This window comes from Tauraco erythrolophus, chromosome 6 (assembly GCF_009769465.1).
Source record: "Tauraco erythrolophus isolate bTauEry1 chromosome 6, bTauEry1.pri, whole genome shotgun sequence".
In the NCBI taxonomy this organism is placed as follows: domain Eukaryota; kingdom Metazoa; phylum Chordata; class Aves; order Musophagiformes; family Musophagidae; genus Tauraco; species Tauraco erythrolophus.
Genome location: NC_141470.1, coordinates 62,089,053 through 62,233,231, shown reverse-complemented (window position 1 = coordinate 62,233,231; position 144,179 = coordinate 62,089,053). Strand labels below are relative to the sequence as shown.

The 144,179-nt window shown below is 43.1% G+C and overlaps 3 protein-coding genes across 21 annotated transcripts; 1 reads left to right on the top strand and 2 right to left on the bottom strand.

Annotated features, from left to right (window-relative positions):
- Positions 1 to 12,086: 12,086 nt before the first annotated feature.
- Positions 12,087 to 33,513, bottom strand: TRMT61A (tRNA methyltransferase 61A). Its single transcript, XM_009978415.2, has 3 exons — positions 33,183 to 33,513; positions 23,023 to 23,289; positions 12,087 to 13,391 (listed from the first exon to the last, which is right to left on the bottom strand). Exons 1-3 carry the CDS (start codon positions 33,511 to 33,513, stop codon positions 13,063 to 13,065), a joined length of 927 nt encoding a protein of 308 aa, XP_009976717.1. The 3' UTR covers positions 12,087 to 13,062.
- Positions 33,514 to 41,932: 8,419 nt separating this feature from the next.
- On the top strand, positions 41,933 to 48,811 carry CKB (creatine kinase B). 2 transcript variants are annotated; one of them, XM_009982974.2, is made up of 7 exons: positions 41,933 to 42,125; positions 43,256 to 43,410; positions 44,302 to 44,434; positions 45,350 to 45,521; positions 47,055 to 47,178; positions 47,868 to 48,057; positions 48,633 to 48,811. In XM_009982974.2, exons 1-7 carry the CDS (start codon positions 41,933 to 41,935, stop codon positions 48,809 to 48,811), a joined length of 1,146 nt encoding a protein of 381 aa, XP_009981276.1. The 2 variants fall into 2 exon arrangements, with proteins under 2 accessions (XP_009981276.1, XP_009981277.1); XM_009982975.2 differs by lacking the exon at positions 41,933 to 42,125 and adding an exon at positions 42,593 to 42,770.
- A 23,315-nt stretch (positions 48,812 to 72,126) lies between these two features.
- Positions 72,127 to 137,099, bottom strand: MARK3 (microtubule affinity regulating kinase 3). 18 transcript variants are annotated; one of them, XM_086612730.1, is made up of 18 exons: positions 136,995 to 137,099; positions 123,946 to 124,137; positions 117,899 to 117,952; positions 109,757 to 109,805; positions 108,982 to 109,047; positions 106,379 to 106,449; positions 100,910 to 100,966; positions 99,751 to 99,987; positions 99,539 to 99,658; positions 98,702 to 98,801; positions 98,324 to 98,436; positions 97,397 to 97,550; positions 95,416 to 95,633; positions 90,051 to 90,154; positions 85,224 to 85,388; positions 84,234 to 84,491; positions 81,697 to 81,723; positions 72,127 to 74,500 (listed from the first exon to the last, which is right to left on the bottom strand). In XM_086612730.1, the coding sequence occupies exons 1-18, from the start codon at positions 137,043 to 137,045 to the stop codon at positions 74,155 to 74,157; spliced, it is 2,382 nt and encodes a 793-aa protein (XP_086468856.1). In that variant the 5' UTR covers positions 137,046 to 137,099; the 3' UTR covers positions 72,127 to 74,154. The 18 variants fall into 18 exon arrangements, with proteins under 18 accessions (XP_086468856.1, XP_086468861.1, XP_086468857.1 ...); XM_086612735.1 differs by lacking the exon at positions 85,224 to 85,388 and adding an exon at positions 76,689 to 76,733; XM_086612731.1 differs by lacking the exon at positions 136,995 to 137,099 and adding an exon at positions 134,499 to 134,614.
- Positions 137,100 to 144,179: the final 7,080 nt, after the last annotated feature.

Genomic DNA, 144,179 nt, shown 5'->3' with positions numbered 1-144,179 from the left:
AGAGACCTCCAAGCACTTCGCTTCCATATCGGATGAGGAGTACTGAGCGCTTATTTTGTGCAGAGATAGGGCTGAACTATATTGGATCGTTCCCCATCTTTTGGATACAAATCGTAGGCCTGAACTAGGAAATTTATGATGGATCTTTGTTTTGATGTACATAAGCATTCTAAAAGACATCGATTCACTGAACAAACTGCTAATACGCTGACTTTATAAAGCATCCTTCTCTTTGCTTTCCGCGTACAATCGATCATCATGTCCACACGGCCTTTGTGGAGTAGGAACTAATAATACAGACAACAAGCATGTTAGAAGGCTTAATATGGATAATAAACAGGCAGCAGAAGATGCCGACTGACTGCAGAGTCCGTGATAGCGCCGTGCTGGACCTGAGGGACTCATCCAAGGTCAAACATAGAGACCAGTTTGGCAGCAGCAAGCGGAGACGCTGGCCCTGCTCCATCAAACGAAGTTTTCCCGTACAGGTAATTACATTTTCCTCGATTTCTTTGTTTTGAATTTGCAAAAAGCTGTGCACAGCAGCTGGAGGGATAGATTCCCCAGAGGGGAAGCAGCCTCCCTGCCCATGCCCTCCCCACATTGGCGCTGGCATTCCCGGGGTTCAGCAATTCCTCAGTGACCGATCTGACGGGGAGCAGGAGGACTGGAAGAGAAGTGGGAAGACACATTTCAGTAAGGAACATGGCAAAAGCCTTCCCACTTCTTGGGTTTCTGAGGTTGTCTCCTCCCTCCTCGCTTGCACCTTGCAAGACAGACAGGGAGAGAACATGGTTGCTCCAGTGGGATAACATCAGTCCCCTGCAGTGTCCCAAGAGGTGACAGGGACGTACAGGCACAGCGTGTGTGTGCTCCTCCTGCCTTTGTGGCTCACGGCAGCGTTGCCTCTGGGGGACATCCACCTCAGGGGGGAATTTTCTGTTGCTGCCCAGCCTTTGCTTTGCAAGTGCGTATTGATGACAAAGTGCGCTTATTTGTGGTGAAGGTACAACTGCTTCGTTTTCCTCGAATAAAACCTTGAATGCAAAAAAAACCCAACAAATCCATCTGTAACTAATGCCTGAAGTCACAGCACATGACCCAGGAAGGTAAAGCTATAAAGGTGATTAAGGAGATAAAGCAAAGGCTGCTGACTGCATTGCCTTCACATATGCCAAAGTACCAACATGCCTTTCCGGGCATCAACCGACCTATCCTGTGCCTACCAAGGTGTGCAAAGCCACGAGATGGGAAGGTCATCCCTGAGGTGCTGCTGCTGCCATGAAAGCACCTTGCACTGATCCTGTTCGCGGGCATCAGCCCTGACGCTGCTGCTCTGCCTGGGAAAGGGGAAGAGATTTAGACTGGCACACTAAAAAGAGACCAAAATGAAATGTTCTGGGTGTGATTTGAAGAAATACTTCAGAACTTGCTCTTGAAAATAGCACAGGGGAGGGGGCTTTAAGCCCTGTGCTGTATTTCCAATTGGCTCTTTGGATAAATTGACACAAATTCCAGAGGGATTTTTAAGTACAAGGACTAGGATCCAGAGCCTCGGCTCAGCCTGTGCACAGGCTTTAACCATGTCATGGAAAAAGCCTGATTTCTGTTCCATGGGGCAGGGACAGGAATTTGGGAAGGGAGCGTGCTTATAATGTGCATGTTTGCACAAGGTTTATTAGGATTATTTTTAGGAGTATTTATTGTACCTGGCCAAAAGGGTATGATGCAACACAAGCTCCCTTCAAATAAAAGACTATGTAGTTTTGTGAGAAATGACAAAATAAACATGCACCTAGTGAAAGGCTCAGGAATAGAGTTACTTTTTATTTTATCTTCAGCTTGATTTTCCTGTTAAAAAAATAAATCTGCTGTTAAAACTCCCTTCGCAAAGAAGTGTGGTCTTTTATTGAAATCGACATTAAGCTGCATCATGAGGAAAGAGCCTCTGGAACTTCCCAAACACTTTTTTTGGGGGGAGCAGTGGTGGGGGAAGAACTATGAAAGCAAAGTAGATGTTATTAGGATTTAGTTTGTTCCTGCTTACTTTCCCCAGCTACTGTACCGCAGTGCAAAGCTGCTCTGCTCTGAACCAGGCACGAAGCTTCACTGTGCAGATTTGCTCCAGGTCCTGAAGAGGCGAAAGAGGAATTTGTCCTTCCGCTGGCAAAACCCACTGCTTACGCTGTTCACCCCTCTGGCAGCACAGTTCCCTATGGGTAGCTAAACTGAACCTAAATTCCATGCAAGGCTGCGCCAACACCCACAGCCTGTGCCGCTGCAGAGCTCAGCCGGGTGCTCCGCGGGCACCGGTGGCCGGCTGCGGCTGTGGCTATGCGGCAGCAAATCCCTGGCAGCCGGGGCAGTGCCAGCACCGCACCGTGAAACTTGGGCTCCAGCACTGGGACATTGTTCAGATGTTTTTGAAGCTGTCTTGCCTCTTTCATCCGTATTTCAAAGATAATGAGTCAAATGCATTTCTGAGGCCATTGGTTTAAATTTCCTCATTAACTCTAATTGCACTAGATATGAGGATGGGGGCTCTGGGCAGAGACATGGCAGCCTCCTGCTCTTGCATGGCAAGGAAGGCCTTAGGTGGTGATGATAAGGGGAAGTCGTCAGCGCGGTCTCTTGTACGGGTATCCCCCGAGTAACCGCTGAAGGTGAAACGGTCTGGGACGTCAATTAGATCAGCTCAAAGAGCAGAGCCCGTCTGGTCCAATCAGCCCCGACTGGCGGCTTGATAAGCTCAGTGCCAGCGAATGCAACTGAGAGACCTCCCATAAAACTGGTACAAGTGGGATCAGGAGGGCACCCTGATTGCGTGTGACTAACCAAACAGGAATGTAAAAACACCTCTTTAATGCACCTGTGATTTAACAATGTCACCTTACACATGACAGGTCTAATTCTAGAGAGACCTTTCCAAGTTTGCCCAAGTTATCCCATCAAATGCCAAGCCTGGGAAGGCAGCATCCTTCTTCAGGATCAGTGCTGAACCCACTTTTCCAGTGCATTTTTTTAGGCACTTGCCTGTCAGTGGCAGTTGTTGGGCTTAAATTACGAGGCCATTCCAGTTCCCTCCTTGCGTGAACACCGCTCTCGCAGGCAGTCAGCTGCTTTTACCTCTTCTCTGAAATTCTGTGAATTTTGGACCCCGTTCAAGACTGAGCAAATCAACTGGGGACTTTCCTTTGTTTGCCCTGAGCTTTGGAGCAGCTGTTATTGTTCTTCATCATCTGCTGGAAAGTTTCTGATCGAGTTATTGTTGTCTCCCGAGGAAACTTTTAGAAGACTTTTAGAATGAAGAAGCCTTCACGTATTGGCAGAGGAATTTTTTGGTTTCATTCCCAGGGTGACAGTCAGAGTTTTTCCTTTTTACTGACGTCATGGCTTTTGGATGTGCTTGGACTAACTCGTGGGTGAATTCAATATTTGCCTCTGCAGCTTCTGCTACGTTTTCCTTTTTACCCCGCAGTGGTTTATGGCCACTAGTTCCTACAGAACCACGTTTAATTTCCACAAGAGAGTGAACTAAAGTCAGAAAAAGGTCTTTATTCTTGAAATGTTTAGAAGAAAAAAAATAATTATTTTCTATTGCTTAATATTCCAATGTCTTTGTGTTTGTTTTTTTTTTTTCTTTTGCAAAGACTTCTCACACATATCTCCATCTGTAGCTATTTTTCTAGTGTGTCTGGGTTTTCTCTCTCTGTTCTTGTGGGAACACTGACAGGCATTGTCAGCTTTTTCCAAAGCCGTGGACTTAGAGATCCAGAAATCCACTAATTAGTTCATGTTTAATCTGCATGAGCTACAAAAGCAGTTCTGGAGTTTTGTTCCAGCACAGTCAAATTATGTTGATTAGATTGGTAAAAAGCCAAAAAAAAAAAAAAAAGGCATAAATAGCAACTATTTTAAATGAATTCCAAGCACATAAAGACTGATTTTAGCCAGGGCTGTTGAAAATTTCATGCAAATTGTAGTGCGTGTTTATTGCAATCTTTTTCCCAAACAAAGCGGAAGAGTTGGACGTAGTAGTAGCCAGAAAAAAGTTGAAATGCCCTCAGCAGCCGTGATCAAGAACAGTGAAACAGATCCTCCCTAGTGCCTTGCAGGGCAGAGCACTGTCACCAGCGTTCGCCAGGCCGCCTGTTCCCGAGGCAGAGAGCTGTCTCTTAAAACTCCTGGTAAAATCCTAACACCTGTAAGCCAAACTGTTCCTGTTGAACCATGACACCTCCCAAGGTCACCCCACTGCCTGGCAGAGGAACAGGGCTGCTCCCTGCTGCAGACACCTGCTTGCAGACCAAGCCCTGGTGCAGGTAGATGGGCTGAGAGGTGCAGTCGCAGCACCAGGAGGGTTGCCCAGCTCTCCATCAGTTAGTGCAACCAACGGTGCGGCTCAGCAGTGCCCTTCCTGGTGCTGCAGTGGTTGCCGTCCTCATTTTGGGGATGAAAAGGAGTTTAAAACCAGGAATTTAAAAGCCTGGCCTTTTGGTTCATCACAAATTCACACAGGAGCCAAGAGGTTTAGCTCCCCAGGCTATGCTGCAGATAGGAGGCTGCTTCCTTCATTGCTCTCACAGGACTGCTGCACTTGCTAAACAGCAACGTGCATACTCAGAGGATAAATGCAGATTAGAAAACAAGTCAAGTATAATTGGAATGTTTATGGACACAGCTGAACAAGCCTTCTGCTTTTTAAAGGCTATCAAATGTTTAGGAAACAAAGAAACAATGAAAACCTCCCCTTTTACAAGTGGGCAAATGCACTGTTAAGAACCACTACATATAAATCTTACTACTGTGGTTGAAAACGCAACTGGAACTTGACTCTGACTTGCAGAAAGCAGCCATTACACGTTTTGGGAAGAGTCACGGAGCTTCAGACTGTCACTGCCAGGAAGGTACAGAGGGACCTTGGAGTAAATGGGCATGAGCTCCCAGATTAGCTCCATTTAGTCACGCTCTGCTAGGAGGTTTAAAGCAGCTCCTGTGAGAAGGAACAAGCTTGTCCTTCCCTCGGGGAGGATGATGGTGCTCCTTGGCAGTGCCACTGAGACTGGAGCAGCTGCCTCTTCGAGCTGCTGCTGAGCTGCTCTCTCCACGCTGCAGCCCCAAAACCTGGTACCTGACACCCATCAGCTCACGCTTCCCAGCACAGATGCCTCCCTTCCCCTCACCCTGGTAGCCCTTTGCATTTATCTACACTGAACTCACCTGCACGTTTTGGCCAATCAGTCATTCCTAAGAAGGACTCACCTGTAAAGCCTTCCCACAGTTCTTTACAACCCGTCCCCATCCTCACTGCCATAAATAACTCTGTGCCATCAGCAGGCTGCCTCAGCTAAGTGCTCAGCCCTTTTTCCAGGTCATTTATAACGATGTTGAGATGCACAAGTACCAGCAGACACTGGGACGCCACTCGTGACCTCCATGCTCCTGCAAGACCCAACTAGGACCTCTTGCCTCCATCCCTTATCCCTGAACTCATTACTTAGCCCTATTTATCCTACAACTAATGGCTTCAGAAAGTGCCTTAATTCTATTAGATTCCCTACCTTTTTGTGTGGATGCCTCCGCAGCCTTACTCATGGTCTTTTAATATTACTTTGGGGTATATAATTGGATTCAACCACCCTTAGGTGCTCTATAACGAAGTGGGGCAGAGAGAGAGAGGAAACCGCTGGCAACATGGTGTTCTGAGCAATTAGCAGCCTATGTGGTGTTTCTGCTTTGTTGATTTTTACTTGAGGAAGTCAAATGCTGCTGGTATTCTGTAAAAGTGCTACAAGATGTGAGTGTTTGCTGCTAGTGCGACTGCATTGGATCCAGACTATTCAAAACCAGTGCCATGTTTCATCTTGTGGGGGAAAAGTACAGGATCTATCTATAGTCACTGATCCTTCTAATTCACAGGGAATTTAAGGGGTTTTTTCAGCTCTGATAAAAACAATGCGGCTCATAAGCCTCTTTGAGTCATCCTCCCTGCTATAAGACCAACCATAACCAGCTGATTTCTATGAGGCAGATGTATTTATAGGCTTGGGATAGAATATAGATTTTAAAATGCCACTTTTCCGCTTCAAAGAGATTGACTTACAGTTTTAATCTGTATAAAATTAATCCAGCTAATTAATGAAAATGGCTACAGCATAAAATGTATTAAAGTTTCAGAAAATCATTAAGCATTGATATGGCTGTGTGCTCCAGTTTGGTAATGAGTGGTGACATGGTGAACGTTATCTAAGTATATTTGCATCCAGGTACTGTAAGAACCTGCGGGCAAGGAGATGCTGCCATGTGAATGCGGGAACAGCTTTGCTTTGGAAAAGACTCTTGCTTAGCGTTAGGAGAGCACCGTTGTTTGGGAAGGAGCTCTAGCAGGGGAAAGATCTGAGACATCAGATCCTGTTTTCCATCCTGCCACTGACTTGCACAATCCCCTTATGCATCAGCCTTTAAAATGAGCGTGGTGCTGTATGATTCCCAAAGAAGCCTGCGCAACCAGGGCCCAGGTCATCAAGGCAGTCGTGCTGAAATCCCATTGACATAAATGAGTAAGGAAAGTCAATTGGCACTGGGGCACGAAATCTCTTTGCCTTCTTTGAGAAATCTGTTCTTTCCTTAGGCAGCCAGCAGCTCCCTAACATGGAGGTACCACCACGCTCTCACAACAGCAGCAGGTCCTTCCATCTCCTGTTGCAGCCATTTTACAAATCCCTTCCCCTCTCTGAGCAAATGTTTGCAGAATCAATATCAAACTGCATGAGAAAAGAGGAACCGTTTCCTTACGAAGCAGAAACCACATCTCACACAGAGATTTATCATGCGGAAGAATCGCATTTTCTTCTCCTCGAGAGGCATGTTGCACCTTGACTGCTATCATATACCTCCGTGAGAACTGGTACAGAAGGAGCTGGCAGGTGCAAAGGCATTCACTCAGTCTGAAGGAAACACCGAGCCCTGTGTATTCCCCTGGAGGCTGAAAACGCTCGGAAGGATACTGCACAAGACCCAACACTGTTCTGCGGTCGGCAGAAAGCCCTGGGCTAGCTGACACGCTGCATGGTCATGGGCCGGTCATGCCACGTGTTTTGCCCGTGGCTTGCTCAGCTGGTGAGCTCCTGGGGCCAGGCTGTGTGCAGTGTTTAGCCCACCTGGGCCTCTTGGTGTTGCTGTAATGCTGGAAATGCACAGGGGCTGGGTGTAACGCTAGCAACCCGTGGAGGGGGGATACGGTCCCATTTACAGTCTGTGTGAGAAACCTTAAGGAGTCCAGTGCTGCCATCCTTGCTCCGACGTATGTCCGCAGGCCGGTGACCAGCTGTAACCATGGGAGTTATCTGCTCTCTCCACTGAAAAAGGGCAATTTTCTCTCTCTCTACAGCGCTGCTAAGATTGATGAAGAAACGTTGACAATGAAGGATCCTCCTGGGAGCACTGGATGGTAAAAACTGGAAGTTTCCTATCTGCTAGGTTTTGTGTGGGTGTGGGCTATACATTCCACTCAAGTATTATCCATTTTCTTAAATGTTTCCGCCTTATCTGACAGGACACAAAAACACCGTTAAGAGAACATGCAGAAACTGCAACTGGTGTCTTAGTTAAACCTCATTTCTCAACACAGGCAATCAAGTCTCTTTCTTGTCCCGTGCTCTCACCTAGAAATGTACTGAAATGGGTGATTCTTTTCTGTTTTACATATATCGTATATTTTGGTAAAATAATTTAGACTATACTGCGACTCTTGTAACAACAGCGCGACACGATGTACATGTAACTCAACAGGTTGAGCTGACTGCAGACACTTTAAAATTTAGACCTCCTTTCCTCTCCCTCCCTCCTTTCCTCTCCCTCCCTCTTTTCCACTGCACCAGTTGTAGATCCCAGCCTACACGCCTTGCTAAAACAGCCCGATGGAACCGACACTCTCGCTAAAGTCTGATCCATGACTTTTAAGGGGAGCAGCTGGAACCCGCTGGGAAATTGTCTCTTCATTGCAAAAGGCCAGGAAAGGAGGCGCCTTCTCCCAGAAATCATTCTCTACCTACCTGCTTCTTCCACTTCTTCCTCCAAGCAAATTTGGTTCTCATATTCAGCTGATTCCTAAGAATAGGTGGCACTTCATTTTTTTTCTTTGTATTATTATTCTGAAATAGTGCTTTATGGACAATTTCTAAGGGCATGGGGGACCAATGTAAAAAGTACCACGTAGCCTACAACCTCGTCATCGTCTTCACCCCTCAGAAGAGGAATAAAGTAACTTCTGGCTCAGAATATTTTAGCATCACGAACTTTAATTCCACATGACCAGGGACCAGCCATGCCGAGTCCCAGACATCTGTGTTAGGAGTAACTACTGCTAACTTACTTTTGACTCAAGGAAGGAATGGGGGACTACAGCCCCCCCAAAGCAACAGAAGAGAGAGAGAGAGAGGAAAATCCCACTGCAGACATCCCCTTCCCCTATGGTGCCTAATACAAAGGGAGGTTGCTAAAGCAAGATTTTCTCCTAGCTGACTAGAACTAGTCATGCGTATGGGCTTCGTGCTGAAACAGTATCGGTGCTATCAGAAAAAGATGGAAAAAACTCCTTCCTCTACTTGCGTAGCTTTGACTGCTCAGCCAGCACCCCTGGGAGCAGTAGCTCTGAATTCACGTGGTCCTGGTCTCTGACATTTCCTGCAGCTACCTGGACCCCTGGGGAAAGTTTCTCCACAGCTCCACTGGAACCATTCATGCAAATCGCCCTCTTAAGAACTATAAAGGAATACGATATTTAGCATCAACCCACTCAGCCCCCACCAAAATAACTTCAGGCTGAGGTCTTCAGGGGTTTGAATGATGCTGTGCTGTTGCCATGGCAGCACATCGCTCCCACAGGGTGCCCAGGGCCCGGAGCTCTCAGGCGGCTTCTCACCACAGCCCCTGGCAGCATCTGTACCCACAGAGCCTCTGCGGCTGCACGTCCTGATGGGGTGGCAAAAACCAGCCCTTCTCCCCACCTTGGAGGCCAGTAAATAGAAGAGGAAATGCCTTCCTCTGCCAAAAACCTGGCTGTGCAATCTGAGTGACTTTGGAGCGCCAGGAAGAGCTGGTGCATGCTAGCAGTGTGTCTGATGGCTTTGGGTTCGAGGGCGGAAGGGGGGAGATGACGAGAAGGGACCGCTCCATGGCAAGGGAAGCCCAGTTGTGGGCGATCTACCTTAGCAGCCAGCCAGAACCAGGCAGGTACAGTGAGATGCCCCCCCGGCCGGTGTTCCCAGCCGGCTTCTGCATTTATTTCTATCAGCGTATCAGCCAGCCAACCTCAGAGTTCAAAGCTGTTACCCTCCAGCAGAGGAGAACAGCACGTCCTTAACAGTCTACAAAGGGACACAGAGCTCCTGGGCCAGATATGCAGGTAAAGGGCTGGATACCAGGGAGGAGGATTATTTTTATTTGACTATTTAATTCAAGGTTTATTTGTTCCCTGTGTTGATACTGATGCAGATTCATTCCAGTTCAGAAGCTGTCACGTAGAGAGAAAGGAAATAACACAATCTGGCTCCCCTCTTTTGGCATCTGAACAACACAAGTCCTCAGGAGCACTCGAGAGGCCAGCAGCACGTAAATGCTTTTCCTCATGGTGACACAGACAGAACTTTCTGGTACTAGAGTAACCCCCTTCTAGTCACAGCTGCGCGTACCTTCGGTGTAACATCATGGTTATGCAATGCTGACTCTCCCTCTCAGCTCTTACCGTGCGCCTCTCTCGTATTTGCGCAAGCAGAAGCTGAGATGGAGCCCAGCCAGTTCTCAACCCTACTTTTCTGAGCCTGCACCGCTCCCGCTGGCACCAGAGGTGAGCTGGGAGCGCCGAACACCACTGGATTGCAGCCCAGGAGGGCACAGTTTTCTCCAGTCTCTGTCCAGAAGGACCTGGTAAGGCACGAACACAAGGGCTGCCCAGTGCACTTGCCCACCTAAATGATGCGGACTCTGCTGGGATGCGTGCTGGTATTCACATGTAGATCTAGGCTCGCTGCATCTCTGGGCCCCCTCATTTCTAGGTCACCATGACTTCCGCAGTCATCCAGTTGACCAGGACTAATGGAGCACAGATGTACTCTCAAGGGAGTGAGTGTGAACCAGAACCCTCATCTCTGGAACACTTCCCAGGAAGAACCATCTCCTCACCATCACGTATCCCAAAGTACCTAAGGAGAAGACAGAGCAGGAAAGGAAGCAGACGAGTGAGTTCCTAGCGTTTTGGCCACTTTATCCCTGTAAGGTTCTGAAGCAGGATTTACAATCACATCTCCTTCAGAGGAAAAGTGTTGTGCTAACAGGTAAGCAGGCAACAACCACAATGAGATACAGATCTGTAACGCTTTAATTAAAGCACAGGTAAACGGTGAACAGCAGCAGACCTCCCAAGTGTTTCACAAGTCTCACCTTCCTCATTGCCATTTGCCGTGTAGGTTGCAAGGTGTCTGAGACCGCTCTCCACGCTAGCTCATAGACATGGAGCACAATGGGACAAGCTGAACCCGGTTGTGAAGCAGAGCTGTGTACTGGCCCTTGTCCACAGCAACTGAGGGATCCAAGTGCACGGCAGCAGCAAAAACGTGCAGCCTGCCAACGTGTCACCAAACTGTGTCAGGGCAGGAAGAAGTGATGTTTCATTCCAGACTGAAGACTAGAACGTATTAAAAAGAGAAAGGAGTCCTTGAAAGCACAGCCTGGGCATGTTCCCCTAGTGCGACAGCAAAGACCCATGTTTCTGATTTACCACTTTTGGCAGGGAATGTGGCCAGAACATAAAACACAGGTGATCATAAGCAAAACTAAATAGTTGGGGGTTCTGGCAGCACAGTACTGTCCACGCTGGACAGTGTGGGATCCTCCTTGTGACCCTGACAACAAAGCAACAGCAGGAAGCAGTGTGGTGCTGCTGGCCACGGCTGTGATTGGCAACAAAAACACAGAAGCCTTTTTAATATTGCAAGGACAGAACTGAAATCCTTCCCCTCTTACGCAATGCCTGTCCTTCCTCAGCAGGGATCAAATCAATATGGGAACATGCAAAGTCAATGGCTTATTTCAAAGGGTTCTGAATTGGGCTTTGTGGGCAAAAAGGCATCAGCCTTGTTTCAAGCTCCATGAAGACACATTGGTATTTCCATTGCACATCTATTTGTAGGACAGAAACGTGACTTCGTTCCTCTTTAATCCTGTTTAAACGTTACACTATTTTAAAATAAAGTCTGTCGAGAAAAAAGAATCAAGTCTAGGGCTGAATTATCCCTGGTGAAGACTGGGCATCCCGCTTGTTAGTGAATGAGAATCACCTTGAAGGAAGTTAATAACAACCTTGTAGCATTAGCTTTGTATTTCCCCATCCTTTCTTCTGGTTTACGTTAGTACCGTAGCCCTACTTCTATGGTGGTGGTTTAAGCACACACACATGTGCGTATGCACACACGTGCAAGCACACCACTATAATACAGCCTCCAAACCACAGAAACAGTGTTAACAGCTTACTGCACACCTTTCTGGAGGACATGAACAGCAGGAGAAACAGAACTTTCACATAATTTCTGGAGAACTGCTACAGTTGTAGGCCAACTTATGTAACTGATTTAGTTCAACAGAATTGCTTTCTGCCTTTAATCTGCTCAACAGTTTATCTCTGCTGCCGTGATCGGTTGAGCTGTCTTTAAACTGTTATGGATTAGCGTTCTGCTATAACACGTTAAAAGCTTAGCTTTGTTTATTTTTGTCAAGAATGGGGGAGGGGTATCAGGTTCAAATGTTCAGGCAGCAGTTTATGAATGGTTATTTTTCTCACATGGCAATCAATATATTCAGGTACCAAATGCAAGGGACAGATAAATGCTTCCAGAAACACTACTAGTGGCTGGAATAAAAATATTTGTGAATACATTAAAAAAGAAAAGAAAGAAGGAACTTTGTAAATTTGCATAATTATTTTAATCTGTAAATACAAAATAAAATCCAGCATTCAAAGAGTTCATCACACCCACCAGCTTTGTATGGAAGACCAAAGAGTAAATGGTCTGAAAATTTAATTAATAAAGCTGGTTGAGGATTTTACTAAGTTTGCATTGTTGTTGCAAATTGGAGACAGAAACCCTGCCAAAAGCAGTCTGTCATTCAGCTGCAGGAAGACAGTACACCACAATGCACATAAAACACCCAACGAATGGAACCTCGGCCACACCGCTTACCAAGAGGTGTTCAGATAATATTAACCAGCTGTACAGTGAATTTTCTCAGTGGATTCATCAACTGTGGAAGCGGATGATCTATCAGAAGAATAAAGTACGAATCCAGGTCCAAATTTCTAATATAAATTATATGAGCATGATATATTATTTTAAACCAAATCCAACAATTAGCACACTTCTTTGACCTCTGTGTAATCTAAATGATTTGCAGATGCCAGCCTGGAATGGAGTGAGAGGTTGTGTTCCTGAGCACTGCCAATAATCCTCTGTGCAGCCAAACACTATTCCAAGGAAACGCTAATTCTGCTATCAGTCACGCTGGCAACCCTATGACCTCGCAACTTTCGTATCTAAAATGAAGCAAGTAGGCACTTTCGTATTCCTACGAGCAACACGGACACTAGAGAAGTTTTTTTAAAAAAAGTGTCTAGTGGTGCTAGAAAAAAATAAAAACATAAACCTGGGAAAGTGATTCAGAAAAGAGGAGGAAAAAAATCCAACTTATTTGCAATTAGTGTGCTGTTTGTTTTGCTTTCTTATCAGGAGAGATCTTTATTCTGCACATTCCAGTGAATGGCCATTCACTATTAATTTATCTTCTTCCTGACGGCAAGTAGAGCACCATTCCAGAGCTTCAACATTCCCTTAATGCCGCTCTGGTTAATGCTTGTGTGCTATTTAAACAAAAGCATATTCCAACCAAATCTGACTATATATGGAATTCCCTGACAAGTAAAAATTTGGATGCTCTACAAAAAAGAACCATGAAAACAGAATACACACACAAACACACAAGCCACTCCGAACTGCACAAACTCAACGTGTACTAAAACAGGCTCTTGGTGGCAAAGGTCAGGTATCCGGTGTGACCGACCATCTCCCTGAGCGGCATCCCGCTTTTGAACTGCACAGTTCCTTGCTGCAGATTAGTGCTCGGGCTACCTCGGTTTGATGGGTTGCTGCTGTCAAAGCCAGTGCTAGAATTATCCTCAGCTGCTTTTCCAAGGTCAGGGATTTGCAAGCTAATTGTCCTTACGTTGTACACTCGGAGCAGAATTTCCAAGGTGTTAATCTCTGTAAAACCATGTTCTTCCATCGCTAGGCAGGTTCTTTGGACTTGTTCGATGCAGGGGGAGAAAGAGCAGATGCGGCCACCTGCGAAATGAGACAGGTAGTGTATACGAGAGCAAAAATCGAAACAAAGCACTTTTTATCTTTTTTCAAATTATCCCAGATGCACATAGAATTACTATTATATAGACAAAGGGAAAACATTCTTCAAGAACATCTCCATGAGGCAACTATGCATGTTTAAGGTGCACAAAAATCAAACATGGATGACTCTACATGATGCTTCAGAGCCTTTAAAAATTGCAACAGCAAATTCATTCATCTTCCAGATCCTGTGTTGCCCACCACGTTTGTTCACGATAAAACCACTAAAGTTGATCCCTTTAAAGCAGCGACTCTTTTGCAATCACTATCCACTATTCTGGACTGAGGCACTGAACTGAAGCTGGCACCTACACAAAGCCAGAAGTCATTCTCCACACACTGTACAGAGTTGCCTTCATCAGAATACAAGCGTGCGTGCACACACACTCTCACAAAAGCGGCTGTGTTTATTTGAGAACGATGGTATGCGTGTGCAGCATAAAGTAATCTCTCCGGGCCATAGATGGAGCGCTGTTAAGGCTTTACCCTTTTAGTCAAGCTCACTAGCATGTCTCCTGAGCATTAAAGTTTACTGGATATCACAGCGGGCGGTTCTACAAGAAACACTTCAAAACTCTAGGATAGGACTTTTAAGTCATAAACTAACACTTGTTTCCTTGTCTGTGCACGGTTTGGACTTTTGATTCTAAACACAGAGTATTAATAAGCCCCCTACAACTTTCTGCGTGCCACAATGTCACCTTAACAGCTGAGAACAGAATGATTCAGATTTACTCTGAAAAGCCACAGCCAAATCAGATCAAAGAATTACAAGGACACTGTCTGCCATAAAGCCAGGGCATGTGCTTTCACCCAGGACACAGCGTCCCACAAGGCAACTGCCCTTCCTGAAGAGCTTTTGTGCTGGGGGAAGGAACACGGGGCAATGCAGCTTCAGCTATTGTTTTACTTATTACAACTAGATGAAAACGCTTGCTGACCTGATGTGCATTCCTTCCCAGCCCTCTCCCAGGCTCATCCAGTCAAGCCTTCCAACAGCAGTTGTCTCAGTAGTTAGAGAACCCATGTAAGTGTGAGCAAAGCATCCTGCTAAAAATAGAGGCTATGCTGGGACTACATGAAGCCTGCTTTATCTCAAACTCATCTTTTTTTTTTCCTTTCTCGTTTCTAAAGTCACATCTCTAAAAAAAGAAAGCATCAGGCCTGAAAGCGTCACTGTAGCACTCTAGTTACTGTGCAGCAATGATGTGCTGGGTACTGACTGGGGAAGAACACTTTCTATGACCGTTAATCCACCATACACTAAGTAGGATTTAATTTTAGTCCTGAAATAAAGTCTCCACAGTCAGGAGTTCTTATCATGCATCTTCAGAACAAAGTACCCTGGACAAGTAATTCCCTGGAGAGACAATTAAAAAACAAATCTAATAATCACTTGCAAAATTAATGCTGGTATGCGTTACTATTAACCAACTCTGTTGATGCCAATTTAATTGCACACTCAGACCGCTAGCTTCCATGAAATTAGATTTATATGTTCATCAGCATGGCCAGGGCTACTGGAATGATTCTCAATCAGACAGCTAATCTTTTCCGGCCAAAGCTGTACACGCTTCTACCATGTTTGTAGATGTAAAAGAGAAAAGCTCAGGAAGAAAATTCTGTTACATAATTAGAAAGCTACTATGATGCACATATGTCATAAAGAAACATGTTATATTCTTATTGTGTAGGGAACGGAACAAATATCTAACTTAGCTAAATGTCAGTCCACAATAACTCTTTGTCTGCAAAGCAAGAATTTGCAGAGAGACCAGAAACTTACTACTATTTCATTCAGGCTTTTTGGTTTCGGTGTTTTATATTGCAATAAAAAAGGGAAATATATTTACATTTACAGTAAGTGTTCTAATTTGTTTCAAGATACATTTAGGCTTTTGAATTCACATGCTCTAGATTTACAGCCAAAAACTAAGAAGTCTGCACACAGCTGTTGCCATACAAGCTGCAGAGCCGCCCACAGTTCTTGTCAAGCCTTCAATTAAAGGCAGAGCACCCTTCATTTTGCCTTGGGATGGTCAGCTGAGCACAGCATGTCAACACCAAACTTGGTGATGATTTATCAGACTGCCTCCTCGCAAAGCAGACTGCTTGGGGAAGTGGGGCTACAGAAAATGGGCTTTCAAGCCGCTTGGTAGGGCTTACAATAGCTAACATCCAGAGGGGAAGTGCAGAAAATAACGTTGCTTTACTTACCGCACTGCTGGGAGCTGCTTAGGTATGAAGAGTGAGAAAACGGTGTAACAGCTGGTATTCATGTAAGAGAGAGCATCCAGTGGGTTTTAATAGTTCTGCCAATTTCACTTTTCCCCTTTCATACCTATTGTTCTGGTTATTATTATACATCCCTTCCACATAAATACACCTACAAATAGCTAACCACCAAGCATCTGTCTTTATGGATCCTAACAAGAGGGAGAGGGGTCTCCTCTGCTCTTCCCTGTACACACCACGGGGCAGGCCAGATTTGACTTATAGGCTGAGCTTGTTTGATTAGGTAGATAGAAGACTGGAAAGCTACAATTAGCAGAAGGCTGGAAAGCAAAAATGAAATTGCAGTTCCAGAATGCGAGCAGCTTTGAGAAGCTTCAATTGCCAGGGTGTGTTTAGACCAGCAAAAAAAGTGGACTCTGAGCAGCAGAAAACCAGCACTCAGGGGGACATGCTCTTCTTCTAGGAGCAGAGACACCGTCGTTTTCAACACAGCAGATGCTTCTGAATTCCCCACACTGTAGGCTGCCCTCTGTACCCTCGCGGATTACCAGCCAGGCAACACTCGTTCTGTCACAACCACCAGATAAAAATCTAGATTTCAGCATTCACAGTTCTCAGATTCTCTAAGAGCCCTCTTGTCCTTTAGACATCAAGAGGCATTTAGGGCTCAAAGGCCTTGAATATGCATTGCTTTGTCTTGCTGTGCCAAGGATTCCTTAGTGAATGAAGAAAAGACATGTACTCCCTCCCTCTCGGCTGCTGAAGCATGCCGCTCTGTCTGTGGATCACAAAGGGGTGGCCGAGACTAGAGCGCAGTGAAAACAACTGAAAGGAAACTTTTTAGTACAAACTGAGTTTGTGTTCTTTCAGAGCTCTCCTTTTAGGAAAGCTACCGTTCCTAAATTTGTTTAATGAGATCTGTGTGTCATCATAAATTGATATAGCAATTATCTGAGATTAATCCTGTTCACATTGGGAAGCTGTGTGAGCTTTTTGATCTGAAGAGCTGTCTAAAAATGTGTTTATTCACGTCTAATGCATTTGACAAGTGCTACAGTTCAGGAGGAAAGAATAATGAGACTGTATGAAAGACTTAAATTTTTTTCTACCTTCAATTTTACAGGGAGTGAGTTAGTTTGAAACATTTAATGGAGAGGTTAAATCTCCCAAATCTGTAGGCTGGAACAAGCCCACATAGTCCTGGCCGTCATTGTAACCAGCAACAGGGTCGAGAGCATATGAAAGCTGAAGTAAAATTCAGACTGGACTGATTCGAGAAGTGAGCTTAAGGGAAGGGGGAAGTAAAAGAAGATTTGCATCCACATAGCGCTGTGCGGTTTAAAACAGACAGTATCTAATTAATAATCAAGGCGCACACCCTTGCATCTTTACAAGAGGTCAGTGCTTTGAAAGTTGCTCCTCCAACAGCAGCTCCCGGTATGTTCCTGTGCAACTCCAACAAACAACTTGGTTTCTGGTTTGTCTGAGCACGGACTAACACCTCTACCAGCTCTGTTTAGCTAATACCTGCATTAGGTTTCAAGTATGGAAAATCTGGCAGTGCTACCCAATTGACAAGAACTCCAGTGCATACTTACAACAAAGAAAACATGTCCAAGTTATGTGCTCTCATTTCTGTAGGTTACAGTATGTGTCACAAGTGCTCTGACAGGTTTTTTCATCATCCCAGTATTATTCAGAAGATGCGAAAAGAACATATGTAGTGCAGCACCATTAAGGTGCAGGGAAAAGGGCCTGTAATTTTAGAAATGGTTCTGTGATGTAAAGAATACAGCACAGCATTTTTATCTCTGGTAAAAAACACAGCTCTGGGTTTTGGGACTTCAGTGCATTGTCATCATTGGAAGATTACGTTACAGAGATCTCACAGAAGAAAAAAATCACACAGGCATTATCATTATGCAGGGGCGAGGCAGGAGAGTCACTGAGCAGCATCACCGTGGCATTTACTCTGTGCTAGTAGGACACTAAAAATATTGCCTCTGTAAAAGGGGACAGAACGTCCTTTAAGTGAGTGTGCTCGTGGGCGATTTGATGTAGCTTCCCTGACAAGTGAAATTAGAGGATTCGGCTGTTGGAAGAAATTAAAGGATGTTTCTTGATTCAGAAAAGAAAATTTTCTCCAAATCACTTGCCAGCTCATTAATAGGAGCTTCATGTGATTTTCTGCAAATGTGATCTTAACCTCTACATTTGTAGGTGCATTCTTCAAAAGGAATTTATTCCTGCTCACTGTTGTGGGCTGGCAAAAGCATGCAACTAGAAAATTTCAAAAAATCAGTTGGCTCCAAACTGGGGAAGAAAAACCTAACAACTTCCCTTAAGAATCTTTTCATCTCAGACTACTTCCTACGAACTGTGTAAAGGCCAACAGCTTTGGCCATCATTCCACAGCATGGATTACGATGCAGGAACCCTTCTGCTTGACTCTTGACGTTTGAGAGAATAACTTCTACTTCAGGCCAGGCCCATTTTGTACACCTGACCTACCAATCACTGCCAGACCAGAGCTAGATTAGTGCCCTCCAATGAAATACAACTACTGGGGCTGGCTCAGCAAACAGCCATTGCCTGGGAACCAGATGAAACTTCTTTGTGGGTTAGCACTGGTCCTAGATCCTAGATGTAACTTTGCATTAGACCAGATGGCCCCTCGTGGTGAGAAGATATGCTTCAATTTCATGTTAGTTTGTGGCTCTTTAACCTCGAGTTAATTCTCCTTCAAATCAAAGCAGGCACTAACAAAGGCCGGTGCCGACATTTCAGCAAGCACTTATTGCTTCATCCATTTACTCCAAAACAATCTCCTGGGGATATAAGAAGCATCGATACTGACCTGAGTGCCACCTGCATGGGTGGAGGACAACTGTCTAGACAGAATGCTAGACTATCGGGCTCCACTTCCTGCCCTAACACATTCCCTGTATGTTCCTGAGGTATCCCGAGCCCAAACAACATCAGTCTTGATGTCACTGCCCTCTTCTCAGTAGGATTCAGCCCAGGCTACTCCCCTCCCAGATACCACAGGTGTGAGACTTGTGGCCAGAGATTTCAGCTGCTCCTCAAAGCCACACCTGTTTGGTTTAAAAACCAGGATCATGACTAGCCTCTGGGGTTCAAAAAAAATAGCCAGTGAGACTTTCTACATGGACATGGCATTCCCTGAAAGCTGAGAGGAGGAGGGAGACAAGCCCAAACGCAAACTGAAGCTAGCAAAACCAGGCAATGCCTTACCTGCACCGCAGGCTAATGGGAGGATGAGATACTTTCCCACTACAAGAAAGGCATTGAGGTGCTGGAGTGTGCCCAAAGAAGGGCCACGAAGTTGGTGAAGGGTCTAGAGCACAAGTCTTACGAGTAGCGGCTGAGAGAACTGGGGTGGTTTAGCCTGGACAAAAGGAGGCTGAGGGGAGACCTTACCACTCTGCAGCTACCTGAAAGGAGGCTGTAGCGAGGTGCATGTCAGTCTCTTTTTCCAGGTAACAAGTGATAGGACAAGAGGAAATGGCCTCAAGTTGCACCAGGGGAAGTTTAGATTGGATATTAGGAAAAATTTCTTCATGGAAAAGGACTGTCAAGCATTGAAACAGGCTGCCCAGGGAAGTGGTTGAGTCACCAACCCTGGAGATATTTAAAAGATGGGTAGATGTGGTGCTTAGGGACATGGTTTAGTGGTGGACTTGGCAGTGCTAGGTTAATGGTTAGACTGATGATCTTAAAGGTCTTTTCCGACTTAAATGATGTTATATTATTCTCTTAGACGGTATCTGTAATAACCAAACCTGGCAGGTTAGGACAATAATCAATGGCTACGCTAAGGGGAAAAAAATGCAAACAAGACCTGTTTTAAGGCCGTTGTGAAAAAATGAAGCGACCAAAATAGTTTCAAAGTGAAAACCAACTACTACTACAAAGAGCAGAGTAGTGCTGAAGGGCTTCTGTGATGGCAAGAAATGCAGAGGTCCAAACAGGGAAATGTTCAGAGGAAGCTTTCCCTGCAGAGTTTTGGGGGGAGACCTGACAGCACTATGCTACCTGATTCATGTAATATCTCAAGGATCCTAATTTTTAAAAACTCACAATTTAGAGGCTTTATGATGCTCAAGAGGGAGTGGCAAGTCTGGATTTAAGAGTAAAATCTTTAAGAGAAAGAAAGGAAATAAGGGGTGGGTTTAATAATTTTGTGACTCAGACTGTTAATTTAAACAGTACGAAGGACTGATTTATAATGCAAGAGGCCAATCCAACCCAATTGTCTGTATTTTTCCATCTCCATACTTGAAAATTTAAAACCTGTACGAAAATTATTGTACAAATGGGTTTCTGCCTCATATTCCATAGCCTTGGAAGGAATAGACAATATTTATGAGAGTAGAGCAGGTAGGTGCAGGATTATATTCAAAGTACTACAGTAATCAGCTGTGAGATGACTGTGAGTCAAGAGTTTCAGAGCATTTAAGAACTGTAGAATATTGCGAATATTTCTGTTACCTCAAAATTTTTTCATTTTTTAAAATTTAGCCTGAAGGGATTAACAGCAACTTTGCAAAAACCACCAAGGTCAGGTATGGGGAACAGCAGTTATGACTGTAGAAAAGCATTAATCAGCAGATGCTGAAAAACAGTGCAGGCCTGGAAATGAAAGCAAGTTCTGCAGTGCAGCAATGCCCAAGAGATATAACAAGCAGCATTTCTGCTGAAAGTGCGACTGATGAAATCAGCACAGAAGGATGCAGCTGAGATACAAGCCTGAACATCGGCAGAGCACATCATCAGAGAACAAGAACCTTCTAGTCACAAAATTACTGTGCCATTTTATTCTTTTAGCTCTTCAGAGGTTGGCAGTGCTTTAAATGGGAGGCCAACCTACTGTAAGTAGTGAATTTACAGCATACTGCAAGGCATAACATGAGTGGTAAACGCACTCCGTAAAGAGTAACTCTCAGCTGCAACTATTCAGGATCTTGAGCTTAAGTAGGAGAGAAAACACTGAATTGATAAGGTCTTGTTAAGGCTAAGAACTCTCTCTTACATTCTGTCTCAGCTGAACGCTCTGTAATGAATACTGTGGTTTTAAAGAGGAGGCTCACTGATGCTATATATTGAATTTGCTTAGCTCTGATTTCATCCAAAGTACCTTAAGACTTTAGGGAATAAATTACCACTATCTGGCAGCATAGCTGCGATATTTGCAGGGCACATCACAATAAAATTCACAGTGTGAATGGTTCAAATGTGACTCTGTCCAGATGTGAGAGGGAGGGCGGGCAGGGAAAAACTGGAACAACTCATTTTCTCCAGTGATGCTTTATCACTATCCTAACCCTTGGATCGGTGGCGAATGACAGCAGTATGTGCACAGACTGTTCTTACTGCAGAAGAGCTTTAACTATTTGAAAACAAAACAAAGAAGCACTATAAAATTATCTGCCTGTGGTAGGGAAAGGGAAGCAGTTGCAGATACCCTTCAATCACATTTTAGATTTTGCAGCAGTAAAAAAAAAAAAACCCACAACAAAACTACCCACACAATTTGGAATAAAAGAAACGTGTGTAGGTTTGTACCTATTACTGCTGCAATCAACTATATTTTATACAAAAAAGAAAACTAGCTTTTGTTTATATGCAAAATAGCAAAATAAAAAAAATGCCCCCGGCTCAGTCAGGTACTGCGAAACTCACAAGATGAGTCTTAGACCAATACCAGATCTCAGACACTGGTGGCTGTTTGCAGCGATAACTGCAGCAAGGATCAGCAACTTCATCTTTTGACTGGTACATAAAGTGCATGACGCTACTTCACAAACACAAAAATGTGGGATTTGAAAGCATTATTTATATCGCCTAAGCAGATGGAACCTTGTGGAATAGCACAGTGAAGCACAGCTGGATGGTATGGCCGGTTTGGGACTATAATACCTTTTCTAGGATTTCAAATGCTGGAGCAAGACAAGGATTCAAAACTTGGGAACTGTTCAGGCAGCTCTGCTTAGTATTCTAAACATGCACCACTTAAATAATTCAAATTGGACTGCGCAATGCAGCGCCTCTAAGCTGGGAAGTCAGCTGAGTGTTGTGCTCACTAGATTAGATAATTCGAGCATGGGAAGGGCATCGTACAGTGCAGCGAAATTTTTTTTTTTCCCAGGAAACACTGGAAAGCAGCTACGAATTGAGCTGTAACTCTTGCAGGTACAGAGTGGTAACAAGTCTCTCTTTATTTACTCACTTTTTAAAGAAAGTATGTGTTACATTGGTATCGGAAAGCCTTCTAGAACATTTTCAGTAGTAGCTGAGGCGGCCTAACAGCTGGGTTGATCCTGACTCAGCAAGGTGATGCATGTTCAGTGACTTTTAAGAGCGAGCTGAAATCCTGTGATTTCAAGAAGACCTCGAGAGTCAGGCCTGTGATTACGTATTTTAACAAAGAACTGGGCCTTGGCACATGACCACGTTTTACTAAACCCGTGTGCCAGCACGGGCACTGTTCAGCACTCCATGCTCTCTTGATTAGAAAAATCGCTTTTGTAGATGGAAGTGATCTGGCACAACCTAGTTCAGATCCACGCTAGTGTAGTTACACTAGTACAACACTAATTAGGGAAAAACTTATTCCAGGATAAAAGAATGATTTATTCACTGAAACTTATCTTTCAATAGGGAAAAGATTTACAATAAACTGATGAAATCCATCCAATACCTCAACAGCAATTCTCACTTGCTGTCACCATCCTGGAATAACTGGCATATGACAGAACAGCCTTTTTGTTCCATTCCCACTGTAACCAATGGCAAACTTCTCATTAGCTCCAACAGCAGAGATTTAAGGCAGAAATCGACAAGCGTAATTAAGTATAACCACGCTTTCTTTAACATTACTGATGGGGTGCTCTGTTAAATAGGTTCGAATCTGCAATGATTGATGTGAAGTGCATCTGAACACCTTTTATACAAACACCTTTCCACTGCATTGCCAAAGAAATTTGCTTTCAGCATTTATTGTTACTGCTGCTTCCCACACACTCTCAGATCTAGCAATATGCACTTGACAAAGTTTCAAAGGGTTTTTTATAAACTGCCCGTGCTAATTGTAGCAGCTAGCACAGGCCTGTAGAAAAACGTTCTCCTTTCAAATCTTCCACTGTAAACTGAAGATGTCTTTTGAAGATTTTTCAGCCTTAGAAACGCCTAGAGACTTTGACATTTGAGAACAATGATCACACAACGGAAGGGAGCAGATCTAGTGCTTGGCTCAGAGGCAGAGATGTGTGCATGCACAGTACTTCTAGAACACAAGGAGATTAAGTGCAGTTACCTTCAGCTTTTAACGCTGACTTTGCATGTCCTATGGCTTCCCACGGAGATGGAATATCTAGGAACACGGCATCGGCAATGTTTGAAACACCAAACCCATTTTTGCAGACATCCTGGTTGGTCACGGTGACCAGATGCTCCACTCCATGCTCCCGAAACTCCTCCCTTGCTTTCTCAGCCCTCTGTTGGTGGAACTCCACTGTGTACAGGTGCCCTGTGGGAGCCACTGTCCTGATGAGCGCATGGGAGAGAGATCCGCTGCCTGTACCTAGAAAAGAAAAACAGCTCATGAAAGGCCTTTTGGCAACGTTAGAACCACGGTCTTCTCCATTAGTCCTCCTGCTTGGAACACTCACTCAAAACTCAAATGAAGAGAAGCCATTGATTACACTACTGAAAGAGAACAGTCCTTCCTCCACAGAGGAACTAAATGACCTAGGAAACCGTCTTCAGGGTCCTCAAAGCATCAATTAAAATTCTGCCAAGCTCAGGACCTGTCCTACCTCCCGGAGCAGAAAAACAACACTAAGGCTCAGCTATAGCTCTAACAAGTGCCACAAGAGAACATGAGGAATTCAACACAATAGGAAAAATTCAGGGAAATTAATCAGAGAGTTTTTTCTGAAAGTGCCAGACTTCTAGAGTGAAAAGAGATGAAGATAAATTTAAAACTTCTTTTCAAAAACTTCACTAAAACAAAGAAGAGATGTTGGCAAGGGGCCATGCTTGAAAACCCTACTGGCATCCATGCAAACAAATGGCCTTCGGGATATGGAGTCTGTTTTGCCCAAGCCACTTAAGAGACACTGGCTGTCCTCAGCTCCCACTGGCATTATCCAAGACTAAGGCCTCTCGGCTCCTTGCAGTCACACGGACCAAAAGACCTGATTTCACAAGTGATTTACATACATATACGCCTACACAATCTTAACGAAGTCTAATGAGATCCATCACATATCTGAAATTGTACGTAAGTAGAATTACCGTGTACAACCAAGGAATAACTATTAAGACAGATTTTTGTCATTGTTTTATTTTGATAATTTAGGAAACTTATCTTAAATCGACCATTGGCGTATTAAGTAGGTGAATGACTAAACCAACATTTTCACTGAAGAAAACACCCATATACCAATTCACATTGCAAATTACTCACTCAAGTGGCATTTAACAGAATAACCCCCCAAACTCAAAATCCCACAGCACTCCCAAATTATCTGTGTTTATTGATTTATAATTCTGTACTTGGAACATATTTCTCCTGTAAAAAGAAAATCTATTTCTAGCTATCTTCAATGACTGTTCAGGCCAAATTTCAGCCTGAAGCAAGCTCTTCTAACTAAGAAAAATCTTAAAATAAAGCTTATAAAGGACAGAACCTGAAGTACAGCAGTGGTGAAGAAAGCTCAGAAACTAGTAGAAAGGAAATTAATTAGGGGACACAGGGCTGGTACAGCTGCTTAATTGGAGCAATACTTTCCATAACTGTACAGGAAGTCAGAGTTTATTAATGGATCCAAGGTTCTGCCCTTTAGCCACACAAGGGGTGAAACACTGTCATGGCACTGTATTTAATCCGACAGCTCTGAAAGGGGAGCCATTCAGACTGTAAGCAGAGCTCAGGGCCCATGTTTGCCACCACATCAACCAACTGCACTATGGAATCAGCACCGGTCCTCTGCTTCCCTCTGAGAGGGCTCTGACCCCAACCGGCAGACCAGCACCCTCCCCCCAGCTTTAATGGGGCCGATTAGACTGGAGATTTTAGCACTGGCTCCAAAGAGATCCAAGGGAAGAGAGAAACTGTGACGCACACATTTATTTCAAGTGAAAAGCCATGCAGTCATGCCAGTATTAAAATAAAGCAAACAAAAGTCAAAAGACACATACACGTGCACACATGAAAAACTATCTGCTCATGAGACCTGCAGGCTCTAAATATCAACATAAACTTTTCCCTGATCAAAAGGAGTGATGGTAGCACAGTAGTCACATGGTTGTAAAAACTCAATTACATATGCGCACAGCAAAGAAAGAGCATTTCATGGATTTATTTTTTTTTAATGACAAGAGCAGGGAACTATTCACAGGATGCTAAAATGACTGAAACTCTGCCTTTATATTTCATGCCAGAAGGCAGGATTGCACAACTGAGAACTTTCGCAACCCAATGGAATTTAATTATTTTACCTCTCAAATGGGCAATGCTGCACGCTTTCTGCATGTTTCTCTGCTAATCTAAAGGAGTGAACAGAAGGCCCGTCGGCACAGCTGGGCTGTAAGCAGAAGAGAGAGGCAGCTTGCGCGTATATCCAGTTTCCTTGTTCAGATTCTTTTACATTTTTAATCACTTTCCTTTTAAATCTGTTCTTAAAAACACCACAGAAGATACTGTTTGTCTCCTACCTAGTAAAACCCATTAGGATTTTTTGGCTTATTTTCTAGTACTCTTTTTTTTTATTCACAAATACTCCAAGCCAGACCCTGAACTAAAACCAGGATGTTGGAAGTCACCACTAACAGACTGAGCTTTTGTTCAACAAGGTTGCCAGGGATTATTTATTGTTGACTGTTTATTGTTTGGTTTACTGCAAACATGAAAATCATACCTATGTATCATGTTTTAGCACATCGAATTCTATTGCACTCACATCATTAATGAGTATTTCTAAAGATGCTGCCTGCCTTCTCTGTGACAACACTCTCAAAATGGCAGGAAACAAAGAACAAGACGGTTATGAATGACCCACCATTGCAAAGTCTCTCCTTGAAGAGATGACAGATTCTGAACCCAGTCCTGTGAAATGATGAAGACCCTCAACTCTCATGTGCCTGATAGTTCAGCAGGCTTGATGTGATCCATTAAGAAGATAAAGGTCTTGCAGTTCAGCATGAGTCCATACTCAACACAATCCCTAAAGCCCAATCAGCACTGTCTACAGAAGACGGGTTCAACCCTGTGACAGGCTGAGAGAGTCGGGGCTGTTCAGCCTGGAGAAGAGAAGGCTCCAGGGTGATCTTATAGCAGCTTTCCAGTACCTAAAGGGGGCCTACAGGAAAGCTGGAGAGGGACTTTTTACAAGGGTGTGTAGTGATAGGACAAGGGGCAATGGATTCAAACCGAAAGAGGGCAGATTTAGATTAGATATAAGGAAGTGGGACAGGTTGCCCAGAGAAGTTGTAGATGCCTCATCCCTGGAAGTGTTCAAGGCCAGGTTGGATGAGGCTTTGGGCAACCTGGTGTAGTGGAGGGTTTCCCTGCCCATGGCAGGGGGGTTGGAACTAGATGATCTTTGAGGTCCCTTCCAACTCTAACCATTCTATGATTCTATGATTCTCTGACGTTGTAGAAGGGGAAATGAATGTTTATATGCACCTTCTCCCCTGCAAATCTGCAACATTCAACATTTGAGTCCTCCTGTCACCTTCCCTATTCCTTTTCAATTTCTCTTTGTCCTTATTTAAACATCACTACTGAAAAAAAAAAAAAACCAGTATTCAGCAAAATATGACTCAAAGAGTCTTAGGCACTAGTTTGGAATAAGTTCTACTCGAGTTTGGGTTTCCTTGGGAAATTGAAGGTATCCTTAGCATGATACAGAATCAGTCAGCAAAGCGGCAAAACGCAAGGTGTACTAATGAAGACATGAACTAGAATGCTACCAAACCTGAAATATCAAAGCTGAATTACCTGTATACAAATGAACCAAAAACCTGAACGCTTGAAAATGAATATTTTATAACAGAAGAGGCAAGCTAAGAACAGGATGGACTTCAATAGATTTTCATTCTCATACGGGCGCAGCAAAATGCCTATGTTCCTGATTTGACCTAGAAAGCAGAAGGTGAGACGACTGTAGAACAAACACAGTTTGTAATTTTTACACCAGGATGCTTGCCCTTCTACCAGCTTGCACTATAAATAGCCTTAGAAACTGACTGCTCTCTGCCACAGGACAATGCCCATTTAACTCCAGCGTATTAATCATGAATGGACTCTTCAGAAGAGAGGTAAACTGATGATAATTTAAACTGTACTGAAGACATTCTTAACACAATAGCTGCTGGTTTAGAGCTCACTTAGGTCATTGCCACTGCCTTTGGAAAATATGATGCTCTTTTGCATTGACTCTTCTGTTATCTTAAACATAGTCAAAAAGCAGACATCGGCATTCCAGGCATTTAATGAGACACTGCAGGATCCCCAATATGCCACATTCAAAGCTCAAAATCTGAGGAGGCACCGTGTAAGGGATTAGCATGTAGATTCTGAAAGTCCAAAGGCATGAATTAAGATCCTGTGCTAAAATCACACGAGTTAGGTGGCTAATGGCCCTGCAGATGTAATATCCTTCTCTCCTTCTTGGGCTCAAGCACACTTCCTTCTTCTTCTCTGATACACTTATGTTCAGGGGAGTGTTTCTGCCCTTTCCCAAGACAAGAAAAACACTGCAGTTTTAGGATTTCGATCCTAACATGTGGACACCGAGATGAAACGTCCTAGCTCAGCACCTGCTGATAGTTCCTTCTGATTTGCAGACAAGAAAGTATGGATCAGATGAACTACCTGATCATTCCCCTGATCTCAAACAGATCTGTTCTTCTCACTCTCTGCTTATTCCAGTGACAGGTTTTCCACAGAGAAGCCTCCACACGCCTCTGCCACCTTGAGACAATGTCCACTTTAAGATCGTTTCTCACCTTTTCAAAGCTGCAGTGGACAACATCTGAGCTCTTAAAAAAAAAACACGCGCTATTTCAACACAGTATAGATACACATCAGAACACTGTCAAGAGAAACATGAGTGTTACCACAGCATCTAGCATAGCACTTGACTGATAACATTTTTACACTGTTTTCTGTTTAGTCTGGTTTTCTTATTGCAAAGGATATTTAATCTGCTGGAATCCCACCCATGCTATAAACACAAGTGACCTTATTCTGTGTTTCACTACATTTCCTCATTGCAGGCTGTTGCTTGGCTTGTCTTACCTAAAAATTTCTCATCATGGGTGCTTCTTTTTAAAAAAGGAACTACGAATTGTGATTCAGGACCTATAGATGTTTACAGCAGTGCGTAAGCAAGTGCATTTATGAATAAAGCTGAAGAAGCTCTTAAGTGCATACATAGGTTTATAGTGCTTGAAAAGAGGAAAAGTGAAAAATATGCAGACTATTGCTTAATACTGGGTCAATACAATATCCAGTAACTTTTTAATAGAACTGAAGTTTCTGCTGCAAATTTGGCTAAGATATTCTAAAATGAGTAAATACCACAAAACAATGACAGTGTTGCTGTATTTGTCTCCTAGCTACACCACTTAGACCTAGCAAATAACAGGACAGGTCATGAGTCAGCCATGAGAACGGAAGGAGCCTCAAAAACAAAGGAAAATTAACCTTTAGACAGAGCTTACAACTCCACAGCTAATATCTGTCAAGAAACACTGAACAGAGAAAGATCGCTCACTGTACATTACAAGTTTACGTAACAGGAGAATCATTAACAATTTTTAGCAAATATATTTAAGATATTAAGCATCTGATGGAAACTAACCCAAAGATCTTACTGTGAAGACAGTCAATGGCCTAAATCACGGTGGCAAAGGCCAGACACAGCAAGAGCAGGGGCAGAGAGAGGGAGGAGGAGAGGAAGGGAAAGAGTTTCAAGGAGATGAGCTGGTGGCTGAAAGAGGCAACAGCAAATCAAGAAGTTCCCTTTACAGAAGCCTAGCTCCTTCTCCTACCTATCTTTTGTGGACACCATACTGAAATAGGCATTTTAGGCAACAGGCTGGAGGTCAGAGAGGGCCACTGCTCACTGATCAGACTGGGGAGTTGGGGGAAGGATAGTAAGGAAGTTTTCAAGGCTGCCACTGCCTACAAAAGGAATGGGAATGTGAAAAGAATTTTTCCTTAGAGATTCAAGAGCCGGAGCTCTTCAGGGAAGGATCTTCTGCAAACGGATGTAATATTGTTAAGTTCAGAGCTGCATGAGAAATGCGCGTGCTGGTCAAGTGAAATGATAAGATGAAAGTGAGTCCAGAAAGTCTGGAAACAAACGCTTTAGGGTATGAACAGCATTCCTCATCAGCTACAGGTCAGACACAAGTCTGAGTACATTACAGTGATGCCTCACATGGCCATAGCTTTGGTCCAGTTCTTTGGCATGTCAGGAGAATACGATGCGCTCTGATGTTTGTACTGATGAGGCCTTTCCTATACTTCAAAAGGTCCTATGAAAGGTTTGCATTTTCGAATTCTGCTCTCCTTCTAACCTAAACAGCTGCTAAGAGGTAGATAAGGGAGACATTATAAAACATAGACTTAATTAGTATGAGCACATTGCAAAATGAAAGTAATACTTACAAACTTTGGTCTGTACTTTACACTAAAGGTAGAGCTGCAAACAGTTTACATGTACTTATGCCACAAAAATTGTAAAGACATGAGCAGTACTTGTCAAAAAGTCTACAAGCACTTCAGAAGAGTCATAAGCATACAGCTAACTTGCTGGGACTCCACAATAAACTGTTAATCATTTATTACGTATCAATTAATCATTAAGTCCTCATTAATTTTTTATGAGTGTACTCTTAACAAAAATCTATACCCAGGCTGGCAGTTTGAAAATTTCATAATTGTTTTTGAGAAGCTCTAGTCTAAGGCTGGCCAGCAGCTCTTGTTACTCCTCCACAGAGAAACCATGAGGACCCAGAATACTCTTTTCAGTCTTCCAAAATCCTGTCTGTGGGCTCAGAAACCCATTGCTGTGTGGCAATGAACACGGTTTAGCAATTTTTAATTTGGGATTTAGCTGAAAGGAAATAAAAATCCAATTAACATTTTTGCTCATGCGAGTCTGATTTTGCTGAATGTTGAAGGATGACTGGGATGGTGTTCAGAATACTTCTGACTAAATTACATTTTGTCTAAATACAATGCTCCATCAAAACTAAAATATTTCTGAGATTTATCAGATTAAATGAGGCTTCACGGTGCTGTACTGCATTCCCTGAGTAATTCTGAGGGTTAGGACAGACACTTGTTTAGGTCTTACCATGGGGAGAGGTCAGTAAAAAAGCCTAGATATGTGGGGACTGGAAAGAAAAAGAAAAAAAAGTTCATACACTTTTGTTAGGAAAAAATATCTGAAAGGTTTCATATTAGTTGCAATGTAGTATAAAAATAAATGTAAAAACATCAAAATCTGTTGTCAAACGGAGTTGTTATACTACAGGCACCTGTAACCACTGGCCTGAAGGTATCCTTGCCTAGGATAGTCGACATCAAGATTACTTTTGGAGAGTGTGGTGACACAAAAAAAAAAAAAAAGATTCAGCTTATTCCTCTATCTAGACAGTGGCTGCACATGCAATGAGCGCAAATGAGATCAGTCACCTGACGAGAACTAAAGTTTCACACTATCAGGCCACCTACAGTAGGTATTTTAGCAGCTATCTCAAGTATCCTTTAATTCTGGAAAGATTGGGCTGTTAAAGACTGTACAGAGTAGAGAATTATGCAGACCAGGGACCAATGTTTTCAGGATATCTTAGGTGCAGTAACAGTGCTAACAGTTTTTAAATCTCAACATACCTTTATAAATTAGGAATTAGCAGAAGACAGAAAAAGGATCATGTTCCTACACCTCCATCATGAAACATCAGGCAGATGCCGAGTTCCCTTACATCCTCAACAGAGTATGTGTGGATCATTTTAATTATGCATACACTGCTGACAAGCTTGCTCTTTATGCATTTATTAAAGATGATTAAAAATAGTTAAAACTGTATTAATATGTTTATATCATTTATGACAAATCATGACTAATCAATTTGAACTGCAAAATTCAAGTGATTTAAAATAGAATTAAGACTCCCGGTTATTCCTACTGAATTTTGCTAATTACACACAAAAGATCATTTACACTCGTATTCACAGCATTACAACATGACACAGAGGATATTTCATCTTACTTTATCGATCCTTTCTTCATACAGCTGTGGAGACTAATTCACAATTCTACTTGCTTGCACTGGGTAAATGCAGGGCACTCTTCCACCATCTCATTAGTAAGAGAAGAGGAGAACAGTTTGGCCTCTTTACAGGGCCTGCTTTGCCAGTCTGTATAGCAACTACGTATATCAGTCCGATTTCAAATAATAAAGAAGACAGATCTCCATGCTAATTAATGCTCGAAATACATCTAAAACCAGCACCAGCAGGAAGCTGAGTCAAATGGCATTACTAGACCAGATTTCCTGTCTTATTTCTATTAATCACCACTGGGCTGGTTCTGTGTAGGCCACACTAGGTTAATCTAGAACTAATGATTTTGGATCACTGAATACTGTCTAATTTAGGATGGCACCAGAGTAGGTTACATCACCCCGTAGAGGCTCCAGCTGTCACTACCTGTAAAATTTTTAATTCAAATCACCACTTCCAATCAGTCGCAAGCAAATTTCCAGTAAGATCTCTTGCTTCAATGTTAACCAGATTAATTTGATGCAATGCTCACTCTTTCTTTGTGAACAGTGAATCTTTCAAGCAATACAAGCACAACTATAGTAGTAAAACTCTTCACTTTTCCTGGAAAGCTGAAGTTAATACTTTGACAGCATAGGCATTAAAATGAACCTGGGGAGTTTCCCATTAGCAAAAAGGATTGTTTGTTGCTATGACTTTGACTCATAACATTTTTGGGAATCTGGATAGGTTACCTCATCAAGTGTTTCTATTTCTTAGCTGTTTAGATAAACCAGCTTTTAAACATTTTCGTCCTCTCTAGGTACATTTGACATTACTGAAAACATTTTATGTGCAGCTCTGTACTTCAACATTCACCTACTCCAAGCGAGGCAGACATGGAGCAACTCAAATCTCTCCCACTCTGAATAATTTGCTGTGTTTATTTTTCCCATCCTATCTAAACACAGCAGGGAGGGGAAGAGGTGAAGAGCTGCCCAATGAACAATACTGCTACTTCCCATGACAACCCTAAGAATGCCTGATCGTCCTACAAACCAAATTATAAACTCATAGGGCCCAACCATTTCAGCAGTACCAGGGGCTTCTGCAGATGGCTTTGCCTGTTTCTAATGCTGCTATACAGCAACTGGCTCCACAGCACAACTGGGTGCAGAGGTAAGTGGCATTTCAGTTGTGTTGGAAAGTGGTCATTATGCCTGAAAAGCTGGCCAAAATTATTCTTGGGTGAGAACAGGAAATGTTAAATGCAAGAAAATGTAGTACAGCACAACCCCATCATGCTGATCTTTTGCTATATCTACGCTTGAGAGGGAAGTGTATGAAACTGCTTCATAAAAAGACTGAAAGGAAACAGCCAGGAAAAAACAAGGACAAACTACCTCAGTTAATATTTTTACAAACTACAGAGATGCATGCAAATCAAGCAAGCCTCATACTGCCTACAGTATATAATGATGGCATTATTATAAACTGTGTCTAACCAGGAAAATATCTATTAACATAAAATTTCATTCCTTACTTGCAAATTGAGCAAAATCATGGAAGCTGTAATAAATTAAACCAAGTTTAGAAACAAAACAGCACTGTGATGAACACATCACCCATAGCATTATATAGCTACAGTGATTTTCCATGCAGTTGTAGTGCTACAGGTGGATCACACTTTGGAAGAGAAAGACAAAATATGTGCACTTACATGGTATCACATTATATAAATACTGCCAACTTATTTCCCTTATTAGTTCACCACCTAATCATCAGAGTCTTTCTCACTGGGTTATCTCAACTATGGTCTCTGAAACTGAAAATTCAAAGCCTGATTTTTGATTCAAATCATGTATTTAAAAATATTTTTGAAGTACTTAACAGTTTCAGAAAAGGGAAAGAAAATTTTTATATTTTTATTTTAAGATGATGAATTAATCAAACACATACTCAAAGGTGTACTTGGTCATGAGGCCAGCATACTGTGGTAACATTACTTGCTGAAGAAACAGCTAATAACACGCGCACATGGAATAGAATTACTCAATGTGTAGGCTAGGAAAATTATTGTCACAATGGAAAAAAAAGAGATATTTTGCAAAATGTAAAGATAAGCCTGTTTTTTCACAAAAGTGTTGGTGTTAGTTCTTAATAAAGGATTTCAACAAATTAATTATTACCTGATTCGCATACTATGGAGCCTGGCTTCAGCTCTAACATCATGGTGATTACGGAGATGTCAGTGGAATACAGAATCTGTGTCCTGTGCGGAAGATTCATGGTCCACAGTTCTGGAGTTGGATGAAGAATAAACACCCATCCTCCTTTACTGCAGGTCACTTTGGAGCCGTACTTCTTGCCAATGAGATCTGTGGAATGCCTGATGACCCCGTACTTAGTCTGAGTTACAGTGCCGTGCTGGACTTTCACGGGAAACATGGATTCGTGTCCCAAGAACACAATAGCCGTGTCACCATCTTTTATTGTATCTCCATATTCAACAAAACTCATTGTTGACGGTCTTGTCGTTGGCAGGTGGTTGTCACCTAGAAGAGAATAAATATGCCAAGAGAGTTTTGCAGAATCGCAATGGAGCCGAAACCACAGATATTTTGTTTTCCCCTATACAGAATAAGGGGAAATAGAATAAGAACACACTGTGCAAATAAGATGTTAGCAAGAGAACTCCATGAAGTTCAGGGACCTCCCCCTGCCACACTCTTGACCCAATTAAAATCAATGGAAAGATCCCACAGATTTGAATATAACCAGTATTTTTCCCATTTTATGGTACATTTTAAAGAAAATTTAGCAAATACATCATAATTTACTCAGCCTGATCCATGAAACTACTGAGAAACTTGCAAGGTAGTATCAATTTCAACACTCTGTTCAATTCCAGTTCACAAGCTCTCAGAGTACGTTGTTATGTAGTAACTTTTATTTTCATCTGCTGGCTTATCCCTTGGTGATTCACAACATAAGATAGCAATCTTATGATATCAAGCCTGGATGTCAATCACTAGTTATTAGGACCACTAACAAAAGTTTACTTGAAAGTCTTCCCAATGAAGGTTTAGAGATAGGATAAAGATAGTATCTGCATTAATTCATGTTTAAATTTCACTAACTACAAGGAAAAATTAATATTGTGGCCTCTAATTTGCCATTGGGGGTGCAAAGTAATTCTCTGGGAAGTGATCTGTGCTGCAACTAAATGTGAACAAGCATTTGCAAGCTAGTGCACAGTCGTATCATTTTAGCCCCGTGGTCTCAGAGCTGTTTAGAGAATTACAATTAAATTTTGCTGTCTTTGAGAAGACAACCTAGAAATGAGAAGGCAGCTTACAATGAAACTTGGCATTGCCTTTCAGACAAGACAGCTAAGCATTTAAGCTGCAGATTGATTAATTCATAGAAGGAATTGTTTAATGAAGTAATAGTGATCCCAAAGTTAGAATTAAAGCCTATGACAGAAGGCTTTGCAAATCAGACTTCTGGTACTTCTTCCACAAGAGAATTAAAAGGAGCATCACTTTTAGTTTCAGAATAATGACGTTTCCTGTACTTTTTAATTGAATGCATAACAGCTTGGTTCTACATCATTGTTTTCATTAAAAACTTTTAGTTCTCAAATTCTAATCTAGTTTTGTTGAGCAAAACTTGTTGTAGTTCAATTTGCTGTTAAGCAGATAGATTTATAATGTTTCTGCTGCAGTCACTGAGACTGATAAACAGATGTGCTTGTGGTGAAAACTTCCAAAGCTTATGACATGCTTATTGTATAAGGTATTCAGATGCCAAAGAAGAATAGGCCTGTCTGGACATATGGTGAAATAGCAAGAAGGGCATCCCATGAATTCAGAAATGTATAAATACTGAACTTTGCGAGACAGTACAAATGCTTAACCGTGTTTTATAGCTTGCACCTTCTGATTATATTAATGTGCTTGATATTTCGTAAGTGACATTTGTAGCGCTCATTCTAGATACTATCAACACAACACAGTTTTCAGCTCTGAGTTAGAACAGTATCATTTGAAAGGAGCTCAACTGCAATCCATTTCTTTCACAGTATTTAGACTGAAGTTACACCCATGTACAAAGGCAACATTCCTGCAGCATGTCTGCAGGGACATGGAGAGAACTATTCTCCCTTTGATTACACAAACTGGCTTCCAGTTTCTTTGCCTTCCTTTGAGCCACTACACTTACCGCAGCCAATTGTCACAACAGCGTACACCGACATCCCAAGTGACCAATCTCTCAGGCTCAGGTCCCACCTGACACATTATGTTCATACACTTGGGGTAAAAGTGGGGTCTGTGAGGAGTTTTGGTAGTTTCTTTGTCTCCCATGGCAAGGAGCACAGTGATCTACACTCATTTTCACTCACTTTGCATTCCCTACCAACGCAGAGCCTCATTGTCACATTTCTGTCCTTTACTCTCTGGGTAGCACACAGGTGTCTCGGTACAGCATCACTTTTGCCATGGTGCTGTGGAGCGGGAGTGGAAGGGAAGATGAGGCAGTGCCCTGTGACGAGGAGTCAGGACTTTTCCACGGGCTTGCCATGACTGCTGCTACCTAAACTCGATGATGCAGGCGACCCCTCGCAGCCTCACAAATTAAACGACTCAAATGATTCCGTGTTCTCGAGACCCAGATACACCGCTCCCTCTCCTGACTAGCTTCCACACAGGCCTGGCAAGCCGCCTCTCCGAGACGCCTGGCTGCGTGGCACGGCGGCAGGGGAACCCCCCGAGGAAGAGGAGGAGGCACGACCGCCTCACCCTCTGGTAACACGAAAGCTACCGAGTCCGCTCCCTCGCCAGCCGCTCCAGAGAGGCTGTCCCGGTCGCAGGGCCTGCCGCCCTACCCGAGGGCCGCTTCTCCCCGCGCCCCCTCGGCCGCAGCCCCGCTGCCGTGCCGTGAGGGCGGTAACGCGGCTCCCGCGCCCCGGGAGCACAGGAGCCCAACGCGGCGGACCCGGGAACCTGATGGCTGCTTGGGAGCCGTGTCCAGGGCTGACAGACTGAATTCGGTATTTGCTGAAGGGGAGTTAAAAGCACAACCAGGCAGGGCAGGGGATAGAGCCCGCCGGCGGGGCCAGAGGAGGGAGTAGCCTGCAGGTGGGCAGCATTAACCGTGACGGGCCCGGGCGGCGGCTCCGCAGGGAGCGGGAGCGCCCTCGCCCAGCCTCATCCCCGGGCTCCCGCCGCTCCTCAGAGCCTCGCGTCCCCCGAGCAGCAGCCACCGGCTGCCCCCGTCCCCAGAGCCGTTACCTTCCGGGGCTGAGCCCCGCCAGCAGGCCCGGCCCGGCTCTCCTCACACGCGCTGCCCGCCCAGCACCTCCTTCCGCCCCGGTCGCAGGCTGCTGACGCTCCCGCCGCCTCCGCCCCCGCCAGCCCTGCCGGGAGCCGGGGAGCCGCCGCCGCGGCACGGGCAGCCCCTGCTCCGGCAGCCCGGCCCCTCAGCCGCCCCCCCCGCAGTCCGATCAAGCCCCTCAGGCTTCCGCCCCGCAGCCCCCGCTGCCCAACCCAGCCTCCCGTCCTCTCGGCGCTCCTTGCTGGGTCCCTGAGGAGGGGGAACGGTCACCGACCGCCCTCAGCAGCACCCCTCGCCGAGCCGACCGGGGTGGTCCTGCCTCGGCGAGAGCCAGTGGTCCCAGCCGGTTATGGGGCCGTGGGGGCACAGAGGGGCAGCCGCTCCTTGGTGAAACTTGAGGGGTGCCTGCGGACGGCAGGTAGCTATGGAGAGCCGTGGTGGGGACCAATGGACCCAGTAGGAACTCATGTTCATCGCCCATCGAGCATGTGCGTGTGGAGTCTTGAGGGCGGCCACCGCCGTGGGTGAAGCCCCTTCCCCAGGGAATGGCTCTGCATTTGCCATGGGCAGAGCCAGGTCTCACCTCTGGCACCCAGGTGGGCAGCTTCCAGAAAGCTCTGCCTGCCCTCCCCCAAGGCAGCCCGCTCCAGGGAAAGGCAGCTCAAGGCCAACCAACCTCTTCATATGGGTTTCATAAGGCTGTAGGAGAAAACACAATGTGGGCTCAGAAGCAGTGGAATCGTTATCTAAACCCCAAATAGCACGGTACTGACTCCTACTTCTGTCTCATGTTTAGGATTGAAGTGATGTGGAGAGCCCTGTGTGCCCCAGTGGTACGGGGGATGTAGGAGGAGCAGAAGAGGAGAGTATCGTCTCATCTTCTGCTCCCAACAAGCCCAGGCCACCCGGCATGGGAGGGGTACAGGCATAGCAGAGAGCGTGTGAATCACCCTGGACGTGCGGGTAAGGTTCACGGCTAAATCAGATAACACTGGGTACGGTGCTGTGTTCACCAGTAAACTGTAATGCACAATAGTGGAGAAAAATTCATCCTTCCACAATCAAGAACACAATAATGGAGAGCTGTTCAGGTGACAACTTGTGATTTTTTAAAATGAATGTGATTCCATCAAGTATAAGGGTATTTTTACACAGTACCTTCAGTGAGAACATATTTTTTGTTATGCTATTGACCTGCCCATATCATAATTGCAGTAGTCTTTGTTATTTAGTTATGAAACTCTTCTCCATCTAATCTAAACATAATGTATGCAGTTTCAGAGGTTTCTTAAACTGCTAACTCCTACTCAGCTGTTTTTCTGACTGGCAATCATGGCTCTACTGTGCCTTTACATTTGCACCTACCTTGGCATTTTTTTTCTGTATTTTTTAGTGTCGTTGGTTATATTTATGATTGATTATGTTCTTATGTCCTTTCTTTCCCACGATGAACTGCTGTTCAGATCACTATCGGCCTGACTGTATGCAAGATCAAGACACTCACCAACTCCTAGTTTCCACAGGCACTCAGCTCACTGGAAACGATCAGTAATTTTCAACAGAGTGCCTAAGCAGTGTGAAAAAATACACCGAGGATAATAACTAGGCAAATATATTTTAAGCAATAAATGTAAATGAGAAGAGAAGTTCCATTTGGGAAGTTAAGCAGATGCAGCTATAAGCAATTCCTTTAATCTAGTGATACATGAGTGTTGTGTTTCACTTTCAAGTGCCGTTTAGTTGTCAGTTAGGAATTAGAAACAATTCAGTTTTATGTAGCAAACCACTTTGTCTTGCTATTTCCTAATTTGGAATATTCTTCTAGATTTTCAAGAACATGTTTATCCCCTAATTCTTCAGGTTCATCTTACGTTCACGCGAGTAATTTCAGAAGACACATTCACTAGCTAACACCCATCTCCTCTTGCACTTGTACACTGCACAACATTTATAATTAAGCCTCTTAGGAAGTTAGCTGCATGACCCATGATTAACTTCCCTTAATTCCTCATTGTTAAAGCTCAGTGCAGAGACCTCTGGAGTAATCACCTCACCTTTCCATCCTGAGCTGCAGAATGGCAACCTAGAGTGTAAGTCGGTATGCACTAAGGTATAGTGCCAGCATGGAAAGTACGTATTGGTGCCTTTATCACAGTCTAACAGGCCATACAGGCTTATCCAAAGAAAGTATTCTCTCAGCAGATGAGCTAGATAAAATGGTTGATCAGAGACTGTTGACACACAGCACTGCATCTGTAATTAAGTCACTAGGGAAGCTGGGATGGGATGCTGTAACAAAGGTAGGATCTAACTTACACACAGCTTTCAGCAAATTTTAAAATGCTGTCTGAATAAAGCCCAGTCAGGTAATAGCCACTTCTGAATTACTGCATGCTATAAATTTGTCAAATAGTGGTGAGGAAAAGGGGGTAGAGGGCACGCTGTTTATTAAACATGTAAATTGGATGTATTTTGTTTGTTTTCTACTGATGACACTCTTTTTCCATGTCTTCTTTTCAGGCAAAAGTTTTATGAAGAAGAGGTGTCTGTCTGTGTCTGAAGTGCTATAATGAATGGCACATTGAAAACACTACCAGCTTATAACTATAATGACTGGTATTCCCTGTTCTGCAAGACTGGAGGGAAAGAGAGTATCCAATGAATAGAAATAGATCCTTGGATTTTGGTTCTTGAGGTGACCTTGAGGCTCCACGAATCTCCAGAACAATAATAGTACAGAACAGTTGATTGCTCCTCTGTGTGGCAATAGATTATGGAATAAGACAGAGGAGCCTTCAGAACCTACCTTGATACGCTTTTTTTTTGTGAAGAAAAACACCACAAAAATATGGTGTCATGTAAGAAAATGCTCTTAGTTTTATATCTACTGTTCTACACTAAAAATAAAAACTAATTCTTTTACGTAAAAAAAATCCACAATTGGAACTATGTTTGCAACAGAGGTCATCCAGCAACACTACGTTTATTTTGAGGACTCTGGGTATGATTTTACACTTACATTCATTTAATACTTGCTTAGCAATGGCATTATTTGCAACTCACGCTACTCTTAAGCATGAGTGTTTTGTGAAACTAGGAAAACGTAGGGCAAGATTTTGTGAGGTTAAAAAGGCACAGGAGACCTAGAGAGAGGATTTGTTCTTTGATCCGGAGATAAGAGACCAGACTTGCACAGATGCCGAGCCCTTGGCTTCTGCTGGAGATCTGTATACTCAGCATCTCAGTCTATCAGACCTGGAATAACTCGGAAATCTGGATGGCGGCCAAACACAACGCGTTTTTATTTGAAGCAGTCTATGCTTTTTATTTTATAATGATTTCCTCTATATGTATACTATTTTTTTTAAATCTGAAGCAGTTCTGTAAAGTGCACATGCTTCTCATTGTCCGGCTGAGGGTACTGGTTGTGGTGCTGAAAGAACTGTGGTGGGGAAAGGGTTTCTGCTGATGTCTCCTGACGTTCACAACTCATGTCAAACAAAGCAACTCTGCAACTCAAACCTGCATTCACATGGATAAGTACGTTCTCTGTTTGGACAGGAGGATAAACGTAGGTTCCGTGGTGATAAATACACGTCAGAGAAAGATAAAGAAACCATTATGTCAAGGTGAAAGTCAGATCAAGATAGTAATTCACATTGTTAATATATTTATTTCTGCAAACAATGGGATTCTCGGCTGCATCTCAGCTTTGGGACCGCCCCTGCTCATTCCTACAAAGAGACCAATGGAAGTCACTATTTTCATGCATTTCAGGTGAGCTTTAGGCAGGTCAAATCCCAGCCTTCCTGCTTCTGTCTTCAGTGGGAAATCAGCCACTCTCCAACAAAGCTCAAGCCTTTTTTTTTTTTTTTGGCACACAAAAGAGCAGGAGACTTGCTGTGCTTTACACAACCTCTCAACTCCCTTTCAGATCAAACTGTCCAACGAGCCCACGGCTTCGCCGGTGCTGGAGGGCAGGCGCAGGGCGAGCAGCAGGTCCTTCCTCTTCAGAACGGGACCACGGCTCTCCAGTGCCGTGTGCCAGACCCACAGCCATGGCATGGCTTCTGCCGAGCCAACCGGGGGAAATGAACCACTCACACGATTCAAGGACACCAGTCCCTGTGCTACAAAGCCCTTGTTTTTAGGATGGCGTGTTATTACACCCATTATTGAACCCTCAACCAAAGCGCGAAGCCTCAATGGAAACAGGCCCCATACACCCGCATTGGTGTGCAAAGGCATCACCACCCATGGACAACCCTTGGCCGTGGAATGCAGAGATGGATTCCCACACACAGGTACGCGCTCAACGAAGTCACTAAGGCCGCCATTGCCTCAGCGCTGCGGGGAGCAGCCGGGGAGCAGCCCCGCCCGCCCCACCGCGCCCCCCACTCAACACCGCCCTCCCCCCACCGCGGCCAAGCAAAATGGCGGCAAGCCTGCACCCGGCCGGCGGGACAACACGCGCCCCACCCTCCCTTGCCTTGGCCAATGGAATGAATGGGCTATAAATAGCAGCCAATGGAGCGGCGGGCCGCGCTCTATATAAAAGAGGCGCGGCGGCGCTGCCGCGGCTCTACTCCGGTGAGGGCAGCGGCGGGACGCAGAGCGGGCGCGGAGGTTCTTGCTTTGGCTGCGGAGCCCTCGGTAAGTCCCAGGGCAGCCCAGCCGTCCTGCAGTTTTAAAATAAGTTTATTTTCGTTTTGGATTTTTTTTTTCTTCCCCTATTATGAGACGGGTGGAGCTGGTCCAGTTGTGGAAGGGGAGCGGGGCGGCGGGGGCAGCGCGGGGCAGGGGCGCCCAGCGTGCAGCCCGGGCGGGGGACGTGGCGCGGAGCTCCAGCGGGGCGCGGCGCAGGTGCTTACCGGGCTTGCCCCCAGCTGGAGCGGGCCCCGCTCTAAAACCAGATTAACCCGGTATTTAGCAGGGTAGTTACATATGCTCGCCCCAGCCAGGTCCCCCGAGGGAGCTGTCTGCTGTATAATGCCTTGTTGGGTGCTTCCCACCCCTCCGCTCCCAGGTCGGGGAGCAGCCGAGGCTCCGCGGGCGGGGAGGGCGCCGGGCGCTGTCGCTTCTTGGGCCGGGGCGCGGCGGGTCCCCCCCCGCCCGTCAGCTACAGGAGGAGGCGCGACCGCCCGCCGAGGGCATCGCGGGGCAGCTCCGCTCACCTGCCGCCCGGCCTGGGGTGCCGGGGGGGGGGCCGAGGCCTCCAGCCCCGCGGCGGCCCGGCCCCTCCCCCCGCCCCAGAGCCGCCGGCGGGGTCTGCCCGGAGCTGCCACAGCTGCTCCGTGCGACCTTGGGCGTGTCCCTTCACCCGGGCGGTTTCCCCGGGGGAGGGGGAGAGCCCCTGCCCTTGCCACTGGGATGTTTAAGGACGGGGCAAGGCTGGTGGAGGTGAAGGACTTTTTTCTTTCCTCCTTCCTGGCTCTGGTAGATGATGTTGTAGCAACAAAGATGTGAAAGGCACGGGTGGAACAACAGCCAAGGTGACCTTGCCTGGGTGCCTGGCATTCCCCCTGGGTGATTCGGAGGCCTGCCAAGCCCCCAGTGATAGGCTTCCCCTCTTTCTCCCCTAGTGACTGCGGTAGGGTCAGACATGCCCTTCTCAAACAGCCACAACCTCCTGAAGATGAAGTACTCTGCTGATGACGAGTTCCCTGACCTGAGTGTTCACAACAATCACATGGCCAAGGTGCTGACCCTGGACCTGTACAAGAAGTTGAGGGATAAACAGACTCCCAGTGGATTTTCGCTGGATGATGTCATCCAGACTGGGGTTGACAACCCAGGTAACGGCTGGGGGACCGTTAGATCTGCGTAACGATCTGTTCTCCCTCCTTAATGGAAGTGCTTCTTGACAACGGCACCCAAGGCTCTTGAGCTGCTGAGAGGCAAATCTTACAAAGCACTGAAAGATGGCTCTAAACACATAGCTGTGTTAAAAAAGGCCTTATTCCATCAAGCCATGTTCCTTGCTGTGATCTGACAGATCAATTCCCAGACACTTCAATTATGTAACTGCTCTGCTAAATACTTTCAATCCGAACAAAAAAAAACCACACCACCCAAACCAAATGCATTCTAATTATAACACAACCTGGGGGAGGGGAGACATGTGGGCTTATCTGGCTGTTCTGGTCTATTCCTATTCCAAACTGGTTATGTGATGTTCCCTAGCACTTCTATGAAAAAAGGGGGAGCGGATATGTTTGCATGTTAATATTACAGTATTTATTTTTACTCTAGCAATATCAAAATGGCCCAACTAAATAATCAGAGACTGCCTCCTGATGAGGAGTACCCGGACCTGAGCACCCACAACAACCACATGGCCAAAGTTCTAACCCTGGATTTGTACAAGAAACTGAGAGACAGAGTCACACCCAGTGGCTTCACCCTGGATGATGTCATTCAGACTGGGGTTGATAATCCTGGTAAAATGCGTTGAGAATATTCTGTGTGAGCCAGCTGAAGTAACTGCTGCTTTTGAGTTTGGTGACTTAAAACTAATCTTGTGGAGGTGGTATTTATAAGCAGACTACAGAAATGCAGCTCTCCCTGTAGCAGAAGGAACAAAAAGCAAAGTATGCTTGCTTACAGCAAAGTATGATTGTTGAGATGTAAAGTTCTTTCCAGTGGTCCAGATTAGCTAGTGAAATTGGATGTGCTGTGCAAATTTGTCCTAAACCAAACTTGACAAATGAGCGTGGTTTAATGGCAGCAGTAACAGGTTTCCACAGCACTGCATTTGACTAACTGGATGAAGTGTAAAACATAGGGTCTCTCCGAATGTTTTTGTGTAAGAATGCATTTCTAAGTGACTAGACCTACCACGAAAGAACTTGCCTGGTTAGTGCTGTGCTGGAGTACAGCCAAACATCACCCAAACTTAGCTCTTCTGACTTTATTACCACTCCAGGCCATCCCTTCATAATGACAGTAGGATGCGTAGCTGGTGATGAAGAATCCTATGATGTGTTTAAGGAACTCTTTGATCCAGTTATCGAAGACAGGCATGGTGGCTACAAACCAACTGATGAGCACAAGACTGACCTGAATGCTGATAACCTGCAGGTATAAACTTTTGATCAGTTACTGGTGCTGACTGGGTAAAGTTTTTGGCAGCTGCCTAAACTGATTGCTCAGGCTCTGCCCCCTCGCTTTCACCCGGCACAGATCCCCAGGCTGTGTCCGTTGCAATTAGACTTGCGAGCTTGCTGCTGTAGGATGTCAGTGGCTGGGTAGAACTAGGCTGCCGACATGCAGCAGAAGCTTGTTTCATGTGCTGCTGCGACGTAGGTCATACTAAGCAAGTTCAATATGTATTTCCATGGACTGTGGGCTGCAGCAGTCAAGCTAGACAACATTGCCCTAGGAGTCAAGGACTGCTGTAAAACTTAACACTTTCTACTGCCTGATCTTGGATCTTAAATATCACCTGGTGGTCTCATACTCTAGAATAGACATAGTTATGGCTAGGAGTAAGGATTTCAAATGTTGCTGTAGACTCTAGGAGTTCCTAATGCCCTGTCAATTGGCTACCCATAAGTTATCGTGAAAATAAAAGACTTTGAATGACAGTAGTGAATAATTCTCATTTACAAGAGTGAACACCTACCGAAACAACAAGGGTTTGTTTCATGTTGATACCCTTTCAGATCTGCAATCTAGAAGTAACAGAACCCTGGACCATAGTCTGAAATGGATGTAAAACTGATGGTCTGGTCGTATCCTTATTTCTAGCATTGCGTAGTAGCTCTGGCCTTTGCCTCAAAACATGGGTTGTGTTACACAGATACTTGAGCTAATGCTGAAGAAGATAGTCCAGAAGTAAGACAGTGGCTTACAAGCCAGGTGGTCAATACCTCAAGTATAAGGTACATGCTTAAATTCATGGGAGCTACATGTATTCAGGGTAGGTATCCTGCCACCAGGGTTGTACTCATTGGTTTCCTGATCTTGTAGGGAGGTGATGACCTGGATCCCAATTACGTGCTAAGTTCCCGTGTCAGAACTGGTAGAAGCATCCGTGGATTCTGTCTTCCTCCACACTGTAGTCGAGGAGAGAGGCGGGCTATTGAAAAGCTCTCTGTTGAAGGTAAAGTGAGAAGTGGGTGCATTGGGGAAACTACTCTTCTGTCCTTTGTGCAAGAGGTGTTCTTTGGAGTTTGAAAATGGAGGTAGTTGGCAAAAGCCACCTCCCTCAGGACTTAGTCTAAACATGGAGCCTTCCCTGAAAAAGGCTCATTATGTTCCAGCTGCCTCAGCACTGCAGTTTGTAGCTGAGAGCAAGAGCACATGTCAGAGGGAAGTTTGACTGCATTAAGTTGACCTTTGCTGAGCTTGAAAGCTGCTTTTTTTGCATGTGAGGAAAGAGGTTGGTTCATCATGGCTCAAACCTGAAATGTAACAGGTATGGAGCAATTTCAGGGCTTGAGTCATGGTTGCAGTATTTTGTGGTTGCTTTTAATTGACTTTCATTAATGTTCAGCTTGCTTAGAGGTGTTGTCTTGCTCCAAATGTGCAGTTGACTAGAGTAAGCTCTAGTTTTCAGTGGAACTCAGCTGCAGGTTTTTCCAATCGCCTCCCAACTCCATTAAGTGAGAGGAAAGGATACACTCAAGGTTCAACTCTGGAGACTGAAAGTGCAGTTGTTCCAAAGCCTCTCAAGGGCAGGGTAACAGTCCTTGACTGGAATAATACTGTTTGTTGTATTCATGACCTTGATCCGCCTTGGAAGAAAGCACTCCACTTCTACAGTTAAGCAGGAGTAATGATTCTATACTGCATGTAAGGAAACAAAGGCTACTTGTATAAGCCTGGAAGGTGCAGACGAATCATCTGGTGCTGCCTTAAGTTCTGTAATGCTGCAAAGGCATTGCCATTGCAGATGAAAGCGAGGGAGGAACCAAACCCAGAAGATCAGACATTGCCATACTTTGTGTGTGGTCTCTAAAGTGCTGGGAATGTCTAGCACCTTCGGTCTCTTCCTAAGAGTGACTCTCTCTTTCAGCTCTGGGTAGTCTGGAAGGTGATCTCAAGGGGAAGTACTATGCTCTGAGGAACATGACTGATGCAGAGCAGCAGCAGCTCATTGATGACCACTTCTTGTTTGACAAGCCAGTTTCTCCTCTTCTGTTGGCATCTGGGATGGCACGAGATTGGCCTGATGCCAGGGGTATCTGGTGAGTATGCCTGGAAGGGAGTCGTACAAAGTCCCTGCAAAAAAAAATTGTGCGGTTTTGGTTGTGGCTCATTCTGTTTGGCAAAATGGCAGCTTCTGAACTCATATTACTGAATCTGATGAGAAACTGTGTGGTGTCCTCTGGGGAAGTTGCATCTAAACCAGCAGAATTTGGACGAGTGTTACTATGCACCACATGGGGCGGGTAGGAACAAGCCAGCTTCACTAGCTTGTAGCCAGAGCCTACCCATCCAGCACAGATTAGTGAAGCACCAGACAATAATTGAATCAGCTTATAAAGTAGATCACTTCTAAAGGACTAGATGTGCTACTCCATACAGCTCGTGTCCTGGGAGCTTAGAGTAACTTGTGGTAACAAACCATGGCATTGGCTTAGCTCAGACTCGATACTGGATGCAGAGTTGTTCCCTTGTCTCACCGCTTCTGCTTGCGGAAACTCACTGATGCTGGACTAGTATGGCTTTACCTGTACTAGTGATAAGATTTACACCCCTTTGGCCCCAGAGACTTGGTGACATGAGTTGACTGATGCAGAGGTGTGGAATGGAAGGATTCTGCTTGTCAGATGTAGGTCACCTACATAAAACTCTGCATATCAGGAGCTTCTGCAGCATAATTAACTTGCTCCCTTGTAAGCCAAGGGCTAGGTTTTTATCAACTGGAATACTCCAGTCTTATTACTGTAGCTGCTTCAGTACAACCTAGAGGAAGCATGCTTCGTTTCTGTAGGTCACCTTTAAGATTGCATCATCTACCTGCAGATTGCCAGCACTAGATAGCGCTGTCATCTGAGCATGACTAATGTACAAGCTTGAAGTGTAAAGTCTCAGTGTTGTCTGCATAAATAACTTTCCTCAGGTACTAGTTAATTTTTGATCCTAATCAAGATCAGAAATTATCAGCATGATAAATATTGATGATAGTACTTGCTGCCAGCTGCAAGTTAGGACAAGAAGGGCCCATTGGTGTTCAGAGGTTTTTATAGCATCTCTGAAAAGCCCCAATCTAAAATTAATAGTGAAAACTCAACTTAGTTCTCCAATAAGGTACAAAGTGCAGTTTAACAGAATCTGATAAAAGGCTTTGTTATACATGGTCAGCATGGTGTCGTTATGAATATCACTGTACAGGGCTGCCTTGAAATCTGTGCTGATCATCCTTGTGCAAACTCTGCTGAGCAGATGAAATCTCTTAAATTTGTGAACTCGGGCCACAAGTGATGGAGAGGGATGACTGGATTTTAGGGTTTGATACAGTAAGACTGGCTAGTGTCATGTTACTACTCATTCTGACTTGTTTAGATACGGGCCAATCAAACTAGCTCTTGAAAAAAGCAGGGTAAAAACTCCTAGCTTAGCTCTGTTAGGTCCTGCATGGACAAAAGGAGTAAGATTAATTTCTTTGAAGAGCAACTAAGTGAGCCTCTCAAAAGCTACAAGGATAAGTAATTTGGTGCTATTAGAATTATCTTAATGTCGGGTGGGACATACAAGTTGTTTGCCTTGTCTCCTAGGCACAATGATAACAAGACCTTCCTTGTTTGGATCAATGAGGAGGATCACCTTAGAGTTATTTCCATGCAGAAAGGTGGCAACATGAAGGAAGTATTTACTCGCTTCTGTACTGGGCTAACACAGGTAAATCAATATTGCCTGAGCTGTATATTTAAATGGTACATGTTAGAGCTGAGAATGCAAACTCTTCCAAGCTCTCTCCCAAGTTGTGCATGGTGGTGCTTCATAGCTTGGGTCTCTGGGAACACCCTGATGATGTCCAGAGCTGTGAGGGCTCTGAAACACCTATGTAGGCAAAGCATTGTGGCTATGAAATCTAGAATAATTTCTCTAATGTGGCATCCTTATCCAAGTGTCTGAACTGTACTTGAGGATTTCTACATGATTCTGTAAATCAAGCATTGAGAGACTGAGTGAGAGGAGAAATTACTTGAATGTGGATGGCCAAAGCTGGAATGAAGGTTATAGGCTGAATGCTTTTCTCTGCTTCTGGTCTGGATATGAACTTGAGCCTTACCTGCTCCTTCCCTTATCTAAACAGATGTGCCAGTTTGATGTGTACTAAATCAAGCTTCCAGTTTCGTAATGTAGCTTAAACTTGTCTCACTGCTGGGAGCAAGATTAAAGCCTTAAAAGCCCCTTGCTGGTGACCCTTTTTTCCAAATGGAGGGGGCTTATGTGACTGACTTAAATAGCTGTTCAAACTGTTGTGGCCGTTGCTATGTAACTGAAGCTGTAAATGAGCACTAATGGATGACCGACATCTTCCAGGCAGAGAACAATCTCTAAACATCCATTCTCTCTATTTATAGATAGAGACTCTCTTCAAGTCCAAAAACTATGAGTTCATGTGGAATCCACACTTGGGCTACATCCTGACCTGCCCATCCAACCTTGGAACAGGGCTCCGTGCTGGTGTGCACATCAAGCTACCAAACCTTGGGAAACATGAGAAGTTTGGAGAAGTCCTCAAGAGGCTTCGGCTGCAGAAACGAGGCACAGGTGAGAGGTGTTGATACAGTGATGTCAGACTGCTCTAAGATGCCAGCAAAAGTCTGGCTACAGCTAGAGCCATGTCTTAATTCACACTGGCAGTGCCTGTCAGACCATCCGGAAGAGACCCTTGTCAGCACATGGAAAGAACCAAGCCTTAAAGTCATGGCTTGAGGGGGTGGGGATGCCAGTGCTCTGCTTATACCTTACTGTATCTGGCTATCTTGTTATGTCCTATGTGGTATTCTAAGCACCAGATAAGGTGGACCTGATGGCAGCTGTTGCTGTTTTAAGAAGGGATGGGAATCCTGATTTAACCTCTGGCTAGGAAATAGCTACAGTGGGTATTCTGACCACAAATTAGATTGCTCCTGGGTTACAAGAATAAAGAGCTGACTTAATGGCATGCTCGGCTTATGTTGGCTGTCACATGCAGCTTTATCTCCCTGCATGTAGGAGGAGGTGGCAGTGGTGACTTGCAGAGAGTTGTCTTGCTGTGTTCCCACCCCAAGCTAGTTAGGGAAGAAAGGTAGACTTGTCTTCTCTAGCAGTGGTCTGTGTACTAACTAAATCTCCTGTTCCAGGTGGTGTGGACACAGCTGCTGTTGGAGGAGTGTTTGATGTCTCCAATGCTGATCGTCTTGGCTTCTCTGAGGTGGAGCTGGTGCAGATGGTGGTGGATGGTGTGAAGCTGCTCATTGAAATGGAAAAACGCCTTGAAAAAGGCCAGTCCATTGATGACCTCATACCAGCTCAGAAATAAAGCACTTTGTTCTCATGCTTCCTAACTTATTGGATGAATAATAAAATGTCACTCCAATTCAAACCCCTGGGGTCAGAGCCCACTTAGTTACACTGTAGAGAAGTCTTCCATCCATCTGTGTTAGAGTTTATTTTTTGATGGTTGAGATGTTGTTGAAAACAAAATAAACTGTTGTTTTGGCTTGACATGTCTTAGATGTGTTAACTGAATGTCTTTGGAGATTTAAGTGACTTGGTTTTCCTAGTTATGCTAGAGGGGCTGGCTTTGTTGGCTAGCACATCTTCCTGGTGGTGCTGCTGCAGTCTGCTTGAAGTGTGGTTAAAGCAGTATCAGAAGTGAATCTTTAACTTGGTTGTAATTGCTGTAAACTTGAGAACTACTGTTAAACATGAGTCACTGCAAACATGCCCTACCTCCAAGGCTTTGACTTGTGCATCTGCTCATGGCAACTGTAAACTGTCATTATCCTGAGTACAGCAAGCCAGTCTGACTCCTGTAAGGGAGGAGGGACAGATCTGGGTACAAAGGGCTACTTTTCTCAGACAGGTCCTCCTGGGGCTGCAGGGCAATGCTCTGAGGTCAGACTTCAGCCTATAATAATACCTCTGCTAAGCTAGTTCGTGGGGAGAAGATCACATCCTTAAGAGATGTGTAGAGGGTTGGTGTAAACAACTAATTGCTCTTTTGGGGGTAAAGAGTGAGGTGAAACTTAGAAACTAAACCCATGCTTGTCTAGTGGTTTCAGCTCAGCCAGGGAGTAGATGGGGGCTGTAAGCTATGAGTTACAGGAAAAGATCAGATAATTGTAGATTTCTTCAGCTGACTCTTGATGGCCCGTGCATCAATTGTCCTGTCAACCCAAAACCAAGCTGTATAGTCAATTAAAACATGCTAAATAGTTCAGGTCTGGCTTGCACGCTCAGGCTGTTCTCTGGGTGTGAACTTACAGTGTTGGTCTGTTCTCCAGAATGGCTGTAGTCCATGTATGTGTGTGCTTACTGTGCAGAAGCATCACATTATTAACCTACAAGAGCAATGTTTTCCAGAAGTATTATTGCTAGCTAGGAGCATTGGACCCTTAGTAACAACAGCTTTTGCAGCTCGTGCAACCTGGGAAACAGATAGCACCTGCTCAACAGCTCTAGCCGCTGCTAAAACCTGGCTCTTACAGAGGGAGCGTGATGAAAGGTTGATGCATAGCTTCACAGCGTGCAGCTTTATATAGGCTTGTGGAGATAACTGATGATTTCTTTTGTAGAGATGGTGTTATTTTGAAGGCTGTGATTGCAGGCTGTCACTTAGCTGAAGTGATGACTCCAGTTGGGGTAAGCTAATTAAATCTTGGTGAGGGAAAGGCTGAGTGAACATCTCAGATGAGATTTTTTTTTTTTTTAATATAGCTTTCTACGTGATTCAAATTTAACTGAGTGGGGGAGAGGAGATCACATGTAAGAGTTCTGTTCTGGATGATGTTCCTGTATTTGAGTTAATCAGCACAGGGATTTTTCTGTACAAGGTTTGAGAAAGCAGGGAAGGGAAAATGGTGCAAGAGACAACTGGTTGGTTCTGTATATTCTTTAAACGCCTCTTGCTGTGCTCTGTGTCACCGTCACGCTTGGCAAATTGCTGGTGCTGCATCTTGTAATCAGTGTTCATTTAGTGGTGCCTGTCCTCCAGCACGGCATTGTTACTGTGCTCACAGCAATTATCTAATGGAAGGAGGTGCACTGAAAACTTGTCTATTTTTTTCTAGCTCTATCAGCTGGACTAATAAAAACATCTCTCCTTGTGCATCTTGTTTCTCCTATGTCCTTAGCCCATCAGAGCTGCTACACCTCTCTCTCTCTTTTTTAGCCCCCAAGATCCTACAGTCTGAGGCAGGACCTGTAGCTGGCTAAAAAATGATGGTCAAAGCAGTAAGCTAGTCTTTAATGCTTGCATCCAACTAGAAAACATTTCTTTTTAATTGGTTTTCTTTCCCACCCACCACCTTTGCTGTATTCCCTCCAGTTGCTGTCACGAGGAATAACATGACCGTACTTTCGTTTCAGCTTGTACAAAGCAGTTGAAAATATTCCAGAGAACGAACGTGTCACGGCAAAAAGCTGGACACAGCGACCTACCCCAGCTGGGACTTGCTAAAAACCTGTGATCAAGGGAGAAATTAAGCCTCCCACCTCCTTGCCTTAAAAGCTTTGGCTGGATTCTCGGCATTACTCACCGTTGTGCCCCGGATGCCTGCCGTGGGTCGCTGGGATGCTGCAGCGGTGTGAAGTCGGTCGTATGAGCGGCCGCTTGCGCGTGCCTCGGGCACCTGGAGTTGTGCTGGGCAATGGCAGTGGCAGTGGCAGTGGCAAGCTGCCGTGGTCAGGAGTGCCTCAAACCAAGGGGGGGAGAGGGGGGTCACCAGTCGCTGCTGTGTGCTGTACAGGGGAGCTGCAATCAGCCCTGCTGGCAGAGCCGCCCGGGTCACGTCGCGTCTGGGAAGGGCATGGGAGCTGGCACAGCCAGCAGGGCCCTCTGGAGGGGTGAACCCGTGCTCTGCATCATACCCAGCCGGGATGACGTCATTCCTCCCCAAGCCTGGAGCGACGCACGGGCTCCTCCGTTGGCCGAAAAAGCGCTGACGACATCTGGTGCGGGCTAGGGGAGGAGAGGGGCTGTGCACGCACGTGTCGCATCTCCGGGCTTTCCCGTGAAGTTTCAGCCGAGCTTCTCCCACCCATGGGTTCGGGAGCAGCCGTCCCGTTGCCACCCTGCTGCCAAGGAGAGTGGCCGAGCTCTGCCGGCCGTGACGTGGCCACATTGTGTTGTCCTCTCTTGCTGCCGGCTCGTTGCTCAAATGTGCTGTTTTTATGACATTTTTGAGGAGAATTTCTTTTTGTCATTGCCTTTTTCTCCTGAAGGTTTCTGCTTTCCTCAGGGAGCAGCTGCCCAGCCCTGGCCTGCTGGTGGTGCCATACAGTGGCATCAGTGCCTGCGCCGGCCACCGTCAGTCACCCCGCCGCCTTCCCTTGGCACGCGCAGCGCAGGCAGCGCGTTGCCTGCCGGGACCCCAGGGGCTTTATTCAAAAAATGAAGCTGCTTGGGAAACCATTTGCCTCTCACGTTACACTTACTGGCAGTAGACTGCCCGTAAATGTTCCTTATTCCCCTTCTGTGCTATCCACTGGAAAATCATTCATGGTTTTTCACCCGCTTGTGGACTAAGCCCCATGGGGGATGGTGGTAAGCTCAGCATGACGGCATCGACCCTGGGCACCCTGCCATGCTCTGGGAAGCTCCCAGGCTGAGTGCAGTGGTCAAGCTCGCCACACTCAGCTCTGTGTCCTGAGCCAAGTGAAGGGACAGGGCAGCTGCTTCACGAGGAGAGGAGGTCCTGGGATCCCTTACTGGGATGAGGTGGCCAAGCTGCGTGACTCCTCTCTCATGAAAACAAAGGGTGGAACAAGGTGGTTTCATCTGCTGGATGCCCGGCGAGACCCGTGCCTGGGGTGCAGGAGGCTGCTGCTCCAGTCCTGCCCTCCGCCAGGGATCCTCCCTCGGCTCCGCTCAGCTCGGCTCAGCTCAGCTGCAACCAGAGCTGAGGCCAAGGCAGTACTTTCCTCCAGCTTTCCGTTTTGTCCAGTGTAATTAATCCATCACTAGGCCAAGAGGAAAAAGGAAGGTGCTATTGCGTAATGCCTGGGAGGGAGGAGGTTTAGGCTCCAGCCTGTCCTCAGATGAGCATTACCATATTTTTACACAATGTGGAACAGCTTGAGCAGGAGACTTTGAGTGACTTTTTTTTTTTTTTTAATGCTTCATCCACCCACCCACAAAAAATGTGGTAGCGTAGTGGGCAGGGCACTCTTCTGGGAATGGAGATGGCATCACAGCCTTTTCATCTCCTGTTTGTTTTTCTTTCTCCCTTGGGGAAGCAGCAGCAGGCCAGCAGACTCCTTTGGCTGCTCCATGTTCCTCTGGCTAGTCTGCCTTCCCACCTCTTCTAAAAAAATCATAGTTACAAGGCTGGAAATAGCCCGGGTGACCATTTGCTCCAGCCCTCCACCAGTGGGACTGGGAGCTTCTCCACCATCCTGGGGCTTCATCGGGTTTATTTGTCCACAGTGAAGAGGGGGCTAAGCCCGGTGCTGGAGGAGGATGCCCCATAGCCTAAGGTGTTGAGATGAGAGGCTGATCAGAACCAGGTCTTTTGCATTGCTTGACCCTCTTCCCCTGTTCTCAACATGTTGAGGTTTATTTTTCTTGTGCAGAAATGACACAAGCTCCTGTTCAGCTCTGTTTCGAGGCCCAGCCCGCTTGCCCTGGGTTCCCGGCCCCACAGCACCTCTGCCTCGCTGGCTGCGGGCCACTGGCCACCGCACAGGAAAACCCAGTGGTGAGGGCATCCCTTGGGCTGCAGAGGTGTTTGTCCGTGGAGACGCTGAGTTTCCCCTGCCTTTTGAAAGACCATCTTCTTTTTTGTTCAAACGCTGCAGAGAGCCAGGTCAAGCACATCAGATGAGAAGCCGAATCTACTACACCCACAGTGTGGGTCTAGTAGTTAAATTGGCAGCATGGGCTCAGACTGGGATCGACAATTAACGGGGAAAATCTGCATTATCAGACAGAGTAAAAATAAACAGAGATGCATCCAAACCTACCAAAGATTTTTGTTTTCCTCCTCCAGCCAGTGAGTAAGATTATGAGAAACCATATATATGTCTATTTTTATATGTACATACATATATGTATATTTTAATATATATGTGTGTGTATATATATGTATATTTTAATATATATGTGTGTATATATATGAATATAAACTTTAAAAGTGCAAAATGTCTCATAATAGGTAGAAAGGGTAACACTCAGACAAATGTGAACGTTGAGGTTTTTATTGAATGTCAAAAGCTTCAGCTAAAAATACAGATTGGGCAATCCCAAGCTTGCTATGATGCAATTTCAGAATAAAACCACAACTGAAGATTAATTTGACAACTACACATGCAAGCCCCAGATCTTTGTAAAGACCTCAGCGTCTCACTGCGTTTGAGGCAGGTGGATGTGACGTTCAGCCAACAGCTGCAGTCCGATTGTTCTTTCCACATCTATTATTGATGACCAGAAAGTAAAACTGAGAATAAACTGTGCCGAGGAGACCTTGGAAGTGTCAGCTGATATTTTTGCAGTGACTTGTTGTGATGGTTTTTGGTGGCAGAGCAAAGCTTTCCTGCATTACTCAGGAATGAGTGAGACTGGAAAAGAAGTGAATTAACTCAACTGAAACCCCATATTCTTTAGCCTGCTCCAGCAGAGCCGTTAGCATGTACACCGAGGACAGTTTTGTTGGGGTGTAAATAGTGGCTGTTTGCAGCCAAAATGCTGCTGCGTGTTCAAAGCGCAGCAAAACTGGAGGGAAAACTGACGGCAGGTTCAGTGCTAGTGGCAGCCCTGCCCGTAGGAGCTGATGGAGGTTGTGCACTGGCTTTGGCACGGAGGGGATTTCTCCTGCTTCGCTGGCCCAGCTGGCCAGGGACAAGCTGGAGGTGACCACAGCAGTGAGATGCAAATGGGATGGTTTTAGGGCACTGGGTGGTGAAGTCATCACGGGCAGGAAAGCTGGTGGCTCAGTAAGCGTGGGCCAGGCTGCGTCCTTGTGATCCGCCTGCAGAAACCGGCCAGTCTCCCTCCACAACTGTGGTGAAATACCCTGAATCATTGCTAATTGCCGCTCGGGCTTAGGATGTTCCCAGGCTGCTGGGCAGAGCACGCCTGCGATTACCGGGAAGCCGGCAGAGCCGTCCTGTGCTGCTGGTGCCGATCGCGAGTGAGTGACTGAAGACGTCCAGATGGGCATGAGAGGAGAGGTCTCCGGTAGGAATGGACATCAAGAGGGCCATGGGATCATGCTGCTCTGTGAGTGGTCTGTCTTCAGCAAAGGGCATTGGGATACCATCGTATTGGATCGCTGCTGTAACAGCCTCCGAGTTGGGACTTGTCCGAGGAGAGACAGCTCCAGAGATACTTGTGGGAATGTGTATGAGAAGAGGATTGCAATGGATGGGAGCACTTATCGCCCCAGAGCATCAGCAGCTTGCCACAGGAGAGTCATGGCTGGCTTTTTTTTTTATAAGCCATTTTTTAAGACAAAATGTTCTTCAGTATCTTGAGGATGGTCTTTCCCCTGGAACTGGAATAAGAAGTGCCTTACTGCCTTCCCTCTGTCCCAGATGCCTCTGGGACATCTTTCCTGCCACCCTGCTGGGCTAAGGGGACATACTGCTGCCAGCACGCTGTCTGGTGGGTGGCACAGGGACCTCTATGCTCCCACGCAGGGGTGGCTGATGGGGCTACAGCAGTGTCCCAAACCTTGCACCTACGTAAAGGGTGAAAAGGGCCATGGAAATCAACAGCTCAGCTATTTCCAACTGCTAAAAGCCTCAGGAGAGGATGGGGCTGTCTTACAGCTCTCTTGGAGGCTGAAGGAGAGCAGAGGTGGGAATGCAAGGCCAGGCACGCATGGACACATGTGCAACCACCACAGTGCACTCAGCCACCTTCGGTGCTCAGCCTTAGTGCCCCCTGGGTACTTGGACACATTCCCATTCTGCCCGTGGTTCTCCAGAGGCTGATCCCTGTCCCACATCATCTCTTACAGCATCCCAGAAGGCCCATCCTTCCCCTCCACAAAACTCTTGTGAAGCCCCATCCCAGCAGCAGGAGGTAAGTGCTGGGGAAAGCTGCACCTCCTCACCCCAGTGATCACAGAATCATAGAATGGTTTGGGTTGGAAGGGACCTTAAAGATCATCTAGTTCCAACTCCCCTGCCATGGGCAGGGACACCTTCCAATAGATGAGGTTGCTCAAAGCCTCGTCCAACCTGGCCTTGAACACCTCCAGGGATGGGGCATCCACAACCCCTCTGGGAAACCTGTTCCAGCGCCTCACCACTCTCAGAGTGAAGAATTTCTTCCTTAGATCTAATCTGAATCTCCCCTCTTTCAATTTAAAGCCATTGCCCCTTCTCCTATCAGTGCACACCCTTGTCAAAAGTCCCTCTCCAGCTTTCCTGTAGGCCCCCTTTAGGTACTGGAATGCTGCTAGAAGGTCTCCTCAGAGCCTTCTCTTCTCCAGGCTGAACAACCCCAACTCTCTCAGCCTGTCTTCATAGGAGAGGTGCTCCAGCCCTCAGATCATCTTCACGGCCTTCCTCTGGACCCGCTCCAACAGGTCCATGTCCTTCTTATGTTGGGGGCCCCAGAGCTGAATGTAGTACTGCAGGTGGGGTCTTACAAGAGTGCCAAAGGGCTGTGTCCTGGCCACTGGTGACCATACAGACCATTTCTCACTGCAAGGCACCTCCTGATTGTGTTAACATGGAAGAGAGTCAGGCTGAGAGGCAGCAGGGGCTGCAGCAGGCAGCTCTCCGCAGGGCTGTGTGAGAAGCACGCTAATGCAGCAGCTGCTGCGTATCGCACCTCACATCTGCGCGTCAGCCGCCCTTGTGCAATAGCTGAGGTGCCCATCGGTTATCCCACCGACGCCTTCGCTTTGGCTTGCTCATGCTGTGGGGTGCCATGCAGCGGGGCAGGGCCGAGGGCTCATCCAGGCGAAAGGCTGAGCTAACCTCGCAGCCAGCGAGCAGGGGATGTGACCCACCCAGAGCCACAAGCTACGTCTTTTCTGTTACTTGGTGGTTCAACCTTTTTGAGGGCTTTTTTTTTGGTGTTTTTTTTTGTTTGCAATGAACCCTGTGGTTTGCAAAGAGACTTATCAGGAGGACTGAGACCTTGCAGCTTAGCGTGGGGGAAGCTGACTGCCTCGGATTGCAGGCACAGCCTGTGTCACCGCTGAGGTGGAACAAGGTGAGGAGGACAACCTCAGCAGGGGTTGGAGAAGGTCCATCTCCACCGGACCTGTTGTTTCCTGCTGTGGGGCAGAACCTCCAGCACGGGGGGCTGGTTTCTGAGTCTGTCAGAGAGGAAGGGTCCCTGCGGCAGCACGGGGCTCTGCCTTGGCTCATGTGCCTCGCTTCCTGGTAACAACCTAAATTTTGGACAAACTCATGCCCCAGCCTCAGCAGGGAATCAACAGTGTGGCCCCAGCTCCTATCCCTGGAGCATCTGGCCTCTTTTCTCACTGGTGGCCACAGATGCTCAGCAGCGTTTCATGTCGGTGGTCACCTGTGTCCTCACACAGGCAAGAGGACTGCGTGTTTTGGGGTGCAGCCCTGGGCTCACCTGAGTCCAGGCATCACTACCTGATGCCATAACCATTGTCAGTAAGATGTTGCATCCTTCTCCTCTCCTGGTGGACATGTCCAGGGGCTGAGCACCCCTTTGCACTGCACCCTCTTGCTCCCCTCGAAATACCTTCAAATCGATTCAGGTGGTCCTGGCGTTTGAGCATGACACTCCTGGACACCTGGCGGGGAAGACCCTGGCATGTAGTACTAAACACAGTTTTAAAAGCAGAGAAATGTTGTGGTTTGTTTTTCCTCACAAAGTAAAGGGTCAGCCCTCGAGCAGTATTATGAGAAATGACACCAAGCTGGAGCCCATGAAGAGGCATAAGACAGCAGATGGCCAGTGTATCTTTTCCAAATACTTTTATATAATCAGTGTCAAAGCCAGCAGTGACATGTCTTTGTATTTAGCCTACGTGCCCTTTCAGCCATTACTTTCCTGGGGTACCTGTACACTATCCTTTCTCGTGATCGTTTCCATTTTGCTTGTCATTGACATGGCCATGGTGAGATTTTTCATAAAACTTAGTTCAAGAGTGAAGCCTCCACCAAGACCAGCTTCTCTGGTGAGCAACCATCTTGTACAGGGTTTGTTCAAATACCCAGCTGACATGCCTTTCAGCTCAGATTATCCACTCTCAGTTAAAGCCAGCCCTGAGCGAGGGCCACCAAAAATCACGTATTAGATTACCTAAAAAGGATTTGGAATAAACACATCAAGAAGATATAGAGAAACAGTGAAATACATTTATAAACCCAAGAGCTATTTGAGGCTGAACAGGCATGGGAACAGTTATTGAAAAGACTCATAAAACCCGGAAGTAAGGTAAAATAATTTTTAAAATACAAAGAAACTTGTTTCAGTGGGTACCAGTGGGGGGGGAAAGACTTTGTTGTTTGCTGGCGCTTTCAGTCCCATGACACTTTCAAACACAAACATCCACCATTAAGCCTTTATTAATCCTCCCTTCTGATTTTTGTGTGGGTCATTTAGCATTACTTAATACTGAGCTTAGGGGAAAACCTAATAAGCCAACCACTAATCTTTGAACTTGGCACATAATTCTCCATTTGCTATTTCTCAGCATGTTCTTTCTTGTCCTTCCACCCCACTGAGAAAAACCCCAGAGTGCCGGCAGAGGTAGTTGTGGATGGCAGCGGCAAGCCGGCCGTGGCAGCGAGCCCCTGCTCGCGCCGGGACCTGGGACACAGTGGCCGTGGCCGAGTGGCTGCAGTTTCTAAATGATCCGTTGCGAGAGATATTTTGGGACCTGGAAACGAGCCTCTCAGAAAAGGTAACCTGTGCTGAGGGACTAGTATCGAGCCACACTGAGATTGTGGGATCTTTGGAAAACAAGACAAGAAAATTAAATACATATATATTTATTTTAAGCAACAGCACTTCCACTCTGCGTGAAGCATGCAGCTAAAGCATATTATAGAAGCGGCTGAAAGCATGTCAGTATTTTCTTTCCTTTCCAAGGTAGAAAAGCCCCTGCCACCCCTCCGAGGAGGGGACGTGATGCTAATCCAGGAGCAGGACACCTCCAGGGCTGGGCTTTGGGAACATCAACAACAGCGAACCCCCAAACTCTGGCTTGGAAAAGAAAACAAGATCAGTCCTTCAGCTTAAGCCAGGCTTAGTGCCAACAGTGCTTTGCATTTGTATGATGTTGTATTTAGCAAAGCATCATGCAGGCTTTTAACTGGCCCTTGGAGTGTATCGTTAGCGCCATTTCACAGTGTGGAGGAAGCAGCTTTATTGAGGCTGGGGACAGGGTGGCCAAAGCAGCTCTCAGACGTGGTTCTCTGCCTTCCTGCTCACCCTCTGCAGAGGTGAGGGTTAACCTGGTCACTCTTCTTCTCCAGATAGAATATAGAAGAAAAAATAATCCTAGTTTGAGATGTAGAATCCTCCCTTAGCTGAGTGTCTCTCACATACAAACTCACTCACAGGCCTGGGCGAGGAGTTCAACCAATTATTTTTGTCCCAACGAGCTGGGTTTTATTTATGCCCCTTTTAGTCTGTTCTTTCCTCAAGATTAAAAAAAAAGAACAAACAAAAGTAAAAATAAAGTACAAAGGTCTCAAGAGAGCTCAACCTTTCCTCTCCCTGCTGCCTCTCCTGTAGAAATAGAAAATTCCTGCTGAATTTCTCTTGGGAATTAAAAAGATTGTAAAAAGCACATTATCAGAGGTGAAGTGTGTCCACTTGGAGCTGGAGACCCTGGTCCACCCATAGGTCATCTTCCACCAGCGTGGGAAAGGCACCAAAGGGGACCTCACCCTCCAGCCCAGCTCAGAGCAGACCCTTGTGCCAACCCAAGTGCTGGCAGCAATAAAACTCTGCAATAGATGTGGCCAACTCCTGGACTGCAGCCCTCCAGCTTCTTATTTCAGGTGCTGGGCTTTGTCCTCCAAGTTTTGGCCACGCAGGGGTGTGGGACCCCTCGTGCCCCACACCCTGGAGAGCAGGATGGGGCTTTGCCATTCCAGGAAGGTTCAGAGGGCTTGGGGGGCAGCAGGAGTAGTTGCAGAGAGCAGGGACCACAGCAAGGGTCCACCCAAAGGAGCCCCAGTAAGGAAAGGGGGGTAAAAGCAGGGAAGAGCGGGGAAGAAATATCGCGGCAGGGTGAAAGCAGGGTCGGAAAGCGAGACCGGAGTAGCGCTGCTCTTGCAGGCTGCGTTCCCTCGGTGTCATGGAAACAGGAGTGATACCCTTCAGCTCGGCTGTTTTCTCAGCTTATTTTTAAACGCGGCTCCTGTTTATGCTGGCGAGCGTTTCGGCAGCCCCCTTCCCGGGGGCTCTCGCCGGCGGGATCCTGGGGCGGCCTTTGAGGAGCAAGGCGACGGCGCGAGGCCCAGGAAGGAGAGCTGCCCCCATGCTGGGCGAGTGCTATCTAATCGGGGCGACGCTGGAGTCCCATAAATGGCAGCGCCGGTGAGCCCCGGCCCCGCGCCGAGCGGGCTCTGGCAACCCAGCGGTAACTCCCGCATCTGCTGTAGGTCAAAGTCACGCTCAGCGGAGCCCAGGAGCGCGGGCTGGAGTCTTTTGACTTCCCCTCTTCGCTGAGCAGGCGAGGAATCTTCTAAATAAAAAACCTCCCTTGGCCCAAGCGCAGGAAGCAGCTGCCTTCCCAGCAGTCAGATCGTGCAAGAGACTTCCAAATCAGGGCATCCCAGTCCCCCCGCGGTCCTTGCGCTGCCTGTCCACGAGATCTGAATGGGGAGTGCTCTTTTCTCCCCGCACCAGAAACGGGTGCCTGTCCATTCCTATTAAAGGATATTGTTTAATCTCCGGCGGGGCTGATGCTCGCGCAGGCTGGAAGCAGCAGCCCAGCAGAAATCCTTGCCAAAGTGGTGTTAGGACCTCGGTTGTGCTTGGGGACGCTCGTATTTTTGTGAAGGGTGCAGCTCCAAACCACAGCAGGGTGTTGCTGTTCAAGGCAAGGGTGCTTGCAGCAGAGCTGATGGGTCCCAGGAACTGAGCCCCAACCCCACCGCTGGGGCAGGGTTCGCATGGGGCAGCCCTCTCCTGCCCTGCCCCGGGGCAGCCCCCCGCCAGTGGGGGCTTGCAAGACCCAAGTGATGCTTTCTGAGCCTGAACATTGCTCCACAGGTGACAAGAAGGCAGCTCAGGGGAGGGGGACGTGGCACTGGCCCCATGAGATGTTTCAGGACAACCTCCACCACAGAGGGTGGGCGGGGTAGGTCAGCACCCACCAGACGTGAGGAGCTGGCAGCAGGAGATGGCACTGCTTGCAGTGAGCAGAGTCGCAGCAACAAGCACATCCACCACCGGGAACCCAGGAACCCAGCTGGATTTGGGCCAAGCTCAGGGACACTTTGCTTGGCAGGTGGTGAAGGCTGCCATCATCACCAGCCGTGACTGAATGGTGCCAGCAGGCAGGGCACAGCCCTTCGCTGTCCAGGATTCGCTTACCTACAACTGCGTCACTCTCCAAACCCAGGCAGGCTCCCCAGCAGCAGGCTGTGGACAGGTCTCCACTCACCTTTGGAGCTGTATTTCCAGACCATCTATCTGCAGGCCATAAACCCAGGACCACCACAAGTTGCTGCAGTTTGGGGCTGACCTGTTTTAAACCACAGATGGTCGGTCTCTCCTGTCACCTTGGAATCCACCAAGTTGAATGGGGCGAAACCTGACATGATGTTTCCTGCAGAGCATTAGGGTTTCTGCTGACATGTTCACCCCACTGAGGTTCAGCTTGGCCCAGAGGTCCACAAAAGCCACAGCTGCCCTTGCCCCAGAGCAGCAAACAGGGAACAGAGCTCCCTTGCTTTTTCCTATGTGCACATCAAGACATTGAACTTTGCCTTTAGCTCAGGCACAGCCAGGTCTGGCCGCCAGCGTGATGAGCCTCCTCTGTCCCTCCTATCTTCTCCTCCTCCTGGCTCCCCAAAGGCAAGCAGAGGCGCAGGTTCATCACAGCAGCAGATGACTTTTTCCACAGAAACAGATGCCTGCTTCAGTTGACGCCTTGTCTTTGTGTTGAGCTCAATCCCACCTATTCTGATGGTCACTGTTGTCATTATTTCCATAACCATTTTTCCTCCAGACTTCTGGCACGTTCCTGCTCTGGGAACACGTTACTTCAGCCCTGCCCACTCCCGGGGCACGACAGATTCAAAAGGCATTTGAGAGACCTGTCCTTCCTGGTATGGAGCGCTCCTTTCCTTAGATCCTCTGGGGACATCGTCTGTAGTGCATCACACGCGGGAGGATCTGCCCAAGAGAGCAGGACTGCGGCCGTGGCCACGGCAGGAGACACATCCCACCAGCAGCCAGCCCGGGAACCGCAAGCACTGGGGCAGGAGGGAAAGCGTCGATGCTCTTGGCTAGTGCCGAACCAGAGGGCGGCTTCGCTCCTTCTCTGCCAAGGGAGAGAACAGCTCCCAGCTTCCTTCAGCGGTGGTGGTGAGATGGTCAGTTACCCATCCAGGGAGACTTCAGCGTACATCCCCCCACTCCCTCCCCGGGATGTGCACAGGACACTTCTGGTCCAGCTGCGGCGGGCAGCCACACTTCGGCCACAGCAGAGCTGCCAACGAGGTGAACAGCCCTTTTCAGCACCGCTCCGAACAGATACCAGCTCCTTAGAGTGGGGAGTTGACAGACTTTCTGGCTCCCCAGAGACACGACTGCCCAACCACCTGCCTGAGTTGACTCTGAATACTTATGACGTCCAGAAAGGACAGCAGCAACTTGCGTGCAGGACAAATAACCATGGGGTTGGTGAATTTTGCTGCCTCCTAGTTCTTTGCTGAGCTGTGTGACTGTAATACAAGCTTGAAGGTCCTCCTGACAGGGTTCTTGGATGCTGTGAACCCCTTTCGCTTCTCTTCTTCAGGAGAGAAAATTTCAGCAGAGTTCTCACAACACTGTGAAAAATTGTCACTTTACTTTGCTGAGAAGAAAATTTGGGACCTTCTCAAACTACTCTGCTTATGTCTACCAACAGAGAGCTTTTGTTGTCCTACACGTCAGCCTACCCACACTCATCGCGGCGGCCAGAAAGAGATCTAACTTGAGACTTGGAAAAGTCTGACTCCTACTTTTCCTGCCTTGTGACAGACACTTGCACAAGCTGCACCACTCCCCGTGTGCGAGGCCAGGACCTTTCCTTCCTCTTTTGCACAGGGGCTAGCCTGGCCCATGCGGATCGTCCTTCTGAGGAGCAGCCAGCAGAAGAGCATCCAGTCAGCCAAAGGAGAAGTTGGTCTAGCAACTAGACAAGAAACCAAGGCTAGGAAGTGTCCTGGCCCCAACCCAGCCTGGATTCAGGCCAGAAAAGAGAAATGAAACCAGCTGAGATAGGAAGAGGATTTTTCCTACAATCAGGCAGTCATTTGTCCTTCGCCCTCCAGCTTGCCTCCGTCCTGGGGCAGCACCCACCCCTATTGCAATGTAGGATAAGACAGCAGCAGACCAGGGTGCTCTTTTGTGGAAAACTGTAACTGGAGAACGATGTGCCAGTGGGTGATCTTATTTCTTGTGAGTACTCCCCCACACCTGCCAGGCCAGACCCTCGCTGTAGGAGGGCAGCGGTGGTGACCACTGGTGACCATGCGTTGGTTGTTTGGGTGTTTCCCCAGAAGGGTGCAGCATGAGGGGACCCCTGCTACAAGCGCTAGACAGAGAGGAAGAAGAACAAGCAACTGACCTAAAAACTGACCCAATCCTCCAGCCATGCTTGGGAGGAGGGTGCGGAGGGAGGCAACTGCTGCTACTCCATTTCAAATCCATTGATCGGAACAATAGAACAAAACAGAATAGAAGCAAAGATCAGATCACTCAAGCTTTTGCTCTTCTGGACTCAGCTCCAGTTCTGCTCAGTCTCCTGCTTCAGAAGATGGCCTAGTTAGGGACCCTGTCACCCACAAAGACAGATTTTAGTACCTTTTCCCTGAATCTCAGCCCACTGGGATTTTCCACACGGCAGCTGGTGAGTGGGACTGCTGGCAGGCCTTTTTGGCTCCGATAGCATCAAGGCTGAGCAGGGCTGTGTTCTAGCTCCTACTTGGGTTTCACACCTCGTTTCCTTTGCTGTCTGCCCCATAAACATGGGGAAAAGAGGCTACGTGCCCTTTAGGCTCAACAGCAAATTGTACACCGCCACACAAGCACAGACATCTTGCTGCACTACAAACTGAAGAATTGGTCTGGGAGCTCAGATTTGCTGGTGACCACATCCTCTTCGCACATACGCTGATTTCTAAAAGGACAAAAGCCGCTCATCGCAGCGCCAGAGAGCTGGTGAGGGCCTTCCCAAGCTGCACTAAGAAGGTCTTTGCTGCAGATCTGCCTGTGTCTCAGTCCTTCTCCCTTGCACCAGACTCTGGGCTGGAGGGTGCTCCACAGCAGGGTGGGCATCAGACTCAGAGGCTGAGGCTTAGTTCTTCCTTCAGCCTCTCCCTACGAGCATGAATGGCAGGTAGTCCAGCTCAGGTAGTCACCATTGCGACTGGGGGTGCCTCCTTCTGTCAGCCTTCCAGTCCCTAAAGAGGGCCTATAAGAAAGCCGGAGAGGAATTTTCTGCAAGGGCATGTAGTGATAGGACAACAGGCAACGGATTTAAACTGAAAGAGGGGAGATTTCAATCAGATAGTAGGAAGAGCTTCACGTTAAGGGTGGTGAGGCAGTGGAACAGGTTGCCCAGCTAAGTTGTGGCTGCCCCATCCCTGGAAAAGTTCAAGGCCAGGCTGGTTGAGGCTTTGAGCATCCTGATCTAGTGGCAGGGGAGTTGGAACTGGATGATCTTTAAGGTCTCTTCCAACCCAAACCATTCTATGATTTTATGATTCCTCCTCTGTGATGTACTTACACACACCTACAGAGCCTGGCTGCTTCATGGTGTACTGCAGTAGCATGTAAGGCACCCAGAAAAACTTCCTCTAGCACAGTCAGTTTGACATGGCCGATATTGCACAAGAGGACCTCGCCAGCATGACCCACATTTGGAGATGTCTCCAGCCATATACTCGTCCACATGGTAATTAAAGAAAGGGCAAGTTACAGCAATGAGCATTGATGTTGCATGCTCAGTTTGCTGTAATCAACAGAGTTGTTTCCAGCACTAGAGTAATTTCATTTGAAGAGACTGACAGTATTGTTTCCAAGACCTTGCTGTGGACACAGAGAAGTGGAAGCTCCTGGATTTGACCCTCCAGCAGGCTGCAAGGTGCTTGGGCTGGGCTGAGGGCATCCCAGCCCCAGCAAAGGGTTCAATAAGGATTTGGACGTCATAAAGTACACACAAATTTGAGCAGATGTTGGTAAAAAGGTTTGAGCTGGTGGAAAAGCAACACTGAACTCATAACAGAGATAGACCAACACCCCCTTACCCCCTGACTTCTCTACTTCTCGTCCTGTATTCTGCAGGAAAGCACTTTCAAGCTGAATCAGGGTCTCCCACCTCTCAGGCCAAGGGGGCTTCCGCAGGTTAAAGCTGTGTAGAAGTGGATCTCTCCAGAGCTCTGGTTGGCGCACATCAGTGTAGCTTAGACTTGCTAAGCAAGGGTAAGAAACCACCATTTTATGTCTCCAGGCGTACAATCCTTGCTCTAATAAGCTGCAAAGGTTGCGCACTGCTGGCAGGAGGAAGGAGAGCCCCGTCAGTGTCCTACACAGCCCTTGGGGGAGAGTTGGGCGCAGGGGATCAGACCCTTTCAGAGATCAGAGTTTGGCTTCCAACCTCTGCAATGCCCTACCCACAGGGTTACTCTGTCACCAGAGAATTTAGCAGCACAAACCCCCATTTCTCTGCAACCAGCCGATACCGCAGAAGAGGTGACTGCCACGACACCCCACATGTCCCCAGCCAGGACACCCGCACGTGTCGCAAGCAAAGATAAAAGGGCACAGTACAGCAGTGGGCGTAACAGGTGCAATCAGCATAACCACAGATTTCAATGCAATACCAAGCTGATCCAGAGCTTTACTTCCAGGTTTTTGGTTTTCTGTTTAGCAGCATGTCTATCTTTGGCTCAGTCCAAATTTAGGACTTGTTTTCATCCCCTGCCTTCCCCAAACTCAGCTGCTAAATGAATGAAACTCAGCTTCGCAGGGAAATGCTGAATGCTACTGCTTCTGAGACATACAGAAAACTGGAAAAAGGCATCATCCAAGTGACAAAACGAGGCACAGATGAAACATTCTCTATTCTCACATGTTGTTGTAGGACAGAAGGGGAGGGTAAGGTAGAGGTAACAGTAAGTTAATGAGAGATGTTGGATGCTGGTTACATAAACAGCCTGTCTCCCCACAAACCTTGGCTCTCATTCCTCCTTTTTATTTTTATCCTTGATGAATGCTTTTGTCACTGCCTTTCCTTTTACCGCTTTGCAAAGGTGGTTCCACGTTTCCCTGCTTCTTCAGCTGAATTAGCCAGATGTAAAATAGTTAGGAAAAAAAAAAAAATAAAAACCCTGCCTTACATCATGCAATGTTCACCCTGGCGGACCCAGCCAATAATGTCTTCAACAGAAAAAAAAAATGGAGAACAGTCTTTGGTGTTACCTAAGTTACTATGTGCACAAACTAGAGCTTGGCTCCCTTTTGTGCACAGCAGAATTCGTCCCTGTTCCATCAGGATTCACCTCGAGCGCAGCTCTGACCTGAAAAGTGACCTTTTAAGGAGAGCTGTCTCTTGATCGGCAGATCTGGTCCCTGCTGTGAACTGGCACGCTTTTAGGCTGGTTTCCCAGAGAAACAAGCCTTACGTAGCCATGCGCCGTGTGTGAGCGCCTGTGCTCGTGTCCGCTCGATCTGTCCTCCCTGTAGCTGCTGAACCTGCCAGGTAGCTTCAACCAGGGTCAGTTGATGGATCAGAGATAAATGGTGAGTTTTTCTGTCAGTCCCCTGAAAACAGAGCCTGGAGGAGGAATGGGCCTTTCCACGCAGCCCCTGCAATCTGCAGCTTTACCCCAAGAGCTGTTTGCATCAACAAATATAGCACGAGGCAGTATGGAAAAGGGTACAGCTGCGTCCCAGATACAAATCCATCCAAGCCAGGGGCCACTTGAGATGGTGCTCACCAAGCTGCTCTTCTGCCACCGGTAAGCTCCCACCATCCCTCCCTTTGCACCTTGCAAAACTCCTTTTAACAGCTCTCCTAAGCAGAACCAAGGGGCCATCAGGGAGAAAAACGGGTGCAGTTCCCTATGGCAATACAACCAGGACAAGCTCCTGCTTATGGAGGCCTTGCAGTGAGAGCAGGCTGCTTCCTGAAGAGCCAGAGCAGGACAGTCCTGCTCTTTTCATCAGTATGCAGAGCCCACGCAGCTCCTTGCTGGGTCATTTCGTTGTGCTTGTTGCCCACCACTGCGCAGGTCCTGCACGCATTACAGAGCGCATCTCATGATGTGTGCATTCTGGTGAGGTGTTTGATGCTGTAACGTGAAGTCTGGAAAGCACCTAGGAACTGAGGTCATCCAGAACAAATGACACTTCCTGCTTATCCTAGGGACTGCTCTAAATTCAACCATTCACGACAGCCTCGCATGCACTTGAGCTGAACTGTCCCCCAGGTCTGAAGAATCACTTCAGCAACTGAACACCGAGGAGATTCCTCTGCACTTGCTGCGCTCTGTACCACAGACCCATGTTGAGATGCTTCAGAGGGCCCTGGAGCACTTATGCTCTCTCACTAGCTTCAAGAGCTCTTAACAGACCTGGTCTGGAGAGATTCATGGAGCTCTGACACCACAGAAGACCTCAAAAAGGGACTGTCCCTTGAGTCGAGACTTTAGTTCAAAGAAGTGTTCAACCAAGGCTCATCTCTGGAGATAAGGAGAAAGCAACAAGTTTTAGATGCCAGGGATAGAGGGGTCAGTTAGATAAAACTACTAGAATTATATATATTTGACCCAATAAATTTGCTCTGGTTGTTTCTCCCAGATTGGTGACGAGGAACAAAACTTCCCAAGGGGAAAATTCTGCTTTTCCTGCTCCCACCGCACGGCCACGCATGAAGTGACGAGCCTGGCACACACCGCTCGCCGCAACTCCCACCACAACCAACGCTTTAGGGCGCAGCCTTCCGAGGCGCAGAAAAGAGCTTGGAAGCATGATGGGGTCTGGGACTGCAGGAAGGAGGGGACAAGTCACAGGGCTCCTTCACAGAAAGAACACAGAGGAGCCCAAGATTGACCAAAAAAAACAGCTTCTCCATTTCCATGTGCCAAATCCAAACATCCCAGTGATAAACATTAGTACCAGTCACTATTAATCCCCCAACGGCAAAACTTGGATTACAATAAAAGTGAAAGCTGCAGCAAAATATGTAATTTGAAAAAAATCCTGAGCAAATAAGGAAGTTTTACTTCTTGCCTACTCAAAACACAAGGGACAAGATTTGTTGGAAGATTAAAACAGACTGCAGGCATGGAAAATGCCAGGCATAAAGCTTTAGAGTTACTTAATAGAGTGAAACATAAATGGCGAGTGATCCCAGATTATTTTAGAAAAGGCTGGCTGCAATTTACAGCCTTGATTAGACTGATTGCTAAAGGATGAACAGTAAAATAGCTGCAGTAATTAAATTCCCAAACAGGAAACCAAATAAAAAGCTGGACGTGAATTTAAACATTCGGTATTCTTTTTACCCTTCCCAGCAGAAAAGCCTGCTGCCCGATGTGGTCGTTTTCTAGGAAAGGAGACAGAACAAGGCTCGACAGAAAAGTGGAAAAGCGTTTTGCAGCTCTGCAGGTTTTCCACAGCAAAGCTAAAGTCCATTTAACTACACCTCTGCTCCGAAAGCAAGAAAACATAACGGAAAGTTAAATGTAGCATTAGGGCATTTTTCAACCCGAAAAATACACAAGTTGCGTCAATATCTTGTGGCGCCTTTTTCCCCCTAGGGCTTTAACGAGAAGTCCAAGTTGTCCGAGCCGATGATAACGCCGATAACCGACGGGAAACCGCCGCTCTGCGTGGAGCAAGAGATGCTTGTCCAAAAAAACCCGACCGCGGCCAGAGCCAGAGTCGGCTCCTGCACTTGAGAGCCATCCTGTGGCCACGGCCCACACCGCAGCGTCCCGCCGGAGCAGCTCTGCCCTCGCCGAGCGGGCCGCCCGGCCCTCCCCGTCCCGCCGGGCCCCTCCGGCTGGGCAGCGGCCCCGGCCGCGGCCCCTCGGGGCGCCGCGCACCCAGGACAAGCACCACGCTCCAAGCTCCTGGCGGGCCGGTGGTTTTTCCCACCTATGTGGAAACCCGTGTAAAGGCACTTCGCTTCACGCCTCTGGGCGGGGAAATAACTCTGTGCTTATACAGACTTCGGTGTTTGTATCCGACTGCAGCGCTCACCCTGAGGGGAGGTCTCGGTCACAGACACCTCCAAGGAAACAGGACCTTACCTCGAGACAGGCGAGTGATTGAAAACCGTGCGATTGTTAACACCCGTAGCACTTCACTTTCCCACTTTGCGTCGCCATGTGCTTTAACAGAATTATTTTCATGGTGAGGTATTTGAGCATCTGATTTTTATTCACTCCGATACTTTCAGTGTGATCAGCAACGACAGGGAAACATGAACTGTATGACTATTTGGGTTTTGTGCCCTGAATTCCATAAGGATATTATTAAATGATAACATAAGAGTATTAATGGGATGACTGACAGCTGCAACATTTCTAGGCCTTGAAATTCAATGTGGTGGTTCCCACAGCAACCATAACCATGGCCACTCCGCATTAATCTTACATCCCAGTCTCAGAACATACAGCTCCGAGTGCTCAACACACAAACAAAAAACCAAGCAAAAGCATTTCTCTTCCTGCAATAAGTATCTTACCTGCGAAGTCACAACCACTACAAGGTGTTAACAGCCGTTGCAGGCAAGGATGAAATCCCAGCAACTGGCCATTAATGCCCTGAATGCAGCTTCTGGGCACAGACACTCAGAGGATTCATAGTCTGAGCGCTGACACAGCTCTGCTTTCAGTCATTGCTGGAATGAGAGCCCACTGTTTGTACCCAAGGTTAAAACTTTCTCAGAAAGCTAAAAGAGACCAGTTAAGGGTCTTTCAAACTCTTTTGCTTCAAGTAGCGTACTGTTTCAACTTCAGAAGTGTGGGGTGAAGAGACTGTTTCTCTATGGTTTTGCTCATTTTATCCAGCCTTAGCTTTTTTCTGCTTAGTTTGTCAGAAGTAAGGAGCACAAACACGAATGGTTACTACAGCTGTGTTGTGTTTCCTGGACTTCTCCTTCCTCAGCATTTACTGTTGCGGTAACACAGTGTCCTGAAGAAATATGACTTCAAAAAAATTCTTATTAATTGCACCAGGTTGAGCTTTTATCCAAAACTTACGCCCTTTCCTGATGGATAACAGTTTGTTCTCTGAAGCGATGGAGTAACCGTCAGTGCTGAAGTCAATAAAACAATTCACTGCTACCAGAGGGAAAAACTCCAGTCAAAGGTGGAATTTTCACAGCCATAGTTCATCAGAATGTCAGATCGGGGATTTAATTGGCAGCACCAGTGACTTGTAATAACATGAGCCTATCTTTATGGGAAAGCTCCAGGGCTTTTCTGTGAAAACTTATAGAAATGAGATTGTATTGACAGTTGGAAATACAGGTAATTGCAAATCTACATGTTTAAAATTAAACATTAATCTACAGTGGGATCAGCTTTCCAAACTGTATTTAGTATTTCCTGAACATCTGCAATGTGAATTTAAAGTTTAAATTTAAAACAAGTATTTTACATTAGTATGACCTCCCCTCAAATAGCAGAAATACCATCTACTACTGAGATTCTCACCTCTTTAGGTTGCTAAGAAAAGACGTGGTCTTGGATAGCTGATCACAGACTGCACAGGAAGAAACACCCAACCACCACCCCTCCCCCTTGAAATACAGAAAACGACACCAGCTCACAGGCAGCCTCTGCCCATACCCAGCGAGGTTTCCCCCCCAGCCCTTCAGGAACCAAAACCAGCACAACCAGGCGGGTTTTAAGTCAAAGCGGCTGTGTACGTACTGCTGCTCCAGACCAGGGATTAACAGAGAAAATGGTTCTCTGGGTTGGCTGCAGTCCTAATTAAATTGCAAGCCACGCCACAGTGTATGACACAGCAGCTGTGGGAAAGACTGATTAAAAGCCTCTACACGTTATCCCCACAGGACCACGTATAGCTGAGCTTTTAACTGAATGGGAGAGATCTCTATTAAAATTCGAGATCTGCTACAGTCTTTCTGGATGACTAGAAAGACACCTGAACCTGACTTAATTTCTTTAACATAAACATGTCGATACTAGTTTCATACCATTAAAAAAAAAAATCAATTTTATCTTGACAAAAAAATGCTTCAATTAAAAAAATTTGGGATTCAGTACCTCACTACATTTGATCTTGAAATTGCCCTGTAGTACAAGAGAAAAAGGTGAACCTTGCCCTACTCTGTACTAAAAATCTTTGAACCCACCAAGATTGGACCAGATGCTGTAGCCTGAATAAAAGTAGTATGCAAAACACTTAGACCAGCAGGACTAGGTGTTACTCTAACCTACCTCTCTCTACTTCTTCTCAACATGTTCAAGGACCTCAGACCTTCTGAAGAGGTAAAACAGACTGCAGTGTTTTAGAAAACCTAAGTACAGGAAAGGTTTGCATGAGAAAGTTTACCTGAACTTGTTTGTTCTGCTCAGTGTTCATTGTTTTATGTACGTATTCTAAAAACTTTCATTTCAAGCAGTCAACCCTCCCCAACCCAAACGCTGAAGACATTTTTCTCTGCCAGATCCAGCAACCAAGAGACATCTTCAGAACTGGATGACGTGGGTTTTAGCGATGCAAACCTTTAGTCACAAGCCATTACAGACGCTTCTCAACACACCATCCGGATCACACGTTCCAGGACACCAGTCACGCCATTACACAAAACCACTTCTCGGCTGCTAGACACGCATCTGGAAACAGCTACGCCTGCTGTTACATCCTCACCACGCACTGACCTCCAATTATTTTTAAAACTTGTTCTCTTAAGGAGAGAAAAAACAGCTGTAGTTCTGCAGAGTCGTACCAGCAACAGCAGTGCTGATACACCTACACAGACCCCCAAGGAATATGAACAAGTACAAGGTCTGTGTTCAGGAAGAAGCTTGTCTTTGGTTTGGAGATCTGAAGGAAGCAGTTTTCCTTTCCAGGCAAATCCCAGAGGCTTCAATAGTAAGCGTGCAGTATGCTGAAGAAACAAGCGTATATTCTTGCAACTTGATAATTTTACAAGGCATTTGGGAAGGAAGCTGTTAAAAATCTGTTTCTTATAAGGTTTTGTGGTTGTTTTTTTTTTTTAATACCTCAAATACAGATTTACTCTCAAAGAACCTTTTGAGAACACTAAGAAAAATACTTAAGTACAAACTTTAAATATCCAAAGTATGATACCGGTGCACTTTTCTGAAACAACTACATATTTAACAGGTGAAGTAGGAAGAGAGTATTTCAGAAAACATTTAATATGAAACCTTTTGGAACTTCCATTGAATACAGATTTACACCATTTATCAGAACACTTTTTCAGTTCAGACAACAAAGTGCACTGCTGGGTGAAAAAAAAAAATACATTTGGAGGAGTGCTTAAAATGTAAGAAGTGAAAGGATAGGTGACCATTCACCTGAGAAAATACAATGACTGCCCTGAAATGTCTTATTGCTATTACAAAATAGAGTTTTCATGGAAAAAACCATACTGAGCAGCACAGGCACGGGCAGAGCACTGAAAGCCAACTGAACTCCAGTAGCACATGGAGTTCTCAAGCCATGATACAGAATATACAGAGAATAAAATGCAACTTCAGGAGTATTTACTATATTTAACAACTATGATTACCCTTTAAACTAGCATAATCACTATCAATGCTTAGGGAAAGAGAGGGGAAGTCTGCTGCCTTCACAGACTACAGATCACAAGAACTCACTTGCAAAATATTAAGGTTTTTGCATTTTCACCTCCGGTCAAATGTGAACTGTGTACCATGAATAGCTATTAGCTCACTGCAAATTTAAAATGCAAATTTAGGCTCCAGTTTAAAGCACATGTTAAGTACATGCTTAAGTGCTTCACTGAAATAAAACCATAAAACATTAATACAAAAAGTCAAGTAGATAATGCAGGTTATTATCTACAGAAGTCCTTGATGAAATAAACTGTCAGTAGGAAACAACGCATGAAGAAATCTCTTCATTCTAGTTTGCAAAATCAAATCCAGCTCACCAGAGCGATGGTTAAAAAGTGGGGAACATCCCAGAGTAGCTTCGTGTCCTACAGAAAGCTAGCTGGCCATCAGAGAGCTCATCAAGGGCGGGTTTCCACACTGCATGTTAAAAAGAGCAACAGTGGACTCCCTCTGCAGTAGACGCTGGAGAGACAACTGGCACAACGCCATCAAAAGCAATACAACCAGAGCCAAGTGGAAGCACGCTGGAAGAGAGCTGCAAGGAAAAGTTTTAATTGCTACTGCCTATGGCTGAAGTTTAGCAAGTTGGACATTATGACAGAGGAGATCAGCAACCAATCTGATTCCGGTTTTTGGGTTTCAGCACTGTGTGCACCCAGAATGCAAAGGACGGTACTGCCACACATGCAGCAATGCCTCAGACTGGCACCTGCTCGGAGGTGGCCATTGCATCAAAATACAGTCGTTATTTGAGAGTCCTTTTGTGCTTTGTATCGCTCTGACCTAGTCTAGCGTGGAGAACTCGCTCTGAAAGGAAAAGTCACTAGTCAGCATTCAGCACATCCTTTTCGACTGCCTCGTTCTGTAGAGCAACGGTGGAACAACAGAAAAGTGTTCTTAGCTGCAATCAATACTCACAAGCCAAAAGGACAAAAGACACAATTTTAGTAGTTTAGCAGAAGCAGAAGAATGGAAGCGTTTACCCAAATTTTAATGCACAAATCAACTACATTTTTAAAGTTTGATTCAGACTTAAATAATAAATAGGTGGGCAAAATATAATGCAAGACTTACTCAGTAAAAGTGAATTTTTAATAATCTCATGAGATCTACTTAGAAAACAGGACTAATAATGTTCAAAACCGTAAATCCAAACCCTTCACACACTTTTTCGTTTTCCTTAACACAGCAGTGAACTGTAAACCTGCATCTACTGGTTATCGCTTCAGTTATATTAAATATTAACTCAAGTGTTTCCTCCTTGGCCATTTCAATTTGTAGCACCAAAATTAGCCCCAAAAGAGGTACTGGTACAGCTCGATGTCGTAAATGAATTACATATAATACTTTATATATTATACACACATACTGTACATTCACACATCCACACAAACAGGAGGCATATTTAAATGAATATATTCTGTGTTTCAATTTGTTGTCAAAGACAGGAGCAATGGAAATAAAGCAGAAGGGGTAATATTTTACATAGTAGGCAACTTTAATGCTGTAGTGCACTTTTATAAAAAAGTCCAACTCTCCCTCCCAGCTCAGCAGCTTTTTTTTTTTAATATCACTATTCAGAAGGATGCAGAAGTTATTGCCTAAATGTTATTCTATACATTTCCATCGGAATTCTCAAAAACACTTGAAATTGCTAACTAATTTACAACTTAACTATTTTTCTTGTTACAGCTTTAACTCATTGGCAATTTTGGAAGCAATGTTTTTAAAAGCTATGGATGTTCCCGATATCCGCTTAAAGCGAACTCCGTTCAGGGACAGTCTTGGCAGTTTACACACCTCCATCTCCCACTGTACAAGGTTTTCCGCGTGCCCATCTCCATGGACACAGAAAAGCAAGAAACGCTCTCTTTGTTCATAGTCACAATTATTGGCATCCAGGACCTTTCGTATTTCCCTCATCATGTCATTGGGATCCATGGAGCTGGTGGTTTTCATGCTCCAGGTAAAACGCAGCGACCGAGGCTTGGCTTCCTTGTTCTCGTCCTTCTGATCCACAGCTACATTGCGGCTGAAAGACAGGAATTCATTAGTTAGCAGAGCCAGCTATCATCTCCATGTTCCGTGTTAGTGAAGCAAACTAACACTCAATGCACACTACCGGTATCAGAGCAGCCTCTACACGCTCCGGTTGCGAGCAACGCCCCGTTTCCCTAGCCGCTGTACGAACACACAGTCCAGGTAAAGCATTAGCTGTTGGGGCTGAAACAAAGGTATGGTACAATGGGCGACAGAACTGGAAGTCACTGAAGTCAGGAGCATGAGGGAAATGGCCTTGTGGAGGCAGAAGTACACGCACCACCTACGACTTGATTTCAAGGCAGGTTCTGCTCAAACCCCTATTCTCAGGCCATGTGGACAGCTGAAACACCAGCTCTGCACTAGAAGTTTCTGGAACATTCAAACAGTGGTGACTTGTGACAAAAGGGTGCTCGGCCCAGGTCATGGGAGTGCCAGACCACAGGAGACACCTACTCATATGCAATGGGGATGAGCCTGTGCAGAAAGATCCTGGGGATTCCTCTGCACCTCTTCCAGTGCAGCAGGTTAGAGACCAAGCACTGGGAGGGCCCATGGCATGTCCAGTAGATGCAAGCAGGAGGAATGGAAGGGGAGCCAGGGGACCCCCACCTATTGCCCCAGGGCCAACATGTGCCACCCAGCTCCGAGCTGGTTTGGATTCCCTCTGGCCTTCCTGCACTGGTAAGTGTTTGAGATGGTCACTAGAGACCCATCACATTGTAGGCTATTGGGGTTACCTTTAACAGGGAGGAAATACTTTGTCTCTAAGCTGGTCAGTAGTTTGTTTAATACCAACAACTGGTACAGGTAAAGAGATTAAATCTTTCATTGCTATGAGCTACATGACTAAGTGCCTTTGAGGCTGAAATGCAGGAAAGAGCTGGCAGTCACTGTAAGACACATCATCATCGTTAGTAAAGACAGCAAATAAGAGGGTTACTGTTACTGTCACAGTTGTAAGAGATAAAGCAAAAAAGATTGAGGCTGAAACTGTTTTTTTTTAAATAAAAAATCTTTTCCGTTGGTATGGACAAATAAGGTCATACAGGACAAAGAAAAGAAGCATTCCAGAAATTTCTAGTTTGCAATGATTCTTCTCCTTCAAGCAGAATCAGTGGTCACGCAGCTAAAGAATAAGGAACTACATTTGGACCTCCGGGGAAAATAAAATATGACAGATTTGTTTTATGAATATTTGTATGCTGTCAGTTCCCTCTTCAAATTTACTTGTCCTTAGGACAAGAGTGTTAAATATATTGTCATGCTTAAATATTTTCTGTAAATACCCAATCTAACTGACCCTAAACCATGCAGTTTAAGTCTCATACTGAACTTTGGAGTTCAATTTATAATATTAAGTCAAGCTGCTCTTCAAAATAGTTGGCAAGGAATTTCTGGTTACACAATGCTTTCCTTCTACCACCATTAAGCAGGCAATTACAAAAAAACATTAAATAAAAAGCGATAGCAAGGTCAAAACTAAGCAAATCTCTCCCTCAAAGATAACCTATTTCATGCTTTTCCATTCTATTAGAAAGAATTCCAGTAACTGCGAGAGTCGTACGATTATGCTGTCAAATCCAGCTACATGATTTGCCAGATGTTATATAAAACAGCAGGCAAATTAAAGAGTACTTTGTTTTAACTTTAAGGTTTTAATTTAATAAGGCTGTACGGGGGCAGGGGGAATACCAACTTTTATTCAACGCTCATTTTATTTCTGAAAGCTTTTTCTACTTGAAAGCAGTTGGCAGAACCAGCACAAGTTTGATCATTTCTAGTATTTTTTTTGATATGCAGATTTTAGAAGAAGAGTATAACATGAAAAATATTGTTTAACTATCTGTGATTTTGGAGATGAGTTATCACCCTTCAGTGGTTATCCCACACATCTGCAGCCTCGCTAGAGACCACTTACCTACACATCTACAAGACAACAGCAAATTATAACAACTAAAATGCAAAAAAACACACATGGGAAAAGGCAACAGGAAAGATGAAAGTTTAGAACCAAGTCAGTCAGTGTAGCTGTTTTGCAGACAGAAACGCTTCTTTGTTTAGTTTCAAAGCCTTACACGAAACAAAAGCTGCTGCCTGAAGCCACTATGCCACATAATCAAGGGGAGAAAGGTTCAAACTCACCTAAGTAACATTTTAGACAAAAATTTTACCCTCACCTTGAGCCCTCAAATCTCCCGTTCCTCTCATATTCAGTCGGGAGCCTCATTGAAAAGAATGCAGAAGCAAAAGGAAGTGGGAAAGAGAAGACAAATCTTACACTACAATATACAATAGCTGAGTAGCTGCTAAAAGATACTGCAATCATACCAAAGGCATGTTAAAAACCAAAGCAACAAAGATGTAAAGAACTTTGTAGATTAGACCAAATTCAGGATATAACACTGTCAAACCAAATGGAAGTCTAAAACCTACATTTTTTTAAAGAGACCATAACTAATTTTTACAATTTATGTTTATATATATTAATACTGTAGAACTCATTGAATAAAGTTGAACTTCTAAAAGCAGAAAATGTTAAACTAAAGTTACAAACCATATTGAAGTTATTGTATTATTTATTAAGTACTTCCTGAAAGAGAAATAATTGCCAATTATTTTTAGGCTAATTGTATTTTAAAGTTTTAGCTGGTAATACAACATATATTTGAAAAAATACCTTATTTACAGACAAGCCTGGTCACCCTGTGTGTTTGCACGCACATCAAATCTGAGGTATAAGGTGTTTAAACAATACTAAATATCTTAAAGCAAAAGAAGATGCATATACATTTTAGTAAAGATTGAGAAGCAAATCCAAGATTTCTCAAGCTGAGGTAAGTCCATCCTATTAATTCCCACACTGACCCATCTTCAACATCTGAGTAAACTTAAGCTTTCTGTCTTCTTGCATCGATTAAAGCTATGTTGCTTTTATCACCACCATTTTTTAAAAGCCCAGTATCAAGCAGAATTAAAGGGGAAAAAAATCACCTTCTTCTACCTTCCTATTTTTGCAGCACCACAGTTCTACATCTTAGTGTTAATTCTGCTCACAGGGAAGCTATCTTTATAAGGCTCTTATCAAGCCTACTCTAAGCCAGTACATGGCTTCACTGAATAGTTTAAATTATTAAAGCAGTTTGATTGAGGTGTCTAGGGACACGAATGTAACGCACTAAGCTTATAAATACTGCTATACATCAAAAAATATCAGGCTGTGTGGGGTGTTACACGGCTTAATTTCCTCATTTCCTTTCTTTTGAGGGTTGCAGTGAGGGAACAGGCTTGCTAGATGACTCTGTGCAGCCCCTGTCGCAAGGGAACAGATGCTGTGCTAGCACCCCGAGGAGCACGGTGGCAGCGCTCGGTGTGTGGGCTATGGAGCCCGGTCCTTGTTCAAAACTGACGCTGCTATTGCAACAGAAATCCAGTTAATAAAGTGGTAAGTCACTCAGCTATGAGCTGTTCATCACAACAGCACCCAATCAGAACCCTGCTCTCTGAGGTACTGCACAGCACATGGCAAGACGGGGTCTCCGCTAGGAAACGTTTCCACTGACTAATGAAAAGCTGCCCTAAGAAAAAAATGACAAGGAAGATCAGAAGAAAACAAATGACAAGTGCTCAACTAATTCTAATGCTTCAAAGCATATTTTTAATGGTAGTCCTTTTCACCATAGCACAATTTTCTATACAATTGTTAAATTCAGCTTTCTTAAAAAAGAAAAGAGGGGAAAATCGTTCCCCTTGGTAACACAGGAAGGCAACTGACTTGGAGGCTACAGCCCTCCCAATCTCCCAAGCACCCGGCTGCAACCAGTATTTGATGTCAGACTTCTGAAACCCATGTTAAGAGTTTAAAATCGATAGCGCTATTATCATTTTAGCACGCAGATTAAGATCACGTGCTACTTCACTATGATGGATATAGGAGAAGATGGAAAAATATTTATAAGGTCTGTATACAGAGTCCATGAACTCATCCTTTATGACAACTCTGTAGGACTGAGATGGGAGTAGGTGGGAAGAGAGTGAACCATCTCCATGCAGCAACTGAACAAATCCACAACGTTCAGATGATCTGAGAGGTGCTCATTTTACTGGGCAAAACAAGCAACAAATATGAAGATACTGTCAACTGAAAAATTAAGAGTACTTGAACTTTAAAGAGCCTACTGTGTTCCTATGAAGTGGAAGACATCATCTTTGTTAGGATTTAAACTTGCCAAAAAGGTTGTAGAAAATAGGAGCATAACCAGTCTTCCCAACAATGAATAGTCTTACTGTTACTGGAATCTGTCCAGAAAAGTCTGGGAGGAAAAATCCCTACTGATGTTCTCAGACCCTTTTTAGGTTGAAATTAAGCCAAACTGTTCAGTTTCTAAACCACTGTAGTCTAAATCTCAGAAAGGTCATTATTCACAAAATACCTGCCACTTCGAAATAATAAACACTCTTTCCTGGAAGCCTCTCAGAAAATCTTTACTTTGTTCAGTTTTTCCATGCATCAGTGTTCCTTCCATTCGTTCAGCAGCAGGAACTGCATTTGGTGACATGCACCCTCAAAAACCAGCCATCACGCCAAGCTTTGGAGAATTGTGCCAGTCTCTCTAGATACTCCTTCCTCACGAAGGACATGGTTATGGTCCAGTTGTACAGTCCAGCACTGGTGCTTTGGGAACAGTCACTTACTGTACTGCCAGTATTGTTTCAGTGGGACTGATGCAGCCCTGAGGCCTCCTCACTGCCAATACAATCTTCGCTTCTGTGGAAACTGCAAATTCCTGGTTTATGTTCTAAATTTTCTGCTTTTGCTTGTATATTTACATAAATTAATTTTATGGACAAAGACACTCTTTGGTCTTGAGAATGGAACAAATATATAGAAAAGTTATGTTCTCATTTGTCACGCAATGCCTATACACTATCTCCTTTACAGTTTTTGCTACATGGTTTGTGAAAGGCTTTCAAAAATAAGAATGTTTCCATACATCTGTCCTGAGTTATGCTGTGTTTTCTGTTCTTTACATCTTTGTATACTTTGTGTTAAAATCCAAATAAACACAAAGAAAACTGTCTAAAAAGATACGGAAAACCAGCAAAAAGTGTAAGATGCTAAAATAAGACCTATTTATGGAAATGGAGAAAAGATGCTGCAATAAAATTCAGAACACAGAAAGTGATTTTTGCTGTCAGAAAAAAAAAGTTAAGACTTCCACGATATGCAGATTGGCAACAACAGTGCATGGCACAAGAGATACATATATTTTTTATACCTCTGTGTACCGAGTACAGTGTTAGAATTCAGTAGTTTAAAAAGGAGTGACTGATTATCTACTTTTGTTCAGTTCCCTAAAATGATGTTGCAGTACTATATATATGTGCTGTTGGGTTATGGTAGCTCTTTCAGTATCAAAGAGAGTGAGCTTAGGTAAGATTCATAGTATATAAAGCAAGAAGAAATTGCCAAAATCCCCAACATTTTCAATTTAATTTTGTACCTGCATATAGATCAGCTATGGAAGGACACCACGCACACTTAAACCAGAATTTAAAAAGCACAGTCTGGTCCTGTGTAGGTGGTGTAAGACTTTGCGAATCTCTTACTCAAAAGACATATTCACAGAAGCTGTAGCAGCTATTTCCACAATAGTCTAAGATTCCCGGCCTCAAGTCAAAGGAAAATTTTCAAAAATGATTAAAAAAATACCTTTTTAAAGTCTCAAATTTGAACAGTAACCTTCTGGTTTAAAACCATACTCATATTGGCATTCTTCATCTTTCTTCAGAGCAGCAGAGCAACAAACTTATATAAATCCAGTGGTGGAGGCTGCACAAATCACAACCCTTTGTTTTACAAGGAATATGACTACAGGGAGATGAAAGCTCCCTCGTACAAGGCGGCACGCACCCCACAACTCAGGATGCACGCTGGGTTAAAACCGTTGCTGCTGCTCAGGTTCACCTGTCTACTGTGTTGGATGGTTTCTTTCCTTAACTAACAGTCGGTGCATGTTCCTTTTCTCAAGTCAGCTGTGACAGTGCCAGCCAACCCAACCAACACCAGTTCTAAACATAGTCGTGTTAGGAAGGGCCCTGATTATTACTACTGTGGCATGGAATTTACTCATTTAATCATGGGAGTACCTTTAGACTCAGACTGTACAATATGAACCTAAATTTAAGCAGCAATTTACATACCTCAGGTCTCCTTAATCTAAGTACTTTCTGGAAATGGCCTGACAAACTTCAAATCACAGTCACCTGCATAGTCTTGCATTTTGAAAGTTAAAAGAGATGTCTGGTTTTTGGCCTTGTCTCCTTGTTTTTGATCAGTAGCTGGAAACTGAAAGTACCACCCTTTAAGAAGCTCCAAGATATGATACAACTAAGCAGAGTATTAAAAAATTCTACTGGAAAATTCACCTGCGGATCAAAACTGTACAATCAACTTTCATAAGTCATAATGGACTAACAAGATACACAGCAGCTCGATCATTCCCAAACTGGAAAACTAAATTCAATCCTTCGGGCTTGAAACGTGAATCAGACTTTTGAGCTTTTCCCTTTTGTTAATAAATTTGCATAGATGTTAAAATTTATAAGTGAAATGCTCTATTTGCACTTCATCTGCAATTCACTTCAGCAAATGCATCCCATTTTAAAATAAATACACAGCCATTGCATCTTCATTCAGTCTTCCATACAAAACTGTTATTCACAACCGCGTTGTTTGCTTTCTATTATACCAACCGCAGACAACACTTCAAACTGATTTTTTAATGAAATATCATAAAACAAAGAGAATGTAAATTTAGCATCACTTACCTTTATTTGCTTGTAACCTTATGTTTTGTTTAAACTTTCATCATTGTTATCAAACACCTCATTCTTCAAACATAAGCATGCTAAGTGTATTAGTACAGAGAACAGAATTACTTTGGTACTACCAACTCTATCAAAGAAAGAAGAATTCACAAGGCATGCTTAGCATCTTTGTTATACAGGTGCCACAGATTCTTAAGTATCATCATGAGTTAATGGATTTATTCTATGCTTTCTTCTCAAGAAAGAAGGTATTTAGTTCTCAGCAGAAAGTTTAGTTTTCAGAAAACCAAGGCTAGAAAGCCAAATCTGTTGTTAATTGCAGGAGCCACTTTTTTTTTAAATATAAATAAATCCTACCTTTTGATAAACCTGAATGACATGTTTCTAAAAGAAATTAAGCCAAAATAATAATTAACAAAAAGGTTTTGTACAAAATAAATTGAAAAAGCCATTTAGAGTGAAACATGCAAAAAGATCTCATTTAAAACGCACAATGAAATTACACTTCAATACATTCTGAGATTAGGCAGATGATTTAGGGTCTGAAGAGTTAAACTCCTAGCATTGCTACTTCCAAACTTAATATTTCTGGGAAATATGTCACCAGTAGTTATTATGAATTAAAATACGTACTGGTGTCAAAATACTTTAAAACTCAATCTGCAAGGTCACCAAAAAATATGTTTGGATTTTCTTCATGTATTTCAAACGGAAAGCAAAAATCAGTAACTACTATAATTAGATCTTGAGTATCTTCAGAGTTAGGTTTCTTCCTTCCTTCATAACATTAGGTCAGCCATGTTGTGCCAAAAACTACCTTAAATATTTAGCTAATCTAGTGGCAGAAGCTGTAACAATTGCCTACACCAGAACATAATTAAGTTAATAATCAAAAGGATTCTGATCCCCTATAGAGAATGCTAGAATGAATTAACAGGTTTTAAGGTATTTTAATTGTATTTAAAGAGAAGAGACATAACTGTGTCCTTTGATGGGATTATCTACCTCCTTAGTAGTTTGTACAGCACCTAGTGTAACAGAGCCCCAACCGTGAAGAAGTCCTCCAAGTGCAAACTCAACCCTCTACAACAGCATTACTGTGTCACAACTGCACATTATTTAATCAAGTCCAGATGGAATTTAAGCTATTGTCGAACGCAGTGGGGGAAAAACTCCAAGAAAACCACACTACACTGCAAAAGTTGAAACTCAGAGGTAATGACAGAAGTTTGAATACTGCCTTTAGAACTGAGTGACACACAATGCTAAATCGTGTATCCAGCAGCCCAAGTAAAAAGCTTGCATGTTCACAGTTTGAGCATCCACATTTGGAACATCAGATGGAAAATTAAGTAAGGATATTACAAACAAAAGTAGAGAAAGAAAGATGTGCCAAAAGGATGTCTTTGATTAAGACTTCACTCGACAAAAAGCAGATGACTTAATTCTTAAAAAAAAAATTTCAAATTAATCTTTTATCGCGCTCTCTCTCTCAACAGAAAAAGAATGGGAAGTGTCAGCTGGCAGAGCGCTGCGCAGGGTAAAACATTTACCAGAGGCTAGTCTGTCACGTTTTCATTTGTCACAGAAAAAACTACTGCAATTTTAAAAGAAATTCACTCTTTACATTGAAATAAGCCAGTTGTGAAAAACTGGAGTTTGGCTTAGCATTATTTTGTAGGAATAGGAGAATACGAAGAGGATGCTGAGGAGGCAGCATGTATAGTCACAGAACAGACAGGAAGGAAATGGCTTGGTGTTGATGTGATAAAAGCCTGAAACAAAAGCAAGCAGGCCAAAATCAGAATGATACCTTTCAAAAAATTTTCATAAGGAGAGTACAAAAGCACGGAGATTATGTTAAGCCAACAATAAACAAACTCTCGCTTCTGCAAACGCAAGCTGAGTGGTCTGAAGTATGCAGTATGTGAACCAACAGGTTTTAAACAAAGAAGGAAAATAGGTGGTTTTCAATTTTAGGGTTTGTAGGAACTAATTTAAAATCATATATGGATTGAAAACTAGAAGTCCATGTAGAGTGAAAACTAGAAGTCCATGTAGAGTGAAAACTAGAAGTCCATGTAGAGTGAAAACTAGAAGTCCATGTAGAGTGAAAACTAGAAGTCCATGTAGAGTGAAAACTAGAAGTCCATGTAGAGTGAAAACTAGAAGTCCATGTAGAGTGAAAACTGTTAGTGCAGCAACAGCACCTGCTTAAGCTAGGCTTTGGCTAGATCAACACACCTCCACACCAAAACCAGAATCTGCATATGAACTAACGGTCCAAACAGGAGTAAGTTTTTCAAGGTTTGACCAGACTCCTGCCTAGACTGAAGCCATAGTACCGCTATTATTTTAAGATGACCTATGCTAGCACTACTGCCAAAAGAAGCTTTTGTCTCCTGTCCCTGCCCTTTCACCTGTGATGTTTCTATTTGTGTGTTGCCAGTAAGATTATTCTGGAAATATGAATAGTCTAAATGATTTCAAAACACAACCTGAGCTTCTAACACTACATTAAATATCAAGACTAGGATCCTAGTTTATGCCGTCTACTGATAGATCACGCAGTCGGAGTGAGCAGCTTTTGAATTGAACTGAAACGTTTCAGCCCTGCAGCATTTGTACCTCAGACACGAGGATGAAGAGCACAGAAGAAACAGCACAGATCATGCTGTATCACTTTTTATCCAATTTGATTCAACCACTAAAAATAAATGGCTTCTGTAACCAAAAAGAACTACAAAAAAATCATAAGCCAGTGCATTTTAAGGTGCAGAAACTGTTAAGCCATTAATCAGAGAATGTGGACAAAACAACCTAAGCAATGAACTACTAGGTATGTCTACTACCCAACAAAAGGAAATGTTGAGTTACCATTTGAAGAGGCTTACCTTCTTGTTAGTTTTGAAGTTAGTTTACTAAATAGATTAGTGGAACCCCTGGTTCGAGTCTGAGAGAGTGGTGTTGCTTCATGGGACAGACTGGGAGAGGCTGGCGGTCCATTGTAGGTAGCAGTACGTCGCTCTCTGAGCTGGCCATGGAAAGTGCTCCGACTAGCCGTTCCTCTGGGGAAACGAATACGATCAGGTGTGGTTGCACTGCTAATGCTGTGAGTTGAAGCAACAGGAGTTCTTTGATCGGGAATAGTGCTAGAGCAGAAAACAAACAAACAAACAAATGCTAGAACTTCTTTACAGAAGCACAATGGTTCTGCAGGAAACACAAAACACTACATTCTACAGTAAAGCATAAGCAGACACTTTTATATAGGCCAGGGTTGGAAATATCAACATTATTACAGCACTGTATGGAATCAAAACTTGTAAGAAGTTAGGATTAAAAGGCTGCTGAAACAGAAACCTACATAGGCAGAAAAATGCAACAGGAGTATCCTGGAAAAGACCCGATAAACTAGGCATACCACGTTACACTACGAAGACTAATAGAAGAATAGATGAGTAAAGTTTCCTCCCAGGAAAGAGAAGCAATAGGTAATTTTAGTGTCTCTCCCTCCACATTCTCTACATACATCTTTGAAAATCTTGCTAATTTGAAAGTATCCTACACAAAATTATCTACAAGTGAACCACTCCAAGTAGAAGTCCTTCAGGATACACAATTAAAAGTCTCCCATAAACTTTGACAATAGGGAATGTCCAATACTCCTAACACTACGAAAAAAATACGGTTCATTATTGCAGGATTATGTCACAGACAGCCTGACACACCACAAGACAAATGTAAACAGGACTAAAAAAAAAATGAGGAAACACACATCTTGTGGGTAATATATACTAGAACAATCTAGGACTAAAATTCCACAGCACGAAGTTAAGAAGCAGTGGGTATAAGTTAGTTTCACAACGATTTCAGGTTCTTACATAGGCCTGAAGTTATCTGCGCCATTGTCTATTGGAGGCAACATCATCTTCGTGTGCACAGAGGCTGACATGGACATCGACTTCTGATGTCGCAGCCGAACACTGGAGAAGGATGTAGTACAAACTGAAGCAGGGCTAGCTGCGTAAGCGAACATTTCTGTCAGGCTGTGAGGGGGTTTGGGTTCAGGCAGAGGCAGAAAGAAGAGCATGATGGACCAACAACAAACTACTGCATAGAAAAAAGCAAACTTTTCCTTCTATTAACTGATTTATCAAAGAACACGAACTCTAACAGCCCTCTTCTACGTAAACAGCAGTAACTACCCTACACTCGCCTTAAAAAGTATCCTGATGTAACTCATATTGATCTTAACATTAAAAAATGCATTAAAAAACCCACCAAGTGCATGTTCCAAAAGCCTGATGATTGCTCCATTACTGCAGTGAAATATTTTGTTTTCAGAATGTATCCATGTTAAATCAATGTTAAGTTGGGCAAGCTGTCAAATCTTGATCTACGTCTGATAACAGGGACTTCACAGGCACAATCGAAATCAACAATATCATGATCTTTAAACAGTCCAAAAAAGCCCAAACAAAAAGGCTACTATTAATCAACCTGTACATATAGGAGGCAATGAATAACACTTGGTGTTTTCTGAAGGAAGAAGTATGACTGTTGAAGAGCATCCCTCATTGCTTGGCCACAAACCTTAAATTCTCAAAATGACCATTCAGGCTTTGAAGGAAGGTCTACAGTGCTGTCTTAGCAGAATGGCCAGTAAGCTGCCAGATGTATAATATGTTAAAATAGGAGCATGAAAGCTTTTTCTTTCTTTGGGCCAGAATACTCTTTGCAGACTTCATATTATGTAGTGATGGTAAGGATGGGAGAAAACTGAGAGGCTGCAAGATGCATACAGCCTTTCAGGCTATACCATCGCATATCATTCATCTTTAAAATTTGCTTTAAAGGTCAGACAATTGTAATGGTTTCTTTGCTTTAAAAGTCAGGCAATTGTAATTCAGATATATTATTTGAGGTTAAAAAAAAAATCAGTCATCATCAGTGACAGTTTCATGACGCTGCATGTTGACTTCAGGTTACTTCATGGTTACATACACTGAAATTCACTTCTTGTTTTTACCTCATTCTAGTATGTCAGACCTTGGAGAGGAGAATGTTAGTCCAGCTACAAGTATTAGCCGACCCACTTCTCAGGCTTAGCTCCCAAACCACTAGTAGAAAACACCTCCCAGCTGAGACATCAGAACCGCTGGCTAGAACGGTTAGCAAAATCTACTTTTTGTTTTGTTATGAACTTTTCAGAATCTAGAAAACTTCATCTGAGTCATGCACACATCTCTTTACAACGTTGAATCCAGCAGGATGCACTACAAGCACTGCTACAACGAAGCCTGCCACACAGCCCAGCTTTGACATTACCCCAGGGTATTAAGAAATTGTAAGGAAATGAACATTCATCTCAAAAGCAATACCGTGAAGTCAAGTAATCCCCAACTAATTGGTCACTAGCCTCTCAAGTACTTCTAGCTCCTTTCCTCTCAATTTGCTGCAAAAGATAAAGGAGAAAGAATCTAGCTTTACAACACATTAGACCCAAGTTTTATTTAGTCACCTGCCTCAAAACATGACAGCTAAAGGTATCAATAAGGTACCAGAGCACGTTTTAAAGCACTTCTATCTCTTCCTCTGAAGCTTTGCTAGAAATCAGCTTCCTTGGATTACTAGCCTGGGAACACAGAAACAGTGAGCTAACATTCACCAATTAGTGCCAAGGCTTATTAAAAATCTGAGGCTGTGGTAAGTCATTTGTGTTACAAATGATTTAAAGCAATTGCCTATCATTATAAAGAGTGTTTCAGGAGTCCCCAAGTGTGTTAATTAATGCTCAGACTTTGGAGGAAAGCCAAGAGAGTTATCTCCAGCAGAATGCCTGTGTCAGCCATACAATGTGTTAAGGGCTGTGAGACTTAAAAAACCCTTTGCTTCTACCAGTCTGGAATGGGGTCTTCAAGACTACTTTCTCCAACATCAAGTCCACTAGCTGACTATCAGTTCTTCAAAGTTACCATACTTTCAGAAATAGTGTCTCAGAATTCAATGTGCAAGATAAGCAATATTTTAACACTTTCTCTCCCGAAAGAACAGAGACTTTAAATGTGCGCATCTTGCCTCTTAAAGCAAGTCTCCCAAGTTTTCACTGAGTCACAAGTCAGTATCTGATTGGCTGTGGAAAATCAAAAATCCAATGTGTAACAAATAATCTATGGTAATGACTCTTGCCTTTAACATTTGCCACCAACAGACATTTCAAAAGCACAGTCAGCATTAACAAAACCTTGGATTTATACAAAGCCCAGGTTCTACTTCAGATCTTGCTTCAGAAAAGAAAAACCGATACAAGTTTCTAAAGTTACCTTCTGCCAAGTTGAGAATACAATAATATTACAGATATTATAGAAACACCTGAAGGCAGGCAGAATTCCTTCTGAAGAGCCAGTCCCATCAACAGTCATGTTTATTTAGCCTGCATAAAAGGTCCCTGCATTTCATGTGATCAGTCAAGCCTTTGCCCAGTTACAGCATGAAAATATATCCAGATGTATATTCTGAATTCTGTGCCAAATCACAGTAATTCTGAAACTGTGCCAAAGCAAATGTGCAGTTTAGTGTTGAAGTGTTTCAGACAATGAGAACTTTCAAATTATAGAACAATTAGCAACACATTCTCATTATCTTTTCTTGTTTTAACCCTCTATAAAGAGTAAGGAAAGTAGTAATCTAAAGTATGTGAGAAAAGCTATAAAGATTTTTTTTTTTCCCCTGACAATGAAAATATAAATGCTCAGACATTTCAAATGACCCAAAAAGGGTTAAAGTTTGCAGTATAAGAAAATGATGTTTGGATACCATATTGATAATAAAAGGTAAATTACATAAGGATAACCAATTACAGATATAAAACAGAATTAATAGAGTTGCCAAGTACTACTCAACGTTAACTTTGAGCTTAATGCCCATACGTGACAAATCAGAAAGACAGCAGTTTGCTGAGAAACTCAAAGCTGGGAAAAAAAAACCCATAACTTCAAAGATGGCTCCTTAGGAGTATAAAGTCACTTCTAAATTAAGGGGACATCTGAATCTCAAGCATTCCTAGTAAACAACATCTAACAACTTTAAAAAGCATAGTAAAGAAAATGTAGACAAGATATTGCAAAGATATTAGTTTAAAGATGAACAAAAGTGTTATTAAATCAAGAAATCAAGAAATCAAATCTGATCAAATCTATTTCGGACAGAAATATTCATTTTTCAAAGAGAGTTTGGAAAGAAAAACACTATTAACATATCAAATTAAAGAAAGGATGGTGAGCTTTAATCTAAACAAACTTGGTAACATCAACAAGGACTAATCAATGAGGGCTGAGACAGACACACTAAGAGACAGCACCAAATAGCTGAGCTGTACTTCATAAGACAGTTGACTGCAGGCCCAGTGGCCAGCTAGACTTTTGGCACTCGTCAAACTTACACTTGACTTTTTCCTTTATCACTTTCAGTTTGCGGAAAGCTAGGAGGAAGAGACAGGGTCAAAATCATGTTCTTTATCCCTAGGCTCCTGGAGTCAAACGAGGGACAGACAGACTTTCCATTCAACATCACAACTTCACTACTCTTCCTTATAAACTCCCAAAAGGAAGGGGAAGAATTTTGTGCAAAACATGGCAGGTCTTTCGCCAAATTCAATATGAACAAGAAAAGTATTTTCTTCCCACCCTTTACAATATACCATAAAATTAGGAAAGAGCATAGAAAATTCAGAAGAGTAGGAGAGAGATACACATTCCTCCAATCTTAAGCATTTTTATTAAGTACTAGCTTTCTGGGCACTCTCCTGGCAACGTCAACTATTTAATTGTTACCAACTTCTGAGACAAGTAAAATTCTGTGAAGAACAGTTGGTTGGAACTTAAAATACCTTAGCCAGCCAGGAAATTTGGTGGTATTCTTCACAAGTGGTACGCTATACCTAACATCTACATTCACTATGACATTCATCTTCTACAGCTCTCCTCAGTCTTTGGTACGTAGGGAAGGATGGCACTAGATGTGGCTATGGTGCTAACACATGAACTGGTTAACTCCAATTCCACTGCATGCTCCCGTCAAGTTTCCATTCAGTAAAGTAAGAGGAAACCTGTTATTTCTCTGACTATTTTCAATCAGAATATGGAGTTATCAGTGCTTCCTTTCTCAAGACAAATTCTGTAAATACTGGGAAGCAATTAGACTACACGAATATCAGTAAGGAACATTATTATTCCAAGACAATGGCCTATCACTGTTTCACCTTCGCTCAGAAAAAAATTAACTTTCTCCCTGAGACTCTGTAGGAAAAACCCCCCCAGTATTCCAAACAATCCCAACCAAGTACAGTTTAGAATGAAACTTCAAAAGAGAACAGGCCAAGCAGTAGTCTGAAACTAAACAAGACTCTTCTGCAAGCATATGTTGTTTGGCCACAGCAGTCAACTGATTTAAGATGAAGGTTGTACAAATACGACATGTATTTAACCATAAATTAGGAACTTCCTTTTACATTCTAAGTATAAAGACTGTATGAATTAAGTACAGAAAATAAAAAACCAACATACTTACAGGTGCTCCATAACCAAAGATCTGTACTCACCTTCCGTTAAGAATTACATTACAGTATTACTGATTCTTAAGTTAGGCATTACACTTTTTTTGAAACGTGAAGACAAGGGATATACACCACAGGAAGATATTTCATATACCTGTTCTCCTTGCCATTTTGTATCACTGAATGCCTATCAGCAGTGGTTCTTTCACTACAAACGTATGTGTTGCGCCGTGTCATTGCTCCAGGGGCAGTATTATTCTACAATTAAAAAAACACAGGCTTGTTACTCCCCACAAAAGCCTTTTCTGGGGTTAAGTCTACATATAGTTGAAGGCTGTTTTACTTAATGCTATTTCTACACAGATGTAAAACTTATGATAATTAAATAAGTTAATATACAAACACTTTTCAGTATTTTTAAGGAATAATGCAATCAGAAAAAATAATTCTAACAAGTTGTTCTTGTAATTCATGTTGATGGCTCAAAATTAATATCGCTTAAAGTTTTTAATTACCAATGTTCTGAATTACAAATTCTGAGCATGTATAGCATTCATCTACATCTGGATAGCCTATGTCTTTATTTTTTAAATACTTTACCACTCGTAGATTGTAGAATTTTCCTTTAAGTTAAAATTATACCCTTAAACAAAATACAAAAAGCAAAGACTTAAGAAACAAATGTGGTAAAATTCAGTGGGAAGGTAAACATGAACTTTTAAATATTAAAATACTATAAAACACTAGACAAGTTTTATAAACAGGGAAGAATAAGTCAAATTAAAGAGACAAATTGCAGAGAATTTTAGTAAGACATTCTTAAAAATATACATTTAAATACAAGCATAACACATTGAGGACAAGAGAACCAGGGGAACTTAAACTACAGACCTTACTTTAGAGGGGAGAAAAGAAATAGAATTACTTTGCCTCTGTCTTTACAGAGAAAGAGGGTGGAGATATGCCCAAGTTGGCGGTCAATTTTCCAGGAACGACTGAGAAGCTAGGTAATTCACAGATAACAGAATTATAAAATGTTAGATGCAATTACTGTAGGAACAGCATGGTGGTCCAGATAAACATGCACCCCCAGGTTGTAGAGGAAGTAAAAGCCGGCAAGCCTTACATTTTTTCCTCCCCACCCCAAGAACATAACACAGGATACTGTATATGGTTGGAAAGTGGAAAAAATCTTTTAAAATTGTCTTTAAAGAAAAGGATCACGGGGCAAAGCAGGAAGCAAAATAGGCTATGAACTTTAAACACCACTGCTGGGGAAAGTCTTGGAGGAGGCTAGCTTAAGGGAATGACCGGTCAGCACCTGGATAAGCACATGTTGAGTAAGGATGGCCACTAAGACTCAGGCAGGGGACTTCATGCTCAACTAACCTTTTGGAGTTCTTTGAAGAATTACTGCTATGATAGACAAGGGAAATTCAGTGGATTTTTAAAATAGCATTAAGAAAAGGTTTCACATAAATGGTCACAGTAGAGAATCATGGGAAGAAGGATTAAAAAAAAAAACCAAAGGAAGGAAAAACTAGTTCAAGCACAAAAGGAGAGTAGCCAAACCTTTTTTGTTTCCGAACCTGAAATAAAACTGTTAGAGTATTCTCAATAACCTGCAAAAGCTCCTCCAGGGCCTTAAGGCAAAACATTTGCTATATAGGGAGTCTCAAGCAACTCAAGCTCTGAGCTGCAGATTTAATAATGAAGACATCTTGTCTGTTTAAAAGACTGCTGATCTGTTATATATCTTTACGTGAATGTACAAGTACAAATGAAAAAGTGAACTGCGCAACCTCTTGGTGCTAAAAAGTACGAGGAGTATCAAAAGTATTTTAGATTAGCAGAACTATTAATTAAATCGTAAGATGCATGCAGTTGTCTCAAGGGTTCTCAAGTATTCTTCACTGGTTGTTCCTTAGGGAAAGGCATGTGCTAAGCTTCAGCAGAAGTCCTCCTGGCCCTTTTCTTGTACTTTATTCCTTACGCATCCCTTTTCTTCAAATCTATTTGTTTTTAAAAAACTCATTGATTCTTCCACCTTCCTCTGACATTTGTTGTTACGCGAACTCCCCTCTCTTTACTAAACTTGCTAGGAACAAAACTGTGAACCAAACATGAAGTTTTGTTTATATGTTCTTGAAAGGTCACGCTGTGCAAGACACTTTGTGGAGCCCTCGCAAACCAGTGGTACACAAGTATTGTATATTAACATCCCCATATTGTTTTTTTCTGTGTTCCTGAGCATACTAGAGAATGAAGCACCTAGAGTATCTGGCAGTTTTTCTGTTGGATCATATGCACAATAATGGGTGGCTTCCTTCTTTCCACCTGCTCCTTTAGAACATTAAAAATTTGATTCCCTTGAGAAGACACCGCATAACATTAAAGTGTGCTGTGATGTTGCACATCTAGAAAGACAAGACAGCAATCTCTGCTGGATCAAACTTTAAAGACTGCATTTTCAGGTTTGGGAGTCGACAAGTTTCGTATTCATATCTGAAATCAGAGGACTTTGAAGATGCACTTTCCCAGTTCTTTCTGGAATCCAAAGACAGAAGGATCAGTATACTTTTTTTTCCTGTTTGTCTCAGATTTCAGAGGTCACGAGAGGAGATTCAAGCATTTCAAGCTTTCAGATTTCGGTTTTAGCAAGAATACAGTTTTGGTATTGGGGTCTTTACGCTTTTTACTGTACAACCTTCCATGATCCATCAAGGAAGCTCTTCAGCTATGATTTTTTTGTTCAGCCAATCTACAGACTATTAATGTCTGGACATGACTAAGTTGCACATGTGCACAGCACATGAAGCCTGAAACTGGTGTCAATAGCACCACAGTGCTTGATGGAGTGACAACCTGTAGCATTAGGATTAGCATAAGTTCATCCTTGTGGCACCATTTTGCAGGAGGTGTTGACACTGCAGAAGCACATGTTGAGACTTCCAAGCATACGCACAAGGTCCAATCACAGCACAAAGGATCAATTTGTGGTGTGGAGGAGTCCTCTTTTCCTAGTGAGACTTGTGCCCACTACTTAGGCAGGTGATCTTCACATTAAGAGACGCCAAGGTGAGGACTGAAGAAAAACTTTGACAGAATCAGCTTCTGACTTACAATAATGAACCAATCTATTTACCTAAGAGCACTAGTATGTTTTTGGTCCTAAATTATTTTCCAAATATACCATCTATTCTCCTCTTTCAGTTTTCTTAAAGCAATACTAAGGGCTCTGGGGCAGCCTCATTACAAGTATTGAGGAAAAATTCAAAACTCTGAGTAATAAACAAGGAGTTATTAGTTGCTACTAACTATGCTACCCCTGTAGCAGGTTTTCGTCATTTATTTGGTATTTGCCCAATGAATCTGAAGCTTTTTGATGTGCACTTGTTCTGCTTACAGAACTATTTAGTTTGCAAGAGTTTAAACACTCCGTCAACTTCAGAAGTACAGCTTGGAGCCCTGTACTCCAAGCCCAGACTTAGCTATCTGCTCTACAAGCACAACTCTTATCCTTAAGTGCATGCTTGTAAGCTTTGTCATTTAATAAGAGCAGCACACAACTGGCTAAGTGTCTCCAGTGAGGACCAGTTCGACTACTTTCACTGTATCTGTCAAAGTAATAATTGTTTTTAAACAGAATTTTTTCTGTCGCTTCAGTGATTTTCTCATCATATTTCTGATTTTAGGACTTAAGTGCTCAGGAAGAATGTGAACTCTCTCCACCTCAAACTTTTTTCAACTTCAGGACAATACGGTAACTCCAATATCCTTTTTTTCCCTTCTAGATGCATGCTGATACTGTAAGAAATAAAACTCCCTCATCAGTTCCAGGAGTTGGAAAAAAACTCAGTGCTTTCCTCCATCCTCAACAGTCAGAAAACAAAAGACTAATCTCTAGTGGGCAGAGAAGAAAATAGTTTGCACAGTCTGACACAAAGAGCTATAACAGAGGCAATCTTAAACATTAACTGAGTGACATCACACGTCTGATTCCATGTTCACCATCTTGTACCACTGTTTGTAAAAGACCAGGTGCATGCTAATCAGAAAAGAGAAGTATCCTATGGTTATGAGCTCAAATTTTATTTCAGCTACAGTAGTATGAAATTTGAGATAAAACTACTGGAATAAATCCCTAGGATTTAGGAGTGGTGTAGAACAGCAGATCAAAATACTAAAGATACTAAATGTAAAGTATGTTGTAACTGTGATGCCAAGCTCTTGAATAAGGTACTACACAATACTGAGTGAAGTCCACTGTAGGACAGAACTGATACCATCATCCTACTGTTCTGAGACTCAGCCTCTAAGCACTGTCACGTAACAAGAAACAATCTGAATGGTTTCTGGACTGATCAAAAACCAGGGAAAGGGCAGGGGACCACAAAAATCAGAAAAGCGTCCCTCAAAATCATGAGCTCTTGTTCACATTCATGAATAACAGCTGCTACGGTAGAAGGCGTGTCTTTCCAAGAAATTTCTGGCAGAAAGCTGCCAGTCAAGTCACTATCAGCCACTGAGGCAACTGACAATACAGAGGCAATAAAATAAAACAAGTCTTATTTTACTACTTTTGCCTCAGATTATCAAAAAGTTGCGAGCTTAGAAAGTTCTGTTCTCTATGATGCTGAGTATTATGAACAAATATGACAGCTTTGTGAGATACTCCATTGCAAGTTGAATAAAGGATGTGAAGTCACTTCTAAAAAGTAGTAAGTTTTTCAGTACAAAATCTCAAAGTTTCAGAAATTAAATGTTACAAGACTCAAGAGTTATTATGTGAAAATAGATTTCCAACTTTGCCTCAGAGGGAGGCATCACAGAGCACACAAAGTCAAATCCAAAAAAGAATTTTCTTTCTTTGGGCACACTGCCTACTGCTCGACCCTGTAAATTCACTAGTTACGCACCTTAGTGTGCTTTCTTATTGTTGTTGAGGTTTTGGGGCAGGCAGGGGAAGCACACAAGGACAAAAGCCAGGCACACTGCTTTTAAATACAGGTTGAAATCCACCTGTGAACAGTTTTTAGAGCTACATTCCTTTGATAATCTTAATACACATAAGTAGGACTTGGGAATAGTCTGAGAACAAAGATTAGGTGGCTCCTTATACACATGAAACTATAAACCAGGATAATAAAAATAGATTTCATTCTTCTGTATAGAGGCCACAGAGTACTAGTTGGTGATATCAGGAAACTCATACGAAATTTCAGGAGGCAGTCTTTGGGTTCAGTTTCTTTTCTTTTTTTTTTTTAAATTATTTTTTAATACCCAAATTATACCTGTTCACTAACAGTTACTAGTGCTAATTATTAATACCTACGACCTACTTCAGGAATATTAAGAGGTAACTTCAGTAGCTGATTGATGCAGGGGAAAAAAGGCAACAGTACATTTAGTCTTGATGAATGAGAAGTAAAATCAGCACCACTGATAAATCGCAGGTTTAACACTTTTTCACTCCTCGAAAACATTTCATGGTTTTGATAAATAAGCGTTTTACTTACACTAGGAACAGCTGAACTTTTCTTACGTTCAGGAATATCAGCTTTATTGGGATTACTGGCATTTCCAAGCATTGGACTAGCTGGTGCAATTCCTCTTCCTGCAACAGCACTACTGCTGGATTTTCTGGACTGAATTCCTTCCTCTTTGAGGTCACTGTCTGTAGTACTAGTCTGGCTTCTTTTGGGATATGCCACTACTGAGGGGATGGATGGTCCAGCTTAAAAAACAGACAACAGAAACAGGAAAAGGAAGTTTTCTTCAGTAGCTACTTTTCACTACAATGGAAACGTATACACACAAGAGAATCAAAATAATTAACACTGGGAATCAGAGTTGCAAAAAGATAATTATTTATATTATTGAAATATGCATGTTTCAGAAGACAATAAAATACTGTGAGTAACAAAACACTTTCTAAATGTTTCTTTTCTTTTTTTTCCTCTTTAGGGGTGGAAGGGACAGGAGGGACGCAATGACACCACACGGACACCACACCCTGAAGCAAGGCCCCCCATTTTGTAATAAAATCTGATAGATTTGATATTCAAGTTAACTCTAGTAAGGCTTTCCCTTGTATCATAATCCAAAGATATGTAACTCTCTTCTGTTTACCTTGCTAAGGACAGGAGGGCTATAATAACAGACAATTATCTGAATTCATTAGGTGAAGGTATTACTTGATTTCTGTGAAAGAATTATGAATTTAATGGAGTCTTCTAGTGTTTGAGTACTGGCACTCATTTCGCTTGGCCAGAGAAAAGCCTTCAGAGTCATTTTAAAGACACTTAACAAGTAACTGACTCATTAAAATCAGAGGATCCTTCCTTAGCTCAAAGCTGGCACACGCTGTTCAAGCCAATTTCTGACAAAATCAGGCTCCTGAGACAGGTACCTGGTGACACAACCCTGGATCACCAGCGGCACTAATGGCCAGCAGACTGCACTTCTGGAAAAGCCCAGAAGCAGTGGTGGTTTGCCGCCAGCCTTCCCAGGGGGTGCCTAGAACACCTGTGAGTGAGGCAGCTCCTTTCACAGTTCCAAGCTCCCCCTTGCTTTCATTGGTTCCTGGACACTGGCAAAAGCCTGTGGGGATGTCAGGATTGTGGTTTTTTGCTGTCTCAATTACACGTCCTCAGAAGAGGATAAATCAAGATACACCAACTTCGTAGTTAGTGTATTAACAACAATTAATCAAAAAGTGTATGTATACACACAAAAATGCATATACACATAAAAACCACCTATATAAAAAAATCTATTAAAAAGCATCACAAAACACAATACATCCCAGGAGACTTCCCAAGGAAAGCAACCTCTGAGTGAACTTGAGGTATTTAAAAGTAGACCTGAACGGAGACTCCTTTTATGAGTTAGTGTCTGGGCAGGGAGATGTTGAAGATACTTAGAAAACCCTAAGCTACTATCCTGCATGCTCATTAAGCAGAAGAGTTCTAAGTTTGTCTGAGTCACTGATCTTCAGAAATTTAATTCCTCCAGGACAATCAAGTGGCACTAACCTCAGGAAACAAGAAATATTGGCAAACTGACATTTCTTCAAGTTTTAGACACAAGCTGACCTACTAGTGCCAAAAGAAAACAAAAGCTCAACAGGCATACAAGGGCATGGGGGAGGAGTGCTGTGCTTTTCACAAAAAAAGGGGGTTGCAACATTCTCTTCAATCTGTGTTAACAAGACTTTGCCAGCACAGTCAGGAATGCAAGGGACGATGACACAAGGCAGAATAAGAGAATTAAGTTGGTGAATTCAGCATTCCTCTAGAAGCTGCTTTTGAAGGCTTTATAACAAAACCAGTTAAAAAACCCCACATTAGTTATTCAATTCAGAAACCTATTTAACCACCATGCTGTGAGCTACACTGTTGTCATCTTCCTTACCTTTGGGGGATAGGGACAAATTCAGAAACTGAACTGAAATGGAAGTCACTATATTCTGCAACACTGAAAATGAGAATTGCTCACCGTGATCACTGTACCGCCGCTGTTTCTGGCTAGAAGATATGCTTCTCTGAACTTTGTGATGAGGAGATTGTCCAGTGCTATTATTAAGATCACTACTTGGCCTAACTTTGGCAAGTGAAAGATTGCTGCTGGAGCTTGAATCACTTGCATCCAACTACAATACAAATGAGAGTATTAAAACAAGGAGTTCAGACAAAACGAATTAAACATCTGTCACATTATGGGAGCAGTTACAGGGAGGCAGAAGGAAAACGGCTCTGGTACACAGGAAATTTTGTGACAGCAAAGAAGCTGCTTAGAGACCCGAACTTCTCTCAGATTCTTGTGCAACTGTCTTAGGACAAGCTCAGTGGAATCTTCAGCTCCTCAAAGGACAATCAGAAAAAGAAAATCCACCTCTGCTTTTAGTACACCCCTCTCAGAGTTCTCTAAGATTTTAACAGGAAGTTACAGGATACATTTAGTAGAAGCCACCACACCAACTCCTCCAGCAGAGGAATCAAGAGCAGCTTACTGATGCGGAGCCCTCTCAGCATCATATGGAAAGGTAATCTACAAGGCAAGAACTTTCTCAGGTCAATTGTCCTGCTCCTTGATTCTCCTAAAATATTTACAGCTGCCACATTCATGATTAAGCTCCTAGACTAGATAGGACCATAACTAGCATACAAAGTCCTTCAGAGGAATAACTGCTGAGCAAGCAATGCAGTTTTGGGGAGCCTAAAGGCAAGAGTTTTCTGACTCACATCAGGGTGACAACAAACAGGACCATTTGGACAGCTGACACTGATGATTAGAATAATGCGATTTTCAGCGTAATGAACTTCTGTGCAGGAATGCAATGCCTATAGTTAACTGACTTAATTTTTGCTTCTAACTGCTAAGGACACTTTCTGGTTTCTTTGCATTTGTAAGAACAGTACTTACCTCTGACGATTTTCTTCCTAGCAGTAAGTATGTAGCTGTGATTTCATCATACTTCATTTTACTAAGGGATTCTTGAATTTCCTCTTGAGAATATCCCATTCCTACCATAATATCTAAAAGCAAACACACACTCTGTAAGTAACACAAACATTCTGATGTTTAGGCTGGCTGAGTGTTTTAAGTTCAAGAGAAAGAACAGAACATTAAGAATTATACAAAACAATTAAGTGTGAGAACATAAGCCTGACAAAATATCGATATTAGAAGATTACTTTTTCCAAATAGCAAACAGATAAGAGTGGTAGAGGAAATAAATAAAAAAACTAAACACACCCACATCGTGCAAATAGTAGCACACTCTGAAAAACACTCAATTACCTATTCTTTTCTGGTCCGAGATGTCTAGTTCTGGTTCAACAAAAGGTTTAAGTTCATCCTCCTCATGCCCTGCATTGATCCACCTGTCCTTCATAATTTGCTATAAAAGAAAGGGTCTTGTTAGTAAGATACACCTGACAGCAAAGGAAACAAGCTGTTGCAAGAACTCGTCCCTCCCTCCATCTAACAAACACTAAGGCCTTTTCTCATTTTTCTTTTCCAGAACAGGCCTCAACAACTGCTCAGTTTTCTTTTGCTCCAGTGAGGAGAATCAACTATGCACATCGAGCCAAGCTGCTTCCCAATCAGCTGTATTCTAGCATATAGCTGAAAGCTAAAAACCCGTTACACAGATCAGGAGCAGTGTGACAACTCCGAGAAGTCTAGTAGGTCCAGGTTCAACTATGAAAGTCCATGAAAGCCAGTATTGTTTTGGCCATTCTCCTCCATGATGGTACAAAATGCAGGCAAAAGGCAACCACACCATAACCTAGCAGTCAATACTTCCAGTTCATATTTGAAAACGTGGAGAATGTCCTGGTGGATCATCTGTTAATGCAGGAATTCAGAAGGTAACCATGAGGAAAACTTGTATGACATATGCAGTGCAGTCTCATGTTGACTTTGAAAGTAACTGTGGAGTCAGGTGTTTTGTGACCTCAGCAAACAAAATATTAAAAAAAAAAGTCATACACTTTACTCAACAACCTTCTGCTCCTGAACCCACTCCAAATAAACTATTCAGGAATGGTATGACAATAGTAAGTTACAGCTCAAAAAATACAGTTTGCAAAATATAACATCTAGCTTTATGATGCACCTTATTTGTGCCATTACCTCCAGAGTGCCTCTTTTTGTTGGGTTTAGCACCAGGAAACGTTTGAGGAGGTTTTCACAGTCTGTGGACATGTAGAAAGGAATCCTGTATTTTCCCCTTAGGACTCTTTCTCTAAGTTCCTTGGTAACAGAAGAACAACAGAGAGTAAGTTGTAAGCAGCAAATCAGTTAAAACATTAGGTAAAAATGTCCAACGTTCTACAAAAACACACCTTTAAGTTCTGTCCATCGAAAGGAAGAGATCCACTCACAAGGGTATAAAGAATAACACCTAAACTCCAAACATCTACTTCAGGTCCATCATATTTTTTCCCTTGAAAGAGCTCTGGAGCAGCATATGGTGGGCTGCCACAAAAGGTGTCCAGTTTATTTCCAACTGTAAACTCGTTACTAAAACCGAAGTCAGCTATTTTAATGTTCATATCTGCATCTAGCAATAGATTTTCGGCCTGGAAGAGAAAGAATGGTTGATAAGATGAACTTGAAATACTAGATTTAAAACGCTATTGTCGGTTTTACTCATTCTTGAAAGGCAAAAAGGTGAAATATCTACTAACGTTTCCTTCCTTGGAAGGTCTTTACGTATGCTTCAGTCTATCATTCACATATCCCCTTTATTTCAAAAAAATCTCTGTACAGCAGCTTCAGACTGCGGGAGCAGTTATGCTACCTGAAAACTATATTATTTCCATCTGTTTTCTCCATAAAAATGCATCCTGAGCTACTTTAACTTACATTTTTCATCTACTAAGATGAAAACAACATACAGTCTCACTAGCTGTACTTTATGTGGCATTCTTGTAAAAGTTTGGTAATATATGTAACATTAAAACTTTTTTGAATTGTTTTTTGTTGTTGTTGTTCAGGTTTTGGTTTGTTTTTCTTTAAGTTATAAAGCTATGATATGTTGAACAAGTTATATGGCAACACTATTAACATAAAAGGCACAGTTTAAAGAAGGGATACACCATTTCATGACAAGCTACAAAGCAGCTTCAGTTTCATGATCACGATTGGTAATGCATTCTGTTCAAGACCAAAACTTGTCATACCTCCAAACTAGCTTCTTTTTTCCTTGAAAAAGACTTCTCAGCTAACACTGACCTTGCATCAGATTTGAATCTGACCACAGGGTGAGAGGCTATCTTTCATCAGCCATTAAATTTCTATATTTAAAACCCTTACAAATCATCATCTTTTTATTCGAAACAGTTCTATACTGCAAGCGTTCCTAAAAACTTGCTATAACACATGCAAAAAAAAAAAAATCAGAAAGCTTAATATACACTACGTTTTATCAACACGATAAAGATCACACCCACAAGCACAGAAGTTGACACACACTTCATACCCTTTTTTTTTTTTACTCACCTTGAGATCTCTATGAACAATATGCTTTTGATGGCAATACTGCACTGCAGATACTATCTGGATAGAAAACAAGCCCAATTATATAAGTGACATCTCAAAGAAACAGGAGTTCTTATCAAAAACTTCAACATGTATTACTAAATTTGACATGTCCTTATCCACTCAGAGCTACATAACCAACTACTACAGTGACCAGCATATTTGGGGGGAAGCTGCTAAATAACTTAGGTGTTTGTTATTTGATCTATTTGGTTTCTACTATACTTGAAAGAGGATTTTGTTTTTCCTGTGTGGCTAATTATAGACCAGTAGAAGCAATGACTTTCAGAAAGGTTAATGAAGTATTTCCATTCCAATACTGTATATAGCTATAAAAGCTTTCCCTCCAGACTGAAGTTTTCCAGTCCCTCTCCAAAGGTGATTTTTCATGCTGCAGCATGCAGAGAAAAGGGTAAGAAAGCAGCTTAGTTACTAGAGAAACTACTGGGAAACAGCTTGTTTGTCAAAACTTATGCAGTGAGAAGCAACTGGGCATCTGGCAGCAGTCTGCTGTCTAAATGCATACGGTTTATTGCATTTTGTATACTGTGCAAGAGTAGCAAGCTCAATGGAAAAAACTCTCTATGTCTCTCAAGTGTAATGGAGTAATTTCTTCCATGATAATTTCCAAATATCGTTAAGTTTTTCATGCTTTATATAGAAAACTACATGAGCTATTTACACAGTACAGTGTCCTAGCACATTGCTTTAGATTGATAAGCATCGCTGCAGAACTCTACATGTATGGAAAAGTTGGATAAAGTCTCACTGTTACATGATCGCAAATGCGATCAAAGGCATTTTGTTGTCATGCATGCATGGCCTGAACCGAGGCAAACATGACTTCGCAAAGTAAGTGGAACTGCACATAAAAATAATTTACTGTAAGAACTACGCTTAAATAAATGCATTTCCATTTGTCATTCAAGATTAAGATTTCCAACATAGAAAGATGAGGTATCATTACTGTTACAAAAAGTAACTCGTGACCAGACCACCCAGCTTAGTGTTAAGGATCCTCCTGTACTGGTAAGAAGCAAAGGTTCTCCCCCCAGTATTCAGAGCAGGTGAAAGTAAGGTACTAGGTAGGTCAACGAACTGACCTACCAGTCAATTTTACATTTGAAACTTAAGCTCCAATGTTATGATCTTTGTGACCCTGTATTATTGAATCATGCATGTGCAAAATGCCACCTGAGAAACCAAGCAGCCTATGAAGATTTGTAGTATTTCCACTCCCTACACTTCCATTCAATTTTTGCTTGTTCCTTTATGTATCAGCTCCCTCTTTCAGACTCCAAGTTCAGCGTGCTGCAGTTACTGAGACTGCCAAAGTTCTCCCACGCCACCACTTGTACCATCCTTTTAGTTTTCCTTCCTTTTTTCTCTACTACCACTACTTTAGTGCCAGTCACAAGCTCACTCTGCAGGTGCTCCCAAGGCTGGCAGCATGACAAACACCTCGAGCTTTGTTTGGGACTGCAGAGGCACAGCACTATACCATTCGCTCCTAAACTGCTTTTATTCTGACTGAGAGCGGAAGGTCTAGCAGATGATCAATCAGTAGTCTCCTTTGGAGATGCTTTTCAACTACTCTGCATTGCAACAGGATAGCACAGAGACTGCAGAAATGGGTCCAATCTAAATGGAAGAGAAATAATGCAATGTGTATGACATCAATAATCGAAGAACAGCAGTCAAAACTGAATGAAAAATAGTGCAAAGCTTGGCTGTGCTGGATTGAGTCCCTTGTCTACCACTTTCTATCACTGTTCACGCTGACAGCCCCCTCACCCCCAACCTACTCCAGTGAGAGACATCTGCTGACACTTGGCAGGTGGGGAGAAGAGGGGAAGAAACAGCAGACTTTTTTGCTAGAGGTAACAATTACAGCATTGAAATACATTTCTTGGGAGGGATTTCAGAAATCTGTGTAATCATAGGTTTTAAAGAACAAGCTAGAACAAGTTATCTCAAGGCAGACAAACCATTCTTCATAAGGATTAAATGACAAAAGGCTAGACAAATGACCTCTCAAGGTTCTTTCCATACTGCTCCAAGTATTTAGTTTCTTAACTGGAACATATGAGTAAGATGTATTTTGTCTTTTTTTTTTTTATTTTCCAAGATCTGTCCTAACATCTATGAGAATTAAAAATTCTAAACTGCTTCTGCAGGGAAACAGTGGGAAGACTGAAGGAGGCTGGATCTAATTGGCTGCAGTAAAGGAAGAAAAGGAAGTAAACCACATGGATTTTGGGAGACCCCCTGCCCTGAGGCAGATTTTTCTATGGAAAAAGGATTGTAAGATTGAACCAGAACTACTTGGAAGCCTCTAATAGGGAAAGAAAAACGAGGTGACATTAAGAATGCCAAACGTTCTGGATTTGAATTTCTCACACATGGCTGCACAAAAGGAGCTTGAAATGGAGAAATGCAGAGCATGGCTGTATTTTTACTGTTTGTACCCTCGCCTGTGTTCCTTGTCAAGCGTGACCGGAATAACATGATCGCTGTCTTTTACATTCTTTTTTCCTGCTAAAAATCTTAAGTATGTGTGACAAAATGGACAAAACCCAATTTTTTCTTAACAAGCAAAGAAGGGGAGTTACCAAATTCTGCTCTTTGCCTGCTAGAGAGGAAGTGCCTCCTCAGACAAAACACAAGTGTTCGATGCAGAAATCACATATACTGAAAGAAGAAACATGATCTGAATACAAGGCATAATACAGCCTATTGTAAGAACTAAGCTCAATACCATGGCACAACTGTTTCTTCAGTTTAAAGAGAGTCACCGTCTGTTAAACCAGTTAGTGAATTAAAAAAATAAGTCCCTATTACGTCATAAGTCCCTATCTAACATAAGAACAGCTGCACTAAATCAGATAAAAGGTCTACAGAGAGCATTCTCCCTCCAACAATGGCTAAAAGCTATATAAAGCTATTCTGGGACTACACTAAGGTAAAATGAAGAGTTTTATGACCTGTAAACCCCGCAAGATCTAGTTTCCTTTGACACTGTCCCACGGGCAGAGTCCTGGTGTCTAATAAATGCCAAGTTCCGATCAAAGTTTCTGACTTCTGTCCTGTGCGCACGTCCTTCTCTCTAGCAAAGTGCAATATGCTCGTGCTATAGTTTCTCTCCTCTGGTTTTTACTAGTGTTCTCTCTTTTTTCCCAGGTGGCCATGCTTTTGAAGGCCCCAAGAACCTCCTACTTTTGAGATCAAGGTCCTCTAAAATTGGTTGAGCATGGTAGCTGACAAGTCAGCTGTTGAGGGAGGACAGAGCACAGCTGCCTGCGTCAGGAGACAAGACTTACAAGAACAAACTGAAAACATACTTCTGTATATTTCAGTGGATTCGAGTGAGGCCATCTATATATCTTTACAAACAGCATTTAGTCTGCTGAAGTACAAAACCAGAAAAATCAAGCTGAGAATCTGAAGTACATAAAAATCAGCTCTTGATGGGTCAAATACTCAGCTAAGCAGGTAAGTACCTCTTAAATTATTTCCCTTCACACTCATTGTTGAAAAATGAAGTTACATATATCCTGTACTACTCACATTATCCCATAAAATTAAGCACTAATTGTACCTGTAAAACATGTTTGACCTGTTTCCACAAGTTTTTCACTTAAAGGGGAGTCGAATTGTCAGGAAAAAACAGGTAATTGTTAAACAAACGTGTAATTTCAATGGAATTACTGCAAGATCTTTTTCCACACAACTCCTGATAAAAGAAACCGAAGATAAAGAGCAGCGAACCACACCAGTAGTTTTCAATATTCACATCTGAGAGAGATCAGCAAACCCTCTCAAGTTACTCTGAAGCTCTTCCAGTGACATTATAAAGATCAAGGTAACAGTCTGGGAATTAGAAGAGATCCCAGGGATTTAGAAGAGAAAGATTTTCGAAGTGGGAATGACTGCTCCACAACCCATCACATCTACTCCAACACAGCACAGAAACACATACCAGAAACTCTCAATCACAAAGGAAAGTTCTCTACCTGCTGGAATATGAACGGGAGGGAAGCAGCTTTATAAAGCCATGTAAGACTTTGTTAAAGAGGAAGGAAAATTTTCCTTACTGTCAAGCTGTATAACTGCAGTAATCACAAATCACTTGTGGGGATACAAAGTTTGCAGCTGCTTTTTCGGAGTTGGTTTGCTTGTTGGTGTGATGTTGTTGGGGTTTTTTTGCAAAAGATTAAAGAGGGTAAATACAACATTTAAAGATACGAGAGAAAACAAAGGAACAAGGATTTCACAGAAATGCTTTTGTTGCCTCCTTATGTTGGGTTAAATACGTTTTTATTTTTCTTTACTTTTATTGCTACTTTTGAGCTTATTGTTTATATTGCTTTCACACAATTCTTACTATTGGAGACAAAAGGAGCAAAACAGTTGTGGCAGTTTCCTAGTTCCCAAATTGTTCCTTTCAGTTGCACTACCCACACTAGAGAAGTGTAGAAGTTTTCTTTCGAGGGCATTTTGTGAAAGTCATTAATAAATTTCCTGCAAGTCTCATCTACTGTATCAAATTTCTTCTACTTTTGTATGGCTATGTTTAAGAAGTGAAGCTATCAGAGCCTCCCCTTCCAACAGGGAAACTGTCACATCACTATCACAATTAACCAGTTTAAAAACGCTACATACCATTCAATAAAACACTCTTGTCCCTATTCATTATTTTAAAGTGTCATTAAGCAGGAATATAGTTTGGATATTTATTACTTTTTACAACGTTATCTAGGCTATCCAAGTGACCAAAGGGATGGAAATAATGTAGGTATTTACACATTTCTGCACAAGAGCAGAAAACAAAGTCTAGCAGACCAGTCAGATCTGGAAAAGAAAATGCTTTTTACAGAGCAATGTAATGCCAACATCTTTGCAGGGCTAGTTTATCCATCATAAATAAAGCTAAACGAACAAGCCTAGAAATTACTTTGCCATGACTTTTTAGAACAACTATTAAATGGCATCTTTTCATGTAAGTGGATGACGTGAACGAATGCCTGCTACATGCACTGCTTGTGGTTTAAAACTCGCCTGTTTGTAGTCTGTTACATTTGAATAACTTCCAAAAGGTTACAGACCAGCTGAGCTAAGGATATATGAAATCAACCCAGAGGAAGTGAATTTTGGAACAGACTACACTTCCGAACCGAGCAGTCACTGTGTTCTGGCACTCCTGGACACCCTGGCAGACAGCACTAAGGAAACTAGCACCATTGAATGGACTAGTAACTCCTTTGAATTACTGTAACCCAAATATTTTTCTCACGCAGGGCTACAAGCCCACAACATACTGAACACTGCTAGAAGTCAAATGCAAAGGACAGTCATTTTACTTATTTCAGCATTAAAACCAGAGGGGAGGGAGTGGGGCAGAAAGCTGATGTATAGGAATGTTATACATACCTGTCTAAATTTAGCTCTAGCCTCCTTCTCCTTCATTCTTCCATGTGCAACCAGATAGTCGAACACTTCTCCTACAATTCAATAATGAGGTACATTAATGCCAATTTCAGAATCTAGAGATTCCTCTCTAGCAGTTGCCCACAGCAGCTTCACTAGAATGATTGTACTTCAAGTTTATGATTACAGGTTAGCTCCAGAAAACAACACACAACTGCTATGCAATTTACTACACAATCATCTCAGATAATAAGACTTAATGAATGACTGGATGTAGACAAAAAAAACATTTCCATCCAATTATTTATAATAGAAACTGAGCAGCATATTTCTGTTTTGTAAATAAAGATGACATGTACCCCTTCACAGACTTTGTCACAAAGGTTTCTTTTGCCCCACAAAAAAAAGTTTCATATATGAGAACATCTGATGATATTTGTAAATATCGCCATATCAGCATTAGAATTTTTCTTTGTGCATATGTATAAATGCATTCTAACCAAAATCAGGAATCTTAGCTTTAACCTAGGCTTGGAAGAGGTACCCACAGGGAAGGTCACGATAATGAGCATAGCAGGACACATTGACATAATCCATCACACAACCATCAGATCTGTAAGATACACTGAGAAGGTTTACTCCTGAACAAGCCCTATGTTGTATGGCTGTGGACAACTAAAGGAGATTACTAAGGCAGTACTAAAGATCTCTTGTGTTTTGTCATTTTTTTTTCCCCTTTAATCAATCCAGCCATTTTACAGCATGTCAATATAGGCAACAACATTTAAGCTTTAAGTGCAGCCAACTGGTCCATGAAACATTGGCGTGTTTGTGAGAGCATGGGAGATTTTCTTTACCAAAAAACAATAGTTGCATACATAAGAACTCCTACAAACGCAGATTAGCACGCAGTTTTAAAAATCCTTCACTAATACGCAAAATTAACAAAAACTTCAGAAATGGATCAAATATCTAAATATCCTCTACTGAGCAAGAAAATACTATTTTGTGGACAGCCACCTCACAGACAAAGAGCTGAGTAACTTCATGTTTATTTTTGAAAAGAAGCAACTCCACCAAACTGAATAAAAACCCCAGAGTCATACAACAGGAAAAACGACTGAGCAATCCAAGGCAATGTCAGGATTTTCCACAAAACAGCCTTACTTCCTTCTGTAGCGTTTTATTTAATACTCAACTCAGATAACCCTCTCAGCTGTATTTCACAGGTGTTTCTTCAAAAACCTTGAAGGAACAAACCTCAACACTTCACAATTCAAGGAAAATGACACCAGAAAAAGAATTATCGTCAATTTACACAAAGTATTGCAGTTGTAGCAATAGTTTCTTTCATCCTGCAGCCATGGAGTTCATACGGATCATGCGTGACCCGTATCTTAATAGAGAGGAAATATGAGAAATTGATGCCAGTCACTGAGACTACCAGTCATTCCTGTCTTGCATAACACAGCACATGCAAAGGGTACTGCTCACGGCCTTTTAGACCAGTACAGTACGTGTCTCTACAGTACTCTAAGAAAGATCCTCACCACTTTAGAGAATTGCTGACCCTTCTGGCTCCTAGAAGCTAATCACTAGATGGCAATAAGACTTCACTTTTAAGTCTAGTACCATCAAACAGCACAGAGATGCCTCCACAAACACCTGTACTAGCCAGTATTTTAACAGTATATTACCAACTTTGTTTCCATTTAGACAAATCTTGACTGACCATTTAGGGAGCTGCTAGAAGAAAACATAGGCAGGTAGAGAATCATTACCTGATTTATAGTAATTTGCTAAACTTCACGTGATCTAACATCAAAGTCAGAATTCAATGCTGATTTTCTTTGAAAAGAAGTGTCTATTTCCTTCCCAAAACTAAAGAAAAGCCTCAACTATTTGAGATTCTCAGCTGCTAATGCTGAAGGGTCACACTGACAAACTGAGTGCTGTTAGGTTTTAGCCAGCAAGGAGTAACTTAAGCCTGAATACTTTAATACTAGCTCTGGTGAAAATATCTGACATTGCATGATGCACGCTTTTTTAGCTCCCTCTGCAATCAGGAATAAATGTTTAAGTTCCTCCTACAACAGCGTAAGGCTAAGCCTAACAATTCCTGATAGGGGAAGGTCTGTCATTAAGATACATCAAATGTCATCAACATCTAAAGAAGTTAGATGCTTTCAAAATCACAAGTCCTGCAACAGTTAAAAGAAAATGTTGCAACTGAACATGTTTTGATCAAATATCTTATACAAAATAGGACACAGAGATAGGGAGCTGAATAAAATAAATTGAAAAGGTTGACATTTGTTACAGGTCCAATAGATGGCTGAATAAGTATTCCCATTAAATTTGAGTTGTGAAAACAAAGCAAATGTTACTAAGCTGCACCAAGTTCAGAAGCTGGTTTTAAAAGTTGTAATTTAAAAGTTATAATTGCCCAAAGAAGTCTTAGAGAATACAAAAGTTTTTACTTAAGATTTTACACTACTGTGACATTAATATTTGCTGAAAAAGAAAGCAAAACTTCAAAGAAAACAAGTGCTTTCTCCCACTTGGCAATTTGTTTACATGTGTCATCACAGCAGAGAGGTACTTACCCCCACTTGCATATTCCATTATTAAATAGAGAGTTTTTTCAGTTTCAATGACTTCAAATAGCTTCACTAGAAAAGAAAGTCATTTATCAATCAGTTAACTGGTTGCAGAAGTATTATGTTAACCCCACAGAGAATCCTGTCAGAGGAAAAAGACCCACCAAAACCTATTTGCTTGCTGCATGATAATATCAGACTATTACTCTAAAGAAGCTTTTTTTCTGTCTAACATTCCTAAATGGAAAATACTCTAAAACATTTGGTCAACTCAGAGAACATCATTTTCTCAAGAAACAATACCGTGCTTCTGTTACATGGAAAAAGCAATTAAATTAACCAGAATTCCACAGATTTGAGCATCAGCAATAGACATTTTTATGCACTGAACTGACACACACAGCGACAAACGAGTCAGTTTGCCAGTAGTCCTGTAACAATACTAAACCATTTAAGTACAATCTTGAACAACTTCTTGACTACTTCTTGGTTTTGGAACATATTTATTTTTAAAGAGAGCCTGAATACAGTCAAAATCAGTATTATACTCAAAAGAAGCAAAATCATCAGCTGTTCGCGCAAAGGGACCAAAACATTGGGTTTTGGTTTTGTTTTTTCCCACCCCAACGCACAGCTCTGAAAAAGTATTTGTTACTGCTACTTTACAGTAAATTGACACCCTAGTGAAGAATCATCTTTTAAACTCATACCACAACAATTTTAACAGTGAAAAATCTAACATTTCTTCAGAGTTGGAAATGATATGAAAGAAACAAGGTACCTATATTTGGATGATTTAAGATCTTCATTATTCTTACTTCTCTAAAGAGCTGAAATAAACATAAAACATGAAATAAGTTAACAAAATCGGTAACGTTCTTCCTAAAGCCTGATAATTTTGATATACTTATTTAAACACAAAGGGCAAACATTACTCTCAGCATTTCAATAAACTTTATGAAATTAGCACTTACTGGAGGGAAGAGTTAAGTGCCTGCTGCTTTTAACACTCCTCCCCAAACAAACCAACCCTCAAAAACATCCACAAAGCACTCTAGAGAGCTCAGGAGAGAACTGATGTTAGTTCTGTGGTTCTCACACTTTTGGGGCCAGAAGGTTGTTACAAGCCCACACAGCTTCTTGCTGGCCAGTACATCTCACACAATCTTTCACCCCTTCACAGAAAATACTGTTTCCAAAGTTTCATGAACTCCCACCAGAGAACCTTCTGAAGATCACTGCATACGTTACTGGTATGAATTCATCACTCTTCAGTACTTCATTAAAGCCAGAGAATTATTGTGCTACAACAGGAACTCACAGGCGAAAAAGCAGCTGCTTGTATCACACAAAATACGTGTTATCCAACTACACTAGCAAGGAGCAAGTTTTAAGGATAGATAGGCCAGGCTGCCCCTCAGCCCTTCAGAAGCACTCCTGCACGGCGACTGAGGCACAGTAGCATCCAGTCCTGGGTTTGTCACCAGACCTCCACTGACTCTCTCTGCCAGACATCCAGTCTCCAAGCCTGCTTGGCCAGTACAACATGCTGAACATACTTGCCAAAATTAATAGAGCAGAACACAAACGGTGTTTTCCTGACCCAACAGTCCCCAGCAGACAGAAGAAACACCATCACTTCAAGGCTACAGTCTCAAAGAGACCAGTCTGCTCCCACCCTCTTCATCACCCACCTTCCCGTGCAGCAGGCTTGTACAGCTCCCCTTAATGCAAGCACTGGTGTTAACCCAGACCGACGCACAAGGTCCAGGAATGAATTTAAACAGAAAATGTCACAAAACACACAGCTCCCCCAAATAAAAACACTCCATCTCTAAGTTTTCTGTTGCAACTCCCTTGCCCACATCAGCTGATCTATTTTGGCAGGATGGGGGGTGAGGGAGTACAACCGCCCATTCCAAGCTGCAGCACCACGTTAGATCAACGGTGCTGCAACCAGAGACCACGAACTGATTGTAAGGATCTCATCCTTGCCCTCCCCAAGACATCAACATGCATGTGAAGAGAGTCTTGCTTGAGTAATTATTTCCAAAGACCTCAACTTTGCCTGTCGCACAGAGTAAACTCTGTCCTCCTGCAACTGGACGATAATATGGGAATGACATCTAACAAACCACAAAGGAAAGCACAGCCTTTTACTGATCAGCTGTTAATTATTTTCACCTCTGAAAATCCTCTTCTGCAAAAGACCATGAGAAGAGGCACATAAACCTATCAGTGTAATACTAAAATTGCCATGAGTGTTGTTACTGCAAAATAAAATATTGCCTTCAATAAAGTTGGTTAATAGCAGATGAAGTGAAAGTAGGTCCACCTCTTCTCCCAGAAAAGACGCAAGATAAAAAACGATAACAAAAAAAACCTCGAAGTGGAAAAACTATTTTATTCGGAAAACCTAAAGAATTCTCTTTCTAGGCAATACGCTGTATCAAAGCCAAGCGCATAGCTGTTCTGCCTCTGCAGCTCCCCCACGCCAGTCCAAGACTCCAGAGGATTCTTGACGTTATTTTAGAATCATAGAATGGTTAGGGTTGGAAGGGACCTCAAAGATCATCTAGTTCCAACCCCCCTGCCATGGGCAGGGAAACCCTCCACTACACCAGGTTGCCCAAAGCCTCGTCCAAACTGGCCTTGAACACTTCCAGGGATGGGGAATCTACAACTTCTCTGGGCAACCTGTTCCAGTGCCTCACCACCCTCTGAGTGAAAAATTTCTTCCTTATATCTAACCTAAATCTGCTCTCTTTCAATTTAAAGCCACTGCCCCTTGTCCTATCACTACACGCCCTTGTAAAAAGTCCCTCTCCAGCTTTCCTGTAGGCCCCCTTTAAGTACTGGAAGGCTGCTGTAAGATCACCTCAGAGCCTTCTCTTCTCCAGGCTGAACAGCCCCAACTCTCTCAGCCTGTCTTCATAGCAGAGGTGCTCCAGCCCTCGGATCATCTTTGTGGCCCTCCTCTGGACCTGCTCCAGCAGCTCCATGTCCTTCTTGTGCTGGGGACTCCAGAGCTGAACACAGTACTGCAGGTGGGGTCTCACGAGAGCAGAATAGAGGGGCAGAATCACCTCACTCGACCTGCTGACCACGTTCCTTTTGATGCAGCCCAGGATACGGTTGGCTTTCTGGGCTGCCAGTGCACATTGCCGGCTCATGTTGAGCTTCTCATCCACCAGGACTCCCAAGTCCTTTTCCTCAGGGCTGCTCTCAATCCATTCTCTGCCCAGCCTGTACTTGTGCTTGGGATTGCCCCGACCCACGTTGGGTGTTTGAGTTCATCATGTCTCTGCCTGAGGTTACCACTGTCACAACAGAATGGTTCACCCAGGCACTTGTCATCTCTTCCAGTGCAATGTCTGACCGGTTAGTTCATGTACTTGTGCTTGAGATTGCTCCGACCCATGTGCAGGATCCTGCACTTGGCCTTGTTGAACTTTTTTCTAACATTTTCTAACAGCATGTTTCAAAAAGCAGGAGTAATCAAGTGGTTTGATTACAAACCCACCATCAATGTCTACAGGAATACCAGTAATGTAACAGATTGTATTGAACTTAATGTCAAGAGACTGAAGCAGAAGGAAAGTCCACAGCTCCACAGGAGGGCAGACATGGGAAAAACAGAGTTTTGTAAATAAGAGGTAACAACATCGCTATTAACAGTAAGGAAGCAAAACTGCTGCTGCAAGATTTGCCTCGGGTCAGATTTCTGATAAAGTAAAGACATTTAATATGTCTACATGTATTACTAGTGACTCAAAAAATCTGTAGGTGTACTTACTCAATAAAAGCAAAAAAAGGCGAAACAGGAAACAAACAGAAAATCATCAAAGAGTCAACAAAACAAAATCCTTGTGCCTTTGTGTCTTTTAACAAAAGAAAACTTGGGGTAGGGAAGGATTTAAATAATTTAAAAAAAAAAATAATCGCAATTTGGAGACCAGTGCTAACTATTTTCTTTCTGATGTTTCTGTGAAGGCTAAGATTTGGGGAGCAATCCTCATTGCACTGCCCAACAGACCTCCTCCCCCATGTTACAGCCACCACCGTGAATGGCACATTACCTGAACACAGAGTAAAACCAAATGGCTCTCCAAATGCTTTTAATTATCTTGTTATCATTATCCAGGTCTACGTCTGGCACTTTGCTAGATGACAAACTGCTTACATGCAATCAGAATTGATTGATCAAGTAAATTTTTGGCCATGCAAATAGTTTCAAAAAGCATGCATGTGTCTTTTCCCCCAGACAGGGAAACAAATTGTGTTTTTCTTAAAAAAAAAAATATTTCTGGAGCTTTTCACTGTCTCTCTCTGATCATCGGATATTTAAGAGCCGATGAATCTATAGCTATTTTTTTCTTATTTTTCATTTAGTTCAGCTGAATTGGTGTATAATATACTCTGAATACTCCATTAATACTTTTAAACACAGCTTTTATAACGGAAAGCCCTCTAGTCAGCTTTTAAAGTTTTGAAGACAGTTTGCTTAATTTATTCTCCACTGATTGTTGGTATCTTCCACCTCCAATACTCAGATAAAGCCTGTTGGGTCAGATTCTCACACCAAAGGCAACTTCACTGCCGCACTGATGAGGACTTTGGCTGTTATTCAGCCATGAGTCTGTTTATCATCACCTCACCCACCTATAAAAAAGGTATATATGTTCATAGAATTAAGTGTGGGAATATAGGCAAAGTCAGAATTGGTGGCCCCAAACAAGAACAGTCAACCAAGGGCAATATAGAATATGACAGTAAGAATGATGCTAAAATTCACAATATCATCATGTAAATGAATACATGCATTATTATTTTTTTCTTAATAAAGTATGCTGACTTGGCTGGAGCTACCTCCTCCAGAGTACACTCTATACTTTGATGGTCTAATGTGATAAAGTCAGGCTCATACCACATTTTAAGGCTGTTCTAAATATAACATTGGTGCACAGGACGACTACTCTGCATTACTAACCTGAATAAGCATGCCAAAAAGTAGCTTCTACACATGAGCCGTTTGTTGAAGTGAGTGACTAGAAACAAGCTTTTTAAACCCGATTATTTTCATTCCCCCAAAACACTATGTGTGTCACCTTCTAGCAAATGAAGTAATTCTCAGAAAGTAAAATTCGTTGTGAACAGCCAGGTATGATAAAAGCCCACACATCTGAGGTTCTCCGTCACAGGAACACAGAAGAAGGTGGCACATCAGAAGACCTAATGCGAAGGTTCTCAATTTAGCAAATAATTGTCTTCATTTTAAAAACTTACTTGTCATAAAGAGACTATAAAGGCAAACAATCAACTGAAAACAGTGCTTATCAGTTTAATTTCTAATACCAAGATTAAAAACTACTCCCAACTTGCTGAACAGCTCATTTTTCGTCAACAGAAGCTCTACAAATGTTTCTAGGCAAAGACAAACATCCTTAGTCTGCCAACAAATGGCTTTCAGCTTTGTTGTGGTTTGGTCCTTTGACTGTAAGCCATTTTAGATAGGGGAAAGATTTACATTTAATTAATGCTGCTAGCCAACAAACTGAGAAAAAAAACCAACAAACCAGCAACAGAAGCACAGACACATATTGAGTAATAATCTTGAAGCAATTTTACTCGAACTTTATTATGCTGACACATCTGAAACAAGAGAGTGAGGGGAAAGAGGACCCAATCTTTTAAGCCAACTCTCTGAACACAGCGAAAATCAGATTAGAAGCATTTCTGCATTAGCTATTACAAGAGTTTCAGTAACAAATTACTCCAAAAATACCAAAAAAAGCATTTGCTAAAAAGCAAGTCAGATGCAGAGCACCAATATCCTGGCCTCCTTCCCCCCATTCCCTTCATGATATGTTGTCCTAAACTCAAGCTTTACCTTTGTATTAGGCTCCTCCTGATATCTGCTCACCGAAATATGCCCTATACATAATTAACAGCCTCAAGCCTTTACACAATACAAGTTTGCCTCAAACCACAACTTGAAAACAGAAAAAATACTTGTTATAAACCGAAAAGCCTGGGCATTTTAAATTCTCACACTTTTCTTGCAGTTTTTGAAATACTGATTGACCCATCGTCAGCAAGGACATGGTCCATGTTAGAATTGATGCTTAAGAACTCTAAAAAAATTTAACAAAACAATGGCCCAAACAAGTGGCAAAACATCTGCATGTAACAAACAAAGATATTTGGCTGAGGAGCCAAGTCCCAAAAAAAGCAGAATGAGAACTGATTTAGTGCTATTACACAAGCTTGGTAAAAAAAACCCCTTGCATATAATGGCATTGCTAATTCAAAAGGAAAAAAAAAACAAACTTTTTTTTTTTTGGTCTAGGAGGAAGTGAACTACCATAGCATCAGCACTTGTTTCCAGTGAGACCAATATTCACTGGAACCAGGTAGACAAGTACATTTGTGAAGAACAGGGATTATGACTAACACCACCAGCATGGGAAAAAAGCTCTAAGAATTCCCTTTTCTTTCAAAACAGGGAAGTATCAGTTATAGTTTCCTCTTCGCTAAGCAAGAGCGGCAAAGTAGTAATTAGGTCCTAAAGCGACAGTTAAGAGTAGCTGCATGTGGCTACCACAGACTTCCTCCACAGCAGACAAACTCAACTCTTCTGAAGAGCTGCGCTGCTGAACATTGAGCTGTCAGGACTGCAGCCGCCCCGAGCTCACTGCGAGGACACACTGAGAATTACTGCTCCAGACAGCAAAACAAGTCCTGAACAAGGTTAACTTCTTTCTGGCAGCTGAAGTACCGGCATGGAAGATGTAACACAAAGAAATCAGAACCAGCAGCCTTAACTACCGTTTGCTCCCCCACCTAAGGATGACCAGGGTACGCAGCTGCACCACAGCTGTGACACTATATACCACACCCCTCCTCCTCGGCACAGCCCTTCCCTCCCCGCCATACCTCAGATATTTTATCACTCTCTCCAGAAGCACAAGATCAGAAGCACTTCCAGCTTGGCTTCCCCTGCACCTAGAGGTCGCGTGCACAGTTGGCTTCAAATGCACCGAGGCTACAGCACTGCTGACAGTGCTGGGGAAAGGGGCAAGGGTTTGCAGAAAAAGCCTTGACAAAGCAAAACTGGCAGTGTGCTGTGCGTTCACTCTGCTTACTATGACAAGCAGGCATTTAATTTTAAGGAAGCTACTTTCAATTTTTGAATTGAGAACACTGACGTAAGTTGCTAAATTTCCTCTGTGCTCATGTAACAAACGAGCTTAGAGAGAAGAGCGCGTTAGCAATCTCGCTCCTCAAATTTGATCTGATTTCCACCCTGCGATTTTGTACTATTCTTCCAGACTCCCATTTAAGAAACCCTGTGGTAGACAAGACCAATTTACAAAGCACACTTCATAATCTAATTTTATAGACTGTAAATAAAAATGAAATTACAGTGGAGACAGTGACACAAGCGGATGCTGAGCAGGCTGAAACCCAGGAACCAAAGGGCCAACAAGCGTAATTCCAGCTTGTGGCCTTGCCAACTGAACACCTGTGACTTGTAAAAGGTTTGCTTTGTACCTGAACATGAGCTCAAGCTAGCATTACAGCCCAACCTCAAGATAACACCATTTGAAGGATTAAGGTTTTACATTTTTGTCTGAAAACTCAGCCTCTCCACTCTTCTCTGACCGTTTTTCCCATGCCCTAACACCTCCCCTTCACATCACACAGCTTTTGTTTCTCTTCCAAGTGCTTCAGGCCTTTAATAATTTTTTCAGATATTCAAAGTTGCACAGATGTGCCACACAAATCAACTTTATCTAACCCATTGTATTACATAATTTGCATTTTGTTTCCTCCTTGCTTACCCAGAAATTCCCAACAACCTCAGGGATTAAGCCGATAAAAATTCTGAGAAAACTGGAACCACATTATCTTTCATCCAGTCTACAGAGTCAGTAGGAAGCTGCTACCCGCTCAGACGATGGAGCCTTCCTTCTATAGGTTATTCTTTGCCTCTCAACCAAACCGTACAGTGTAAGAACCTGTGTGTTTTTCCAATTTACTTTTGCACCATTAATTTTGATAAAAACATCTAGTCACACAATCTTTTAAGTATTTGTATAAAATCCAAATGTGTATGTTCTCCAGTTTACTCTGGTTATGCTATTTCATTTTGTTTGCAGGTAAGTTCTGGGTATTCTGTCGTTCAAACAAAAATACTGCAAGGAGCTTTTTTTATCAAAGTACTCAAAAGTAAATAAAAAGCCTTTGATTGCAGCACTTAAAAGGACCGAGTTAGAACTAAGTCCTAGGTAAAAGTGACATTTAAATGTACTTCCTGCAGGCACTCCAAAGCAGACTGGCTTGCTTGATGAAAGAGTAGGATTTATCACTACTTACTAAAATAGATAAGGCAATACAACTGTAACAGCACATTAAACATTAGAGGCTAGAGGGAAGAAACCAGAACAGGCATGCTCCTAATTTGTTCCATAAAACTGCAGCACCTTTGCTGCCGCAAACTACGTGAAAAGCATACATACTGCTTGGGCATCAGTTCAGAGGCAGTATTTCAAGGCCAGTTTAAGAGGACACCACATAGGCTTTATATTTCTAAGTTTAACAAAGTGACCAGCATGAAGGAGACACGGGAGCATGACACCAAACCACAAATGTCCTCTCTACAGTTAGCTATGCTTGGAGGCAAAGGAAGTGGCTAACACCACTGTTTTCTCAGTTTACAGCGTCTGCACCCGTTCATCTTGAACAACTGCAGGGCTGTCAAAAACATGTTACAAAAGTAGTTATTAAACACATTAAGTCAGATGTGTGCAAGGCATGCAATGCTTCAGATTCTCCAGCACAGGCATTCAGGGTTAATGGAAGGAGATAGTGAAACAAAACAAGTTACAATACAGTTGAAAGATTAAATGTAAAAACCTACCTTTTGTAGACTAGTTGGGTTCAGCTGTGTTTTGTCAATTATTTTTATGGCAACCTAAAGGAAGAGTTCATAATCAGTATTTTCCATAGGAACAATGCAGTGTTTTCATGTTTTCCCATTTTGTAATAACTACACAAAACTCACTCAAGTTTCTTCACCAAATTATGTACTTGTAATTAGACTAAAGCATTTGGAATTAATTGCTGAAGTGTAATTTACTTCTACTGCAACAAACTAAACAGGAGAGTGCGAAAACCTCAAGTATTTTAAGCGTATTAAGATGAGAGAAGCTTACTTAAGTCTTTTGCTTGACATTAAGACCATCACACTTGTTATAGTGGAAGCTCCACCACCAGACAGTGCCCTGATATAGAGCAGTGTGCCTACAGATAATATTTACACAGTAAAACCACACAACAGATTACATGGTACTGACGGGGCATTAACTGTGAAGGCGCTTCTAAAAGCAGAGATTTCAGAACAAATTGAAAGTAATTCCACACAGATTTCACAAAAGCTAAGTCCACCTTTGGAAATTCACTGAATATTTGTATCAATTTGCTCCCTGATGGATATGAAAAGAACTATCATTTGTGCATTAATGAAAACCAGCTGGCTGTAGTACAACAATTTGGGCAAGTTCATTCCTTTACAGGTTCTCATCTTTTCAGTAAATACTGCACAGAAATATTAAAGAACAAAATAAAAATTTCACAAAATAATCAGAAGAGAAATTCAGTACCATGGTAACTAGTCAGAGCCTTAAGATTTGAGGCAATGAACAGGCAACAAGATGAGCTCCAGTGCAACGCAATTTGGATACAGGATGAGTTAGAACAGGAAATGGGAATCTTTCTAGAATTACGTGCCAATTGGTATTTTTCCTTTCTAAATTAGAGACTAAACATACCAGAAGAAACTCTACAGAAGCCAAGGAGATGGTGCCTCTCCAAGAGGCAAGATGCTGCAACTCAGCTGATTATAATACCTCACTGGTGCAAAGCAAGAGCTTTCAATTCTCCTTGAAGTTTTGGCTCAAACAGTAGATGCTGCTCCTTCCCATGCCACAGCTCCCGTTTCCCTGCATCTCTTTGTGCTATCTTTGCCACCTCATTAACTTGAGGTTGGCAACATATGGAATAAAGAGTATCTTACATCAAAGCAAATTTATATCCCTACATTCAAGCACAAAAACGCATGAATGGATCATCATGATCGAGAGGGCAAAAGGGTAACACAGTGTTCAACACTTGGGTGCATCGCAGAATTATATGATGGATGTGTTGTTTTCCGAAACCGAGACTCAAGATTTATTTTGAATCCTCCTAATGCAAGATATTATGAGATGTCACAAAGAAGCCATCTAAGAATACTCTTGCTTTGGGGAGTATTTTCTTCTAAGGTATGCTACTGAAATTAAAGATCACTATTTCCTGAGGCAAAATTCCATTACAAAACCTTGAGAAATCACTTCAAAAACACAAACAAGAGATAAACACATTAAGCAATAGGTATTTTTATATTAGCAGCTGTGTACCAAACCAAGAAAGATTTTTATCTTTACCTTTATGCCCGTTGAACTGTTGTCACGCAGGTAACAAAGTTACTCACTTCCTGCAATCTCTTACAAATCCATGCTGGATGCAGAGTGATCGCTGCCTTTTTCAACAGCGGAAAATGTTATCTGAAAGTCACCTGGTGTCTCCATACTACCTATGCCACAGAAGATGGCTGTTCGCTTGGTAAGTGCATTTCACTCAGAAAAAGTTGCACTTGTGTTGTGAGCTGTACCGTTCCGGTGAATCCTTGAAAGATGTGCACTTGTTTCAACCCACAAAGTCTTAAGGTATTGTGTTTCTGCAAAACACAGCTCAACTCTCTCTGTGCCTTGGTGCCAGATAATCAGAGGTCTCTGACACTGGCAAACAAATTCAGCCCTGGAGATGCAGGGAAGGTACACACCTCAATTATCTGAAAGGCAGACTCACAGGCCTGTTGAGCACACTAATTATAGCCTTAAAGGCAGGATGAATGTAGAGAATTCCTATCCACATGAACGCTGGGAGTACAATGTGTTAACACTGACTTTGAGAGCTTGAACCCATCATCAGAATAGGGAGCAATTTCAGGTGCCTCGATAAGGTCTTCAAATCGCAGGCAAAGGGAGCCTGCTCTCAAGAATAGTCTGACAAGCCTGATAAAGAAAATCCTCTGTTTCACTAAGCATAGTTAGTAAAGCAAAAAAAACTGCCTTCCAAAGCAGAAACTTTGCTCTCTTTACACAAAGTGAATCTGGAACGGTTTCAAACATTGTGTGCTATGGCCAATGTTGGAAGAATGCAAGTCCACCTACACGTTACACCACTGCATCAGCCATGATATTCTGAGATCGTTAGTAGAATTAAAGTTATCTTTGCTTTCACCATTCACAATAACATGACTTAAAACATTCCTCCTACATGGCTTGAATAAGGGAGTTAAAGCAATCAGAAAGAAGTTGAGACTGAGCAAATTGGCCAAACCACTACTATTCAGAATGTTTTCTCCCTCTTAAATTTCACTTTTTCCAAGGGAAGAAGAGAAAGAAGATGACAATAGATTCCCTGGAGTCAGACTTGGATCCTGAAAGAATCCTGTCTCACTAGGAAACTTCAACTTCCTGGCTATTAACTGAACACATGCCTTTAATGAACAGAAGGATCTATATATTTTTGGCTGTGATTCCAACTACCTCAGTAACAGCAAAGGTAGTTTTATCTTTTAGATTAATTTTGGCAAGTATGGAAAACTTGTCAGAGGAAATAATCTTTGATAAATTACAACAGAAAATACATGGCTTAAAGTCAAAGAATTAACAAAAGCAGATTTACAAAGAAGAGTCTTGGTTTCAAAAGGGCAGACAAACTACAAATAATACTCTCCTAGACAGAAGATCTCAAAGGAGTGTGTTTCCAAACACTAGCTCTAGTGCAGTGAAGCTAGTCTTCCCTCCACACCTCTGCAGTGAGCAGAAGGCCATACACTCCTTGGCAGAACATTTCAAACCCCTCAAGTTAGGCTGACGTTCTGATCATCTCCCAAAGGGCTAAACATTTCTCCCTTTCTGTAATTTGAGGCTGGGCTCTCATCATAGGTCCTGCAGACACACTAAAGATGGAAACGAAGAAGATATGAGGATATGGTTTAATGGGGATTAGGGATGGTTGGACTCGATGATCTCTAAGGTCTTTTCCAACCTAGAAATCTATGAAATCTATGAAGAGTCCTAGAACTTACTCCAGCTGGAAACATGAAATCTGTATCTCAAGCAACAGGAAAATTCACAAGGAAGGACTCCAGATGTAAGGAGATGAGCAATTACCCTAGAAGAATGCTTGAATAAGCATACTCTCCTCCCAACAAGTGACAGAAAATGCTCATCTGCTGCATGATTTAGAAGTTAATCAGCACAGAGATATAAAGAAGGAATTGCCATGAAGTGAAACTTAACTGGACACTTAGGACATTAAAAATAGCCACACAAAAACCAAGGAGAAGATAAGTAGGGCTCAAATATAGCAAGGATACAGTAGAGATGAAAACTCATTTGAGCCTGACTCCCAAAGCTAAATATTTTATTTTAGGTTTTGGTACATAAGACGGAAAAAAGAACAGGCATACAGTCAAGAGAGCCAGCAGGAATGAGCGTGTAAAGCAGGAAATCACAAATTCAGGAAGATAAGTGCTGTCTGGCTGAGGCCAGACTGAGAAGATTATCCTGGAATTCTTAAGAGTGGCAGGTTTAAAAAGAAAAAAGCATTATTGTAGCAAAGGTTTCTGACATCTATCAAGAAGAAAATGGCAGCACAGATTCAGAAATTTTCAGATTTAACTTTTTTTTTTTCCTAGTAGAGCCATTTACCACAAAATTATTGAGCTTTGAACTTGCAGGGAAAAAACAGGGGAACAGACAGAAGGGTTAAATGCAACATATTTTCCTACAGTTAATTGTGCCCCATGGAAACACAAGATATGACTATCTGGACTACTGCAAAGCCTCATCTAGAAGGACGTATGGAAATTATTGAACTAGATAAGCTGAAATGTGCACAGAGCTTTTATAATTACAAGAAAATGGCTAAAGAGATATCACATTGGAAATAAATAAGAGTTTTTCAAGGACAAGACTTAAGATCAATCTTGTTTAACATCTGTATCAGTGGCCTTGGCAGAGGAAGTCACACCATACTGATTAAGTCTGTTGAAGGAGTTAAGAGACATCAGATACAATGGAAAACTGATATAAACAACCTTGAAGACGAGTTAGCAAAGAAGGTGAGATTCAACAAAGTACAAGCTGCTGTTGCTGATCACGACCAAAAAACATCAATGTGACACACATGAAAAAGGTTAGCACAATCCAAAGATTGATCAGAAAAATACTTCCACAAGGGCAAATTAAGGACATTGGGGAAATTGTTATCCAGAATATTATGAGCAATTCTGGTCACACACATCTAAAATATGTAATTATTAACAATGCTCTACAGTTCACCTAGCAAGAAGAGAAACTTTTACTCATTTCTCTTACAAAGAAAAAAAAAGTTTCAAATACCTGCAAGATACTCCTATAAAACTAGCTTAATCGTTCCCTTCAAAGGGCTACCACTCGTTCTAGCTAACCAGGACCAATGGCCAAGTCCTGGAAAGTACTTATGCTCCAAATTGTCTGAATGACACCTATCCATGAGAGTTAAAGAAACTTGGTACTTAAATCTTTCCAAACTTAGCCAAAGGTTTTACAGTCAGTTTATTTGTAGAAATTTCAAACAAAAATAATGAGCCAGAGGTCAACACACAGTTATATGCAAGCAAAAGAAAATGTACTTCAATTTTTGCAAAGCAATGTGTGACACATGAGCCTATCTCCAACTCCTATACCTATAATAATAGCAAAGAAATACTAACCAAGCACTTGCATTTCCTGTGTTAAGTATCAGTAAAAAGAGGAGGGAACTTTACTGGAAAGCAATTAATGAAAACCTTTGTCTATAAACAAGCACTAACTTTAACACCAGAGGACAACTGCTGATCACTGAAACTGTCAGCTTAAAAAAAAATAAATCCCTCACAACAACTCTCGAAAAACGGTGTCCCCTCTGTTCCTCCTAGTGCTACTGCACTCCATATTAGCTCAGAAAAAAAGAAATTCCCTTAAAGCACTAAAGTCAGTTGCACAGCCCTCTTTAAAAGTCCTTGCTGGTATCAGCAAACATTTACTTCATTAGACAGGTTTGGTAAGAAAAGGTCAACGAGGTGTTTCTCTCTTTCAGTACACAGAGTTGCTTTTAACAACACTAAGAAACATCTTGTAACAAGCAAACAGGACTATAGGTCGCCAAACCAGAATCGTCATTAAGTGCAAGTTATTAATTACACTGCAATGGTACGCAGAAATTAATTATGGAGCTGAGTTAGACACTATGAAGAGATAGAAGAGAAAGTTTGTCTACACCACACAACACTGAGCAACAAACACACAAACTGGCTCTGAACAAACTGGAGCATCTTCCCAAGGCTGTCCAAACTGCAAGCACTAGCAGAACTCCTGGGAGATAAATTGCTTTGGCAAGAAAATATTGTGTTTGGGCTACTCAGACCATAATCAAGAAGACTTATTACTTCTCATTCCTGACTTCCCCTCTAATAAAGTCCTGCACTGTGCAGTAGATAGACACCAAGAGGCAGTCTTTCCAGCAAGCTTATTTAATTGCTATATATTGAGCACATTTTGGGGGGAACAGAGGATTTAGCAGAGCATCCTAGTCGCAAACTTAGACACAATTCAGCTGGACAGGGACTTGTCTGAAATACAAATCTGAGACCATTTTCAAAAGAAAATGTTTTGCAATTGTTAAAAAAAATAAGTTTTCCATTTCTATTTTTTCCTACATCAGTGGCAATATCTCTAATAAAATGTGCTACATGTTCAGACTTAGATGATGCTACTTTAAGAAAATATTCACACCTACTGCAATTCACTACTGTTTACACCCATATCACTTTACCTCTCTGCCAGTTAGGATGTGCCTTGCCAGTTTTACTTTTGCAAAGTTCCCCTTTCCAATCGTTTTAAGGAGTCTGTAATTTCCAATATGCGGCTGCTCATCTGCGCAGGAAGCTATAGAGTTCCTGCAGCGAGCTCCAGAGCGCCCAGTTCGAGAGGAAACTTCCTGTCGTCCGTCTCCATGCGACGTGTGCTGCAATAAAAACATACACAGATGAGGCCGAGAAATAAAGACAAAACACATTAATGATGAGAAGCATATAACATTCAAAAACATTAGCAACTCCTTTGAAGAAGCCTTTAAAGGATTCAACTTGAACTTCCGATTCATGTTGAACTTTGTTCTGAGGGGAACAACAAAAATTCTCCCAGGTCATAATAGAATATCCACTTCATCACTTACTAAAGACGAAGTGGAACGTCACCTGAACTGCAGCAACAGTTGAGTGCTTTCAAGTAACCTACGTGGATGGCCGAAGTGGTTATGGAACATAGAGGTATTTGATATCAATTCCCATTTGCACTTACTGTGCCTAACTAGAGCAAGAAAGACTTTGGAAAGGAGACACAAACAAAGTTTTTCCAAAATCACACAGAGTAAAATGTTCACCCTTATTGGACAGTTTAATACTACTGATGAAATAATAAAAGGGTTTTTTTTCCTCTTGCATTAGACTCCTGTTCCTACAAAACCTCATGACTGAAAACACCCAGGACAGCCTGGAGAACAAGGGAAGAAATCTTACCCAATGTACAGAAACCTCAGATATCAATAGGCTGAGTGCTAGCTACAGAGCTGAGAGATAAATGTCTGCAATTCATTAAGTTCCTTTCACTCAGTTTCCCTGAACAGCTACAAACTGTAAAAATGAATGGGAATGTGTCATACCTATAGGAGTCTTTATTCATTAGATCACATGGTTAAGATAACAGTAAAGTATTTTTTAATTTCCTGGTATAGCCTGTTTATGAAAGAGCAGGGCCCTTCATGTCTCTTAGTTCTCAACTCACAGTTGAGGTCTACAGACCAACTTCATTAATTAAAGTATGAGTTAGAAATGCTCAGTAGTCTGCAAACGTGGAGCAAACATCTGGCCACACAGAAGATGACATGCTCAATTCAATCATCCCAGAAATCCCAGATCTTGCTCATCTACTACTTCTCCTCTTGCTGAAACCCAATGGGGACTACCAAAAATCTGGCACAGAGCAATGCTCAGTCTGAAATTCACTGTACCATAACGATGTGACATCATAACTCAAGAGCTAACAACCATTGTACAGGCACAAATGAACAAATCCATGCTTGCATGACACTTGGCAAGTTTCATACTCAGTTTAATAACCTGATATAACCTTGTGATCATACACTCTGGCATCTTAAGTTCCTCCGTTTGTTAATTTGAGTGCAACAGCTGTGATCAAATTATTTTTAAAAACACATTCATTTCATTTAAGAAATACTACTGATAGTAGTCTATGGCAACTCTTGGAAAATTGTTTCAATAGTTACCATTTTTAAAAAAAACCACACACACTGTGGTGCACATAATGTTTTAGTATCATTCTGACTTTAGCTTCTCCTCACTGCTTGACTGCATTGTCACCAGATTTTACTTCCCATATAAGTACTTAGTTACTACGATCACATTACTCCTTCACTTTAATAAGTCACACATATATTGAACTCCCTGAACAGGCTGCTCTAAGAATGATTAAAGACAAGAAAGCATTTCTTGTAGTTCTTTTCAGAACCCTCTCCTATTTTCCCAGCATGTTTTTGTGAGGCTTACGCTAGAACTGGACGTGTCATACCAACAGTAGGTGCAGTAGGACTAAACTCAGAGATTGCATCTTCTGTTCAACACTCCACTGATTTTACAAGGACAGAACTGGCTCTTCTTGGCAGAAGACCATCTGTATCTGACCACTCAACACTGACCATAACTCTTTGTAAGAATTACTGTTTCCCATTCTCTTACCACACATAATGACATGCATTCCTGGTTCCTTACATGCATGATCCCACATTTGTCTGAAGTGAAACGCAGCGTTTCCTTACATGTAGATTATTACATGTTCCCGATGATTAGCCCGTCCTGCTCTATTTAATATTCAAGCAATCTTTATCCTAGTTTTCAGGAGCAGTATACACTTTTCCCAAACCCTTAATAAATGGCACAGGAACAAGAAGCACACCCATAAAAAGATGGAGTAAAAAAATCAACGCCTGATAATAACTCCTTGTTCTCACTGATATCTCAAGACCTATGACAACTGTTAATCAATAATTCTCAAGCAGAGGAAGGACAAGACAAGTTGCCCAGCTGAAGAACCTACTAAAACCAGTGAAATCCTGTATCAATAATTCCGCTATTTTGTGTGCCCTTACTGCCAGGCAGGTGCTGGTTGTTCAGGCCATGTTATTTACTCCCATACTGACACAGCAATGCCAATCCTCTACACTTCCCTAAACTTTCACTTCTAACAAATCTTGCAGCACACAATGCAGCAACTTCTCTGTCAGCTTCTTTGGTACCTTCAAGTGTCAAGTTATCCAGACAGCTAGAACAAAACAGCAACTGCAGATGCTGGATGTTAACATCCTCCTACATTGCTATCCCCAGCAATCAGGAACTGGGATGTTCTTTGTTGGATGTATTAGAGGAAGGCTCACTTTTAGTTGAAGTGCAGCATTCCAGGAATATAGCGGTACTACCTACCCCTACCTTGCACTGTTGATAACGTGCCTTGGAAAAAGTATATTCAGAACTATTTAGACTACAGCCCTTTCACACCCGGGCATGTGGCACAGGCACAGGAGCTGGCTTCCGCAAAAGCCAGCTTGCCTTCAAGCAGGGCTTATTACCTTAGGCTCCCCAGCAGACCGATCCAACAAGTAGGTTGTTTCTGAACCACTCAGCTGACTCTGAAAACAGAGTATGTGCATCTGTGCTGTCTTGTGCCCCAACTAATACACCGTGTTAGACCTGTGCTAGCTCATGAGGCAGCCGAGATGTGGGCATCAAGTATCATTTATTCCCAAACAAGAGAACCCGTGTACAGGTTATTCAGAACTGATCTTACTCATATCCTACTTTTTAAATTTGGTAAAAGAAAGATTCTGCTATACTAACAAATTCTGTTCCACATAGTACACCACCCCAGCTAATATATCTTGAGGGTGTCACTGTCCTCTGTTGAGGAATGACTTCTTGTGTCCTACCATATTTTTCATGCTTTCTAGCTTTGCACTTAAAGGGAGGAATTAACAGCTGTGAACTTACTCAGACCAGCGCTGGTAAATTTAACACAATCCCCTTGTACAGAGGTTTGTGTTTCCACTCTAACCCAGATTAATTCTTTTCCAGAATAGGACCTTTTTCAGCTGTGTTTTTTGCATATCAAGCTGTGTGTTCCTAAGCAGTTCAGTTCTCTCCAACTGACTTGCTGAGCCATATTTTGCTCTGTAGAAATCTGTCCATTTGCAAGCACATCTAATTTGGACTTTATTTCACTTCCCATAAGTAAATCTATCAGCAAGTTCTTTCTCTGTCAAATACAAGATTATTATATTGAACACAACACAAGCTTTCTAAAAACTGCAGAAAACAGCTTCCTGGTTTCAACACGGATTTTCTTTTGCTTATGGAAATGAAGAAAGAAGAGGGCTTGGTAGCACACAGTACTAAAAGACAAACTCAAAACTGAGTAAAAGTGTTTCTCCCACCCAAACAATGTTCAAGAAGCTGTGATAAGCAGATGGGAAGCTAAATGGTGTACACAAAAAGTAAAAACATAGATGGTTGAGGAAAAGTTCAAGTCAGGCACTGGCCTGTATAGCATTTGGCTGTGCTCAGCTACTTCCCACGGTAGTTTCCTCAGCAGCTACTGATGCAACTAAACCATCACCACAGATTAACAGCTCCAATCTCAGCCTGGAGAAACGGCAATAGCATCCTCTGCTCTAAATTCAGATGCGAGTCATCTGTCTTTTCCCAAGCAGACCCTCAACTCCACAGAGTTTACCCCCCTCACTCCCTGACTCCCAAAGATTCTGTTGAATTTCAGGCTTCTTTCCCAGGTATACATTTATATGGCTTCAATTAGAAAGGGAGTTTGTCTTAAAAACTAAGATTTAAAACAAGCATGTGTTTATTTGTAGTAAGTTTCCATACATTGTGGTAGGTGAGCTGTATCTCCTGGATGTGCATTCTGTGTAAGGGTAACACTTGTTTATGACACTCACCATGGCTGAGGGACTCCCAAAATACCTCTCTTCATGCAAAGAAAGACCATTATGCTGCAGATGGGAAACTGAAGCAAGGAGACTGGGTACTCTGCGTGGCTTCAAGCTAGCCAGAGTCACCATCTCTTCTAAAAGAGATGTCTCCTGAAATCCACTCATGACAAGACAGCACTTTCTTCCCTATCTTGGCAGGCATCAGGTTCCATTTCAAAATCTTTGAAATATTTTAAAGCGTTTTCAGGTTTTTTTTGTGGTGTTTTGTTTGTTTTTGTTTGGGGTTTTTTTTGCACATAGTAGGAGGGTTTTCGGAAAAACTATCCATTTTCAAGTCAACAAGACAACCTCTCTCACAAAAAAAAAAAAAAACAAACGCATTCTCATCCTCCTCCCAGCCCCACCCTGGTATTACTCAACCCAGAAGGAAATGGAGTAAAATACCTCCATTTGTGAGAGACCTTACTGTGAGGGGAGGACTGAGCCTAAGATCAACTATATTTGGAACACAACATAAAACCCACCTTTTCGCAAAAGCCTTCCCCCAATGATGAGCCGACATCCTTTCATAGCCAGATAATGATTAGCATGAGGAGAAAGAAAAAGAAAAGAAAAGAAAGTAAAAAGCAAATGAAGTATGAAGGTGCCAATAACGGAAATCTTTTTGGTAGGTGTTAGCTTTATCCAGTATCTGTACTAGAGATATCTTAACATTCAGAGCATTAGAAACAGACAAGGCAGAGATGACTAGTATCAAAGTCCGTATACTGCTAAAGAAGGTGCCAACAGCTGAGAAAAACCTGGAAGAGACAGACTCTGACATCCATTTGAAGAGCTGTAAAACATGGAGAAATCAGAATGCCCAAGACCTGCAAAAATCCATGTTTACTGTAAGTAGGAAGCTTTCTTTCTAAAACAGGGAGGACAAATGGTATCAACATTATTTAAAGCATTTATTTTATATAATAGCAAAAACTATCGTATCAACCAAATGCACTAACAAAATTTAATCTTACAAAAGTCTCCATGAATGTTTATAGCTGTTACCACATCTTTGTATGAAATACTACAAATTGATATTGTACAACCTCTTGGAAGGCTGTCAGACTAGCAATACTCACGATAGCCTCATTTGATTCAGCAGTTTTAATTATAATACAAAAAAACTGTACTTAAAGCCTGCCTCTCACAATGTTAATAAATCTAAACATTCCAGGACACGAACATTTCAGACACTGCTTCATTACCCTAACCTGGGCACATAGCATACAAATACACGGTAATTTCTGGCTGCGAACTCTCCCCTCAACACTCTTACTTATTAAAAAACTTATCAGGAAACATATAATAGGTTTTTAAGCATCAAAATATGTTTAAATGAAACATTAGACAACTACTTTCACTGCAGCCCTTCCTAACAATGTGTTGGTTTTCACTTCCCATTTATCATTAACATCTCTAAGAACATATAGACTGCTGAGTACTACTCAGCGTAAGAGAAGAAAGGTTAGTCCTCAGGATATTCACAGAGGCAGCATCTTATTTTGCAGATATATGCGTGAAACAGCACAGCAGGGCATCCTGCGACTGCTGACGAAGGAATCCTACTGGGAAGTCAAAACACAGACTTAACGTTTTTGGCAACCACCAAGAGGTGTCACAGCAAACACTCAACCACAATTGTCTATATAACAGTTACTGCTCTGGGAATCCCTAAGTCATCATATATTAAAAATAGTAATTATTCTCCTGTATTATAAAATAGGAAGACATCAGGTGAAGATGTCCTGTACTTGTCCTGATTTTACTTCCCTCCTACCATTGACCAGGGCACAAATCAGGACATGTAGCAATGTGGATTTTTGTCAGGCCCAGTATGATCGTGTCGACGTTCACATAAACAATTCCCTGGTTCCAGCACATATAATTACAAGGTAGTTTTTAGACTAGCTTGCTACATGATCAATCTTAAGGGTGAACAGTCATGGCTTCCATCTCATGAAATTTTTATAAACACTGTCCTACAAAGGAAAATGCTAACCAATGTGGCACTAAAGTTATCAATCCATGAAGGGAGATTTATTCACTGAAGTGTGCTACAGCCCTACCATTATGGATGCTGCGATCAAGTGGAACAACTGAGAGGGTCAGAACTCAGCAAGGGAGACAAACAGACCTTCTAGAAACACATTATAGCTGATGAAGGAGAGAGAACACTAATTTGGACGCTTCCATTGTCAAAAGGTGAAGAAGTCACTGCGCAATTCTCAGCCTACCATAGTACTCATTTATTTGACTGGTATGACATGCCATGAAAACGAGTGGCTAGTTTAATGAGGTCATATTTGTCAAACAACCAGTTTAAAGCGAGTACCTGAAGAATAAATACAGTCTTTAGCACACACAGGCTATACCTCTTGACACACATTCCTAATTCTCCCTAACCTCAGCGGGGAGGGGGAAATAAAGGCAAAAAACAGTCAGGACAAGGCAGCTACAGCTCAAATCGAGCAGAGCAATGCAACCGCACCAAACTGCCTGATGGAGTCAGACAGCATGGACTGACATACAGGAGACTTTCACCTTCCAGAGGGAGTGTGGCTCCCCAAAGCCTTGCATTCAATACTTGCACGCACACGATTCTGGCCGCAGACCAGCGGTGGGAAGAGCTAAGTGACAACTGCACCATTGCCTTGAAGATGAGAGCGGGAGAGCGCTGATAGCAGAGCACTAACAGCCTTTGGTGAAGGAAGGATGCTCCCCTTGGTGGGCATGCAGGGTCTGGCTTGGGAGCCCTTTCCCTGTATAACCACTACAGCCTGTGTCAATGTATTCAGTATCACTTGGTTCATACTTGATGCAGCATATAAAAGAGAGGGAATCGGTAATTCCATGATTAGCACTGAACAACACAACAGTAAAGAAATCCTGCTTATATAATCAAAAAGATAAGTCTGGTGTCGGTTAGAAAAGCTTTTTAAAAGCTCTTTTGTTGCTTCACATTATCAAGATCAGACATTTATCGTATCTTTCAAGCCAAAGTTTCTTTACTGCTGATTAAAATGGATATTTATTGACATCAGCCTGGGGAATAATAGCTGAAGAGCCAACCATATTCTATTCTTCATCAACAATACTGCCAACTAAGTTGTTTCCAGAATCATCACTGTCAGTAATTACATGCTAAACAAAAAAACCCCTCACAGTTGGTTTTCAAAGACCACATTGAGCTCACAGATAGAAAACTTTCTTTAGGCTGTAACCCCGCAGGAACAAATTCTATTTGGAAGTTAATTTTTGTTTATATATATATGTATATACACACAGAGCTCAACAAGCTGGTGGTTTAAGGCCAAGAATTCTTCTTAACCCAAGGGTTTCATCCAGGAGACTGACTGGAGTGATATCATAGGTGTACTCAGTACCTTTCAGGTTTATGTTTTAAGAGAAAAAAAATCTATTCATCATGCATATTCTGAAGATTTTTAGTGGCAGGTGATCTCCACGCTAAGCAGAGCCCACCTTGATATGCCATGAGCCTAAAAAAAAAAAGTGACCTCCATTTTTGAACTGGCTGACATCCATGAGGCAGCATTACTTGACTTAGAAGAGGAAGTTGCAGACACATGCTACTTATATATCACATGAAATTGAGATCTGCAGAGACAGATGCCTCCACTCTTCAAATTCCTTCGGCTTGAGTCACCTGAGACATGCAGTCAACAGGAACTGCCCGCTTACATCAACAAGAATTCATCTTTTGACTAGAATTAAAATAAGAGACTCCAGCAGGTAAGGATATTAGGTGAGTGGGTAAGAAAGCCTAGGAAGAAGGCTACAAAATTTAATGTACTAAACCCCATATTTCCTCTTGTTTATTTTCTGTCAACAATGTTTGCCATTGAGTTCTGTTTTGCAGACTGCTACTATTTCTAAAGCCACAATTCAAGTCACATTCAGTGGTGCTAATAAAACATGTGAACACAAAGTCTGACTTTTTAACAACCTCTGGGGTAAGGTCTTGTAGCTCAGTTTTTCTGAGTTATTGAAATAATGTAAAAAAAAGGAAAATAAGTTAGTTTCTAGAAGCAGAAGAATACAACTTGCAAAAGGTGCAGCGGCTGCTGCAGTTATGTACCTCTGTTCACAGTTGTGGCACACCTCAAGTTATCTTAGCCCTAGGGTGCTGTGCTATGACTGGCTTTTTAAGTCAGAAAAAACAGAATAGTAAGAAGCATTTCTAGCCTTCCCCACCTGAACTGGACATCCACATCCTTTATGTCAGTATTTGCAGCCATGTAGAAGAGGGATAAACTCTTTTCTTAAGAATTAATTTCAGTCAGATCAGAGAGCTGACCAGACTCCTCGTACAACCCCGCAGCAATTAGTGCTGGCACAAACCACAGGTAGGAAGAGGCAGCCAAGGCTGACACCCCCAGCAGCCTCCTGCCAGCTCGAGCTGACAGCGACACCGAAATGGTTAAATGACACAGCACAGGCTGTTCAGCAGAGCTGAAGAATGAAATCTCTCACTTCAAAACGTGAAAGCCCTAACAGTCGGTGGCTGACCTGCAACGCCACAAAACCTAATCAGATATTTTGAGTACAAACACAGTACCAGACCTGTAAGGCATCCCAGGCAGCAAGAAATGCACAAAAAGCATTTTCCTGTTCTGTGAAAATTTAGAATTAAAAAAATATATCCCAAATGACTTTCTAAAACATATTTTCTTTCTAGCTATTTTGCCACCTTCATCTAATTTAATTCAAACCAGAACATTTATGAGAACTGGCAAAAAATATGGAAGAACATAGATGGTCCTTGTAGAAGAAATTCTACCAAAACTCTTGGCCATAGGCATGCTTCCCTCTTCAATCCCTTCTTTAAAAAAAAAAAAAACAGGATTTCATGCTGCAGAAGAAAGCATTGCGATTACAGATCAATTTGTAAGAGGAGAAGATTGATAAATAATATATAGAATAATGCGAGCTTGCATATTGTCTGCAAATACTCTAATGCATTTAATAGCTAATTGGAAATAAATCAAGAGGTACTGCACTAACCTTCACAGTATCTTAAAAGCAAATTTTTGAACCCAACTCTGTCTTTACTAAACCTTTTTAAATTTAAAAAAAAATAATTAAATGAAATGCTTTTGCTGCACAGAATCCTTTTGTATATGCTTGCACAAACACAGTTGTCATCACACTGGAATTTTTCAATAGCAAATTTTTCACATTAGGCACAGTCATAGAGATAAGAGTATATTTTAGTCTCGCTTTTTCTCAAATTACTTAAATTTTTAAATCAGATTGGCCTGCAGTACCAACACATTCAAAACAGTTACTCCCCCCGCCCCGCAACAGACACAGAGGTTCAAATCAAACTACTTAGACTTTAGAATTTTCTTTTCTATTTTATGCTCTTAAAAACAAAAATATATCTACCAACCTCTATACCACTTATGTTTCCTTGTTTCTACATACAGTTCTCCATCATTTTGCCACTCTTTGGGAATTTAACAACCATTTGTCCTACTCTCCACAATCTTGTTTCTTCTGCTCCTATTTCTTTGTCACTGGTAGTCGTCCATCCTGCCATACGCACATTCCTCTGTGCCTCCTCTTATCTTTTGTTTTCCACTGTTTACCTTCCTTTCCCATTGCATTTCCACACTCTTTCCTCCTCCATCTTCTCTCTCTTCCTCCTCATCACTAGTATAACAAGTTTACTCATTCTTCTGTCACCTACAGGTCCTTCATGTGTGTCTACCTTGTCTCCCAGTTTCGAATGAAGCAAGTCTCTCCTGCCTCTGTGGCTTTTTCTCCCACATGCAGGATATAATTCTGCAGAAGAGAGGAAAGATCTGGTCCTCTCGTTCACTTCTGCCCTTGAGTAGCTGGCAGCCATTACTGTGAGAGACATGGCCAGCGAGGAGCTGCTCTACCTTTGCAGTGAGAATCCAGCTCATCGCAGGCGAACAGCCAGCTTCCAACTGTCCACGTGTGAAGTTCCTATGATCACAGATCATCTGGGATGCCTTTCCTCTCAAAACCAGGTGAATCGGAGCCAAATTCTTTAATCTCAAAGGCACTAAAGGCTTGATAGCTGTGAGTGGCTTTGGAGGAAAGTCACTGTGACAGTATTTCCACTTCAGCAGCACATGCGTCAAGCGTCTCGATAAGAAGTGGTATACGCTGTCTTAAAAAAAAAATAACGAAGTACTGACAATTAGACCTTGTCTATTCAACAGGAGCTGCCAACCGCTGAATGTGGTTAACTGCAAGCACAGACAATAATTTACGCTCACCGTCATTCTGGAGGCTAACTTCATTTTCAAACCTGCAAGTATAGGCATGGATAAGCTATGATCAGCACGCTTCAACCAGATGCAACCCCAGCCAAGCCTTTGTCAGCAGTGGTAACCTTCCAAGCAGAGAGAAGGCATTAAGGGGGTCCACCACCATGGCCCAAAGGCTGCCTGAATACCTTGGCACCCCTTAAACCTCTTCCCACCCAAGCTTCCAAGAGTTCTATGAATATTAACTAACTAGACTTCTCTCATGTGAAAGAGAATCAAGGGCTCAATTTACCTGCCAATACCACACCCCCCAGCTTTGGGGTGGAGGAACAGTTAGTTGAAGTATCAAAATCGTCACATTTAGTATGAAAAAAAAAGAGACGTTGCATTCACAGCTATAGGGGTAATTCAAATACAACTAAATTGAAATCTGACATTTAGTCTAAGCAAGGCTGAAAAGAATGTGTTTTTGGGAATTTCTAGAGAGCTGATGGCCAGAACATCAGAGACAGCTTCTTGAAGGAAATCGTATTGTACTGAGGGGTTGGTTCAACGGATTTGGTGATTACTCAGATTAATCACTCCGTCAATATCACTACCTCCAGGTATTTCTGTGGTCACCAGCCCAGATTACAGCAGTTGAAAGATATGCCTTAATGCAAACCTAAGGCAATTCATCTGCAAGCAAGACAATCCCCGTATGTTAAATTATGAAGATTACTAGAGAGAAGTGTTAGACCAATATTTTGAAGTGAGAATAAGGTGCCTTAAGTGGAAGACATGTAAAAATCTAACTTCAAGTGCTAGAACGCACAGCTTTGAATAACGTATTTCCTCAAGCACATACTAAGTCTTTCCACTGACTGTCAAGTTATCCATAGTAGAGTTTGAATTAATTATGTTAGAGAACCTGATCGGAACACCTTCTAAAATTATTTACTAGTTGGCCTCCACACATATACATGGAGCTTGAAAACTTCAGTCAGGTTTGCTTATTGACTAAAACAATTATCCAAATAAACTTTGTATAGTATTTAATAAGATATGCTACAACTTCAACTCTCCCCATGGCATAGGAAGGGCTGCAAAATATTTTAATTATTTTCTTCCACAAGGCAGGAAGCTCATTGAGATTTTACAACCAAATATGCTTAGTTGGCTTTTTGCTCAATACAGCTATTAGCCTGCAGGTTGCATCTAGTGCTAAAACAAATAAAGATCACAGAAGTTAGAAGTGCCTATTATGCCAATAAAATCTAAATCCCTAGTAATGCAGTAATTGTTCCATGCAGCATGTTTCCTAACGCTTTGTCTGGTCTTGCTTTAAACAATAGAGCTGCCATCACTTTTCTTGGACTATTTATTGCCTGGAACAATCCAACAGTTTTTCCTGATCTTTATAACTAAAGTTTCCAGTTTTTATGCTAGTCCAAAACAAGCAGCTCTTACAGAAAAAGCCTCCTCTATCAAGCTGAGTTTCTTGTCTTCTAAAGAATATCACATAGTCTTTATAAAAAGCTAAATACAAAGTTCACCGATTGACTCATTTTGGACTACAGTGAGAGATAAACTCTTTGCTCTTTATCATTTGGAGACATGTTAGAGCCTATGCAGAAAAATGGTTAGACAAGATACACCAGGATCAAGTAAGTTTTAACTGAAAAGAAATACAGTTCCTATCTGCAGAAAGGCAGTCTCCTACTGAGCTTCGTTTGTGGCTATCTGCTCAACTGGCAAGAACACTTTTCCACTTTTTTTTTCTTCGTTTTAGCACACCATCTATGAGATTGTTAATATAGTGTTTGACTCAATATTGTAAATAAACTGTCGATTTCTAAACCCTGGCTTTGTTAAGGAAAAAACAAAAAAAAAGGGGAGGGGAGGGGAAGGAGGAACAGGCTCCCTTGTCTGGCAGATAATTCCAATAAAGAAACCCTTTTAATGTCATCTGAACAGGTGACTAGTCTAACAGCGTCATTATCACCGAGAACCCTGCAAATTAAGCAGGGAAGAGGCCTATTATCTAGGTCACCTAGCCCACCCTTACCAAAGCTGAATGGTTCCCATCTGTTTACCAGAGGTTTATTCGGCTGCTTTTAGCAGTAAGGTCGCTTATTAAAGACGACAGCAGCCCACCAGGACCCCCTCCCCACCACGGATCCTTTCTCTTCCCCGTTACCAACACGACAAACCCCATCCTCGCCACCGAGAGACACTCGCATAAAGCGTTAGGGAGGGGACGCCGGCTTGGGGAGGGACGCCCGCAAACGCTATTAAATACGCGATCCGCTCTGGGGGGTACATAAACATAACGAATTTAATTTAGAATAAATCTGTACGCTGGGAACACTACAAGCCCCAAGAGGTTAATGCCAGCAGGGCGATGCCCCCGCGGGCTGGCCGGGGCCCCGAGCCCCCTGGCCGCGCCCCGGGCCGGCGTCCCCAGAGCCCGCGGTGGCGGGGGAGGGAGCGCGGGCCGGTCCCCCCGCGGCCGGCGGTACTCACGTTCTCGGTGTCGCGCTCGTTCACCGTGGGCAATGGAGTCCGAGTGGACATTTTACTTCACTCGGGCGGCCGCGCTGCCCGCGACGGCGGCGCGTACAAACACACACGGGCCCCCGGGCCGGGCTGCGCGTCTGCTCGGAGATGGTGGTCGCAGGGAGCCACCATGAAGGACGAGGTGGCTGGCGGGGGAGGCGGCGTCGCGTTGGTGCCCCCCACCCTCCGGCGGCGCCCCACGCCCGAGCTAGATCCCCCTCGGGGAGCGGAGCGGCCTCGCCCCCTCCGAGTCCTCCGGGCTCATCCTACCGCCAGGCTGGGGTCCGCGGGGGTCAGCAGCGGGGAGGGGGACGCCTCATCAAGCAGGGAGGGATGGAGCCGGGGGAAAGGAAGCGACTAGGGAGCGGCTCTGGGGGGGGGGGGGAACGCAGGGCGAGCTGCCGGGCGGGCGGGGAGGAGGCGGCGGCAGCCCGGCTCCTGTCCCCAGCCACTCTTCGCCTCAGCCGGGGAACGGCGGCTAGCGCAGGCCCGCCGCCGAGGGGGCTCCCCTCTCCTTCCTCCGCCGCAGCCCCGCTTCACCGGGCTGCCGCTCGCATCCCGACCTGTCTCTACCCGCCCGCCCGAGGCTCCGAGAAGGCCGGCACCCCGCGGGCCACGGCCAGGCTGGGAACGCTGGGTGCCCGCCCGACGCTCGCCTGCCTGCCCCCAGCCCTCCACCGCTCCCAGACGAGCCAAGATGGCCGCCCGGCTTCCTCCGCGCCGAGCCCAGCTCCGACATGAACCGGAAGGGCCCGCCCCTCGCCCGGCCGCGCCGGAGAGGCGGGCGCCGGCGGCCTGTTGCTAGGGGCTGCGGCGGGCGGGGTGGGGCGCGGCGGGGCGGGGGCGCCGCGGGGCTTCGGCAGGGGCCGGCGGAGGGGCTGGGCCAGGGCCAGGGCCAGGGTCAGGGCCTTCCGCGTGTGGCCACCTGCCCTGTCCTCCGGGGTCCGGTCAGCGGGAGATCCGCCCGTCCCCGGTGCGCAGCCGCTCTTCGCCCCCCTGGAGCAGCCGCGGGACCCCTGGTGCGGCCGGGCCGGGCGTGAGCAGCGAAACGGCGTGAGCCGGGCCGGGGAGCTCGGTGCTGGGGACACCACGAGGCAGAGAGGCAAAGGCTGGCGAGGGTGGCTGGAGAAGCGGCAGCATCTCCTCCATGGGAAGCCAGTCCTCAGCTGGAGGAGGGACGTGGGGACAGACCCTGCTCACAGCCAGGAGCGTGACCGTGCGTAGTCCAGAAACGCGTCTGCTCTGCAGCATTGTTCAGGGTTTGGTCCTCAGGTCTTCCTCTGCCAGAGCACGTCCTCCCTTTTCTTGGACTTGGCCCAAGCGATGGTGTGTGATAAAGAAGGTTGCTCACGCGTGGGGATGGAGGGTCTGGAGTTGGTGTTAGCGGATCTCACCAGGTGCAGTCAGGTGCCCATACAGTGGTACAGCCCTGCGTCCTTGTACCAACTTGATGCTTGGTTCAAGCTTGATTTGGTGGAGCAGGGTGGAGGCATATCAAAACATGCTTTGTATATCCAGTAGTTACTCTGCACAGTCATTTTATCATTTTCAAGTGTACAAGGGATATCTCAGTATAGTCATCTCATTATGAATTAAAAATGAGAAAGAGAAGTAACTTGTGTATATTCAATATACAGATGGTTTAGAAACAAATCTATTTCTGTTTTTTACAGAGAAAATGTGAACCTCTGTAGAAAAAAAAAACCACTAGATCTGGTGGGGTTTGTAGAAACTTGGCATCTCTGGGGATCTGGCAGCCTAATGATAACATTTTGTCTTTCTAAAGCGTAATTTATTTGACAAACTTTATGTCTCTCATAAATATTTACCAGCTTAGCCTTGAAATCCATCCTACAATGTAGGTAATACTTTCCTTGCTTTTAAAGACACAAGTGAGGAAAGAGAGCCTTTGAATGCTAACTACCCAATAAATAAGTTGCTTGACTGTTACTTCATCATCAGGACTACAAAATGCTCTACAACACCTGACCTGTAGAAGGAGAAACCCAGTAGACCTGCAGGACAGCTTATCTTCCTCGCTCTCAAGTTAAACTAATGCCTTGCTTTGTGTCAACGATGGGAATTTTGGATTTGAAAACTCGCTTCTTGTACAAATGATCCTATTTCTTTGCATACATACGTGTCCATGCGTATTTGTATTAAAGACTATGTATTGGTAGCACAGCTGCTCTCCCTGGGTAGCAGGCAGGATCCTTTGCACAGAGAAGGAGGTGAGAGTTGCCAGTATCTGGTTTGCCAAGGTCAGTCACGAAGCCTGAAGCAAAGCCAGGAGAAGTATCCAGATCTCCTGACTCTCTGCTTTTGCCACAGGCCTGCTGCTTCATCTTTATCTTTTAGGCTGCCAGTAGAATATGTTCTTTACAATGTGTTTGTAAAAATTGGTGATTGACTTATGACAGAGTCAGAAAAAAGGTGAAAAACAGAGGTTTGTTTGGGTTGTTAACAAGACTAATGCTCTCACCCTGCGCTCGTGGGCACTCCAGGTGTCTCAAGAAGGCTGAACTGCAGGCGTTAGAGCTGGGGAGCGAGCCGCGAAGTGTGAGCAGCACGCTGAGCTTGATAGTGCTGTTTGCACCTACAGGTTTACCTGACCCAAGCCTTGGCAAAACTGGGATCTGTGGAAGTTCTGTGCACAGGCGTGAAGAGGTATTAAAGCAGCTGAGCACTGTGTTATACGTAGTTGCGTTGCAGTTCCATAGAAGCGGTAGTCAGATGAAGTCTAAACTGTATAATGGTAGTTAGGCGAAAATCCTAGGTCTGTTGATGCAGTACGAGTTCTGCTATCACCCTCAATAAAGCCCATATTTAATATTCACAGTCCAAATAAAGAGGGGCTGGGGCAGGGATGCAGGGGGAAGGGGAGTTGTGGAGGAAGGAATGTTTGTGTCTTTCATATTTCTGATTGGCAAAGTGGTTTTGAAATAAGAACTTTTGAAGAAAGTGATCGAGACTACAAAAATTACAGCAGCTGATTTTGCTGTTTTATTGCGAATGAACAGCAACATAGATTAGTGCTGGTTTTTTCCATGTAGCAAAACTTGCACGGGGAATGACAAACTGCATAGCAGCTACTTTTATATTTCATTGTTGCTATATTCTGTTTCTCCCATTTAAACAGATGAATCCATGCCAAAGTGTATTCATTTTCTTCTTAGAAATCGGGCCATAGTCAAAAAACTGATTGCATGGGTTTCCTATTTCTTTGTTGTCTATAAATATTTTGCATTTTATCAGGTACTACTTAAGCCGCGTTCACAAATCAGAAGGTGATTTTTTTCCTATCTAAAGACTCTGAAAACTCAGAAAGCAGTCTGATAATCAAATGGTGCTTTCTGGTTCTTGTGCTATCGCTAGTGATAGTGACAGTGATTTCGCAAGTGGGACTTAGATGACAATGTTTTGTATGTTATCCAGAATAGGCTGCAACTGGCGCTTTGAGCTGTACTGGCTACAGTGACAACAGTTGTAAAAACCTGTTTTTGCCAGTAGAGTTGGAGAATATGACTCAAAGACACACAGGAAGCAGATCTGCTAGTTAAGGTGCCTTTTTTATGTCACTCTTTTGGCTATCACCACACACAGAAAAAAAACCAATATGATACTGAGCAACATCACTGTGTTGAAGAATTTAGATTTTTTTTCTTCTAGACATGAAAAGTCACACTAAGAGTCTCTTAATGCTGCACTGCACAGACAGAGTAGACTCTAACTTTAACAGCATCTGCAATCAGAGCAAAAAATGATGGAATTGATTACAATTGCTGGACAAAACATAAGGCTTGATTTTAACATGTTCGAATGCACAGGTTTTGAGTCTTAATTCTGGAAGAAGGATTGCAAACGCAGATCTGGCTGAGAAATTTCTGTTCTACTCACCTCACTTTAAAGGCTGAGGACTGAAAGACATCAGTTGGTAGAGGCAAGTAGAGAACCAGCTAATGTAATTGTTATAGCTGCCTCCTTGTGCACTGCAGCTATGACAGCGTATGCCAGATGGGAGTCTGCCCAAATATTAAATAATTGCAGTTTATACAAAAATATCAGTTTAGACTGTTAATTGTTAGCCCTGATGTGACTTTTTGGTCTTTAAGCCTTTACAAAACACATTTTAAAATGTATTATGTCCACAGGGATGTAACCAGGAGTCATTCTTTTTCCAACACCTTATTGTTTCTTTTCTTGTAGAAATCCTAAGATAATCCCATGCAGTGGAAGATTTCCAGGGCTGTTTCATGGTCAATGTTGCCTTTAAAACTAAAATAATTATTTGTATTTGTTTTTAAAATTTTAACTTCCAAAGAATACACAATCTTAACAGTGTTTTGTAGTAGGAAGAAGCGTGTGATTTTGAAAACGGCAATGACAAAGCTATTGATAGAAAAGGACTGATTGCTGTCTGCAACCTGAATCAATAGTCCATGCTCAATTATAATGAGGCCCTAGTGCAACCCACTGCAAGGCCAGGATGAAATGTGCTTTTGACAGCAGAGAAAACAATGGAAATTGAAAAGATATGCCTCCTGACTTCATGTCCAGCAGAGAATGAGATCTAAAAGGTGGGATAAGATTTTTTATGTGTTGACTTCTTCCTCTGGTCCTTGCCCATTTAACTGGTGAACTCGCCTTTCCGTACAGGAGAAGAGCAAGTCCTTGGGGACAGCAGAGTGGCCATGGTGGTGCAATTGCTTTGCATTCCTCAGGTATCGGAGAGATTCAGGCCCTGGGCTGCAACTGTGAGAAAATGGGAACAAACAGTGGTGGTTCCTGAACCGCACGCCTCATTGAATTCCTTACCTGTAAGGCCAAGTACACTGTGCTTTGCCTGCAGAGCCGTATGGCATGGTGCATGAGACGTGAACCTTCCTGATGGGATAGCTATCAAGTGCCTGAAGTGTGCTATTTCTTCCCCCATTTGATGCAAATGCCAATATGGATCATAGACTCTGGGACAGAATCACAGTCCTCCAGAGAGATAGGTGACAGCATTGCTTTCATGGATTGGCACAAGGTCAGTGTTTAGAAAAGTGAGAGAATTGAAAACAACTCCTTAGCTTTCCATAAACCTGACGCCTTGTGGGTTACAAAGGAAATGCGAAGGACAGGTTTGTGGTGGTGATGCTAGCTTTGAATTTGACTCTGTATGTTTGAAGCTTGTTTTATAACAAGCCTCTTCCACTCCTACTAGTGCATGACCCCAACAGAGCTGCATCTTCAACATAAATCCTTTCTGATGCTTTGCCATCTGAGTCAGGCATGCCACTGTTCCTCCTACACCATTTCCTGTGTGGTTGATACTGAATCAAAGACTCCGTTCACAATGATGGGAAAATAATAGATGACTCTAGCTCACATAGTGTTTTCAAGCACAAACTAATAATTGGTGTGCCCTAGTGTTAGTGGAAAGTAATCGTTTTGTAGTCGTGAGATAAATTCCAGGGTTTTTGGGCACAGGTTATCTGAAAATGGTATAGCCCATGCTTGTTCAAAAAGGAACATCTAAAATTGTTGACAGGCTAATGGAAAGTATGCAGCTTGGCTGAAATTCCCAGGGCCCACGATAAGCCCCAAGAGCTGGGTTTTGCTTGGAGAGACTTGCCAAGGAGTTGTTAGGCAGAGCTTCCTTCTCCTTCCCCAACCCCGGAGCACCTAGCACCCAACCTGCAGCTCCCACCTGTAATAACCATTTGTGTCTTCAGTCAGCAACAGAGCCTCTCAGCTGCCATCCCTCTTGGTTATACCCTTCCCTGCTCTTCTCCGAGAAGAATCCTTTATTCTCCAGAGACCTCTAAGTGTGTCTACACAGACAGCTCAGTGTATACTCAAACCACTTCAAAGTCCACCCTATTTTGTATGCATTAAAGTCCAAGCTCAGGCTGAGACCCGGTGGTCTCTGAAGGCACCTCAGATGAAGGTCCATGTTCTTGCTTATGCGATCTCCAGAGCATTGGCAGAACCAAACCCTGAAGTCCCTCTGTGTGGGTTTCCCTGAAGTAACTTGTGTGATTTAGATGTTGTCTTTCAGGAAAAGCAAGGTTAATCTTCATTTAAATGCTGCCAGAGGCAAGGAATCCTTGTCCAGGAAAACTGTCCCTGTCCGTGTGACTGTTTCCCCTCACCACTAGAAATCTTTGCTGCTTCTCTGGATATGCCTAATGACAGCTTCCAGCTACTGGATCTGTCCTATGTTTGGTGGATGATCAAAATTTTACTCCCAACCAGGACTCAGGTCACCACACAGCCATCTCTTTAAGAGACTGGAGAGATCGAAATCGTGGTATCTGTCCCCAAAAGGCTTCCTATTCCAATTTGTAAGAGTGCATGTTTTCTCTGATTCGTCTCCACGTTATCAGTCCATTTGTGCTGTGGATACCAGACATGAACATGATATTCCAGCTATAATAACACGAAACCCAAATACAGACGTGATATAATTTAATTTGCTGATGCCGCAGCCAAAGAACCCATTTTGGATACAGATACAGAAACTCTGAACTCTGGAAACTTAATTTCAGCTGTGACTCACATGTGAGTATCTCTGACCCTTCCCCTACACACACATATCTCCTATCTTGAAACTATGCTGTATTATTCCCACAAGTACGATTTTTAACTTTGGTTGTACTCCAATGTGTATCATTTACCTGAAAGCAATTTTGCAAACTGGTTTTCTCTGCACCAGTGACACGTCCGTTAATTTGCACCTCTTCTCTCTGTCTTCGTGTCGACTGCAAATCTTACTAGTAATCCTCTCTGTTTCTTTGTGGTCCTTGATAAAATGTCAATTGGTGCAGAACCAATTGTGCAGGGTTATGGGACCATATTGCATTTTTCTGCTGTTAAGAATAGTTGATAAGTAATTGCTACCTTGAAAATTCACACAACGCACCGGCTATCCCGGAGTGGGAAAGGGTTAGAAGGAAAATAAACAACTTAGAGAAAAACCAGCTGATTACGGGGGTCTGCCAGCCAGCAGGGGCAGGAAGGACTGAGGGCTTGATAAATGGTTGGAGGGGGACATGGAGCCAAACATCCCAGGGAGCAGTGCCTGCTGCCTGTGGTGTCCCAAGCACCCTTCCAGGAACGCCACGTTGGTGTTTCAGGGATGATTAGTTAGACAACCATTTCAGATGT

What these genes read in the sequence shown, in the direction of transcription:
- MARK3 (XM_086612728.1), bottom strand. Translation starts at nt 134,219, where the DNA reads ATGATCTGTGATCATAGGAACTTCACACGTGGACAGTTGGAAGCTGGC. An exon ending in ACCCAACTAGTCTACAAAAG is followed by an intron (nt 109,806 to 117,898) that starts GTAGGTTTTTAC and finishes TGTTTATTTCAG; the next exon opens with CTCTTTAGAGAAGTAAGAAT. An exon ending in TCGATGGACAGAACTTAAAG is followed by an intron (nt 99,659 to 99,750) that starts GTGTGTTTTTGT and finishes TCTGTTACCAAG; the next exon opens with GAACTTAGAGAAAGAGTCCT.
- CKB (XM_009982974.2), top strand. Translation starts at nt 41,933, where the DNA reads ATGCCCTTCTCAAACAGCCACAACCTCCTGAAGATGAAGTACTCTGCT. An exon ending in GACTGGGGTTGACAACCCAG is followed by an intron (nt 42,126 to 43,255) that starts GTAACGGCTGGG and finishes TTACCACTCCAG; the next exon opens with GCCATCCCTTCATAATGACA. An exon ending in TGAATGCTGATAACCTGCAG is followed by an intron (nt 43,411 to 44,301) that starts GTATAAACTTTT and finishes CTGATCTTGTAG; the next exon opens with GGAGGTGATGACCTGGATCC.
- TRMT61A (XM_009978415.2), bottom strand. Translation starts at nt 33,513, where the DNA reads ATGAGTTTTGTTGAATATGGAGATACAATAAAAGATGGTGACACGGCT. An exon ending in CTCCATAGTATGCGAATCAG is followed by an intron (nt 23,290 to 33,182) that starts GTAATAATTAAT and finishes TTTCTTTTCTAG; the next exon opens with GTACAGGCAGCGGATCTCTC. An exon ending in GTCAGCGTTAAAAGCTGAAG is followed by an intron (nt 13,392 to 23,022) that starts GTAACTGCACTT and finishes CTCATTTCGCAG; the next exon opens with GTGGCCGCATCTGCTCTTTC.